Below are 144,179 nucleotides of genomic sequence, written 5' to 3'. Positions count from 1 at the left end.
GAGATTGAGATTGTGATTGATAAATTTTAAAAGGTTTTAAATAAACTCAGATTCTGCATAATAATTTTTAAAAGTACTCAATTCACCCTCCTCTTGAGATTATACTATTACTTTCATCTATCTCTTCAAAAAATATTTGCCGATTCAAGAGCTTGAAGAGTGTGTTCTTGGATGAAATGTTAATAGATTTTCCATATAACAAATTTGACAATTTGTAAAGATGAATTTGCATTCGATCTTTGTAAGCACAAGTTTGATCACAAAAGACAAATATTTGAACAAAAAGCATACCGTGAAAGAAAGATTAGAGACTTATTGCGATTGATCTTCCTAGAGTGTAGGTAACCCTGCTTTTGAGAGAGTGACCAAAGAATTTTGACTAGGTTTTCCCCATAGGTTGAATATGTTCCTTCCCTTTGGAAACCTTAGGCCCTTTTGAGAGGTTATGAAATCTTTTATAAAGATGCAAAAACCTATGACTTATGCTCATGTGTTGGCTAATCATATTTTATTAGTTAGACCCAGATTTTTTTGCTACTCCAAAGCCCATTAAAAACATACATAATTTATCTATTAAACTAATTAGTTGATTACATTAAAATAATTGGTCAATTACATATATTTTTATTTTGATTAATTAAATTATTATTTAGGCATAAATAAATTTTTAACACTTACACAATGTTCTTGAAAATCCTAATTATAAATAATTCCAAAAAAAAACCTGTATTTCAACTATTAGTTTACAAATTTAAAGCATGACTCAATTCTTCATTCATATTGTTCAAAATAAATGTTGATATTTTATATGGCCTTAATTGGAGCATGCACTAAGTTGACGTTGCAGTCAGATTTCTATAAATTTAAGAAAGAGTTAGGAGCATCGGGGGTTCAATTTTAGGTACATACACTCATGGAGCCAGCGGTAACTATAGATGGTGAGAATTTACTCTATGAGTCAGTAGGGACCGTGGATGGTGAGAATTCGCTTTGTGAGCCAGTGGGAACCGTGAATGGTGAGAGTTTTCTGTGAGCTAGCGGAGATTGTGGATGGTAATAGAGATGTGTCCCGGTGGTTAGGTTGGCTAAACGTCCAACTGATGCACGGAAGTCGTGTCCGCATTCCGGACTTAAACTGATCAGTGAGACCTAGGGGAATGACGCTGATCCGTAAGTTTAGTGCCGCACCAGGGGATCTGAAAGGCTTGTTGGTGGCTGAAACTCTTACGTAATAAAAAAATAAAAGAGAAAGAGCTAGGAGTAAACCCAAAGCCACTATCATTTTGTTTATTCTCAAAAAAGCATAATTGTTTCCTCTCCTTATAATCTCTACTCTCTACAGTTTTTGTATGTATTAGATGGTTTTCTGAATTCATTGGATTAAGAATTGAAAGCAAAGTTCATAGCAGGACAATTACTTACAAAAGTAGTTAAAATTCTTTTTATTCCTTTAACTTCTTCATCTAACTAGTTATCACTTTCAACTTCATTATGATTCTCATCCTCTCATTATTGTTGGGGGATAAAATTGGAGCAATAACCACACACGAAGAAAAATAAACAAGCACATCCACACTGGAACACCGGATTTACGTGGTTCGGTCCAAACTGACCTACGTCCACGTAAGCACACACCACTGCACTATAAACTGGGAGAAATATACAGAAGAGCCTCACTGCTCTACTCAACTCTCTCTCTCTCTCTCTCTCTCTCTCTCTCTCTCTCTCATCATCTCAGTCCTCTCTCCTCTCTTCTCTTCTCTCTCTCACACCTCAACTCTCACAGGCACCTCAACTCTCTGCACTGCACAACACTCTCACAGCATACAAAGCTCTCCACACACACTCACAACTTCACAGCACAATGCATCACAGCTCTCTCATATATATATATATATACACAAGAGGGAGCGGAGAGTTCAAAGAGGGTGGCTGCAGATTTCAACAAAATCTACAGCGTAGGTGGCCGTCGATCTTCAGTGTCAAAGGTGGTGGCTGGGTTGGTGCGGCTGTCGGCGGCTGGGCTGGTGTGGCTGCCGACAGCTCCACACCAACAATCCTAACAATCTCCCACTTGGAGATGGAGGCAGCATCTCAACCAGTGTATATGCAAATGTTGTGCTCATGTCTGTCTTTAATCATGAAGACCAACTAAAGTTAAGCATAACTTCAGTTTCTCTCTAGTCGCCACCTTCCTGTCTGCTAGATTTCTATGGACTAATCTGATGGCTGTCATCTTCACAAGTGGTATAAAAATGTCGGTGTAGTCAATCCCTTTTTTCTGCTCAAAGCCTTTGACTACCAACTGAGGCTTGTACCTTCTAGAGCCGTCATGCTCCTCTTCAATTCTGTACACCCACTTGTTGTGAAGGCCTTTGGGTAACTTCCACGTTCTGTTGGAGGTGAGGGACTTCATCTCGTCCTTCATTGCAAGCTCCCACTTGCTCACATCTCTTGCTTGACATGCTTCATCACAGCATTCAGGCTCTCCTCCATCTGTAGGAAGTAAGCAATCTATATACCTAGTATATGAGGCCGAGTAGATCTCCTAAGCTCTGGTGCTAGAGTAGGAGATGGTGGTGCGACGATCTACTCCACTGATTCCTCCGCCTGAGGATTCTCGGCATTCTGCTGTTGTGTCCCGACACACTTCTTTATCTGGAAACTGACCCTCTTCTGTTTCCTGACTATGCAATCCTCACACATGTCAATCTGCACTGACTGTAGACCACTCAATTTTTCCTTTGAGTGCATCACCTTGAGTTCCTTCTCGCTCATGTGACCAAGTCATTGGTGCCAAATGCTGCTGTTGTCATTTCCTGCAGCAACTGAAATAGACATAGAGGCATTGGAGGTTAGAAAAAGTGTTCTGCTTTTCTTACCTCGTGCAATCGAAAGTACACCCTTTGAAACTTTCCATTCATCACCAACGAATTTCGTTGTTTATCCCTCATCTGCCAACTGACCAACTGAGATCAAATTCTTTCTCAGGTCTGGAATATATCTGACATCCTTCAGCTTCCATATTAACCTGTTCATTTTGATCTTCACAACTCCCTTGCCGATTACGTCGCAAGGTTGATCGTTGCCAAGGTACACCTTACCGAAATCACCTGGTGTGTACTCCTCTAGGCAATCTTTGCAGCATGTGGCATGATATAAGGCTCCGGCGTCTAAGACCCAAGACTCTTGCTTGCTCTCCAAAGAGCAGATCAACATCTCATCATTCTCGGAAGCAATATTTGCTTCTATCTTTGCCTCAGATTCCTTTCTCGAACCTTTACATTGGTTTCTGAAATGTATGGTCTTATCACAGTTCTAGCACTCAACATTCTTTGTGCCCTGGGAACCTCTGGGATCTCTGGATTTGGACCTCTTGGTCCTGGATCTGCCATGATTGTTAAATCGTCCATGTCCGCTTCCCTTTCTTCGGCTTTCCACATTCAAAGCTGAACTTGAAGTGGAGTCATTGTTCGACTACATTCTGATCTCCTCTGTCAAAATCATGTTGATAACCTCGTCATATTTCAGCTTCGGTTTTCCTGTAGAGCTATTGATCACAGTGACAATATCTTTCCAACTCTCAGGAAGCTGATTGAGAATTAATAGGGCACGGATCTCACTGTCAAAGGTAATCCCAACCGAGACGAGTTGATCCGACAGCTCGTTGAAATTATTCAAATGTCTGCTGAAACTCTCACCTGCAGACATGCTTATTGTACACAGTCTTTTCATGAGATGTACCTTGTTCGCGGCTGATGGCTGCTCATACATGTTAGATAGCGCATCCATAAGGGACTTGGTGGTTGTCAAGTGCTTAATGTTAAAGGTAACAGACTTTGCCAACGTCATCCTTACGGCTTTTAGGGCTTTTCGGTCAAGCAACTCCCACTTGCTCTCCTTCATGGATTCTGACTTCTCCATCAGTGGTAAGTGCAACTCCTTACCAAACAAGAAGTCCTCAATCTGCATTTTCCAGAAACCAAAGTTCGTGCCGTCAAATATCTCGATATGAGAGCTTTTTTCATTTGATATCTCGATTCGCTAATCTAGAGATGGAATTGGCTCAATCAAACAGCACCGTTGGATCTGGAACGGCTAAAAACCCTAGAAATGGCTTAAGTCGCTTGAAAAACGGACTCGAAATGGCTTCAAAAAGCGCGGTCAAACTTTTGGTCAAATCTGGTCAACTTGGTCAACCCTACTGACGTGGCACGTGGGGCCCACACACTGGAAAGTGACTGTGGGGCCCACTGATGACATGGCGCTGACTTGGCGTGGGACCCGGCTGATGTGGCGGTGACGCGGCAGCTTGCTGGCCGCTTACTTGGCGCCACGTGGTGCTGACGTGGACTGGTGACGTGGCGTTGACGCAGCAGCGCTGATGTGGCTCCGGGTCTGGAACGGTTCGAGTTGATCCGGACTGAGAGCTTCTCCGGGTCGGGTCGAGTAGAGTTCAGGTCCGGTTGCGTTTACTCGGGCGAGGAAGACGCGTGGGCGCGTGTGTGGTGCGTGACGGACAGGTACTCGCGCATGATCGGCGCATGTAGAGACGTCTTTCTCCAACTCGGCGCGTGGTGGCATGTGCGTGGTCTTCCGAGCTCTGTTTGAGCTCCGGTTACCTTCGTTGGTTTCGTCTCGGCGAGAGGAGTTTGATGGTAGCCTCAAAATCAATTTTCGAGCTCCTGGACAGAGGGTCAAAATCCGAAATTTTTCTCAATCTGGCGATTTTACTCCAACCAAGGCTCTGATACCAATTGATGGGGGGATAAACCTGGAGCAATAATCACACACGAAGAAAAATAAACAAGCACATCCACACTGAAACACCAGATTTACGTGGTTCGGTCCAAACTGACCTATGTCCATGGGAGCATACACCACTGCACTATAAACTAGGAGAATATACAGAGGAGCCTCACTACTCTACTCAACTCTCTCTCTCTCTCTCTCTCTCTCTCTCTCTCACCTCAACTCTCTGCATTGTACAACACTCTCACAGCATACAAAGCTCTCCACACACACTCACAACTTCACAACACAATGCATCACAGCTCTCTCATATATATATACACAAGAGGGAGCGGAGAGTTCAAAAAGGGTGGCTGCAGATTTCAACAAAATCTGCAGCGTAGGTGGCCGTCGATCTTCAGTGTCAAAGGTGGTGGCTGGGTTGGTGCGGCTATCGGCGGCTAGGCTGGTGCGGCTGCCGACGGCTCCGCACCAACAATCCTAACAATTATGAGCATCTTGTTCTATAGTGTTATCTTGCGCTTTTTTTTTTTTTTTTTAAACAACTCACTCTACTAAGGCCATGATTTTCATATTCTCCACATTTATTAAATATATTTGTTGATATATTTATTCCTTAATTGAAACACTCTTTTTTTTTAAAAAATTATTTCTACATCATCACCACCATGTTTGTTATCAATTATTGTTTGCAAGACTTTGAGGCCTCATTTGAGGCTCAAATATATATATATATATATATATATATATATATATATATATATATATATATATATTAAATAATTCATAAATTAATGTTTGGTTATCAAAGAAAAATGAGAAAAAAAAAATGTACCACATTCATAAACAAAATTTTGATTTTACATATAATTAATATTTGATTTTAAAATTTTTAAATCATATTAAAAATAATTTTAACTTTAAAAATAGAAAAAAAAATACAAAAAATAAATAAATAAATTTCCTCATTTCTTTTACTTTCCTTTCCGCCAACAAAATTGTTAATCCAAATGGTTCCTAAAGGAGTATTTATTGTAATTGTGTTATTTTGTTGCTATTCTAGTTGTAGCAGTGAAACTGTGAAACCATCTTATTAACAGCAACTAGCAAATCAATATTATAATTCTATTCATCCTTCAAAACTCATAACTTAGGTAATATTAACACATTGTACAGTCAAAATAGTCACATCAATGTTTTCATAAATTTTTTTCCAAAAAAAATTGACGTTATACCTAGCCACAAAATAATACCAAATCTATTCTTACTAATTCTAACATTCGTTTTTCTTTTCTTTTCCCTAAAAAATGTTTGATAAAAATATGACGGTGGTGGAGCTAGCGTGTGGGCGGCTAACAGTTGAGTCTAATATTTTATGGCCTGTCCATCTGAGAGAAGGGGAGAAGTCAGGTATAAGTCAAAGCAATAATGGGGGTTGTTGACATGATTTCCCTACCAAATCATCCAAAGTCTTTTTAATTAACCATAGAAAAGTAGGTCTTGGATTCACATTCCGGTGATTCGACAGGTTACACCTCTCATCACTACTGGCTCTGCTTTGCATGAATTATCAGAGCTAGCTCGTTGGGGCTTTTCATCAAACACATGCCGTGCATTAATCTGTAGTCCGCACATCTCTGCTGCCGTCACTGAAATGGACCAGGTTAGGTTGAGACTTGAGAGCCTTACTTACCAGCTAAGATGAAAGACGCATCCATCCACACCGAACTGCTTAGCATAAATTTTAAATTTTAGATTTAAATTTACATGAAATTAAACAAATTTAATATAAATTTATATTAAATTTGGAGTGACTATGAACTTGTTCCTGTTGAAGCCTCATGCAAGCGTGTCCAGAGGGGCTTCAAAAAGGAGAAATAAGAAAGGCTCAATGGGAGAGTGAGCTGGAGTTTCAACGAGAAAGTCAGGATACCCGAACGTTACCAAAGGAAAAAAGAAAGGCTCACCTGTGACCTATATATCTAGGTGTTTGAATTGACGAAACAGGATGCCCTACTCACTACGGAATACAAATCAACGACATGATGATGATGATGATGATGATGAGATAAAAATATTTTGTAAAATTCCTTAACTCACTGTCAAAGGATTTTTCAAAATTGGTAAATATAGTTGTTAAACGATATCTTTGATTATTTTTCAGTTTTTCTACAAAAAAAAAAAATTAAAAAATTAAAAATAAAAGAAATATTTTATATTTCTTTAAAAATTAACAAGCACTTACTACTACAATGAAAAAGGCGCTCTCGAGTCATCAACTTTCAATGATAGGATTAGAAATTACATAACACAACCCGCACACCCCACAAAAAAGGGCAAAAAAATCCGCAACCCCACCCCATCCATCTTACTCGACGCCCATGCAAAAACTAGGAATCAACAAAATTTGAAATCAACAATCAAGGAAAATAATTCATGAACCGTTTAGGAATTAAAAATAAAATTAAAAAAATTTATTTTTTCTTGTTTAGTGATAAAAAATAAACGTAAAAACATATCAAATAAATAAACTAAAAAAACAATTTTACACATAATTAATATTAGAATTTTTTTCAAATAAAATTTTGTTTTAGTAATATTTAATATAAAAATATAATTTCATATTCTATTCATCTTCCTTCTTTCTTTCTTTTTTAATTTATTTTCTTCATACAAAATCGTTGATCCAATGAAGGGTAAATTAGTTTTTATACGAACAAGTTGACATGTAAAAATTCTTCCAAACTTACTTCATCTAAAGACACCAAACAAATACTTGCAATACATACACATACATGGGAAAAATGTCCCCTCTTTGGTGCCTATTTTTTATAACGCAAAGTAGCCCTACACAAGGATTAGTTAAATACTAGAAATATCAAAGAGTATAATATAAAAATACTGGTTCATCCATAACTGAATAGAACTAACTGATAAATATGGTAATGAAATTGATCCATAGCTACAACTATTTTTTATTTTCAAAATTCTAAAATATTCTAACAAATTTTCGATCAAGAAATTTATAAACTACAAGCAATAATTCGCAATGAGATGGCTATAGTCAATGTTAGAAAAGAATAATAAAATATATACATATATATATATATATATATACACCAAAATTAACAAAAATTGAGATACAAAATTAATTTAAATAAAGAAAACATTACACACGAATCACATGTATCCAATTGCTAATACCAAGAAAAACAATGATTTTGGTCAGGAATTTTCACTATACCATTTTCAACAATACGCCTCTTGTCTTCTTTTTTTTATTTTTTTTCCTGGCAAACACTGTTACAACATTACATATATTCATTCATATGCTGAAACCAAAAACGTATCACTGCAATATACGTTCCTAGTTCTCCAAAAATACTAAAGAAAAGGCTTATTGCATTGTTGAAGAGAATGAAGCTGGGGCAAAGTAGTCAAAAGGGTAAAGCAAGAATCATCCCAGCATCATTTGGTCCACACTAACCCTGCTTTTTACCAGTCATCCCAGCAACCACCTGTACAGATGCACAACAAAGGGTTGAATTTAACCGTATGGACTAGAGCAATCATCATCAATGTGCATGCAAGGAAGTTTTATGGAATTTTCACGAAATATAGAAAGAAATTTAAGAATCTAGTTTAAAAATGGTAAAAAAAATAAAATAAAATAATAATAATAATAACAATTTAGGGCTCATCTCAAATTAGGGCTTGCAAATAAAAAAATAAATAATAAATAATAAATAAGAAACTGAAGCAGCTAAAAAATCTTGTTTGTTTGGATTTAGACCCATTTTGAGTAGGTTTTTCTCAAAAAAAAAACTTGCTGTTCATATGCATATTATATGGCGTCCTGGTAAACTAATTGGGGCAACAGCCCATGCTCAATTGAATGCGGTTCAAAAGGGTCCTAGTATTTCTAGTTGGTTGCTGACCTGAACAGTTAAGCAAGAATCTAAAATTAGTATATACCAAAAATACTAAAAAGAGCCGAGTCTGAGATAAAATGGTGAGACGCATGGATCTGCTGTAAGGGGCCACTGACAGAGTGACATCCCCTAAGCACTCTGTTCAACTACAGGGGAAAAAGGTGTTGCACTATACATGAAGTAACACCTTCCCAAATCTTAAGGTTTAGCCGTTAAGGAAAGGTCTCCCGTGGCAGCCTTGGATGTTCTGCAACAACTTGGGCTGGATACCAACAAATTGCAGAAATTTAATGGAGATTACTGAACAGTTATGCGTCCAAAATTACCCATTATTTCTGAGGCAAGGGATTTAAACTTCTCAACAGAAACATTTAAATGATAGTATGAGGCAAACGCCAAGAAAGGGAATTCAGATATCTAGGTGAAAAAAATAAACCTTTTGGGAAGAAAAAGCAATTGAGGAAAAGAAACACATGAAAAGAAATTTAATACTCACCTCACTTAATGCAGGCTGTGGAACTTGTTTGGATGTTTCCAATGAGTCCAGTATAGGCCTCACCACAGCTGGAAGGAAAAGGCCTGAAATTTTCAGAATAACCAGGATGAATAAAAAAAATACTTGGCCCATGAAATGATCAAGAATCCTACACTATTCAGAAGCACCGGAAAAGCAAAAATAAAACTCCATTACATCTTACATCAACAATACAAGGTTTAACATCTGAATACTTATTTTAAAAGTCAGTAATTGCACATATGAATACTCATTTTAAGTATACTGAAAGTAATGAGCCTCTCGCCAGGTTCCTAATGATGATCTAAAGCATACTTCAAGGAAAAAACCATCAGCAGTGCTGCTCCAGGACAGATGTCTAAGCTATGAAAGCAAACAAAGCTTACCTTCTGCAAACTTCTGATTCTCTCAGAACTCAGGTTTTCAAGAGTAATTGCTTTCCTCTTTGTGCTGCCCAATACTTCCTCACCCAGCAAAGAAGACTATTCTATTATTAGAATCTTGTGGGAAGTGAAAATTAACATTTGGGAAGATTCAAGACTTTCTATTCTCCCATTGCAGTATTCCCTGACTGCTCTTAGACTAACACATTTCCAAAAATCCGAACATTGTCCAAGTATATCATGATATCCAATTTCTATACACCAATGCAATAAAACTGTTCCCAGAAGGAAGTGATGTATTCTCATGGTGATGACTGCGCATCTGATCCATTCTAATTTGAGGACTAAAAATTAAATTGAGAAATAATGGAAACCTATAGTAGTAGGTTGCGAGGGCAGAGCTGTCACGGTAAAAAAACTACACACAAAACATGAGAGAAGACCAACCCAATCGAATTAATGCAAGGTCTGTTTTAACCATATTTTCGAGTTGCATCATGTTGCAAGGAAACTGAGCAGTTGTATTTCTAAGCTACGAGACTAAGGTTAAATTGGCTCACATAAATTGTATTCCTAAGAATAGTTGAATTATAATAGATTAGTTCAAATTAGTTATATATAAAAAAGTGTTATTACCATGAAGTAAATAACAATATGGAACTTTTTATGGATCCATAACAATGAATAAACAAGAAATAACTATTCCCAAATTTCACATTAGTAATATTTATTCCTCTCTTATTACATGTTGAATGAAATAGTAAGGAACATATAAGGAATAGTTACTACCTTTATTTCCAAAAATTTTTACAATATTTCATCTAACTCTAAGGAATAATTATTCCGCAAACCAAATGTAACCTAACAATTGTATTGTACTTTCTTCTTCATAGTGAAAATTTGATCTCACTCTCCTCCAAGCACATAGCATCTTGCTGAACTACATAAATCTTTCTGTTCTTGCATGTGCACATTTTAATCTGTGCACAACTTTGGTAGTAGAACCCTAGGTTAGGGCTAGGGTTAGGGTTAGGATTTCGCATAGTTTCAGTGAATGGCAAGTGCAGAGTGCGAGATGAGAAGTCTAACAGAAAAACTTCTACCTCTCTTGCAGAGACGTGTGAATGATATTCTCATTCAACAAATGATTCATGAAGTGTAGGATATAGTATGAAGAAAACCCAGAAGAAAACCAAGACAAAGGAGAAGGTTCAGATACTATGCTGCCATTGCAATCTAAACCTCTCTCATGATATCATGAACAGCATGTTCAATGAGGATACTGCTGTATATGGGCAGAACATGAGTGTCTATAATCTGATGAAGAAGCAGCCTGCGAAGGAATTGTATTGCTTGGTGACGGCAGAGAATACATACTCTCTGGATCTTCTGAACAAGTATAACAATCTGGTGACATGGTGCAATCCAAGTACAGATTGCGGATGAAGATACGCTACTTCTGTTGAACTCACTCCCTAAATCCTATGACTGGTTACCACACTGCTGTACAGCAGGGAAGAAGTTACAGGACTTATACAGTCCCAATGAAACTGGTGGTGAAAGACTTTGGCCAAGTCCAAGAAGTCTGAGGAAAGGTGTGGTCAAAGGAAGTCATGGGGCATGGAATATTTAGAGAGTATAATCAAAGTCTACAACAAGAAAAGATGTCAAATGCGATTATTAAAAGGCCTATTAGGAAGGACTACACATAATCAAACAGCGCCTAGAGGGTGAAAAAAATCAGAAGCAGCAGTCAGAAACCATGAGTATAGCATAGACAAAGCAACTTACAATGAAAATGACCAGTGCAGATATTTGGTTAGCGACTACAGGTATCTCCTAACAGCTGTTGGATTTGGATTCTAGTAGTTCTTACCATATGTGCCTAAAAAAAGGACTTGTTTGATAACTACAAGCCCTGCAATGCTGGAAGTATCCTAATGGGAAATCATGCTACTTGTAAGACCATGGGGTTAGGTATATAGTTAAAAAAAAAAAAAAGTCTAATGGCACTATCAGAACCCTTTGTGATGCCAATCAGATATCTCGCAGGCAGTAAGCATGGTTAGCAAGTTCATGAGTGATCCAGGAAAGGAGCCATGAAATATGAGCAGTAGATTTTCAGATATCTTGCTGTGACCCAAGATTATTCTACTATGCTGACAGAAACAGTGCCTCTGATAGTGTTATAGCATCATTGATGCTAACCGTGCTAGCGACCTTGAACCTTGATAGCAGGAGGTTGATGACAGGTTTTGTATTTCAGTCATAAGAGGGCCTCTGTTGAAAGGAGTGTTTTCAAAACCAGACCAGACTGGCAGGTCAGTCCAGTTGAACCATGAAAGGGACCACTTCCTAGTCCGGTTTGAACAACTATATTGGCCATCCTCTAACCCAGATAAAACCAGTTAAAAAACTGGTGAACTGGAAGGCACAAAAAAACCAAAATAAACTGGGTTTGAGTTTTTGTAGACCAAAATCTCAATCTCTGGTGCTTGACAACCACCCGCCCGCAGCCGTGAGGCTTGCAATAGCCATGGATGCGGCACATAGAGCAAGAGGGATAGAGAATGGAGATTAAATGGTACCAGATTCCATGGTAAAATTTCCTCTCAGAAGGAATTTCTCCAACACTTTCAGTTTCATACTTTTATTCAGAAAATTCTGGAAAGCTCATATAAAGAAGTGGAAGACAAAAAAAATTTCTTGTTTGCAGAAAAAATTCTAGCGTTCTTGTTTGCAGAAGAAAGAATGAAGAAGCAGTGGCGCGTACAGGAGATCAGGACGATGAGGAAGGTACTGGAAGTCTGGAACTATTAACGAATCAGAAAAGTCAAAAGTAACCAAAATGCCCTCCAAAAAAGGGCACAAAAAAAGGCAACAAAAAGAATTGGGAAGGAGGGGAAGGTGCTTGAACCATGCTTCACAAGGAGAGATGGGCGAGAATCTACCACTGAGCTACAGCTTCTATCTTGTAATTGGTCTTATCTTAACAAATATTATATAACTAACACATCAAATATATTTTATAAAATAAAATATAACCTGTCTGACTGGCAGTCAAACTGGTCCAACCAGAAGAACCGCAAATCGGAGAGCCCCACGGTCCGATCCGTTTTAAAAACATTGGTTGAAAGTCAGTGTTACATGATATTGCTCCTCCATGTAGGACAGGAGTACATCAGAGTGACAGAAGCTAAAGGGTCATTTGGTATCACTATCAAAAATTATGAAAACAAAAAACAGATATGAAAACTGAAAACCAGACATAAAAACTAAAAACTAAAAGCAAGAAACATAATCATTATAAACTATTACAAATTAAAAACTTGATTGACTAAATGCTCATTTTTGTATTAAAATATTATTTAAATAATAAAAATACAAAAAAAATACAAATTACAAATATTATAATAAAAATAGAAATTATTATAATTATTCCACCTAATTATTATTTCTTAAAACCCATTTTTTAGCGCTAGAACAACAATATAAATGTGGAAATTGAAAAATATTTTTTTTTTTAAATTAAATGACTTATTTTCTCTACCAAATTTTTAGAAATTTTATGGATATTTTTATTTTAATTATATTTTTTAAATTCAGAGCCATTTTATTTTCATTTTAATTGAAATTATGTATAAAATGAACGATTTAATCCATAAAAGTTAATTCTGCATATTAAAGCATTCTAAATAATTGCGAAAACAACTAAAAACCATTAAAATCTTGTTTTCTCTTTTTTTAAAATGTAAACAAACATGTTGCCAGTAAGAAACAAAAATAGAGACTCAGAAACAGAAATGATAACAGACGACCCTAAGGAAGCAATTTGGTAGGAGTGATTTGTCATTTCAGTTCCAGGCATGGCAATGTATCACTTCATCGTGGTGGTCAGGGTACAGTTTCAAAGAGTAAGGTGCTTCTCCGAAGGACAAAACATATCCGTGTTCAGTATGACAAGGTCAGAGAATAGGTAGTGCTGGAGTACTGCCAATGGATAATTCTAGGCAGCAGACACTCATATTCTTCTCAAAGATTTACAAATTAAGGATTTAATATTAGTTTGGCAATATTTGTTTATTTCAGTCACTCTTAATTATTTTGCAGTTATTTTATGATTTTTTATTGTTTTTTTTAGGGTTATTTTGTAATTGTCAAAAGTTTTATGTTTAGGGTTTCTCAGTTACCTACAAATATAGGTTTACGATATAAGAATAAGAAACTATGGAATTATTGATTCAATCTACATTGCTTTCTCTCACAGCAGTCACTTTCTCTCTCTCCCTCACGTCTTCCTTCTCCTTTTTCTTTCCTTCTTCTTTCTCTTCTTCTTTCCTTCTCCCCTTTCTGTTTCTCCTTCTGTTCTTTTTCTATTCTGTAACTTTTGTCTCTGATCTTCTGTTCTGTCCCGCTGTTTCCCCTTCTTTTTCTCCTCCCCCTCTTTTCTTTGTTTCTCCCCCTCAATTCCCTCTCCCTGTTTCCGTCTGTTGCTGTAATACATCAATTTGTATCAGAGCCTAACTTCAATCCACCAACCATCCACCACAGGCTTCACTCTCGCCCTTGCCTCTCTGCAAAGCACTGCTGACACTCATGAAATTTAGAGAAGATTCCAGAAAAGGGAAAAAGAAAGAAAGAAAGGACTTCTTCTTCGAATTAGCATGACAAGAAGTTTCACATCACTAGTTTCTTCATCAACGCCCTTCACCTCACCTGAAATCCTCTCTGCAGTTCCAGAACCCTCCTCATTGCACCCATTCATCACTGCACAAAACTCCTTTGCCCATCGCAGCCCCTCCCGTCATGACAGTCCCACGTGTGTTGTAGGTTCCATTAGCCCAACAAAGTTATTGTGACCAGAGCGAAGATATATTGATTCCTGCCTAAAGAGAATTTGGGATACAACGATAAATACTGAATATAAACTGATTTTGATTGCGAGAAACAGAGGCTTTCTTGTCAGAATTTTAAGAAACTGAACAGAAACTGCATTTGTACTTGCGAGAAACTGGTTTTTGCTGCCAAATTTTGATTGTTAGTGCAAGATTTTGAAGAAACTGAAGTGTAACCGCATAAGTACTGCAAGCAAGTTACTGTTTACTTAGACTACTAGCGAGAGATTTTGAAAGAAAAATTGAAGTAGAAGTGCCTCTGCTCAGTGGTAATTTTGGTGTTTGCTGTGATACTTTTCAGAACTCAGAAGAAAAAACTAGTCCTACCAGCATCACTTCAGGTTTCTGCTGTGATATTTTGGAGTAATCTGCGACAAATTGACTGTTTTCTGCATGAAATTGGGTAAATTTCTGAGGGATTACACACACACAAAAAAAACCATGACCAAGAGTTCAAAGCATGTTTGTAGGCAGTTGACAAGGCCACATGGACATCATATGTGCTTGTCCTCCCTGGAAATTTAATTTTAATGTTTCTTATCCAATTCGTAAGCTTGTGAATTTGCACCAGATCCAATGTGTTCTTCATCCTTGCTCTCCTATACATACACTATATATATATATAATCATTGCCTTTTTTATTTGCATTAAATCATTATTTTATTTTATTTTCTCCTCTTTATCATTGCATATCCATCCATGCCAGGGTGAGGGAGGAAAAAATGGGCAACTTTTGACACATTTGGTTATCAAGTAGCTGACAATTCTCAACAAGTGACTGAACCTAAGCGTCCCTTTGAGTTTGATGGCAGTTCATACCCTTATGAACTTAGATTGGTTAGTTAACATAGAAAAGGGTATTTTGATTGGTATGGATTTTCTGACTACCAGTGCATCCACTTACCACTTGGATTGGGAAAAAATACTAGTGAGATGAGCGAAAATACCCTATACTCCACATGGCTCACTCATAGTCTCGATTGAGGGAGAACATTGGTTTTCCTTACATTAAAGAGGAAAACTAAAAAGCGAAACTTATGTACCACCATAATAACATATAACCCTTATTGATGGAGCATATAACCTAGATGGGGCATTTAACCCTTTCAGGCTTGGGGGAGCTTATAAAAAGGCACACACCAGGAAAAGGTAGAGAACACACTTAAGATTCTATAGAAAAATTATAATTATACTGCCTGCACTCCCAATACTGATTTGAGCGTCAGAGAAGGCTACCAGAGGCCACCGGAGATCTCCAAAGTTTTTTTTCCCTTCTGACTGCAGATGATCATCATGAACTATGAGCCCAACAATCAACAACCAGCAAAATATTGAAAGGTACATTGGGTATTTCACAAAACCTACCACTTGGTCTAAAATGAAATACCTTTTAAAAGATAAATATGTCCCAAGTTCTCATTAGAGACAATTAGTAGACCAATTGTATAACCTTGAACGACTGTCTTCTAATGCCTCTGACTATTTCGTCAGATTTAATAATCTTATACTTAGACGTGATATAGATAGAAGCACAGAGATTGTCAAAGGGAAATTAAAAGTCAAATTCCTTGTAAAACCCAAAAAAAGACTCTTATCACTTTGTTTTAAGGTTTATCACATGGCTTTGGAAGTTGAGAGATTTGTCCAGCTTTCCAATCGCAAGAACATCAACTTTGAACAACAACCTAGAGCGAGCTCTAAGTGGTCAAAAGGTAGCCATAAACTTGTCCATAATGATCTGTGGGCAACCCTACTTGTTGAACATAATTACCCTAGTATTTTAAGTCCTTATATGAATTATTGCCTAGTTGAATGACAAGATTACAAACAGCAAACAAACAACAACAAGCCTTAGCTCTCACTATGGGGTCGGCTATATGAAGCCTTTTCCACAAATTCACACGATCAAGGGAGTTTTCCTCAACTAAGTTACGAGCTGATAAATCCTTCCTCACCACCTCATTCCAAATTAATTTAAGTCTACCCCTACCTCTTCTAATATCATTATCAATAACTAGCTGGCTCCTCCTCACTAGCGCCCTACTTGGCCTGTGTTTCGAATGTCCAAACCATCTAAAATCACCCCTTCCTTATCTTCTATCAGTGTTATATATAATTTATTGTGAATATGTTGATTCTTTAATTTATTCTTTAATGTTATACCAATCATCTACCTTAGCATCTGCATTTCAGCAATTCAGCAACTTTTAACTTTTAGAATATGTTGTTCTTAGTTGCCTGGCATACTAGTCCATATAGCATGGCTAGTCTTATAGTCGTCCTATTGAACTTTCCTTTTAATTTTAATGGTATTCTACGATCACATAGCCCACACAAAGCACTCCTCCATTTTACCCAACCTGCTTTAACTCTATTGCTGTCCTCTTCAATTTCTCCTTACGCTTGCATAATAGACCCAAGATATCAAAATCTACTAGTGCTATTGATTTCTTGATTATCAAGTTTAATCTTATCATCAATATTCCTCCTTGGAAGGCTCCCAACGTTGCTCTACTCAGTTCCAAATTAGATTCTAAGCCACTTCTACTTTAATCAATCACAACAATATCATCTACAAACAGGACACACCAAGGGATCTCATCTTGGATATTTCTTAGTGAATTCATCAATCACTAAAGCAAACAAATTGGGGCCCAAAGTTGAACCTTGATGCACACCTAGTACATTTGGGAGTTCTATAGACTCTCTTGCTACAGTCTTGTTGTTAGTAATTAATCTATCATACATATCCTTAATGGCATTAATATATCTACTACATTCTCTTTTCTTTTCTACAACCCACCATAGAACTTCCATAGATACTCTATCATATGCTTTTCTAAGTCAATAAAAACCATGTGCAAGTCTCTCTTCTTTTTCCTAAACTTTTCCATAAATCTTCTTAGAAGATAAATAGCTTCTATTTTCGATCTCCCCAGTATAAAACCAAATTGATTCTTTAAAAACCTCATTTCTCTTCTTATTCTTTGTTCAATTACTCTTTCCCACAATTTCATTATATGACTCATAAGTGTTGACACCCTATTTTGTTCAGGTTCAATTTGGCCAAAAATTGCAAATCTCCTTTAATAATTGAGTATAAGGGGTGAGTTTGAGTCAAAAGCATTTAAATAGAGCCCTTCTCCCCTTTCCAGTGTTTCAGTATGCAAATTGTTGGTCCAAAGCACTTTGAAACTTCAATTTTATGTTTAAGGACCTTTACCTACATTATTAGTTAGAATTGGGTGCTATCCTTATTTTATTGGAGTTTTTAATCGAAGATATGGGTTGGAAGTTGCCCAAATACCCTTGTTGGGATAAGGAGAGAAATCTTTTTGTTCTAAGGGGTATTTTGGTAATAGGCGAGTTATGGCAACACCTTATCTCCCCCTTGCTTTATAAGAAAAAGGCAAGGATCAAGGAAAAAACACATTAACCAAGAGAAAACACCTCCAAGAGAGAGAGAGAGAGGGTCACGTTCAAGCTTCGGGTTTCCTCCATTCCTTGATCTTTCTTGGGGAATACTTCATTGAAGATCCAAGCTTGAAGGTTTAAGTTGTTGATTGCTTGCTTGGTCTTCTTCATTCATTGGGAAGTTCTCAATCTTTGAAGAAGACAAGGTATGTCTCCTACCCCTACATGGCCTCCATGACTGTATTTTTTAACTTTCTGGCAGGTAAGTTACGGATTACTTTGAAGCATCTTGTATTCCACGCAAAAAAGAAAATGGTGATTTTTGCTCTGAGTATGTTTAAAGTTTCTATTTTTATTGCATGCTCAAGATCAAACCCTAAGCTGTATTCTAGAATTCCAAAAAAGTAATGATTTGCATATTAGGTTTGTATCGAAGGTTTCATTTTATTTGTGTTTGGGATCATGTTTGTAAGTCTGATTTGTTCATGTGTTTGAATCTGAGGTTGTAGACTAGGTTAAGACATAGTGGTAGGGTTCAAAATACCAAGAAATACAAAGAAAAAGGAAGAAAGAGGAAGTAAAAAATAAAGGGGGTTGAATCGAAGACGGGGGTTGCTTTAGGTGGTTTCCATGTGCATGGGTGACTCTACAGGTTCTAGGAAGTGAGAGAGGGTACTAGGGGCAGTAAAGAAGGCTAAAAGGGGTCATGATACCCTTTAGACAGTGGAGAAACCAGAACTGCCGCCATTATCCCTGGTGGTGGCCAACCAGGTAAGGGAACTAGTTTGCACCATGGCTTCCACGGTGATCAGAAACTTCCAAGCAATTGAACGGCAGTTACAGCGAGCATTTTCCAGTATCAAAGAGGTGATTGTGGTGGCCCCAAGGGGTCTGCACCCGCTATGGTTTTGGCGAATCCTAATGACACTGGAGAAGATGACCAAATAGGAGGAACTAATGCATGACTCGTGCCCTCACATGTGTGTCACATGGGTTACTCAAGTACGTGGACTGGTCAACCAGTCCACTTAAACCGGTCAACCGGTTTCCCTTTTTTAATTTTCTTATCTTTTATTTAAAATTTAAAAATTCATTACAAATTGTTTTCTTTTGCAATAAACTCCCATAAATATGAAAAAAAAAAAAAAAGGAAAAATTTCCTTTGTATTTTAGAATAATTTTTATAGGTTTTTATTTTTATTTTCCACTTTTATTTATTTCATTATTCATTTGATGCTTTTAATAAGAGTACATTTTTTCTTGAATAAAAAAATTGTTTTCTTTTAAATAAAAAGGGAGGTTTGTGTTTTTTTTCAAAGTTTAAGTCTCAATATAATTTTCAAGTTTTTTATTTAATTTGATTTATTTATAGAATTGTGAGTTACTTTTATTTGTTATTAATTAATGAAAAAAACCAAAAAAATTGTAAAAAGGGCAAATAAAATCCTAAAAATTTCTTTGTTTGAATTTTACGAATGTTTCACCTTAGATTTGACTTTTCAAGATGTTCAAAAAACCAAAAAAAAAAAAAGGTCAAAAATCAAATAGAGGTTTCTCCTTTTGTACATAAAGTTTTGTTCGGTTCCTTTAAATGCTTGAATGCATTACGGTACCTCATTAGTGTCATTTGGCTCCTATTGAATGACGTTTGATGCATGACTTGGTTTGTATGTGTATGTGTACCTTATTTCGCTCATTTCATGTTCATTCGATCCTTTATTTCATGTGCCATATAAGATGCTTAAACTTTGATATGTTTTGATGAAGAGCATGCTTGCTTGATTCTTTGATATGACTTTGAGGTTCTTTTGGAGAATCGAGAATGAATTGATTTGAATGAAAGATAAGAACACCCTAATTAATTAACCTGACGATGGAATCCAAAGGTAGTGTGATAGCGTTCTTCTTGGGATTCTCGAGGTATTCCGAAGCCTTATGATTCTGATAGGATGCCCAGTGGTCAAAGGGTGGAACAATATTTAAAAGAAGGTAACCTAATTAAAAAATGAAGAGTCAAAATCTTTACTTGATTAATGTTTGAACACCCCAAATTAATCAAAATACAGTTCAGAAGTACAGGTGTGTAAGGAGTGTTAGTACCTTACCCTTGCACAACCGGACTCCTAAACTTGACTCTGCTATGTACACTATGGGCTATTGGTTCCTTTGACCCTAGGATTAACTAGAGACCAATTAATTGATAGTAATTAGGTGAACTTAACCTCACCTCAGTAAAAAAAGGTTAGTGGCAACTCCTTATAACCATAAAAATGCAAGATAAAGGTCAATAATCACATTTTGAAAAGCCATCCCTGTCAAGGTATTGGATCTCGTTTTGCATGTTAATTCAGCAATAGTTATTACAATTTTGAAAATCACCTTTATTTTTGTATAAAAGTATCAGTGTGCTCTTCCTCCATTCAGCTGACATTGTCTTGGTTTTTATAATAATGTTGAATAGATTAGTCAACCATATACTTCCTTTATCTACTAGACATTTCCAGCCTTCAATTGAGATGTTATCTAGTCCTATAGATTTCTCACTTTTCATCTCTTTTAAAGTTATCTTAACTTCAAACGCTCTAATTTTGCAAATAAATCTCACATTTTTAGCCTTTTCCTCATTTTTCAGTTCTAAGTTTAAGCTTTCAATTTGGTTTGCATTAAGCAACTAATTAAAGTATCGTCGCCACCTCTCTTATATGTCTTCTTCTTTTACCAAGACATTTTCATTTTCATCTACCTAAATATTTGCACTTTCTTTCCCTAGCTCTATCCAATTTATATATATATATATATATATATATATATATATATATATATCTTTCCCCAACTTTTGCATCTAGTCTAGCTTATAAATTATTATGAGCTCTATGTTTAGTATCACTAATGGCCTTTTTGCCTCTTTTCTTGCCTCTTTATATTTTCAAAGTTTAATACATTTCTAATTTTTTCCATGTCTTATACCATTTTTGTTTTTCTTTATGGTTTTTTGGGCATCTTGATCCCACCACCATCTTTCTTTGGATTCACCAAAAACCTCTTTTGCTAGCTTTTAATAGAGCTAGCAATTCTATTCCACAAAATGTTCGCATCTACTTTATATTGTCCAATCAGCCTCTTTGAGCATTGTATCTTCAAATTTTACTATATTTCCTCCCTTCATACTCCACCACCTAATCATCTTACATTGATTTGTATCGCTCTTTCTCAAAACTCAAGATCAAGTTTTCTTTGACCAGGGGAGTTTGATGGAGTTCCGCCTACAAATAATCCTATGCATTCATATTCTTCTCAAAGATGTAAAATGTTGTGATTTCATATTAGTTTAGGGATATCCTTTTTGTTTCAAAAACTCTTGATTGCTCGTTAATATTTTATGATTGTTTGTGGGATTATTTTGTAAACGTTAATAGTTTTTATCTTTAAGATTTATTAGTTGTCTATAAATATAGTCTTATGATGTAAGAAATAGAAACTTTGGAACGATTAATCGAATCTCACATTGTTTTCTCTCTCACAGCAGTCGCTCTCTTCTATCCCGCACTTCTATTCACTCACACCCTTCTCACATCTTCTTCTTCCTGCTCTTTTATTTTTCCTTCTCCTTTACTATTCTTCCTTCTCCTCTTCCTATTTCTCATTTTGTTCTGTTTCTATTCTGCAACTTCTGTCTCTGATCTTCCATATCTCCTGGCTGCTTCTCCCTTCTTTCTACTTATTCTCTTTTTCTATTTTCTTCTCCAACTCAATTCTCTCTCAATCTGTTTCTATCTTTTTCTGTCATGCATCAAGTAGCATTAGGAGAGAGATGTTTTTGCAAGGTTGAACACCAAGGAGAATGCAGCTGGCATGCTTACAAATCTGTATCCTAGTAAGAAAGTTCAGGAATTGTCTGACATCTTCTCCCATGCTTACAATGTGAGAGGTAGCAAGGGTGTGCAAGGTGGTCCATTGCCGGTGCAAGTAACATAAACTTGGAGGCATAGTTGTCAAATTGAGATTCGAATGTGAATCAAAATTCCAATTTTGGGAATTGAGAATCGAGAATCGAATTGAATCATAAGATTCGGTACAAATTTCCAAAATCAATTCTAAATGATATGCATATATTGATATATGAAGAACAAGTAAAATAGTACAATACATTTAAATTTTGCCAACATAAAAAGCATATTTCATGTGTATGCTTTTCCTAAGAAAATGAAAATGGACTGACTCAAAAATTATTAATCAGAAAATGAACTTGTGCTGTTTAAGAAAAAGATATCAAGAAAAAAAAAAAACTGAACTTTGGGTGTTTATCAACAATTTTAAAAAATATTTCATGCATATTGTTTCTCAAATTATAAATAAAAAAATAATTAACTTAAAAATGATAATAATTGAACAGATTAAATAAAAAAAAAAACCAACTTTTGTATTTTAACAACACAAGTTACACAACAAAACATAAGTACTACCTTAGCAGAGTGTTTTGCCCCGTCTTCTCAATGGCAGAAAACTATACTCCTCCAAAAGTGAAGAATGATTTTGTGAAGAAAATATAAGACCTAAAGTTCTATTTTCTCCTCTTTTTTAGCACAAAAAAAAAAAGACATGGATATGGAATGGAAGGTAATCGTTTAAAAATAAAATCAATATGAGAAAGAAATGGGGTTTTGAACCAGTCGTATCTATTAGGATATAATAAGCCTAGAATTGTGCGAATTGATAGATTTAGATCAATTCATTAGATTTGCAAGGTGAATCGAAAAATTCAGCAATGATTCAGTTGTTTTTAGATTCTCTAGTAAGATTCGAATCAATTTAGTCTGGAAATGATATGAATCGTATGAATCGAATCGTGATTCTAACAACTATGCTTGGAGGTGTACTACTCTTGTTTATGAGAATACAAGACAAGGTGGAAATTGTAGTAGTGGAGTCACTTATTCTCATAATTATGATGACAAATTTGATTAAACTCCATGATCTAACTTGATTTTAGGCCAAAGAAATTTTCAATGGAGAAAAATGAAAGTTTCTAAGATTCAGGGTTAAAGCCCACCATGAGACAAACCCAACCCCAAACTTGAGAGTGCGTCGAATCAATTGGTGTGGTTTTGTTTTACCTTTATTTTTTAGTTGTATCATGTTGAGAGAAATTGAGTACTCATCATTCTAAGTTACTTTCTTCTTCATAGTGGAAGTTTGATTTATGTCTCCGTCTCCTTTGTGGACGTAGGCATCATGGTTTTAAATCGCGATAGCGGGATGTTACATAATGGGAAGCGGGCATAACGGCCGTGAATTTTTTGAAGCATGCACAACCTTGTGCATATTAGTGTACTTGCATGTTTTAAGCTTTTAGTCCTTCTTTTATTTTATTTTATTTAATTTTAATTTTTTTTATAACGTAAGGACTCTAGCCACCAACGAGCCCTTCGAACCCCCCGATGCGGCACCAACCCCCCGGAGTGACACCCACTCCCAAGAGTGCGCCACCCGTCATTAAGCCGGATGCGGTTTACAGCTTCTTCACATTTAGGCCGGACATTCGGGATGTGGATTCTCCTCCCTGGACCCCCCTTGACGTCGTGCGGTCGAGACCCCCGAAGGGACAAACAAAGTGCACCAAGACTTTGCCTCCGCAGGATTCGAACCCCCGATACTCCATATGAACCCGTCCGTGCTTACCACTACTCCATGCCCGTGGGGGCACCTTTTAGCCCCTCTTAGAAAGAGTTTTAGTGTATTTTGGATCCTTTAGTTCGAGTAACTAAGTTATTTGGTAAGGGCAACAAGTTTACATTTGTTTTAAACCACCATTTATAGAAAAATTACGTTTGTATGCGTATTTATACTTCTCATTGTTCTTATCTATGATAAATTCTTATGTGTGCTAAATTAATTAATAAAATAAAATACATTATTAACTCCATTAACCTATTAGACACATAAGACATACGAATAATAAAAAGATGAAGTTGAAAAATATAAAAGATAAATATTGCATTACAAAAATTATCAAAATAAAATATTTTCCTAACAAGTTAGTATTTTCAAATTGTTAATTAACGCATCTCTTGCGAGTATTTAAAGAAATAGTAAATTTTGTATCATTGTCATCCTCATTATAATCTTTTCCCCCTCTCGCCACATGGAATATTGAAAATTATTTATGAAAGAGGGGAAAAGTGAGAAGAAAAAGTAAAAAATGAAATAATTTTTTTGGTGTAACAGTCCTATAGCGCTTATGTAACAGCCATAGCAGCCTTTACGTAACGATCGTGGTCCGTAACGGCCGCTACAGCCGTGATTTTTCTTCCCACCGTTTTCGCAGTGTGTAACCGTATTGGTAACCCAAAAAACCTTTACATAACACACGATCGCGGCCGTCATTTAAAATCATTGTAGGCATCTTTCCATACCATGAAAATCATTGTCCTCCTAGGCATGCCTGGTCTTTTTTATAACTCTTTATTGATTGCGTAAGCAGCACTGACTCAATAAAAAAAAATGTAGAGGGCAATTCCATAATGCTGAATTGTAAATTTATAGAAATAATCAGTCCAACTTTGGATTTAATAATAACTCGGAGCAATTGGGACTAAGGCTAAGCAAATGTGATTTTATAATCCAGTATCACAGCAGATTAGACAATACAACACTTTCTGAACAACAGCCAATGTCCAACGATATGTAGGTCAGTCCAATATCACCCTAAATTAGACCAATGATAGCATCAGCATCCATTAAAAAACCTTACCAAAATTGCCACCCTAATCTCACCAGGTATGATAATCATCAATCCAAATGAGCTGTTGCCACAAAAATTCAACACGTGAATTAGGTACATTCACAACCCTTCAACAGTTGAGCTTCACTCAAGCACCTAAAGACGCTAACCTAGCACATAAATCCATATCAAAAGACCAGTTCATTCTAATTCCTAATTGCACCTTTACATTAACGGATCCTAGGGTTTCTGATTCGGACATAAGCACACAACGATCAACCAATCCATAGAAAAAAATAGAAATTAATTCGGCAAAAGCATCTAAGACTAGAGAAAGAAAGGGAAAAAAAAAAACACCTCAAATCAACACAACGATGGCTCATTTCCAAACACAGAAAAAAACATACCGAAACCAGCGATAAGGCAGGAAGCCGCAACGACGGGCTCCTGCGCCACGAACATCCTCAGCTTCTCCATCACCGGCATTCTCTCCGTCCCTCTCTCTCTCTCTCGCTCTCTCTCTCTGTGGCTACTGTTCTGAATGTTTTGTGACTCCTGTGTCCTGGGATGGAACTAGATTGAACTAATTGTCTGTTCTGCACATGAATAGGTTTATGTCGGGTCAGCTCGGGTTCGGGTCAGGGTCAGGGTCGGGTCGAGTCGAGATCCCAACGATTTTGCGAGTAGAAATTTCAAATAAAAAAATTACAGCCATAGCGGGGCTGGAGCATGAGAATTCGGTTAATTGGAGACCCGGCTTGTCAATTGGATTCTTGTGGTTCCCGTGAGGAGTTTTGATTTTTATAATTTGTACATTCCTCATATACTTTTTGTTTATTTTAATGTATTTAGAGCATAATTGTACGTCTGATCTTGTTTTTCAAAATTTTTATTTTTTTGCCATGGTAAAGAAATAGGCCAACAAAATATATTTATTTATATTATCAATATTCTATTTTTATTGTTGATAACTATTTGTGAAAAAACTGAAAATTAAATTTTATTATTTTTAGTTGTTTTGACAACTTATTATTAGAATAATTTAGTATCTAGAAGTAATTTTTTTAAATCATATAAAACATTTTATATGTACTTTTCTATTAGAATAAAATAAAAATATTATATCAGTTTAAAATATAATTAAAATAAAAGTGTCCATAAAATTACAAGAAAATTTTTAAACAAATAATAAAAATCACTTACAAAATATTTTTACTATTTTTCAAGTATCATCGACAATAATATTATTCTCAAGTCATTACATTAATTTTAATTTTTACTATACTATTTTTTAAATCTATATTATTTTGTACTTTTATTATTTTAATCATATTTCTTAAATTGTATTTGATTCAAGGAAATTTTTATTATAGTATTTTTAAATATATATATATATATAATTTTGTATTCCAATTATTATAATCATATTTCTTACATTGTTCTTTGATTCAAGGAAAAAAGAATTTGTTTAATTTTTTACTTTATTTAAATTTTATAAATATTAATCAAATAAGGCTAATTTTTTATTTTTTATTTTTGTTTCTAGTTTTTAATTTTTGTTTCGTAAATTTTGAAAGTGATACTAAATAGCCTCCTTAGATATTTGAATTTGAATTTGTGTCAATTTAGAAAAAAAAATTAATATAATTTTCTGCTATATATTATCCAAATTCAAATTCAAAAAAATGAAATTCGTTCTCTCAAATGCAAGATTAATACATTGCATTTCAAAATATTGAATACTAAGGTTGTTTTATCTCAATAATCTCTACTTAAGATCTGTCTGAAGTAGTTCCCTAAATAAATAAACCATGATATATCAATGGGTTAAGTACGAGCTGTTAATTGAACTATTCATTATTCTTAAAATTGATATAATGAAATGTAATCAGATATAATTTCATGATTAATTTAATAATTAGAAAAACTTAGAGTTAAAAACACATAATACCATAATAAAATAAATATTCACAAGTTAAAATTGAGAAATAATACATATTTAGATCTTGGATGATCAAAATAATTCAATATTCGTATTCAATGATCGATTCAAGCTAAAATTCAAAATTATTTTCAAAATTATATTTGAATTTAGTTTTAAACACTTAGAAATTAATTTTACCAAACTTCTCATCATTCTTTCTTCTTAAATTTAATTATTTCTTAATCTTTGCAACCAACGAAATATAAGAATATTATTGTAAAAGCAATTTATTTTTCAAAAATTTCTTATTAACCATCCATTGCCAACATTTTTTGCCCACATGCCACAAAGCTTATATTTTTTTGTAAGTGAGAGATCAATTCTATGTCTCATCAAAATTTTATTTTGTAAAAAGAAAAAATAGCGTGAGTGCAAAATCAATTTATTTTTCTTTCAAAAACAAGATAAATAGTTTTTGGCAACCAAATGATGCCAAATTGTAAGAGGTTAAATTGAGATGTTGGTTGCATTTCCATGCAAGCATGCCAATGAGTACGATAATCAAATGAAGCTTTTTTTTTTTTTTTTTTTTGTAAAAGAGGGCTGCACCTCCATTTATTTATTAATAAACACTCACTTTTGGCGGAAGAATACCGTAATTACAAGTTAACACCAACCAACCAAACTAAGACAAACAAAATTAAACATAACTAACAAAGGAGAAAAAAACATAAAAACAACCAAAAACAAAACGAAATACACCAAACGAAACTCTAAAGATGAACTAATGACGAACAGAAACAAGACCCCACCTATCCATCTGAAGGATACCTTTTAGATAACATGGTAAAAGGTGTTGTTCTTCGTAGATTACATTGTTTCTCATTTCTCCTTCGTTAGCAAGAAAATGAGCAGCACTATTGTCTTCCCTATATCAATGCATCACCATGGCATTCACTCCTTCTAATTCTGCCACGAGCTTCTCCCAAAATTCTCAAAAATACCACAAAGTACATCTACCTTTCCAAAGCTAATCAACTACAATTCGCGAGTCACTTTCAATAATCACATTAACATAATGCAAACATTTACACAAACGAATTTCTTCCCTGATTGATTTTAATTCTGCACTATTATTCGTACCATTGCCAAAATAACTTGAAAAAACCGCTTTTACCGTGTCATGGCAATCCCGAATAATTCCTCCACCTCCTAAAGTACCCGGATTACCCCTACAACTCTCATCACAATTAAGTTTTATCCACCCTACTGGAGGTTTAACCCATGAAATAATTTTTCTAGGCCTATCGCAAACTCTCTGATGCTTAATTTGAAACTCATTCAAAATCTTAATGTTCGACTTCTTCAATTTTTGAAAAGAAATGGTGCTCTCAGTAATAAAACTAACCCAGAATCGAACACTCTTTCACATCTAATCTGCACTTTGATAAACTCCTTCCATTCTCACTTTACATCTTCGATTCCAGAGGCACCACGTAATCAAACATGGAATCAGCCCGATTAAAATACCTTTAATAGTCGATTTTTTTGCATAGTGGAACCAATTTGCCATTTTATTTTTCTAAGGAAGAGATCATTGGAAAGGAATCCCCAAAGCCACACTAACCCGATGCCAAACCTCTGAAGTCACCTCTCCTAAAGAAAAAATATGATCAATGTTTTCCTGACTTCTCTGAACGCAGCAATCACAAGTCGAAACCATCGATATTCCTTTGGTATAAATTCTATCATCTACAGCCAATCATCTAAACCAGGCTCTCAATAAACACATTGAGATTCTTCTGGGCAATAAAGAATGCCAAAACCAATCATTCCACAAAAAATTATCACTTCTGCTCCTTACTGCTTCTCAAGCCGTTTTTGTAGAAAAATTACCATCCGGGGCAAGCTTCCAGATAAAAATATCCTACCCACTTTTACTTGCGGCACCCGTTGCAAAATTTCCCTTATTTTATCAGCACCAACCAATTCCCGTACTAAATCAGAATTCCAATTATTATTTAGTCAGCAATCCTTAATACATAGTTTCTTGTTCAAAATATTCTCAGTGCTCACAGATAACAGGCTGATGATAGCCACCTGTCAAACCATAATCAAATTAAGCTTAATCGAGCTCTTTAATCTAAAAACTCATTTGAATGTGCATGAGCCTAAACCACTAACCGACATTAAGATTGTTAATTTTTTAACATTACTGGGAGAATAAACATAATAGGTGGTGATTAATCAACATGACTTAATTAATACATAGTAAATGTTGATTGGAGTTATTTGCACCACATTTTTACTCGCTCAAAAGCTTTCGAAAAGAAATAAGAGTTTGACTAATAAAAAAACCACTTATAGATGTTTCTATTGTGAACTATGTATCATCAAATATGTCTTTTCGTATATTCTCTATGCAAGATTTCATCTTATCTTTAAAATCATTACCGGTTATCTCCATCGTGTCATTACCTCTATTAGTCGATCACATGTAAAAGAACAAAAAGCCACCATTGAAGAAAATTATGAGGACCTTCTAGTGGCTAACTGCACTGAGGAGAGGAAGGATTCCAACCTCAAGCATGAAGAAATTGAGAACTATTTATCAACTTAGGAAGTAAGGCCCACTGATGATGAATGTTCTAGTGATCTTGATAAGGAAAAATATTTCAAATATCACAAGAGTCCTAAACAAGTTAATTGTATAGGCTTAAATCTTTATGTTGAGGTTTTGATGATTAGGGGAAAAAAACTAACTTGAATGTGGCTAAATTTCATCGATAAAAAATTAGAGTCAGGTGAGAATCACTCCTTGGCTAGGCCTAAGTTGGGTATAGGATGATTAGACTATTTCCTTAGTTCATGATTGGTCAAACGTGCTTTAAGGAATTTAGTCGATCAAAATGTCATTCATCTTGAAAAAAATAAAAAGATTTATTTGCATACAACTTGAATGGCTAAAAGCCTATCCATGAACCAAGCAAGTTAGTATAGTATCAGCACGATTAATCGTCAACCATATACATATGCACATTATACTCCAATATATATATATTGGACATTCATCTTATGCCTAAAGTAAAGTAAAGTGTTTGAGGTCAGACAATGGAATAGAGTACATAGATGGAGGGTTCAGAAAGTATTGTATTGCACATAGAATCAGAATGGAAAAGACCATTCCTGGGAGTGGCTGAGCACATGAACAGAACTCGCAATAAGCGTGCTTAGAGTATGAGGTTGCATGCTGGACTACCAAAAATTTTCTGGGCTGATGCTGTTAGTACTGCAGCTTACTTGATAAATTGAGGACCTTAAGTTTCCATGGAGTTTAGACTTCCTAAAGAGGTTTGGCGCGATAAAGAGGTGAAGTTTTCTCACTTAAAAGTTGTTGGTTGTGTTTCTTATGTTCATATTGATTTTGATGCTCATAATAAAGTTGATGCAAAGTCTAAAATATGTTATTTCATTGGCTATGGTGATGAGAAATTTGGCTATCGGTTTTGGGATGAACAAAACAGAAAAATTATCAGAAGTAGAAATGTCACATTTAATGAACGGGCTATGTACAAGGATAGGTCAAATGTGGTGTCAGATGTCACAAAGATAGATCAGAAGAAATCTGAGTTTGTTAACTTAGATGAGTTGACTGAAAGTACTATCCAGGAAAGGGGTGAAGAGGAAAAGGAGAATGTAGAATCACAGGTAAATCAAAGTACACCTGTAGCTACGGTCCGTAGATCTTCTAGGACCATTAGACTTCCAGAGCGTTATTCACCTGCTCTAACTTATCTCTTGTTAACTGATGGTGGCGAGCCAGAGTGTTATGATGAAGCCTTATAGGATGAAAGTTCAAGCAAGTGGGAGTTAGCCATGAAGGATGAGATGGATTCCTTGTTGGGGAATCAGACATGGGAACTAACTGAATTGCCAGTAGGGAAGAAGGCTTTGCACAACAAGTGGGTATACTAAATAAAGAACAAACATGATGGAAGCAAGCACTACAAAGCCATATTAGTTGTCAAAGGGTTCCAGCAGAAAGAGGGCATTGACTTCACAGAAATATTTTCTCTAGTTGTGAAGATGTCGACTATTTGACTGGTATTGGGAATGGTGGCTGCAGAAAATATACATCTTGAGCAGTTAGATGTGAAAACGACATTCATTCATGGTGACTTGGAGCAAGACATCTACATGATTCATCCAGAAGGGTTCATTGTCCAGGGACAAAAGAATTTAGTCTGCAAACTAAGAAAGAACTTGTATGGTCTAAAACAAGCTCCAAGAGAGTGGTATAAGAAATTTGATAGTTTTATGCATAAAATTGGGTTCAAGAGATGTGAAACTGATCGCTGTTGTTAGGTTAAGTTCTTTGACAATTCTTACATCATTTTACTATTATATGTAGATGATATGCTCATTGCATGTTCTAGCATTGCGGAGATTAATAATTTGAAGAAGCAATTGTCAAAACAATTTGCAATGAAGGATTTGGGAGCTACAAAGCTAATTCTTGCAATGAGAATCATTAGAGACAGGGCTAATGGTATATTAAAGCTTTCATAATCAGAGTATGTGAAGAAAATTTTCAGCAGGTTCAACATAAATGAAGCTAAACCAGTGAGCACACCCTTGGGTAGTCATTTCAAACTAAGCAAGGAACAGTCACCGAAGACAAAAGAAGAAAGGGACTATATGAGCAAGGTGCCCTATGCCTCAGCTATTGGCAGCTTGATGTATGCTATGGTGTGTACAAGGCCAGAAATTGCACATGCAGTGGGAGTTGTGAACAGATTCATGAGTAGGCCAAGAAAGCAGCATTGGGAGGCAGTCAAGTGGATTCTAAAATATCTGAGGGGTTCATCAGATACATGTCTTTGCTTCACATGTGCAAGTTTGAAACTGTAGGGTTATGTAGATGCCGATTTTGCTGGTGATAATGATAGTAGAAAGAGTACTACTAGGTTTGTATTTACTCTGGGTGATACAACTATATCTTGGGTTTCAAATCTGCAAAAGATTGTTACTTTGTCTACTATAGAAGCTAAGTATGTTGTAGCAACTGAAGCTGGAAAGGAGATGATTTGGCTACATGGTTTCTTAGACAAATTGGGTAAGAAGCAGAAGATGGGCATTCTATACAGTGATAGTCAGAGTGCAATTTTTCTTGCTAAAAATTCAGTTTTTCATTCAAAGTCGAAGCAGATACAGACAAATTACCACTTTGTCTGTTACCTTGTTGAAGATAAGTTGGTAATACTTGAGAAGATCTTTGGATCTAAGAACCTGACAGACATGTTGACTAAGGGTGTCACTATTGAGAAGCTGAAGTTGTGTGCAACTTCAGTTGGTCTTCTAGCTTGAAGATAGGAGGATGAGTTGCAGGGATGAGGGGTTGTTCATTTGGAGGATTGCGATTGATATTGGTGATTGAACTAGTCTCCAAGTGGGATATTTGTTGGGCTTTTGTGGAGCCTAGTTGCATTCGATCTAGATGATGACCCGACTTTTCTTTAATAAGAGATTTCTATCTTAAGGCTTAGCCCATGAAGCGAAGGATTGGGCCTGTTTTATAATTCATTCGGAACCCTGTACGCAACATATAAAATGATTATTTTTGGGTGATTAGGTCAAGCGATCACACTTTGCGAAAGAGCGAGAGAGAGAGAGAGAGAGAGAGAGAATTGTACCGCTGCACTCTCTATATTTTTCTTCCTGATAATAGTGAAATCCCTGCAACTCCATGGACGTAGGCAAAATTGCCGAATCACGTAAATACTATCTTGTGCGTGTGATTTTTTTTTTGGCATGTATTCTTTCTCTATTTTGTTTCTCATAGTTTTCAGGAATTTTTTGTTAATTCCCAACATAGAATGGGTGGTCTGTGGGAGCACACATGGAAAAGCATGGGCGGACCAATTATCAACACAAAGAAATGATTTAGATTGCTCACATTGTGTTGGACCTTGGATAGTTGGATGAAACTCTTTTTTCTCTCTGTTTGTTTCCTTTTTTCTTCTATTTCTTTTTGTTGATTGCGTAAACCATTTTTTTGTTATTTTTATTTTATTTAAAGCCCCATCAATTCGAGATGAGCCCATGTATGCTGCATCCAAAAGATAAAACTCTCTTAAAACTATCCTAAACTTTTCAATTCAAAAATAAATCATTGGGTTAAAGTCACGATTTAATCATCCTTAATAACAAATATAAGATTAAAATAATCTATAAGCATTAGGGTAACCTAAGATGTCCTCAAAGAGACTCTAACTCCTCACTTCCTTCATGAGAAACAAGAAAACACATAAGACAAAGAAAAAAAAGGCTTAGATTTGATGCAATCCTTTTACCACTTTGTAGCGATTTGTATTTGCTCGCAAAAGATGTTCAAAGGAGAAAAATACTGACATTATGTGTTTTATTTTTTCAATATAAACTGATAAGGTCTCTATTCTTCTCTTGATTTTTAGTGATAATGTTAAAATATAATTATTAAATGTGCTATTGGATCAATAGTGGCAAAACTACAATACTAGCACAAATGTCACTTTGATCTAAAGATTTTTTATGATATTAAATATTTAAAAATATTTGTATGATGCACTTTTCTAAAATTTTTCTATAGCATAAACATTTTAGTATTCAAAGGAGAAAATAAATTTTGACATAAACTTTGGAGCATTTATGGCAAAAATAAATTAAACTACTTATAAAAGTATAAAGGTAAAATTTTAATAATACTCTGTGATAATATCATAATGTCTGTTTTGCCACTTGAGTGCAATTCAAAATTCACTATAATACCCAAAGTATCCCTCTATTGCATTCAACACCAAACTATCTTCGACCAGTTCAACAATCCCTCTACAATGATCAAAATGCCAGTTTTTTTATTTTTTATTTTTTTCAATAGAAACTAGCAGCAAATTAAACAAAAGTAATTATTTGAGAGATGGTTTAAATTTCATATTTTAGGTTTTTTGGTTTCTGAATAAGTGCATTCCTATTTGATAGTAATTATTTTGTTGACTTACTTTTTTCAATTGAATATATACATATATCTATGTTTGATAGATTTTAATTCAATCTTTCATGTTGTTTGGTCTCTCCTTTTGTTGTTATAATCTTAACAGACGTTATTTATGGTTCTAGAATTGGACCAGCTGGCTATTAATGCATTGCTAACCAACCATAAAAAAGTCATGATAATTGTGTATTAATACACAATCTTAATAGTTTATTCGTAGTGGGTTCTTTCTTATTGTTAATGTATATAACACTTGTCCCACATCGAGTTGATAAACAAACCCTTTCCCTTAGATTAGACTATAAATAGGATAACCCTCTTGTATACAAATTATACCATTCAATACAAATCTCTTCTCTTATATTCTCTCTTTCTCTCTCTCTCTCTCTCAATATGGTATCAGAGCCGCTATTTCCTTTTAGTGGTCCTTGGTTCATCTTGGTTCTTTGACTCTGCATGTTGTAATCACATGACACCTGATTCCACCCTCTTTTACACCAAACGTCTTGCTAACCATACTATGGCCATTCAAACTGCTGATGGTTCTCCCATGAACGTGAGCCATGTCGGAAAAATTTCAACATTAAACACTTCTCTTCCTGATACTTATTGTATTCCTCAACTCACTCTCAATCTTATATCTGTTGGTCAATTATGTGATTTCGGTCTAACTGTTACTTTTTCCGCTTCTGGTTATTGCGTGCAGGATCCACAGACACGACAAACTCTTGGGTTAGGTCGTAAGGTTGGACGACTCTTTAAGCTAATTAATCTTCACATTCCATCTCGTTTCTCCTCATCAGTTCAGACGACAACTCCTGAATCATCCACACCATCCATCAGGCTTTGGCGTTCTTGTCTTGGTCATGCTTCTGTTAGTCGCCTCCAAACCTTAGTGTTTAGTGGAAATTTGGGAACTATTAATAAAGAACAATTTGATTGTCTTCCTTGTCAACTTGCAAAGCAATCGGCATTGCCAGTTCACAAAAGTGAGTCTTTTTATTCTGCACCATTTAACTTAATTCACTCTGATGTTTGGGGTCCATCTCCCACTGCTACTATAGGAGGCTCTTGATATTTTGTCATTTTTATTGATGATTACTCCCGTTACACTTGGATATTTCTTATGCGTAACCGATCTGAATTACCCCAGTTGTACTTTGATTTTGCTACCATGGTCAAAAAACAATTTTCTTGCAATATCAAAGTATTTCGTGCAGACAATGCGGCTAAATACACAGACTCTCGAGTCCTTAACTTTCTTCACCAACATGGCTTTCATTCTCATCGTTTATGTCCTGGCACCTCACAACAAAATGGGCGTGCTGAGCGTAAACACCGATACATTCTCAATATCGTTCATGCTCTTCTCATATCTGGTTTGTGTCCTAAATGTTTTTGGGGTGAAGTTGCTCTTATAGTTGTTTACACCAAGAACCGTGTGCTTTCTACCATCATTGGAAATCAAACACCCTTTGATCATCTCTATGGTCATCCTCCCAACTATAACACTCTTAAGGTATTTGGTTGTGCATGTTTTATTCTCCTTCAACATCATGATCAAACTAAATTGGAACCTAGATCCCATTTATATTGTTTCTTGGGATATGGTGTTGAACACAAAGGCTACAAATATTGGGATCCTCACTCCAAGCGTCTCAGAGTGTCACATCATTTTTTTTTTCTAAGAACACAAGATGTGTGCCTCCATATCCAAGTTTCAACTATCACACGATAACACCTCTCAACTCTTCACTGATCTCTCAGTAAATCTTTTTCCCGATACTCCTGGGACAAGCTCTTCTTCTGGGTCAACTTCCTTAGAAACACACCCTATCTCTCTATCATATGAGTCATTACCACCTAACATGTCTCCAAATACTCCACCTGAGTCATCCACCCTGCCCACTTCTGAGCAACTTGTTTCTTCTAATGGATCTGCTCCAATAGCTCCTGATCTCCCTCCTTGATGAAGTAACCAGGTAAAAACTCCTTCCATTCATCTTCGTGACTTTGTTTTGTTCACTAATTTTACTCAACATGAACCTCAGTCTTATCGTGAAGCTAGTTATAACCCTCTTTGGCAAAAAGCAATGGATGAGGAATTACAAGCACTTGAAAACATTCACACTTGGGATCTTGTGGACTTGCCAATTGGCAAACGTGCTCTGGGATGCAAGTGGGTTTACAAAATCAAAACTCACTCTGATGGGTCCATTGAGCAGTACAAAGCTTGCTTGGTAGCAAAAGGACTTAGGAGTATGGGATCAACTATGAGGAGACCTTTGCCCCAGTTACCTATCTCACTTCAGTCCATAGCTTAATTACCATTGTCGCCATTCGTCATTGGGGTCTATTTCAGATGGATGTAAAGAATGCTTTTCTTCATGGTGAACTCACTGAAGAAGTTTATATATGTCCTCCTCCTAGTTATCATCATCTTCCGCATCAAGTCTGCAAACTTCGTTGGGCTCTGTATGGTCTCAAGCAAGCTCCTCGGGCTTGGTTTTCCAAGTTTAGTACCATTGTTGGAGATTTTGGATTCACTCCTAGGTCGCATGATTCCACCCTTGTCATCCACAAATTAGACTAGGGGACTAAACTTCTTCTCCTCTATGTTGATGATATAATCATCATCGGCGATGACACATTTGGAATTTCGTCTCTCAAGACCCATCTCAGCCAACATGTCGAGATGAAAGATCTTGGGATGCTCAGTTACTCTTGGGACTTGAGATCACTTCTAACTCCGAAGGATATTATCTTTCTCAAGCCAAGTATGCTTTAGATCTTCTTACTCGAGTAGGACTCACAAATAGTAAGATGCACCACTCCTCTTGAGCTCAACTCAAAACTCACTCCTATGGATGGTACACCTTTAGATGACCCCACCCTATTTTTCCAATTGGTTGGGAGTCTTGTTTATCTTATAGTTACTCACCCAGACATCTCTTATGCCATCCATATTGTCAGTCAATTTCTCTCTAATCCTCGCACACCCCATTATGCCACATTGCTTCACATTCTCAAGTACATCAAGGGGACCCTATTTTATGGTCTCCATTTCTATGCCCACTCTTCACTTGCCGGGTTCGGGGCTTGACAGCTTGGTATCATAGCTAACAGGTTGCTAGGTCTTGTAGACTTGGTTAGGTGTAGCTATGTGTAAATACTAGAGTATAGGATATAGGAAATGGGTAGAGTAGGTCGAAGGTTGTTTTGTTGCTAGATAGGGACTCGTTGGCGGTGTTCTGTATTTTTCTTGGAATGACGATTTTAGTAAAATTATGGCAAACCATTAATGATTTCATGTTGGTTTGATAGGACAGACCTAAACCCGTGAGATTGGTGGTTAACATGGTTAGATGTCAATGATTGTGTAAACTGTATATGACATAGGAATTCTAACCGATTCCTATTCTATTTTCAAAATGGAGCCCAAGGATAACAACTTGGATAGTGGCTTCGAGGAGACTACGAGCTATGAGTCTCCTTCTGTGCCTCAAGGGTTGATGAGGCAGCTTATGCAGGAGATCAGGTGGAGTGTTAGGAGACGTGAACATTCTCTTACTGCAGCGAGATGTACCATCGAGAGGTTCACACGTATACACCCTCCGACGTTTTCAGGAGGACCCGATCCGATGATAGCGAAGGACTGGGTTGAGAAGACCAAAAGGCTTCTGGAGGTCCTACACTGCACAGATAAGCAGAGAGTCCTTTACGCTACCTTCCAACTATCTGGGGAGGCTGGGCGATGGTGGACTGCGGTGAGTCTGCTGGAGAAGTAGAGAGCTGGTCCTATAGAGATGACATAGAGCCACTTCAAGGAAGTGTTCTTTGAGAGATACTTCCTGGCCACCACACGTGATGTTAAGGCAAATGAGTTCTCCGTTTTGACCCAAGGAGATATGACGGTGCAGGGGTATGCTGCTCGGTATATAAAGCTATCCCTTTTCGCACCGTGCTTGATCTCAAATGAGTACGAGAAGACTCGAAGGTTTGATAAGGGCCTAAGGAAAGACATCCACAAATTAGTGGGTATGCTGCAGATTCGTGAGTTTTCGGTTTTGGTGGATAAGACCACTGTGATCGAGACCGACATCCGGTAGGATGAGGTGGATCAAGAATCGAAGAAGAGGCTAGTGCCATTAGGTTCTAGTCAAGGATCATGGAAGAAGAAGAACAAGGGCTCGGGTTACCGGCAGAATACTGAGCGTCAAGGTGCCATAGATGGCATGAAGGTGAGTTCCAGTCATTTGGGGGTAACTGTTATAATTATGGCAAACCACGCCACATGACTTGTGGCTACTGCGCACTAAAGAGAGGCGCCTGCATCTAATATGAACCGGGGTAGCAATCAGATACCTCGGGGAACCAGCCAGGCGAACACAGCTCTGGTGAGGGTATATTCTCTTACTCCAGTGGATGCTGATCTTATGGGGAATGTAGTGACAGGTACCTCGTTATTGCTTTTAAATAGAGCTGTTGTTTTATTTGATTCAGGTGCAACCCATTCTTTTGTATATGTGAACTTCATAAAGCTGTGTGGGGTTGAGACCCAAGTTATGAATACGGATTTATCTGTAGCTACACCATCTGGGAGTGTGACGTCCCGTAGAAGGATGTTGGGAGGCTGCCCAATGGAAATTTAGGGAAGGCTGCTACCGGCGAATCATGTGGTGTATGATATGACTATTTTTGACGTCATACTGGGGATGGATTGGTTATCCTCCAGTTATGTTGTGATTGACTATTGTGGAAAGGTGGTAATGTTCAGACCTCTTGGTGAGCAGGAGTATGAGTTTGCAGGATCGTGTGTACGTTCGACGCCATAGATTTTATCAGAATTATAGGCGAGGAGGCTACTTTTAGACAGATCTCAGGGGTACCTAGCTTGCGAGAAGGAAACACCGTGGGATGAGTTGAAGCTTGAGGATATTTGAGTGGTTAAAGAGTTTCTGGATGTGTTTCCAAAAGACTTACCCAGTTTACCTTCAAATCGTGAGGTGGAGTTTGTGATCAAGTTGGTGTCTGGAAAGGCACTGATTGCTAAAGCTCTGTACCGGATGGCTCCAACAGAACTTTAGGAGTTGAAGGAGTAGTTGCAGGCTGGACAAGGGCTTTATCCAACCTAGTGTTTCACCCTAGGGAGCTCCAGTTTTGTTCGTGAAGAAGAAGGATGGGTCGATGCGCATGTGCATTGATTACCGTGAGATCAACAACGTGACTGTGAAGAATTATTATCCATTGCCTCATATTGATAATCTCTTTGACCAACTACAGGGGACACAAATCTTTTCGAAGATCGACCTTGAGGGTATCATCAGGTGAGGGTTATATCTGAGGATGTTACGCAAACTGCTTTATGAACTAGATATGGCCACCACAAGTTTTTAGTCATGCCTTTTGGGTTGACGAATGCTTTGGCAGTGTTTATGGATTTTATGAACAGGGTTTTCCATGAGTACAGGGACCAGTTTATAGTGGTGTTTATCGATGACATTCTGATATACTCGAGGAGTCCAGAAGAGCATGAAAATCATCTAACGTTGGTGCTATAGATTCTGCGGGAGAGGAAGTTGTATGCCAAGCTGAAGAAATGTGGGGTTTGGTTGAAAAAAGTTGCATTTTTAGGCCATGTGGTGTTTAAGGGTGGTATCTCAGTTGATCCTAGCAAGATTGAAGTTGTGGTGGACTAGGAGAGACCGAAGAGTGTGCAGGAGGTTTAGAGTTTCCTATGACTGGTGGGTTATTATCATCGATTTCTGGAGGGATTCTATAAGTTGTCTAGGCCTCTGACACAATTAACCAGGAAGGGGGTGAAGTTTGATTGGACCGAGGATTGCGAGTAGTGTTTCTAGGAGTTGAAACAACGATTGGTTACTACTCCGGTTTTGACCATTCCTTCTGGGGAAGATGGTTATGTGATCTATAGTGACACAAATCTGAAGGGTTTGGGATGAGTTCTTATGTAATAGGGTAAGGTAATAGCTTATGCTTCTCAACAACTCAAGGAATACAAGAAGAATTACCTTACGCATGATCTGGAATTGGCCACTATAGTTTATGCATAGAAGATCTAGCGACACTACCTGTATGGTGTTCAGTGTGAGATTTTCATTGATCACAAAAGCTTCAGGTACTTTTTCACGTAGAAGGAGTTGAACATGAGGCAGAGACGGTGGCTTGAGCTAATCAAAGACTACAATTGCACCATCAGTTATCACCCGGGGAAAGCTAACGTGGTAGCTGATACGTTAAGTCGGAAGTCAGAGCCTGTGACAGTATCTGTAGTTGTGGCTTAGCATCATATCAGACAAGATCTAGAAAGTCTTGGTATATAGTTGGTGACCGGTGATCATCAAGCTTACATTGCTAGTTTGGTGATCCAGCCGACTTTATTTAAGCGTATTAAACCTACGCAGGCTAGTGATGCAGAGTTAGTTGAAACTATGGAGAAAGTGCAGCAGGGATTGGCTACAGAGTTTAACATCTCTGAAGGAGGTGTGTTAAGGTTTGGAACTAGGCTGTATGTTCCAAACAACGACAAGATTAGAAGGACGATTCTGGAGGAAGCGCATCGTTCTTTATATACGATACATCCTGGTATCACGAAGATGTATCGGGATTTGTGCTAGACCTTATGGTGGAGTGGTATGAAAAAGGAGATTACTCGGTTCGTGGAGCAGTGTCAGACGTGTCAGTAGGTGAAAGCTGAACATAAAAAGCCGGCAGGGCCGTTACAGCCCTTAGCTATTCCGGAGTGGAAATGGGAGCACATTTCCTTGGACTTCATTTCTGGATTGCCGCCAGTGTTTCACAGGCAGAATGTCATTTGGGTAATCATGGACAAGTTGATGAAATTTGCTCACTTTTTATCGATGAAGGTTAGCTACCCTTTGAGTAGGCTAGCAGATTTGTATGTGCATGAGATAGTCAGAATGCATGGGGTACCAATGTCCATAGTGTCAAATTGAGACCCAAGGTTTACCTCTCATTTCTAGGAGAGCTTGTAGGAAGCACTAGGGACGAAGCTTACTTTCAATACAAAGTTCCACCCCCAGACTGATGGATAGTCGGAGAGAATAATACAGATCTTGGAGGATATGTTACAGGCTTGCATGTTAGACTTCGGTGGTGGTTGGATGCAGTTTCTACCACTAGTAAAGTTTGCATATAACAATAGCTTCCAGGCTAGTATTGGGATGGCACCGTTCAAGGCCCTGTATTGTCAGAGGTGTCGGTCTCCTCTGCATTGGGATGAGAATGGTGAACGTAAGGTTTTAGGACCTAAACTCGTGTAGCAGGTGTCTGAGAAGGTGGGTTTGATCCAGGATAGGATTAGATTAGCTCAGAGTCAGCAGAAGAGTTACGCGGATGTTCACCATCGTGAGTTGGGATTTGAGGTGGGGGGTAAGATATTTCTGAGAGTCGCTCCGATGAAAAGGGTGATGAGATTCAGGAAAAAGGGCAAGCTGAGCCCGAGGTGAACCATTCTAGGTTCTTGAGCGAGTGGGTTTGGTAGCCTATAGGATTGCACTACCCCCAGCACTCTTGAGGATCCATGACGTGTTCCACGTATCCATGTTGAGGAGGTATGTGTCAGATCCATCGCACGTTATTAGTTACGAGAACTTGGAAATTAAGGATGCTTTAGCTTATGAGGAGGTACCTATTCAGGTTCTGGACCATAAAGTTCAAAAGTTACGTACCAAGGACATACCGCTAGTGAAGGTATTGTGGCGAAATCACGAGGTGGAGGAAGCTTCTTGGGAATTGGAAGCGGAGATACGCCGGAAGCATCCACAATTGTTCTGAGAGCTAGTTTGGTTGAGTAAGTGTGAATGATGCTATTATTGTATTGTGATAGGTGGTTAGTCTTTGGGAGTGTGTGTTATTGTGAGCTCCCAAGATGGTATATGTATGTAACCAAGGTATTCCTTCTCCATAAGCGAAGATATGTATGTATTGTGACGGGACTGCGTTGAAAGTAGCCACTGACTCTTCCTAGAGTCTGGTATGTGTATTTGGTTATGTGGATGAGTTTATAAATGAGAGATTACAAATTTTGAGGATGAATTTTTTTGTAAGGAGGGGAGGTTGTAAGAACCCGACCCTTGAGATGTGGATTAATGAATAAGAAAAGGGTAAAACAGTAAATTGAGTAGGCTTCGTCGACAAAGCCAGATTTTCATTGATGAAGGCACTTCTATTGTTCAGCAACGAAATTCAGAGGTTCGTTGACAAGGAGAATCCAAGAGGTTTTGGGAAATCTGAAAATCTCAAGCTCGTTGACGAGACCACCACTATGTCAACAAACTTCCTTCGCTAGCTCGTCGACGAAGACGCCGCCTCGTTAATGAAGTTGGTCGAGTCAAAGGTGCTATAAATATCATTTTGGGTTGCTTAGAGACTAAGATATTAAAATTCTCTCTCTCTCTCTCTCTCTCTCTCTCTCTCTAGAATTTGGAGCATCTCTTGTTCTCTCTAGATTTCTTCGCCGTTCATAGTCAAAATCGACGAACTGACGTTACTGCGAGAATCAGAAAAGGAATCTCTATGTGTTATGTGGAATGGAACTTCGTTTTGAGGTCTGCAGATTTTGACCCAAAAATCAAGGTAAGACTCAATTTTTATTTTCGTTTCGGTAGATTTGTAGAGCGTAAGATTGTAAGTAATTATTGTACTGTGATTTTTAGGTTTTGGAAACTCGGTTCATGGTTTAGGAGTCGTAGAGTTCGTCTTGGGATTTTCGGGGAAAGGTAAGGGGATTCTATTTATATTGGTTATTTTTTAAATCGGATTTGATAGAACTATGGTTCACTATCCTGTGTATGTTTTGGCTACTTATTTGGGGAAATCCAACGGGTAAAATTATAGGGTTTTCACATTGCAATTTTGGGAAAAAGGGGGTATCGGGGTGCATCTCTGGTTTCATTAGAAAATCGTAGATACATTGTGTTATAGAGATGGTCGTTCCTTCACTTGTTTTTAAACTGTATTTTGAAAATCATGATTTTGTGATTACCAAATAAGTGTAGAATGAATTGTTATATGAACATGCATTGAGTTATGATTTGCTGAAATGAGATATAGGAACGTGAGTTCCGAATTGTTCTAGGTTGTGAAAGAGTGTCCGGCTCTATATCCGAGGGTGTGAAATACCACCTGTCAGTGGCAAGAGTGTCTGGCTCTATATCCGAGGGCGTGAAATATCGCCTTTTATCGGCTAATTACTGAAGGGTGTGGATCCACCAGTTGTACTGGTGCGATGCCATGGGAGCTTAGGGCTACACCATGTGCAGGGGACACCATGTAATGCGGGCCGACTTCGTGCTGAAGGGTGTGACGACACCAGGTTACTTGATCATGTGTGTGTGTATATTGAGAACTATACTGGAACTGTTTTGTGAAAATACTGGAACTATATTGAATTGTATATGTTTATGTCATGATAACACTCATATGTCACACACCGATATAACCTGATTCTTCCTTACTAAGATATGTTCCACTGCTATCGTACGTACATGTTTTCAGGTCCTTTGAGTAACCGAAACTAGCGTCCTTGTGTTGGGAGCGTAATGGTCGGTATATTGTGTGAAGTGCTTGTGTAAGTACTAGGACTGTAACGAGGGTTGTCGTTTTGGGTATTTGCTGGTACCCTGGGTTATGTTTTGTAATATGGAGTTTAGACTCTATCAGTATAGACTCTAGTATGGTACAATATATGTATGGAATGAACTTTTCCGCTATGTATATGTCGTGAATGTGAATGTATATGGGGTGTACGGGAACCCCACGGGGTCAGACCCTCATTGATTATAGTATCATTTGTGTTTTGTATGATATAGGGACAGACTAAGTTACTACATCACACCTTGGGTCCCATTGCCGGGTTCGAGGAGTGACAGGGTCCGCCATGGCTAAAACCACTGCTTCGCCCCTTGTGAAATGCAAAGATTCCAACAAAAGTGGATGCTACTTTTTTTGTTTATACAATAATGGAAATGATCTTTGTGTTAGGTGGTCCAAGGCCTTCTCAACCCCAAAAGTTAGCTCATGGGGTGAGGCTTTCCCTCACACTTAATAACTTACCACTATCCCCTTTCACAATTGATGTGGGATAATTCCAACAATCTCCCCCTTACACATCGTGCTCCAAATTGGTGGCACCACATACCCGGCATCCTGGGGATAATGTTGTACCATGGCTCTGATACTAGTGTTAGAACTGGAAGAGCCCATGGGTGGGCTTGATACACATGGGTGAACACCAAATTGACCCAAAAGTCTAAGCATATTGGGTCTTGGGTCCAACCATGTATATAAGCATCCATCATCCACTCAAATTTTCAATGTGTGACAAACTCACAATTCTCAACAACCATGAGCTAGATTTTGTGGTTGAGAAGGCCTTGGACCGCCCAACACCGGTATCAGAGCTGACGATTCGTAACTCTAGGTGAGTGACATCGTAAAAGTTGAGATATAAAGCTAACTCTTCTGATGTGCTAATAGTCGAAAGACCAAGAGTGTGACCGAGGCCAATAAGGATCATTTAGGGCCTGGGATGGATCCGAATAGGGTCAAGATGTGGGAGATAGGATTGGTTCGGAGGCACGTGGAATGCAATCTGAGACACATAAGGTGCTAGTGGTAAGACCCACTTGAGCAACTGTTGGGAAATTGAGCTTACTCCCATAAGGGAGACAATTTCCGTTCAAGGGGAAGCAATTGGAACTCATAAGTGAGGGGGAGATTGTTGAGAATTTTATTTGTGAGTTTGTCCCACATTAGAAAATTTGAGTAGATGATGAATGTTTATATACATGGTTGGACCCAAAACCCAATAGGCTTAAGCTTTTGGGTCAAGTTGGTGTCCACTTATATGTATCAAGCCCACCCATGGATTCCTCTAGTACTAACACTTTGTTATTATTATTCGTTTCATTACCTTACCGTGACAATCACATTATTGTGGTCATCTATTTATGTAATTCCCGCTCATTTTTGGTTTCAAACAAGGAGAAATTCATTACTTTTCAAATGTCATTAAGATTTATAATCGTTGTTGGTGAAATTTTTTTATTAGGAATTAAGATACACTGATCTTCAAACCACGTATTATTTTGGTCATCTTAATCTCTGCTAATTTTTTTTTTTTTAAATAAAGCAGAGAAATCCATTATTATTCAAATGTCATTAAATATTTATAATGGTTGGTGAATTTTTTTATTAGTAATTGGCTAAAGCAATCTTCATACCTTGACGTGGTGAAGGAAAATGAGATTCAAACTGTATTGACAACTTCAATGTCCAAATCTACATTGTGAACAGTGTGAAGATTGTGTTTGTAAACAAGTGGTCGCAAACTAGGTAAACATGGAAGCTGCTAGGCCCTTTGAAATTTGTTGTTAGAGCCTCTTGAATTATTTCTTCCTATGTTCTCTGCGAGGTTAGTTTCAATTTCTTCTTCCACTGCTTTTGGTTTGGGATTTCTTTATTTTCTTTTTCCCTGCATTCTATCCATTTATGTTTTATTATAACTATGATACGTGTTATCTTATTAGCATTCGCTTGGGATTGTGTTGTTTTGCCGTTGAAGCGAACTTAAAATCCTCTATTTTAAAAGAAAAAACCCAAAAAATTATTGCATAATCATTTTTTGCTTCCATTTTTTTTAAAAAAAATATTAAACCTTTTTAATTTTTTGAAAATATGAAAAAAATTTCAAAGTATGCAGAAAATCCCCTTTGACTTGGTTTCTTTGACTTCAAGCTTTATTTACTGTCCACCTTCCTTGACCATGCAATAATAGGGAGCCTTGTGTAATTGGAGATACTCTCCATTAGAAGTTGAGCTAACAAAACCATAACAAAAGAATGGTAAGTGCCATTACAAATAATAAAATCAAATTTGAAACAAGAACAAAATTGAATAAAACTATCATCCATTACAATTAAACCAAATAATATCATATCATATTCACATCACCAACATCCTAGCTTACTACCTTATTTATCATCATCAAAATCAATAACTTACAATAATAAAAGTAGTACTATGCATTAGCATTATAGAGAGAAATGTCTGGTTTGTTCTACAATTTATGTTATGGTCTATTTTGTTACAATTTAGATACCAAACCAAACGGCACTTTTTAGATATATATATATATATATATATATATATATATATATATATATATATATATATATGATGAGCTTTGAGGTCATTATTGAACTGACTAATTTTTTTTAACCATTCTCTCATGAAACCAAACAGAAAAAGAAGATAGTCGGATGAAGAGAAATGAAATAGATAATATTAGGTCATTATGACAATATATATGATCACTTATATTTAATTAAATTAAATTAAAATTTGAAATATATCTCAAAAAGGCCTACCTAAATATCTATTCTAAATCAAAGATCAATTATGCACATTTTTGACAATTTACATGACTCAATCTTAAACTACATGATTTGTTTTCATCCTCTAGGCAAAGTTTGGAAATTTCAAAAAGTCTAAATTTGGTTTATATTCATCTATGACATGCATTGATTTTGCTATTGGTTAATGTACTACTTTTTCTTTTAGTATATAAGTAATTTGGAAATTTTTATTGTAATAATTGCATGTTTATTCTACATAAAACAGAAGGTCATTTTAAAATGATTTTTTGGATGAAGTGCAATGCATGTTCTTGTAGGGTAGATTCAAAAAAAAATTTGAATATGTGGTTATTTTACCATGGAAGTGGACTTATTTAATTTCAACGTGTGAAAATTCACACCCTCCAAATGCAACTAAATGTTTTGGGGTTTTGGGGTTAAAGTTTGTGAGATAATAATAGGAAGAGTTAAAAGGTTTGGGAGTTCTATTTTTCAATAATTTTTTGGGTTTGGTGGAAGGGTATGTTTATGGTTTAAGGACTGAATTTAGATGATTTTATTTGCTAAGCACGTGATATTTATTTTGTGTTTGTAGTTCATTGATATGGAACTATGGTATAACTTGTTGAGAATTTTACTTGTGAGTTTTGTCCCACATTAAAAAATTTGAGTGGTTGATGGGTGTTTATATACATGGTTGGACCCAAGACCCAATATGCTTAAACTTTTGAGTCAAGTTGGTATTCATCCATATGTATCAAGTCCACCCATGGGCTCCTCCGGTACTAACAAGTGGTATCAGAGCCGACGGTTCGGTTCGTAACTCTGGGTGAGCGACATCGAAAAAAGTTGAGACGTGAAGATAATTCTCCTGACCTGCTAATAGTTAGAGGAGCAAGTGTGTGACTGAGGCCAATAATCATCTAGGTTGGAGATGGATCTGAATAGGGTCAAGATGTGGAAGGTATGATTGGTTCAGAGGCACGTGGAATGCAATCCGAGGCATGTAAGGCACCAGTGGTAAGACCCACTTGAACAACTGTTGGAGAATTGTGCTTACTCCCATAAGGGATATGGTTTCCATTTAAGGGGGAGCAGTTGGAACTTATAAGTGAGGGGAAGATTGTTAAGAATTTTACTTGTGAGTTTTGTCCCACATTGGAAAATTTGAGTGGATGATAGGTGCTTATATACATGATTGGAACCAAAATCCAATAGGCTTAAACTTTTGGGTCAAATTGGTGTTCACCCATGTGTATCAAGCCCACCCATGAACTCCTCTGATGCTAACATAGCCAGCCGTGTATGCTTGGCACTCTTTTCTATTTAAATGAGTGGCATGGTATAAGAAGCTTTTTGAAGGTCGTGCAATCCTAGTCAAAAATGTATATGTGCATCTATTTTCTTCCATTTCCTTTTTTAAGTTTCCTACGCTTCCACCTTGTCATCAATCCATTATGAGCTTTTGTTAAACTAGAGTATTCTATAAAATTTATTTTACTTTGTTCCTTTTAATATAAGTTTTGCTTTTCAAGTTTAGCAGTAGCTAGCATAGGAAATGTAATATTTATAGATGAAGGTGTAATTTAGCATATGTTTATTATTTGGCTAGCTATTATATTTTAGTTTCTCAAGCTTTTTCCATGAGTTTTGCTTTTTACGTTTTGTTGTATCGTTTCAATGTGCTAAGGATACATATGTATCCATAATTGAAAATTCATTGATAGTACAGTTGATAGTACATTTTTCCTGTATATCCTTACTATATCTGGTTTAATAAAAAGGTAAACAGGTACACGCACGTGTTGTCTTACATCCCATTCTTCTACAACATTTGATTTCATGGGAATATTATTCTTCTTGTTCTTCTTCTTAGTTGAGGTCATGAAAATTGTGATATATTGTTGTAGCTGGAGACAAAAGATACAACTAGAGCCAGGTGTGAAGAGTTGGCGTTGCAAGCTGGACATTTATCCATCATTTATGCATTGCAAGCTGGACATTTATCCACCATTTATCTCTATGATTATAACCTCCCAAATTTATAATTTATTGTATTAAATTGTGATTAAATATCAGCCCTATAAATAAAGAGCTGAGGAAGTTGTAATATGTACAAGAGAGTACAAAAGAAGCTCAGAGAGCAGAGAGAAGAAAGAGAGGAGGAAGAGAGTGAGAGGAAGAGAGAGTTGTAATTTTCCAGCGAATAGTGAATTTGTGGTGTACTTTGTGGACGTAGGTCAATCTTGACTTAACCACATTAAATTTATGATGTCATATCTTTTTGGTTGCTCACAGGGTCCTAACAAGTGGTATTAGAGACCGGTTGGAGCAAGAAAATCCAGATCAGAGTCGTACACCAAAAACAGAGCTCTGTCCAGTGGCTCGAAACTGAGTTTTGAGGCCACCATCACCTTTAGCTCGTCGATACGAAGAGAACCATGCAAATCAGAGCTTGAAAGGAGCCCAGAAGAAGCCTCACGCGCCACCACGCGCCTCATCGGAGAAGGACGCTTCGCCACGCGTAGGTCACACATTAGTCACCTGCTGCTCACACGCCCTATGCATTGCCACGCGTCTTCTTCGCCCAGACCGCCTAAACTCGACCCGGTATACACCCGACTCGACCTGGAGATTCACTCAGACCGGATTAACCCAAGACCTGGTCTGCGGATCTGTATTCGACCCGAATCAATCCAGACCCGGGGTGCCACGTCAGCATAGTTGACTAGGTTTGACCTAAACTTTGACTGAGCTTTTTGGAGTCGTTTTGGGTCCGTTTTTCGAGCGACTTGAACCATTGCTAAGGTTTTCGACTGTTCTAGATCCAATCGTGCTATCCATTAGAGCTAATTCTATCTCTAGATAAGTGAATCGAGATGTCGAATAAAAAGAGCTAAAAAATAGAAATGATCAATGCCAACAAATTCGGTTTATGGAAGATACAAATAGAAGATTATTTTTTTAGGAAGGAATTGCACTTACGATTGAAGGGTAAGCCAGCATCTATGAACGAGGATGAGTAGGAGTTGCTTGATCGAAAAGCCCTCGGAGCCATCAGAATGACGTTGTCAAAGTCTGTGGCGTGCAATATTAAACAGATATCATCCACCAAGTCTCTAATGGATGCGCTCTCTAATATGTACGAGCAGCCTTCAGCCGCAAACAAGGTACATCTCATGAAAAGACTATTTACTATAAGCATGTATGCAGGTGAAAGTTTTAGCAGACATTTGAATAATTTCAATGAGTTGTCGGATCAACTCGCCTCAGTCGGGATAACATTTGATAATGAGATTCGGGCCCTACTGATTCTCAGTCAGTTGCCCGAAAGTTGGAATGGTGTTGTTATTGCCATTAGTAGCTCCGCATGAAAATCAAAGCTTGTATACTATGAGGTCGTCAGCATGATTTTGACAGAGGAAATCAAAATGCAGTCAAACCATGGCTCCACTTCTAGTTCAGCCTTGAATATGGAAAGTCGAGGCAGAGGAAACAGGCATGGACGATCAAACAATCGCAGCAGATCTAGGCCCAGGCAATCTAAATCCAAAAATCTCAGAGGTTCTCAAGACACAGGTTCCTAGAGCACAAAAGTTATTAAGTGCTGGAACTATTGAGAAACTAGTCATTACAAAAACCAGTGCAGAAGTCAAAAGAAAGAATATGAGACGAGGGCAAAGACAGAAATCAATGTTGCAGACCTAAAAATGGGTCAATATGGAAACTGAGAGATGTCAGGTATATTCCAGACCTAAAGAAGAATTTGATCTCAGTCGGTCAATTGGCAGATGAAGGATATAACGCATCTTTCATTGGTGATGAATGGAAGATTTCGAAGGGTGTATTGAAAATTGCTCGAGGTAAGAAAAGTGGTACTATTTATGTAACTCCTTATACATGTATATCTATTACAATTGCTATAGGAAATGATGATATGGCATCAACGAATCGGGCACCTGAGTGAGAAGGGACTCAGGGTAATGCACTCAAAGGGTAAGTTGAGTGATTTACAGTCGGTGAAGATTGATACATGTGAGGATTACATATTTGGGAAACATAAGAGAGTCAGTTTCCAGACAAACATCAGTACCCTGAAGAAGGAGAGACTTGAGCTAGTCCATTCAAATGTATGGGGACCAACAACCTTTTCGTCCACAAGTGGAAAGCATTACTTCATCACGTTTATCGATGATCATTCACGGAAGGTATGGGTTTACTTCCTGAAGTATAAATTTGATGTTTTTTATGCTTTTAGAATTTGGAAAGCGATGGTAGAAAACAAAACTGGTTTTAAAATCAAAAAGCTAAGAACAGATAACGGTGGTGAATATGTTGACACCGAGTTCAAGAAATTCTTCTATAAGCATGGTATCAGAATGGAAAGAACTGTGCCAGGTACACCTCAACACAACGGCGTAGCCAAGCGAATGAACAGAACGTTAACAGAAAAAGCCAGAAGCATGCGTATGCAGTCAGGCTTACCAAATATGTTTTGGGCAGAAACAGTCAACACATCAGCTTATTTGATTAATAGAAGTCCTTCAGTACCATTGGACTATAGTCTATTAGAAGAAGTTTGGAGTAACAAAGAGGTAATACTTTCACAGTGGAAAGTTTTTGGTTGTGTTGTATATGTACATATCAATGATCATGTCAAGAATAAGTTAGATCTGAAATCCCAGAAATGCACTTTCATCGGTTATGGTGGAGATGAATATGGATACCGCATTTGGGATGATGAAAACAAAAAGGTGATTAGAAGTAGAGATGTGATTTTTGATGAAAAGGTGATGTACAAAGATAGACACAACAAAAGCTACAGAGCCTGAAACGACGTTTGTAGATGTGGATGATGTTTTATAAGGTGTAAGGACACGTCAGCAAAACATCGAGAATCCTCAACTGAATACCAAGGATCCTTAGGCAGAGGAACATGTGGAGCAGATTGTTGCACCACCACCTCCTACTCCAGCTCCAGAGCTTAGGAGATCTACTCGGTCTCACGTACCAAACAGAAGGTATATTGATTACTTACTTCCTACAAATGGAGGAGAGCCCGAATGCTATGATAAAGCATGTCAGGTGGCAGATATGAGCAAGTGGGAGCTTGTAATGAAGGACGAGACGAAGTCTCTCACCTCCAACAGAACGTGGAAACTAGATAAGTTGCCCAATGGTAAGAAGGCTCTTCACAAAAAATGGGTGTAAAAAATCAAAGAGGAGCATGACGACTCCAGAAGGTACAAGCCTCAGTTGGTAGTCAAAGGCTTCGAACAGAAGGAAGGGATTGACTACACCGGCATCTTTGCACCAATTGTGAAGCTGACAGCCATCAGATTAATCCGTAGGAATCGAACAGACAGGAAGGTGGTGACTACAGAGAAGTTGAAGTTGTGTTCAACTTCAGTTGGTCTTTATACTTGAAGACATATTTTTTTAGCACATCATTTATTCATGAGGAGGCATCTCCGTCTCTAAGTGGGAGATTGTTGTAGCTGGGGATAGAAGATACAGCTGGAGCCATGTGTGAAGAGTTGGCATTGCAAGCTGGACATTTATCCATAATTTATGCGTTGCAAGTGGGACATTTATCCACCATTATCTCCATGATTATAACCTACCACATTTATAATTTATTGTATTAAATTGTGATTAAATATCAGCCCTATAAATAGAGAGCTGAGGAAGTTGTAATATGTACAAGAGAGTACAAGAGAAGCTCAGAGAGCAGAGAGAAGAAAGAGAGGAGGAAGAGAATGAGAGGAAGAGAGAGTTGTAATTTTCCGGCGAATAGTGAATTTGTGGTGTGCTCCGTGGACGTTGGTCGATCTTGACCAAACCACGTTAAATTTCTGGTGTCATATCTTTCTGGTTACTCACAGGGTCCTAACATATTCTCCTTTTTCATTTCCAACTTTAAAGAATATATATTATGGTTGAACACATCCTACAATGACAATCATAGCTTTGTAAATTTTTTAGAAGAATATAATGTACGGTTTTCTTAAATGCTTACACACAACTCTTCAAGAAATTTTGTCAAGGTTCCCTTTTCTATCCTTTTGTTTTTGTTTTTTTTCCTTGAAAACCATCAATGCACAGAAAACTAATCTTAAAATATGCCCAAGTTCATTAAATTACTGTTGGTATATTCTCATGTCTTTGTTCTATTTTTTATGCATCCCTTTTCGAGGTTTATTCTTATTATTATTTTTTCATAATTAATATATAAAATCAAATATATATTTTTCTTTGATAATCAAATGTAAAAATATAAGGGTCAAATTGAATTTAATTTATTTCTTTATTTTTTTAAGGATGAATTTGTTAAAAAGGACAAACGAACATTTGAATGCTTTGCGCCTTTACCCTTTATTTATAGCAAATTGGTTAAACTAGAAAAAAAAAAAAAAAAAAAAAGAGAGAGATATTGCAATATACTTTTATTACTTAATTTTGACACGCGTAAACCTCTCCCTTGATTAGCATTGTTTAGATCCCAAATTTGGAGGAAAAACAAAAGAAATTTTGAAAAATACACTTATAAAAAAAATTCTTCCACTAGTTTTGACATAAAATTATTGCCACTACAATAACTTCAAAATTTATAGATAAGTATTAAATGTTTTCATTACAAAAATTTTAATACAACTTGTTGCTTGAAGATACGTTAAATTTTAACATAATTGTATGATCAACTCATTTTCAATACTTGAAAAGAAAAATAAGTCTCTTTACCAATTTATCACCACATAAAGTGTTTCAATGGCCCCATCTTTTTATTTCTAACTTAAAATATAAATTAAAAAATTGAAAGTTATATTAATTGAAAAGTAAGGTGTAGTCCCAAGAGGGTGAGGGGGGAATTGGATTTTAAAACTTTCTTTTAATTCCTTTTGAGAAAACTTAAACTTCTTTTATTTCTTTTAAACAATTCTTGACTTGTTTGTTTAACTCTTTAATCACAAAAGAACTTAGATTCTTTTATCCAATCAACAATATTATTGCTTAGCCAAACAAGTAATCAATCATTCAACCAAACCAATCAAGCACAATGTTTAAACCAAACAACCAAATGATTTGTCAAGTATAAGTTAACTGCAGCACTGTTTGACTAATGGAAGATTCAGCCCTCTTTAAAATATAAACACAAACCACTCAATATCAAACTTTAAACCATTCAATCACAATATAGCTTATGTTGTCAGCCCTAGATATAAAATTGAATTAAGCCTTGTATGAATGGATTTGTCTCTTTAACATGATGTGTAATATAAAATCCAATCAACACAATATCCACACTCTGCCCAATACTCAAAACTCAACTAAACTCTCAGTTAATTTATCTTTGGGATGTTAACCAAATAACGTACTCCCGTATGGTTTCCGCAAGATATGGTATAACCAACGTACTCCCTTTCGATTTCCGCAACCCAAATCAAATTTAAACTTTAAGTTTACTTGATTTCTATATTTCATAGTATATATGATTATCAATTAAACCATCCACGCAATTTAAATATGCTGAAAATAAAGAGTAAGGGAAAGAGAGAGTAAGACGGGGATTTTTACGAGGTTCGAGTTATACCCAGCTTACGTCCTCGCTTTTGGCAAACCACCAAAGGATTCACTAAACATGTTCCTTTAACGGGCGGAACAATACCTTTACAACACTCCTTGGTTAAGGCTAGAGCCCGCCTTCTCCAAACGATATCCCCTTGTCCGGTCACTCCTTAATTAAGCTAGAGCTCGCCTCTCTAAGCATTATCCCCTTACTTAGCCAACGATCCAAATAACCTTTGAAATCGTCAATCTACAAGATACAAATCAAATATTTGTGTACAAAGAATTTGCTCCTATAAGAGCTGATTAGTACAAAAATTCAAAACTATAATATACTTCAAAGTAAATAACAATATGGAAATTAACTTGAAGCTCAATGAAGTATATCACCGATTAATTATTTCAATGATTGAAAGATTTAGAATTTGTAGCACAAGATTGGTGATTGAATCAGCAAGACCTTAGCAAATTTCGTAGACAAGATGAGAATGAAAGAGCCTTTGAGTGTTGAGAGCAATTGAGAGAATTTGATAGCTGAATTTGATTCTTGGCGCTTTGATTCAATGATCTTGAGGCTTATTTATAGACTTTAAAAGGTATGTAAGTTGGTCCCCAAGTGACTTGGAGTATTCCCCAAGTTTTCACAAAGTTTGAGCCCCAAGCAAACCATTTAAAAAATGTTTTTGTTCAGGTTTTTTTTTTTTAAATTTTGTTCATGGCAGTCGCCTACCATGTTATTTTTAAAGGGGTAGTAGGGTGGCAGTCGCCTATCAGGACACAGCCAATCGCCTGGCTTGACCACTAGGCGCTTGTCATGGTTTAGGCAGTCTTCTGGTGCAACACAATGTTGCTATCAACTTTGAGCACCCTTCAGTCTTTTGGTCATAACTTTTTTTGTGTAACTTTAAATTTAATGATCTTGGTGTCAAATGAAAATTAAGAGAAAATCCTACAACTTTTTTGTTGAATATGTTTTAAAATAAAGTGTTTTTGATTGATAAAAGTTCACCTCAATGCGGATAGAGAAAAATTTATAGCATTTGGAAAATCCTCTTTTTGGTGCTTTTCATTCCAAAAATGATTTTAACCTTTTTGAAATAATTTTTGACCTTATAAAAATATTTTACAAGTATGTTAAAAGGTGTCTAGGTCCAATAAATTAATCTAAGAGTTTCATGTATCCATATTGATATTATTTTGAAGTACTTACATGAAATTTCCTATAAACTCTTTTAAATTTTCAATTCTTGAATTCCTTGAGGTCTTTATGCTTGCTTCATCTTTCTTTGAGCTTTCATTAAGTTCTTTTTAATCTGCATGCTCTCATGATCTTCAAACTTTATCATTAAATCCATTTTTGAATCCATGCTTTAAGCTTCATATTGATCATCCTTCATTGAAATATAAGCTTTCATGAATTCATTAACCTTACATTTATCATTGAGTCCTGAAAATACATCACTTAAATAAAGCATGTTAAGTTCTAATTGTTTGTTAGCATTAAAACAAGATGTTAAGCCTTGTTGAGTCAACAATCTCCCCATTTTTTATGATGACAAACAAGAAGTAAAAATTGGAGTGAGCCTTAAAAAGACTCCTCCTTTCAATAAGCATCATCTTAACAATATTTGCAAGATCAATATCAATTTCAAAACCTCTTTTACAATCATGCTCATCACTATCAAATACTCCTCCTTTTGATATATACTATGTTCATGCTCAGTTTTTGCAATTTGCAAACTATGCTTAATTTTTGTTTTAAAACTTCTCCACCTTTTAACATCCATCAAAAAGGAAAAAAAAAAATGATTAAAAATCACATGTTGAGGATATCATCAAACATGCATATCAAACATATGAACACACTCAATTTATTATTTTTCAATATAGCATGTGTAGTGTGTTATAACATTCAAGTATATGAGTTGTAACTTCATTACTAACAGTTTTTTCCTTTAGACAATATTCAAGATTTCAATTGTTGATTTTATGATACCGATTTAAAATTAAATTCATGATATCTATTTAAAATTCATGATACCAATTGAAAATTCTCTAAATTGATTAATAGGGAAACAATCATAATATAAGCAATATGACATAACACTCCCCTTGAATTCAATTCATTCAGTTTTGTTATCAATTTTGCTTTCATCATCCTATATTTCAAAACATTGATTCACATTATATATCAAATATCAATATTATGCTCATATCATCAATGGCATACCATGCTCATAGATATAATTATTCTTGTCATGCTTAAAAAACCAATTGATCTTTTAGATTATGATACCAAATGAGCTTTTCTTTTTTTAAAAAAAAAAAAATTATGATACCAATTAAAATTTTTAAAATATGATACCAAAAATATTCATGGATACCAAAGTTATTATCACATTATACACGGCTCATGGATACCAATATAACCATTATATCTCTTATTGCTCATGGATATCAATATAAAAAGCAGTAAGTCTATCCATGTAATTCATCAATAGCATGCATAATCAAGAATTAATCTCATATCAAAATTCATGCTTATACTCAATAATCTCATGCTCAAATTTTCAACATAGTGAGTCATAAATTTTCAATATAAGTCAAGCATATCATGTAACATATCATATAGGCATGTAAGTGTATAGCATCTCATATAGTCATTCATTCTCAAACTTTTCTTAAACTCTTCATTAAGTTTTTCTATTTTAAATAGTTTGTTTGTTGATCGTAAATTAAGTTACTTTCTTTTAAAGGAAATGACTTAATCCATGGAGTTTTTCATTTATGAACTAGTCTATCATCTCGGTACTCATACTTTCTTGGGTCCGGTTGGTATCATAAAGGATGTTTCTTTAACTCTCCATATTTGTTTAGTTTTCACACTTTTTCTCTTAAATGAACATTCAAACTTTATATGCCCATTTTTCTTACATTGATAGCATATGGTGTTAGTGTAAGCATTAAGGGATGTGCTTGCATTATCTTTGGAGGCTTTTGAGAAATGACCCATGTAAAGATTCCTTTTCTATTTATTTTCAATTCCATTAAATCCAATGTCTTCTTTGCTTAAAGACATTGGGAGCCTACCATTTTTTCAAATTTTGTTTTTCATTTTGTAAAATTATAAATGATCTTTTCTTTATCTTTAATCTAATTTTTGAGATAATTTAACTCTATCTCTTTCTTGTTGTCAACCTTCTTTAGTGATTTTTTTAAAATCTAGAGATAGTTTTCTTATCTTATCCTCTAATTCAAAAATATACATATATATCTTTTTTATATTATATAGAGGATGGGGATCGAAGGTCTTCTATCATCTTTTCATTCTTACTTTCTAATTCTTTAATTTTTAAATCTTTTTCATTTTTAGCAAGATTTTTAGCTTCTAACTCCTTTGTCATAACTTCATTCTTATTTTCTATTTTCTTGACTCTAGAATTCTTTTCTATTTCTGCAGCGTTAAAGAATTCTAACTCTTTCATTATTCCTTCATTCATATTTTTCAATGAAGTATTTTGTTTAGTTACTTTAATTAGCATCTTATGAACTTTGAATAAATCATTTTGAAGTTCTTCATAAGATGATGGCATGCTCTCATCATCGGATTCATCACTACAAGAATTATTTAAAGATTTAGATGAAGAGCTTTCCTTATTGTCCCAAGCCATAAAGCACGTATAAGTAACCTCTTGGTCACTTGATTCATTCTTTGAACTACTTGTACTCTTCATGTCCCAAGTAGTGGCTTTCATGACCTTTTTCTTTTTCTTCTTAGATTCTTTCTTTAGTAGTGGACATTCTGGTTTAATATGTCCAACTTTGTTGCAATTGTAACACGTAGGAGTTTTATTCTTTGATTTCTTGCTAACTTCTTCTTCTTCTTCTTCTTCTTCTTCTTCATCTGATTAAGATTTGGATTTTCCTTTGAATTTATTTTTCCTTCTTAGAATTTTTGCTAGCTTTTAAGATATAAAGGCTACTTTATCTTCATCCATTTCTTCTTCACTACTTGAGTTCTCTTTTGAGGCTTTGAAGACTATTGTGGCTTGGGCTTTGGTTTTACCACTCTTTTCATTCATTGTCATTTCATATGTGAGTAAAGAACCTATAAGCTCATCTAATGAAGTGGTTTTCAGATTTCTTCATTCTGTTACGGCAGTGGCTTTTGGTCCCCATTTAGGTGGCAGCCCTCTAAGAATTTTCCTTATCATCTCATAAGTAGTGTAGGTTTTTCCTAGTGCATTTAGGGAATTGATTATGTGAGTGAACCTAATATACATATTAGTTATGGATTCATCTAGGTTAATTTTAAACGCTTCATATTCACTTGTAAGCATATCGATCCTATTATCCCTAACATCTATAGTGCCTTCATATGTTACTTTTAATTTGTCCCATATCTCCTTAGCTGATTTTCAAGCCATTATTCTTTTAAATTCATTTGCATTTAAAGTACAATATAAAACATTCATGGCACTAGAATTTACTTGCACCATCTTATAGTCTAAGTCTGTCATGTCAATTTTCTCCTGAGGGACTTGTTTTCCATCAACTATGTTAGTGGGAATTTGGTCATCTTCCATGACAACCTCCCATGCTTTCCAATTCATAGTTTGAAGATATATTTGCATTCTCTTTTTTCAAAAGGTATAATTCAAACCACAAAAGATTGGTGGCCTAGTTGAAGATTGTCCCTCTCCAAAGGGAGCTACACCTAATTGAGCCATTTAGATCTTTTTATAGCTACTAATTAAGATTTGCTATAACCCCACTCTTATACCAATTGAAAAGCAAGGTGTAGTCCCAAGAGGGGGAGGGGGGAATTGGATTTTAAAACTTTCTTTATTCCTTTTGAGAATTCTTAAACTTCTTTTATTTCTTTTAAACAATTCTTGACTTGTTTGTTTAACTCTTTAATCACAAAAGAACTTAGATTCTTTTATCCAATCAACAATACTATTGTTTAACCAAACAAGAAATCAATCATTCAACTAAACCAATCAAGCACAATGTTTAAACCAAACAACCAAATGATTTGTCAAGTATAAGTTAACTGCAGCACTGTTTGATTAATGGAAGATTCAGCACTCTTTAAAATATAAACACAAACCACTCAATAACGAACTTTAAACCATTCAATCACAATATAGCTTATGTTGTCAGTCCTAGATATAAAATTGAATTAAGCCTTGTATGAATCGATTTGTCTCTTTAACATGATGTGTAATATAAAATCCAATCAACACAATATCCACACTCTGCCCAATACTCAAAACTCAACTAAACTCTCAGTTAATTTATCTTTGGGATGTTAACCAAATAACGTACTCCCGTATGGTTTCTGCAAGATATGGTATAACCAACGTACTCCCTTTCGGTTTCCGCAACCCAAATCAAATTTAAACTTTAAGTTTACTTGATTTCTATATTTCGTAGTATATATGATTATCAATTAAACCATCCACGCAATTTAAATATGCTGAAAATAAAGAGTAAGGGAAAGAGAGAGTGAGACGGGGATTTTTACGAGGTTCGAGTTATACCCAGCTTACGTCCTCGCTTTTGGCAAACCACCAAAGGATTCACTAAACATGTTCCTTTAACGGGCGGAACAATACCTTTACAACACTCCTTGGTTAAGGCTAGAGCCCGCCTTCTCCAAACGATATCCCCTTGTCCGGTCACTCCTTAATTAAGCTAAAGCTCGCCTCTCTAAGCAATATCCCCTTCCTTAGCCAACGATCCAAATAACCTTTGAAATCGTCAATCTACAAGATACAAATCAAATATTTGTGTACAAAGAATTTGCTCCTATAAGAGCTGATTAGTACAAAAATTCAAAACTATAATATACTTCAAAGTAAATAACAATATGGAAATTAACTTGAAGCTCAATGAAGTATATCACCGATTAATTATTTCAATGATTGAAAGATTTAGAATTTGTAGCACAAGATTGGTGATTGAATCAGCAAGACCTTAGCAAATTTCGTAGATAAGATGAGAATAAAAGAGCCTTTGAGTGTTGAGAGCAATTGAGAGAATTTGATAGCTGAATTTGATTCTTGGCGCTTTGATTCAATGATCTTGAGGCTTATTTATAGACTTTAAAAGGTATGTAAGTTGGTCCCCAAGTGACTTGGAGTATTCCCTAAGTTTTGACAAAGTTTGAGCCCCAAGCAAACCATTTAAAAAATATTTCCGTTCAGGTTTTTTTTTTTTAAATTTTGTTTGTGGCAATCGCCTGCCATAATCTGGCAGTCACCTGCCATGTTATTTTTAAAGGGGTAGTAGGGGCAATAGGATGACAGTTGCCTAGCTTGACCACCTAGGCGCTTGTCATGGTTCAGGCAGTCTACTGGTGCAACACAATGCTGCTGTCAGTTTCGAGCACGATTCAGTCTTTCAGTTATAACCTTTTATGTGTAACTCCAAATTTGATGATCTTGGTGTCAAATGAAAGCTAAGAGAAAACCTTACAACTTTCATGTTGAACACTTTTTAAAATAAAGAGTTTTTGATTGATAAAAATGCACCTCAATGCAGATGTAAAAAAATTAACAGCATTTGGAAAATCCTTTTTTTGGTGCTTTTCATTCCAAAAATGATTTTAACCTTTTTGAAATAATTTTTGACCTTATAAAAATATTTTCTAAGTATGTTAAAAGGTATTTAGGTCCAATAATTTAACTTAAGAGTTTCATGTATCCATATTGAAATTATTTTGAAGTACTTACATGAAATTTCCTATAAACTCTTTCAAATTTTCAAATCTTAAATTTCTTGAGGTCTTTATGCTTGTTTCATCTTTCTTTGAGCTTTCATTAAGTTTTCTTTAATCTTCATGCTCTCATGATCTTCAAACTTTATCATTAAATCCATTTTTGAATCCATGCTTTAAGCTTCATATTGATCATATTTCTTTGAAATATAAGTTTTCATGAATTCTTTAACCTTAAATTCATCATTGAGTCTTGAAAATACATCACTTAAACAAAATATGTTAAGTTCTATTTGTTTGTTAACATTAAAATAAGATGTTAAGTCTTGTAAGGTCAACATTAATAATGAACAAACATTGTGTGAACGAATATCACCTCAATCTAAAATCTATTAAGACCTAAATCACCCATCTAATCCATATTTGCAAAATAAATAATATAAAAATAAAATAAAATAAAGTATCAAATGAAAAAAAAAAATTGATAAAATCAAATGATAAATCCGATTCCATATTGTTTCTATCCTCTATCCACCCTTGCAATAAGAAGGATACAACAAAGATGCCTTTTACACGTGCTTGCCAAATGACTCTTGACGTTAAATTTACCTACAAGCATAGTTTTAAAAATTGGACCACAATTCGCCAAGTTACCCATCATCATATTCGATCCAATTCGGGAAGATTCGACAAGTCAATTCAATTTGACCAAATTTTCACTAAAAAGGGAAATTGTATTGTTACACTTTTGTAGTCTCTTGATTTGAACTCAAGCTATGTGAACTAATTTATTTTACTTATTAAATGGCTATAGTAAATTTATATACAAATAATATACGCATCTAAAATATTATATTCATCAAAATTTAAAATCTTATACCTTTAAGTTATTATTTGAAACTTTAAAATAATTAAGAAAAGTAAAATTGAATATAAAGAAATTTCAAATTTTAATTCTTGGTTAAGATAAAATATATACCAAATTAATTAACAAATTTTTAATCTTGTAAATTATTGAATATTGCCATTTATTTTTTAAGATTTGGGTAATACTAGAATAAATTTTCACTTTTAAGATAAAAATATAACAAAAGACGAAATTTCTACTTTTTTTTTTCTCTTCAAAATAAATTCTTGATCCAAAGGTATGCTATAATAAATTTAAAGTAAAACTCTATATTACATTTAATATTTTATTAAACAACAAAAAAAATTTACTCTTGAATAAATTTGAAATACCAATGCCCTCTTGTTATTTAATATTTATTTATTTAACTATTAATTATGAAAATAATTATCAATAGAAGCATTCTTATTATACACAAACATCCATATATATAGGGGATGAAACAAGAATTTCAAAAAATAAAAAATAAAAACTAAAATATAGAGGCAAAATAAGATTTATTCACATTAAAATCTTTCTGCAATATGAAGAAGATACAAATAGTATAATTATACACATTAATTCTATTATTTTCTTTGGAACATTGAATCCGCCCTAACTCCTTTGCTATGCAATGGAGCAATACTTTGCATATTTAATATTTTAATACAAATAAATTAAAAAACTCACTTAAAATGACAATATTATTTAATTCATACAAATGCTAAGTATTACATTTCAAAATACAGCATATGCTACGCAGTAGTAATCCAGACCTGCCTCCATCCGCTTTTGATCAGTCAAATGTTTGGGATACCCAACAAGAATGTGCTCCTTTAGTTAATAAAGAAATCTGCATTTCATTATTCCAAGCCCTGCAGACGCTAAATACATCGAAGTTTCAACGGCTACATTTAATAGAAAAAGAAAAGGAATAAAAGAAATACACTAATTGCAAAAGAACTTCGATGTATAACAGAAAGGGGGCCACAAGGTTAAATGGTTATATATACAGTGTGACCTAATGTATGCTACAATTTACATCAAATAAGAATTTGAGACTTCATAAGACACTGGGATTTCGTAAGGCAAAGAACATGACGAGTCAAAAACCATATAATCTTTTCTTTTGGATTGGATCTAATAAGTTATATGATATGCGAGAATGGAATTGGTCTTTATAATTTTACATTTTCGTCATATAATTTCTCATTTTCTTCCGTTCTCAATCTATTCCATTCTTGTATACTGAACATTGGGTAACATCACTTCCAATTGAATATACCGAGCTCACTGCAGCATAGAGGAAGAAATGTGCAGCTAGGCCAACCAACTTGGCTTCTCATTGCCGGCCCTGACCAATGGCTGGGATATGTAACATGGTTCAATTCAAGACCATGAAGGGAGTTATTTTCTGCCTCCGGATTACGCTAGCAAATGCTGCAGGTTTTAAAGAATCAAAATATGAGTTCCATGGAATGAATTTTAGGGTAACTAGAACATGTTTGCTGCAGACCAGGTATATTGAAAAAAATAAGAATAAACAGAACGATTTAAAAAAATAAATAAATAAATAATTTTGAGCTATTGACCTCTTTCTCAAAATTTAAAGTTTCTGCATTTCAGGCTCCGCTAGAAAAGTTCCAAGGTAGCTCAGGTGCATATGGATCTGAATTCATTCATGTTCCCTGCAGATAATCCTTGAGCTGAACCAGCTTTACAGAGCCATCCCCACCACATGTAAGAAAACCATGAGAAACAACTTGTATATCGGTAACAGCAGCCTATTACACAATGAAATGAGAAATTGCTTTAGGTAAGAGCGCACAGTTAAAATGTAAAATCTTCTTCCTTCATAACCATATTTTCAAAGTAAAAAATGAACAGGCAAAAGCTAGAATTTTCAATTTGAAATAATAATAATAATACTCACGCGAACAACTCCACCGAAACCCCGAGAGCTTGGTTGCAAAAACGTGTGCCTTTCATGCAATTTTGACCAATGAAATACCAACTTTGCACTTTTGGCATCCCAAAGTTTAACGTCTCCATCCTTACTTCCTGTTAAGAATAAGCTGGTATTTGGTATGGTAGATATTTTGGTGACACTCCCTTCACACATATCAATCGAAAAGAAAGATTAGAAAATGAAAAAGAAGAGAGGAAAATAAAGAACAGAAAAAAAATGAATTTTAGTCTTCAGTTATTATTAGAGAAAAAAGTAACTCATCTGTACCTAAGTGTGCCTTTGGTATGTACCAAAGCATCCCTTGTGCATTCTGATAACCAGATTTGCTAAGCATTCCAGTTGGCATGTCAGCCGTTGTTGCAGATGCATTGACATTTAGTTCACCATTATTCAGGCGCCTGTGCCTTTTGGTCCTTCCAGTTGCTATGTACCGGAAGTCATGAAGTCCAATATCACCACCTTTTCCACCAGTCACAATGAGGGGAGAAATAGAACCACTTCCAATGTCATTATCAAACACGGCAAGGGAGCGAGCACCACCTTCATAAGAAAGGTGATATGGGTTGGCATCATAACAGACAGGAAAAAAAAAAAAAAAAAGCTAAATTAATGAGCAAGTTACTCTGAACTTATCACAGCAGAAAGGACACTGAAAGGGAATGTATAAATACTAAGCACCCCCTTTTATGATGCAATAGTATAAAAATCTCAATCCTAGTCTATTTATGAATCAATTAACTTAAATTATACCTTAATTTCATTGATTTTGACAAAATTACTAACAATAGTTGAACTGCCTAACCATGAGGCAGTCCACTTCTTCTCACAATTTTCTTTACTATGCCTTCATCGAAAATATCAAATCATCAGTTTGTCTTGAAGTGCACAGAAGTGCACCTCTTGCCTTGTGCAATTACAACTATAAGTAAACAGCATTAGTCACTTCCAATTTCAAGTATCCTAACCCATTTCATAAAAGCCATAAACTCATAAGGAATCTGAAAATAAATGCACCTAATTTCACTCATGCATTTCAATATTATCAAGAGAATAAAACCTTCATGACAAACAATTGAGGCTCGAGAGGTAGCATGTGGAGCCAGTGTATCCCATATAACCACATTTACACCAGTGGAGCTACATCCAGCCACAGCAATAATAGATCCACTTGAAGTAACGTAAGTGATGTCCCTGCAACCGAGGTTATAGTTGGATTACATTTTTAATAGCACAAAGAAATACAAGTTTAACATGCAAAAATAGGGGGCATTCATCTAAATCCTTTTTAATTTTCATTTCTATTTCACAGAGAGAAATGTCAGCAAAAACTATAAAAGAAAAAAGGCCCATATGGACAAGCCATTTACCTCAACAGCATACTGGATGATACAACCCCTAAACTAACATAAAAGTTCATCAAACAGCAGATAACAACTAAACTACAACATAACTAGGAATGGTGATTGTAACAGGAATCAACCCAGAGCAAAAGCAAAATTTAATGAGGAGTTGGACAAGTGAGACTCCAGATCTATGGTCTCCATACTCCATCAGCTGTCATGTTTTTCATGACTAGCATGGAATAAATAAATTCAATAATCATATGTATAGTGTACAGGACTCGGGGCAAATAACCAGCCAATAGGATGTGATTTCTTGCTAAAACTAGAGGAAGACACTTTTCATTTTTATAAAGAAACAATAATGATAATATAAAAGAAGCATCAAGTTTTTCTTTGGTTTGAAGCACGAGTGCTAGGAGAATTCAGGAACCAGTTACTGTATCTGTGTTTTGGTTACAATCCAGCTTAGATAAAATAATAATACTATAAGTTGAACTGCCTACAACATCTAATTAAACAGAATACATACGATGCATGGCTGTTAAAACAAAGAGATGATTCTGTTGGGCGGATGTTGCTCCTTCCCCCCACCTCAAGCTGCCACGTGCATACAGTTCCATCTGATGCAGCGGTAGCAAATCTGTGTCCAAAGTGGTCAAACTGCAAAGCTGCTATTGATGCCAGTGCATATGGTGGAGGAACATTTGCAGCAGGCAGCACTCCATAAGTTGCAGTAGCTTTGTCTTTACCAAACTGCAGTTATTTCGTTTCACATTAGCTATGTGTCAGTTTGCCCTGTACATTCTCAATTACAATTCATAAACTGCCATTCTAGAGTACAGTTTCATACTACAGATTCTTAGCACAATTGCATGTCTTTTAAAAACCATAAAGAATGAAAGGATAGAACAGGACTGTTATAAACAGTGAAAATATTTTGTAAGGCTCCATTATGTGAAGTTTATATTATCCATCTACATAGAGATGAATCAGAAATATGAGAAGTTCAACAATTAGATAAGCATGTTAGTCTGTTCAATGTATAGCTGATGTCTCCAATCTTATTTTTAAGCACACTACACATAAGCTAGGACCAATCCTCAAGACATGACATCATGATTCATGAGCACCATGAAACCAAGTCACATGCTTAGCCAGTAGAAATGTACCAACGAAACTTCATCATTGCAAGAAGAATATATATATATAAAGGCATCCAGGGCTACAAGCTTTCATGCTTTGCGAGGGTAGGAGGAGAGTCATCAGAGTGTATGCAACCTTATCCCTGATTTTATGCAGAGAGATTGTTCCCTTGGACTCAAACACATGACCAACCAGTCACAAAGGAGTAACCTTACCATTGATCCAAGGCCCACACTCCATTGCTAGAAGAAATACAAAAGAAATTTTATCTGCTTCATGGAGGTCTTCAATAGCTTAACCCAATGGAACGATTTCTTAAGATTAGAGTAGCATGATGGAATGAGCCACATGTTATGCATATGATAAAAATAGATATAAGTTCCATACCTCCCACAAGTAAATGTGTGTATTACTAGAACCAACCAAGAAGAAAGGCCTAGATGGGTGACTGGAGAAAGCCCTCGTATTTATATTTTCCACTGTAGCTGGTGGATCAATGAACTCCTCAAATTCCTCCTGAATCTCCCAACCCAAACCAGAAGCACCGATACCAGCATAACCTGGAATTCCAAATGCTCCACCACCTGTTAAGTCTTTCACAGGTCTTGCAAAAGAACCCATGCCAATTGTTGCTCCACCCAACCCAAGGTGCGCCCCCTTTTTGCTTCCAAGACCAATCCCTGGAGAAACACATGTAGGAACAGGGGTAGATTCAGACCCAGCCCACCCATTTTTTGGCCAATCTGCTTCTGACCAGATATAGTCAGGGAGATCTCTGAAAGGTAGTGCATCTTCCCAATTGAAGAAAATTATCCCCTGTATAAGATAGAATTACGTGAGTTTACCAGACTTGGTATAAATGAGTATGAGTGCATGTGTGCACATGCACACACGGTCAAATGATTGAAATAGAAACATGGCATATTTAAGAAAGATTATGAAATTCCATTCTGATAAAGGACCACCATTGCATTGATGTAGTTGGTTCTTAACCCTTATCGCAACACAAAGCACCCTCAAGAAATGTAAAATGTTTCCCAAATGCGAAAAACCATTGGTTTCATGCTGGAAGCCTGCTTTAATTCTTTATCTAGGCTATTGTTGTTATATTGACATTCAACTCAAGAATCAAAATCTTAATTTTGTGAGCCAAGATTCGAGAATCAAATGTAATTGTAAGTTTCAACATGAATTCCATAAATCAGTTGTTGTTAGTTATATGTATATATGAAATAAACATTGAATATCATGATCAGCATTGAATGATCATGTCCATATGTATATATCTATGTATAAATGGAAAATATCTATGTATAAAGTGCAAATAGCAAGCCGCCTTTGAAATAAATAAAAAAAATCCCTCATATCCAAACATGTTTAGCTTCCAAATAAACTATTCTTGAGAAGAATTTAATAAAAGAAGACCTTTTGTGACTTTCAAATTCTTTAATAGAAACTAGGAACCCAGAAATTTTTAAACAATTCAAAAGAGGGATAAAAATTAGTGGATTTTGTAATTGCAGATACCATTGGAAAAAGGATTTAAGGTCTTTTGCATTGAAAATGGCGTTTGATTTTTTCAAAAATCCAATTTTACTAGGAACCAATTGGATCTGGGTCTAATCTGAATGGTTATTAAATCATGAATCCTAAGAATAGAACAGAATAGTGAACTGTATGAAGAATCGTAAGATTCCTGCTCAATTCCGGCTTACTTGGATTTGCCTACTAGATTCAAACTCGTAGGGTAGTGAATCAAATTGAATGGTACAATTTGAAACAAGAATCATATGATTTTGAAAATCATAATTGAGACAGAAAGATTGAATATCTCGAGAAATTTAAAGCCATTTTCTATGCCATGAAAGCAAGAAAAATGTGCATCCTCAGGAGAGGTTTTCAGAATTTAATTTATTTTTACAGTCAAATCATGTAATCATATTTCATATACACATTAAAACATGTGAATTACTTGTGTCAAGCACATGATGCAAGCATGTGTATGGGACACGTGTCCATTACACATTTTGCCACCCACTTACTAGCTACACGAATCCAATGAGAAAAGGTACTTTGGATGAATGAAGGAGGTGAATTTTAAAGTCCATATTCTTTGTACATTATACATAAAACCCAAATTAAGCATAGTATTGCAACCTTATTTCTCATATAATGAATGGACAGTAGCCAGACAGTCTATGGGAAAAAAAAAATTGAAGCTTTTATCACACACCCACTACATAGAACGTACCTTCTTGTTGCCAGCAAGTGCAGCTTGATGTTTATCAATGGAATTGATGCATAATGCCTGCTCCAGTTAATTTAATAAAGTGGAAAAAGAAATTAGTGGCAAAAGATATGATAAGGAAGCTCTGAAGGTTTTAGTTGCCAGAACTTCAAAGTCATCTAAAAAGCTGATGCACCAGAGCTTTGAATAATGGTTATTATTCGACAGTATATAAAATAACAGATAAAGAAGGAAAAAGAAGGGAGTAAGGGGAAGATGAGAAGCAGTAGGGTGAGGCAGCGGAGGAGAACGAAGAAGAAGTAGAAGGATTACCTCCAAGAGTTCTCCATTTCTCTTATAAATATCTTTAGGATTTTGAAAAGACTGAATATACTGTTTGGAGGTTGAATCTTTCAGCCCAGAACTTAGTAAAGTATGGCCATTCCCCAAAAGACCCCTAACAGTGGATCCTGCTCCACTACTGGCATAATTACCCCTAAGCCTGCCATCTTGATTATAAACTTCTTCAGTTTCAAACTCCCCGTTCATGCCTTCATAAAAGTTGCTCCATTTTTTAAAGGGCTTCTGTTTGATATATTGTGACCAACTTATTTTTTCTTGAGCAAAACAATCAGATATTATTTTTGGATCAGCACAAATATCCCATAATATTTCAGCGTATGGCAAATTAATGTTTTCATTTGTCATGCCCAAATCAACACTAACGTGTTTCAGATGCTTATGTAGACTTCTTGGTTGAGACTGGGGGGATTGCTGTAACCAGGCAAGAGTTGCTACATGCAATCCATCCTCCACTTTCTGCCACAGGTACAATGCAAACTGTTTAGTCCAATGAGAAGATACATGCGCTAGTGTGGTCTCTAGTATTTTAACCAAGATCACTGAGACTAGCTTGATCTGATTATTTATGCTGTTGCCATCAGGTTCAGAGCTTCCAAAACTCAACACCCATGGAGAAACAATGTCCCAAGAAATTCCAGAATAATATCCTTCTCCAAGTTTATCGAACACTACATATGACTGATGTTTCATGAAACCAAACATATATCGCCATAAAAAAGTCCCTATTATTTTCCATCTTTCATCTTCTGGTAATGAAGACATTATATCTCCACACTGTTCATGTTGCATCAATCTAGAAACTTGAATTCCATCGCCTACATTGTCAGTCAACAAATTGTTAGCAAGCAACTCTGCAGCCTGATGAAGCAATCTTTTCAGATTTGCCACATCAATTTCATAAGGAGTAAGCCCATCAGTACATGTGATCAAAAGGGGTTGCACCATCAAAATGAGACCTTTTGAAGTTCTTTGGAACCAAGAAAATGCAAAATCTACAAAATATTCAAATAAATCGAGAGCAGTAAAGGGCTTTATCATTATATCTTCAGTACAGGAGCCAGAAAATATCTCTAGGCTGCTTCTTAATCTCTTCAGTAACAAGATAAGACCCCGTATGTAATAATGCCAAGCCTCTGACGAATCTTGCTTGATTCCACCAGATAAATTGTTATCAATGGAACTTGACTCTGGTTGAGAGCAAGAGATGCTACATACAACAATAAATCGAGCTAATAAACAGGAGATTTCCTCAGCAGACTTCAAAAGTATCTTGGGCAAAATAGGACATGAATGGGAACTGTTAATAGTATGGCTTTTATCTTGTGACTGATCTTGAGAAGTATATCGGTGTAACATATCATACCCAATGAACAATAACCCACTATTACTTGATGAGACTAAAATCTGTAGAATGGGAGAAGACACATACAAATCAATCCCTCCTGGAGGAACAAAAATGGAACGCAAGTATCAGATGAATTAATATTAAATATGCATATTGCAGCCACCAAATTACATACCAAGTTCATTAAAGAGGCAGGAATCAAAGAAAACTTCTGCTCAAAAGTTGCAACCTGTGTGTGTAACTTATATTGAAAATTCTCAAGTGCCACCCTGTACTGATCAATCTTTTGCTCCTTCAAGCATGTCATTGCCCCAAAAGATTCCATATTGGTGGCCAGCCAGCTTGGATGCTCCTTAATCAATTTAGACAAGTATTTCATTGCTAAATCTAATTTAACATGGGACTCCAAAGTCAATGCCACATCACCAAAGAGCCAGTTAGAGGAAAGATTAGGCATCGGCTTCAGTATGGTGCTCAGAATTTCAGAGTTTCCAATGTATGATGTGCTTCCTTTATCTGTTATATCTGTAATCCCAACAATGCTAGGAGAAGATGAAAGGCACTCCAAGGCTTCAAGCTTAAAATGAGAATCAGATAAAATATTAATGATGAACCAAAGAAATTCCATCCAAAAATCTAAGCCTACAACCTATGTTTTTCAATCATTTAGACTATGAATTAACCTTTAAAAATTTTAAAATTAAATAAATTCCTATTCCCAAAAAAAAATGTTCTTCAAGGCAATGACCTATTTTGAGCTTAAATGAATGACAAAACCCAGCTTGACACCTGTCTGAGGGCTGCACCTAGGCTTGCTTGTATGCAGTTGGAGCAAATAAGCCATAACAAACATATTTTGAACCGAAAAAAGAAAAAATAATTTTGAACCCAGATCCTTGGACAACTTCCACGGGCTCAAAAAGAGGCCATATTACACCCAGATTTCATGGCATTAAAACAATTACTAGTAGTGTAATTGTTAGGCTACCAATTATACTGAAAGCTTTAGCTGTTAGGACTTGAGCAAATGCATATCAAGCCATCCAACACCATTCCTCACATGCAATCCCATCTCAAATGTAAAAATATGAACAAATTAAACATGGACAGATGCACAACTACAAAGAACAAAGTGTAATATAGCAAACATTAAGGAGGAACAAAACAAATCACAAGACTCAGATCCAAATCAGAGTGTTTGTACCATCTTAGATCACGAAGGAGAGTTAGTATTCAACAAGAAGCATGAAACCAAGTTAGATCATCCGATCATCCATTTGACCTTTTTTTATTTTTTATTAATATTATTATAATTATAATTATTATTATTATTATTATTAATATCACAAGACTCAGAACCAAATCAGAGTGTTTGTACCATCTTAGATCACCAAGGAGAGTTAGTATTCAACAAGAAGCATGAAACCAAGTTAGATTTTTTTTTTTTTTTTTGTCAGTGTTGACAATTACAAAGCCCCTTTCTACTAAACACACACATGCACATGTAGATCTCATCATTTAATCAGTAAATTCATGTAAAAACTAAATATGGTGACCAAATCAGTAAGGTTGCTCCACTGCAATCAAGAAATCACAGGTTTGAGTTGTGGAAACATCCTTTTTCAATAGGGGTTAGGCTCTGGAGATTTGACGCTCCTAAATCTCATCAGGACACTCATACACAAGCTGCCCTTTTTGTTCAGGTAAACATTAATGCATGTCCCCAAAGAAAATAAAACCCTCACACACAGGCTGCCCTTTTTGTTCAAGTAAGTATTAATGTATGTGGCCCAAAGAAAATAAAGACCCAAGCTCTGGACAAGAACAAACTTTTGATAATGAGACATGACAATATTTCCTGGAAAAATTAAGATATTTATAAGATAGATTCAGCTACAACATTAGATTCTCATCTGCAACAGTAATTCCGCATAAAAGAGTTATAATTATAAAATAAACTTACTGGAAGGCCACATCTGTTTAATGCAGTAGCCGTCATCAAATTTGCCCAACTACTCAAAATTGCAGCATTTTGCTCCCCTACAGCATTCCTCATGCTAGTTTTGGATGTCAGCGTCAAGCAATACTGACCAATACTCGGGTCTAAAAAAGCAGCATGATTGGACATCAAGGCTGACTTATTGAAAACAGAGTCTGTTTGGAAAGCAAGCATGCTCAGAAATGATTGAGAGTAATTCCCCAACAACCACTGCAAATAAAGGAGAGTCACTACAAGTTATCAAAAGAAAACAGAAATATTTCATTAGTGTAGCTATATCCATGAATATCTTTTTCATAAAAAAATAATAATTGCAAGTGTGCAAGTTTCAAACTTCAGGCACCTCCATAAGGCTTGCAAGCCAGCTGTCGCCTCTCTTCATTGCAGATGGCAGTATAAACTTTGATATCAGATGATGCTCTAAAGGTCCACCATGCCCCTCAACAAGACGACAAATTACAAGAGCAAGTTGCTCATCCCCAAGGTTTCTTGCACAAACATTAACTGCAGAAGAAGTATCACCTCCAAGCAGAAAAAAAGCAATAGCCAGCTCCAGCTGATGTCTCCCCATCAAAACATAAGCATTCTTCAAAGCAGCAGCTTTATTTTTCTCTTCCTGTAACAGTAATCAATCCTAATAATCAATCCTAATACACATAAATACAACAAAATAAAATAATTGACCAATCTTTGATAAGCTTGGGATGTCAACAGCATCATGTTCACAAAAAGATGACTGTATCAAGGGGAAGGAATTTGGAACAATAGGCAGAAAAATTACAGTTTATTGGCCAAAGATTCAAATTATGGCACCAATAAGAGATGAAATTTCAAGTCCAAGACCATGAAAGTGAAATTTCTTCCAAGAAAATGTTTACAATAATTTATTCCTACCTAATCAACAAATCAAACAATAACTTGACAACCTACCATTCACGTTATACCTGAAAATTTCGTGAAAGAAATGCCACCAAGGGCTTGTCCTTTTCATCCTTGCTGATTTTAAAAAGGCCAGCCAAAACTTGAATCCTATTTAATGCTACATATAGAAGTGCACAAGATTTAGGATCCTTGTTCTTCAAATATTGCGATCTTGCCAGTTTCTCCATCTACAACAAAATAACTGTATCAAAATTATTTACCATATGCCATAGAACTCAGCCCACTATACTGCATCTCAGACACTGTAGTGTATTCATACAAGGGGCTACAGACTAAACAAGAAAAGTAAATCATCAAATAATCATATATAAAGTGATATGTAGGATCATGTGCACACCCAAAGTGGGGTGAAAAACAGAAATTTTCCTTCCATAAACATGCTAGATCAAATCTGAGACAAGCTCTCTGTTTTTGTGAAATTATTTTTTTGGAACCGTACCATTGTCTGCTCAAAGCTCAGAAGCATATCCACATGCTTAGATGCTATGAGTAAAACGATTGATGATTCAAGTCACTGAGAAGAAAGACAGATATGGCACTTGGGGTAGCAAAGGAGCCAACCCCATCTAAGGATGACAGGTAATTTAAGAATTCAAGTTTGCAGCCGAATCCCTTGCAACCATGTTAGATTTTCTCATACCAAATTATTCATGAAGTTAACAACGCGAATTGAGTTACAATAGAAAATGCAACTGCTCTCTTCCGTCAAAAAAAAAAAAGCTAACAAACAAATAAATATAACAAGGCAGCTGTTCACTATGGACATCAGATGGCCCACTAGCAAAGGCTCATTTCACCCTGCATTTGAGCAGGGCTCCAACTTCATTATCCCCTTCCCCAGTTACCTATCAAAAAGTTGTGTGTATGTGTGTGTGTAAAGCAGTTTTTCACAAAAAGCTATGGACAATCACTCCTTCAATAGAAATTATTGTCAGTTGATGCCCATTGCCAGATGCATCACCCATCTTGATAACACAGTGAATTGCCTTATGCCTGGGAAAGTGAAACCAGTACACAAAATAAACAACAAAGAGCCTCACCTTTCTCGACACATTTCCACCTGGTGATAGACCAGGCAAAACAGATAAAAACCTGCTTATCCAAACAGAATCTGATCTGCCAAAAGACCCTAAACCAACTCATATCCAATCCGCATGTTAAACAAGGCAGATATGGATTGTAATATGCTCATCCGATTGTCCACCCAACCTGCCACAGATTATTCTATCCAAATCTGTGGTGGATGCTATGCAATGATATGATGAATCAAAGCACTAGAATTGATTAGAGAGACTTTTCACACACTATTTAAAAATATTGAGGAAGATTCATTAGTCATTTTCTTTAAGAATGACCTTTTAGAATAATTATTCTATTTATATTTAAATTTCTAAGGATAATTACACTTCTAATTGTGATTTTTTCAATTTTTGATAACTATGTTTTACCAAAAATTGAATAGTTACGTTTTCTATTTAGATTCGGATTTTTTTTTCCTTTATGCTCTCATGCCTATAGTTTTGCTTGCATAAATGCACAATTAAGAAATTATTAGATTATAAGAAATGTTCTTAATTTTGTGATTAGTTATTGAATGTTTTACAATTTTTCAAATTATAAATTCAAAAAAAAATTAATAATTATGTCGTGAATTAAATTACCAATCAAAAAGGGTAAAAAATTATTAGGTGTGACAAATTATCTGCTATTTGGCATGGATTATCATATCCAAACCACCACTTTATTGAGTTGGATATGGATTGTAATTTTCTCATCCAATTATCCACCTAATCCATCACAAATTATCCAATCCCATCCACTTAGCCAGGCCTATTTGGTGACAATTCTCAATCTAATGATATATGAGTTCAAGTGTAATATCTACTTTGCAAGGAACAATTTTTGTTATTTTTAAACAAATAAGTTTCTAAATATTTTCCCGACAATTAACTTCTGATGTGGTGTTTGGGGAGCTCCATAGATGCATTCTTGCACCGAATACATTTTTTTTTTTTTTTTAAAAAGGGCTGCTTTTAAAGCTACATGTTCATGTATTATTTTTCCATTAAAAATCAAGGGCAATTTAACCAGTACAAACACATTGTCCTACTGCAATGCATCTCATACATTGACTTTTCATTTAAAAAAAAACCTTTCATTATAACTGTTTGAATATAATAACAGAAATATTGCCACGCCAATAAGAAGTAAAGGAAAAACAAATATGTCAAGCATAGATTTTACCCTTGTGCGCAATTGAGCTGCATTAGTAAACCAAAATCCAACACCCAATGTCCGCATTTCTTGCCAAGAAGGTTCATTAGGCAAGAAAGAACCAAATAAAATTTCTTGGTAATCAGAGTGAAAGACCCATCCAATCAGTTCTGAGTCAACAATCAATTCCTCCATTGATGCCAGTCTACCAAATTTTCTATGAAAATATAGTTGCTGAAACCTAATGGCAACCCAAAACCTAGAATGAAACAGAAGGAAAAAGAAGAATCAACAAGTATATCCCAATTGAACACAATGCTTCCATTGGTACAGGAACAATAGAAAAAAGAAAGAGAAAAGAAAAAATACTGGGGTGGGAGAGGGGGGTAAACTCTGCACTGAAAAATTCTAAGGCAAACATATATTAGCAAATAATGCTCAAGGTTACTAACTTACTATTGGTTCTCAACACAAGAGGGGTGACATAACCCAAAACAATGCAGTCAAAGTTTCATAATCAAAACCAAATCAAATGGAATATTGGATCTATTATTTCTTTTTCTACTTCTTTCAAGTGCAAGATAACCTCAAGGGGTTGTCGATAGAGTTGAAGTTACCAAATTCTGAAGGGTCAATATCAATTTATGCCCAATTGCTCCACATATAGTCCCTCAAACCATATTTTCTAAATAAACCAAGTTCAATCTGAGATGATCTTGTGAGACTTGCTATAGAATGAATACATTTATTTTTCAAATGATTCCTATCTTCAGGTATACCCATTCCAATGTAAAAAAAAAAAGGGGAGCCCAGTGCACAAAGCTATGCGGGGTCCGGGGAAGAAATATAAGAAATATAAATGGTGATTAGTTACATAAGTCTATCACAACTTGTATGTAATAAGATGGCATGTGAGATACAACTAGGCAAGAGACGTCAATATATGATTACTGTAAAAACAAAACAACAAAACTCTCTGCTTTAAAATTTTCTATTATAAAAATGCTTGTTTGAGTGGAAAACAATTAGCATTCAACAACTTTAACTAAATGGTATCTAAAGTCATAAATTTTGATTTCGTTTAAAATTTTGAAGCTTCAAAAGTACGGAGATTTTGAGGGGAAGATTGATATCAATTTCAATTTTGATTTTGATTATAAAAAATGATGGAAATTAGGAGTAAAGCATGGAAATATTTTATGAATTTTAGAAATGGTTAATAGATATAATAATGGAAGTTTTAGAACAAATATATTATAAATTAAATACAAGAACATGAATGATAGGTATGTTGTGCCTGAGGTGCAGTAGTTTTAATATAATATTCATATTAAACATATTAAGTTAACATTAATGAAATTCATAAATCAATTAAAAGTTATTTACTATACAAATGAACATAATTTAGACGAAGGTGGTTAAATAAAATGATGGTTCTAATATCTAAGTTTAATTTTTCACATAATTTCAAAAGCCCTTATAACTGTCTTTGGTTTCAACCGGGAATAAATTAATTAATTAAGAGAGAAATTTCACACCACATTTAAGTCTCACATTTGGATCCCAAGGCAATTTCATCCCAATTAAAATTTTGACAAATTCCGCTAAAATTTCAAGATCTCGATAAATTACAAGTACGTTGAAATTTCGCCAGAAATTTTGCAAGATGGACATCAACTACCATTTCAATTTCGAGGGTGGTTGGAAGCAGAAATTTTGATATAAATTTTGAAAGTTCGTGGAAATTTAAGACCATGATTGTATCTATTAATTCTATTCCAATTGAAGAACATAACATGTTCATGCTCCGCATTCCAACATCATCAACATTCTACTAAATGAAGGCCTTAGATATTTTGGGGAGAGGTTCCCCCCCCCCCCCCCCCGCGGGGGGCCCATTCTCTTTTTTGTATGAACTTTTAAAATTAGAAGTTGGGTATAACATGTTTAGTAAACAGAAATGTCAGATTTTAAAAGACCATCTTTTATCTTTTTTGGGGAACTTTGAGAAGCGGCAGAGTTTTTTTTAAAGAAATATATATTGACAGAGAAAAGAAAAAAGTACAACGGGAAGGGAGTAAGAGTCCACCAAAAGAACAGCAAAAACAATTTTTTGTACATTGTTGAATAGAAATAAGAATGCCAATCTATGATAATTTCGTCATCATTGCATTGCTCTCGAATGCATTCATTTTGGTGTAAAATATCACAATGTGATAAAAGAATCAATTAAAAAGGGTTTCCTAATTGAAATTAGGAATTCTTTGGGCCCCTTAGGGATAGACCTTCAAATTGCAAATTTTTATTCATTTTACCATTTAAAAACTTACAATCAAATGAACAAGCCCAAAGATAGCCAAAAACACTACTCTATGCCACAACAAATGAGGAGAGGCTCTACAAGCCATAAAATTTCTTGTATTCCTCTCAATCCAAAGGGTCCACAGAATAGCAAAGACCGCACTTATCCATAAAAACCTTCTTTTTTCTACTCTTTCTAAAGCCCCGAAATTTCATTGGCAAGAAATTGCTCAAAGCCAGAGGTGCCACCACACTACACCAAAAACAAGAAAAAAGAGCATTCTATAGATTATTCGCCACCCAACAATGAAGAAAAAAGTGTGCTCAGATCCTAGTAGGGCTTATAATCTGTAACAAATGATGTTGAGAACCACAATCCATATGAAAGTCTAAATCTTAAAGGGAACCTTTGCCTTACAAATAGTATGGCTCAATGGAACTTGGGAGCTTTAAAAGTTAAAGATTTGGAGCTTTTAAAAGCTAAAAGGTAGCTTTTTTCTAACAAATTATTCTGTTACATGATTATACTTATTTCTTCACAAATAATACAAAATTATCTAGTATTTGTGTTTCTTAAAATGACATCCACATTGGTCATTTTAAACATTTCAGACACTTGGCTGAAACACTTTACGGCCCTTTCACCAAATATTCAGGATTCACTTTTTGTTTCTAATAGCTCCTTTTTCAGAGGGCGTTCAACAATTTATATAGCCACTTAATCAACTCGTTTTCATCGGGGCTCCTTTTTAGAAGTTACTTTGCATTAGCCTCAGGGGGCCAAACTAAGTCTTGGAATAGAACTCATACATCATAATCAAAACCAATAATTATATCGGCACACCCTCAATAAACTTCATCAAAGATTGGCTGGTTGGCAAAACCTTTTTTCTCTCCAAGATGGAATGTGTTACCCATCATTTCTATTATGCAATTTTTTCCTCAATATACAATGCAAACAGTAGATATTTCTTTGCCTTTGTAATAATATTCACCAAATCATGAAATTCTTCCTCATGGGAGACACAGATGCAAAAGCACCTCCATGCAGTTAATTAGTCAATAGTTACAAGACCCAACGCTCATGAAGGCTTAGGAATCTGATCTTATTGTTTAGACAAAAAAAAAGTTTCATCAAGACAAGATGAAAGTCCACTCACAATTTTCTGGTGTGTTTGGAAAGAGAGAAACAGTAATGTTTGGTAATTCAACCTCAGCATTTCTGACAAGCAAAGAGCAAGGCCGTTAATAGCTGGCATAGTGGAAATGTTGTACATGATTTTAATGTAATCTTTGATCTTTGTGACATCCTTCAGGATGGTTGATTTTTTGTAAGTTGGGCTAGCCTCCCCTTGGTGCCTTTTCAATAATTCCCTTTATTGATATAAAAAAAAGAGTACAGATTTTGGAGGACAATGAATCTCCTTCAAAATATGATACAAAAAAGGAAGAAACACCAAAAAACCAGAAATTAAACAAAGCCATCTAATCCCTTTGCACATCGACCAGCCTCACCCTCCCAAATACACCACGCTACAGAAAAAGTAGCACATTTCCAAATAATCTTCCCCTCCTAACCACTTAAAATTTTGAAAGCAAAAAATTTTCCAGGGAAAAGCAACGCACTCCCCAAAGACCCAAACATAACCCAGGAAAAAGAAGCACACAAAAACATGAGAGCATTCGACTCATCAATTTCAAGGAGTGCAAAGAGAACCGTACACCCATTAAAAACTAAAAATCTTCAAAGAAAGAATTTAGAAAAATTCCCTCAACACATCCAAAGTCCAAACCCTACGACAGAAGGACAAAAAAGAATCAAGCACCCAAACAGCAAACAGGATGAAATGTTTCTTTCATTCATATTTCTTCTAAAATAAGGTTCCAAGAAGCAAGCACTCCCTCGAAAAGAAAGAAACTAGGAATGGGAGCATTAAGACGATTCAAAAGAGAATAGAGATGAGGAGAAGCAATACAAAAAGAAGCATCCTCAATCCAATCTCCCTCCGAAAACAAAGTACAAAGTCTCTCCCCATTATGAATGTGAAGCCTCACCTAAGGAATAAATTGATGGAAAACCTGAGAAATAAATTTCCAAGGGCTCACATAAGTCGCATTAGCACTGGCCACAACATCTGGTTCCCATCCATCCTGTTGGATCACATGTTTACAAAGAATTAAAAGATGGAAAAAAAAAAAAAAATTAAAAGGGCAGTCTGGTGCAAAAATCGCCCGCGTAAGCGACGTCCGGGAAAGGGGTGGACCACAATGGTCTATAGTACACTGCCTTACCTTGCATTTTTGCAAGAGGCTGTTTCCACAGGATTACATCAGTCGCATTTACACCAGCTATATCAACCTGCCCACCCTATTGGATCCTATATTTACTATGGATTACCTTGTGTCATAGGGGCTGAAGCTCTAAAAGAAAGTGACATGACCATTTACTCACTAAGACAATGTTCTTGGGCACTAAGTTTCCCATACCCAACCCACAGCCATCAAACATTTTCCCAACAAATCAAATGATCCCTCTTACTCTCATCCACCCCTAACCAACCCCAAAAAATAAAAAATCTCCTGGTAATTTGTCCAACCTATAAGCAACTTGCATGAGGATTCCAAAAAGAGAGAGCAAAATTTTATCAGCAAAATGGAAATTCATTAAAAGGCATCAAGGGGATGCCACCCATTTACAGAGCTGCAAACTCTTGCCTGCTCTGCAGGGTGTCAAAAATCAAGGATTACAAGTGAGTCAACTAAGGACAAACCACTATGCCATGTAGTAACACTGTAACAGTAGTAACTAGTTGTTCTTTACAACATTTAAGGGATGTTGGCATTCCTTCAAAAGCTCTGTTATTCCGTTCCATAACAACAAAAAGATGGCAAGGGGAATCAGGGACAAAGCTATCCTCCTCTCCTTGCTAGCATGGATTCCATTCCAAGCCCATAGCTCACCTTCCACCGTTCGAGCAATATCTTACTGAAGTCTGCTGAGAACATGACCAAATCCCAAAGGGCTCTGGCCCAGGACCAGTGCAAGAGGATGTGATCAATAGATTCCGCACATCAAAAACACAAGAAGCACCTACTCACAAGGGTCCCATGCAAAGAAAGCAACTTGTCCTTTTTGAAGGTTGTCAAATGTAAGAATTTTTCTAAGAGTAGCCTCCCATGCAAAGAAAGCAACTTTAGAAGGGGCTGCTGTTTAAAGGGGGGTTGATGATAAGAAGCATAAATTAAAGTATTATGCCCCCCATGGATGAAAAAGCAACACCTAACCAACCCCCTCCTCCCCCCCCCCTCTTTCCCTGGGATGCCAGGAAAAACAGCCACCTTCCTACAGCCAGATTGCAAAAAGAGAAGGCTCTAGTATCTACGATTACCTCCTAGCAGCACACATAATTACATACATAAGAAACAGGCAAGTTATGGTTAACATAACCCCCATCTCTTTTAACTAAGTTACACCTGCCTCTTCTGAATTAAAACCAACCAGCCCACTAATCTTTAACCTAAACACTCTCTAAAACACTTGCAAAAAAGTAAGCACATTCACAAAGCACTTCTTCTCCTTGGACAAAAAGGGAATAGCATTAGCAAACTGTAAATGAGATATGACTGTATCCTCTGGCCCCACCCTAGGATAATCCACTGCACCTCTCTCCACACTGCAAGGTTAACAACTAGTCCTCTTACTCAGAAGTCAACAACATCCGCCAATATAGAGAAAAGAAAAGAAGACAAAGGATCACCTTGATGAACACATTTGGATGCACAAAAACAAAGCCCACCATTAACTGCAAATGCAAATACAATGGAGGGAAGATAGACCCTAATCCACTTCCTCCACCTACAAGGCTACAGCCAAACCCTTCTCATTTCTAAAACCCAATCAAGACACCCCATCTTCACTTTTGGCTGAACAAGCATATTCATATTTAACTATAATCATGTGGAAACTATGAAAAACCCTGCTTCACTTAGGGGTTCTGTTCTCAAAAGGAAATATTACCCCACATCATCCTTTCTATCATTCGTTGCCACCCCCTGTACCTCTGTTTAAGAGTGATCAAGTGCAGATTGGTGATAGAACTCCAACTGCTTTTATAGCACCACAATTGATTACCAGTTCGGCCTTTCCACAAGCCCACTGCAGAATCTCTTTACCTCATTAGGTAAGGCTACAGTCTCAACCTAACACAAGAGAATGGGACCTCTAGTCACTATCAGTACAAGAACCAAATTCCATTCAATCACATTGCTTCCAACCTATCTTGTCCTTCTCTGTAGGTCAACTGCCACAAACGTCCTGTTGGCCTAACTAAGTTTTTCAATCTTGTTTTGATGATAACAAAATGAAGATATTTTAACATGTGTTGTTGAGAAACTTTATTTCAAGATTACATAACCCTACACTCATGATTGTCATGGAAGCAAGCTGGAAATCAAAGCCAAATCAAGTGAAAGCTTCTCCGAGTATTTAAGCATTAAAAGACAAATGAAAAAGCTTGAAGACCTAAAGGGACTCGAAGTCAAGATGAACAATCAAGAGACTTGAAGATTTAGTACTTAAATGTCATATTCAGTAAAGTTGTTTGTAAGTACTCCAAATCAAATATAATTTAGAAATATGAAGCTCTTTAGGGGAAATACATGGACTTAGAGACCTATTTTAAAACCCCAGAAAATGTTTTATGAAAGATCAAAGCAAAAGAGCAAAACTAAATTTGAAACCCAAAAATGAAAAACCAGAAAGAGGACTGGTCAGCCGACTGACCAGAAATGCACTGGGCTTACTCAACCAACTAACAGAAAATCAACAGCTAAGTTAACCGCCCAGCCGACTAATACAATGAACTGAAATCACTCAGCCAACTGACAGTGCCCAGCCGACAGACCCATTTTGAACTATGTCGAGCCAGCCGACTAACAATTTCCTGAATTTAATTTCTGGCAGACAGAAGGGTGTCAGCCGCCTATCCAGCCGACTGACCCTGTGGAAATATACTACTCAGTCACTTGTCCAGCCGATGACTCCATGGGATTTGATTTTTTAAACTCCAACGGGAAAATTTCAAAAATTAGTTTTTCAATTATGAACGTTATAAAAACTTGGTAGACACTCCAAGTTACTTGGGGAACAAGGAAACTAATCCTAAAATTCCTATAAATACTCCTTTTATCCCAAGAATTTAATCACCAAGTAATCACACAGCACTCTTGTATTCAAGCTTACAATCTCTCTCTAAGTTCTCTATTGCTCACACTCCATCTGGAAGATAACTTTTGAAATCGTTGCTGAATCATCAAACTACGGTTCTTACACTGAGTTTTCTCAATCACTTAACGAACCTTTGGTGATCTCTATACTTGAACTTCATACTTTCTTTATTATTATTTGATTGAAGTATATTTTGTGCTCTAACTTGTACAACTCTACTATGTTTTGAGAGTTTCTATGTACTCAAATTCTAGTAGCCTTCTCATTGTATTATTGACGGTTCAAAGCTGATTTGGATCGTTGTACCAAGCGGGGGTTGATCGCTTGGAGAGGTTTCTCTTCCTAAAAAAGAGGGAATATTGTAAGAGGCTTGCTCAGCTTGGAAAGGGGCATACTTAGTGGAATCCTTTGGTGAAATTGACCAATGGCGAGGACGTACGCTAGGGATAAGCCGAACCTCGTAAATCTCGGCGTTCTTCTCATCCCTACTCTTTTTTTTTCTACAACATATATTCTTGTGTATGCTAAATGCAGGTTGCAGGGCTTAAAATCAAAATTCAAAGAAGACTCTTGATTTTAGAAAGTACATTTCAATTAACCGTTTGCGGAAACCCACAAGGGAGTATATTTGTTAATTTTCAGAAATCTTGATTAAGAGAAACGCAATAAAATTCCATCCAAAGAAGGGTATGCAAATAACTACAGAATTGCTACCAAAAAACATAAAATTCTTGAATGATTGAAATTGATTTTCATATTTTGGTTTGGATTGTGTTTTTAATTTTTTAGTACTTTGTGGTGTGATTTGGTTGTGATCATAAGTTGATTGATTTACTTTCTTATTGTTGCATTAAAAAAAAGTAAGAAGTTGAAAAGAAATTAAATTTTTAATTAATCCAATTCACCCCCCTCTTGGGAACGCTATTCTAATTTCAATTGGTATCAAAGCCTAGTTATAGTAAATCTTAACAAGAAGCTATAAAAAGATCGAATGGCACACATAGGAGTAGCTCCCTTCGAAGAGGGCCAATCCTCAACCCGACCACCAATCTTTTGTGGACATAACTATACTTTTTGGAAAAAACGAATGCAAATCTATCTTCAACATATGGATTGGAAAGCTTGAGAAGTTGTCATAGATGGAGATCTAATTCCTACCAAAATAGTGAATGGAAAACAAATTCCTAAAGAAAAAAAGGATTTGACCGATATAGACTACAAAATGGTTCAAATAAATTCAAGTGCCATAAATGCCTTGTATTGTATTATAGACGCTAATGAATTCAATAGAGTCATGGCCTATAAAATGGCCAAAGAAATTTGGAACCATTTAGAAGTAACGTATGAAGGAACGGTAGATGTTAGAGACAATAGGATTGACATGCTAACCAGTGAGTATGAAGCTTTCAGAATGAATTCAGATGAAACAATCACTAGTATGTATACTAGATTTACTCACATAATAAATTCTCTAAGTGCCTTAGGAAAGATCTACACCACCTATGAAATGATTCGGAAAATACTAAGAGGTCTTCCCTCCATATGGGGGAACCAAAGGCCACTACAATAACAGAAGGAAGGAACCTTAAGACCACCTCACTAGATGAACTTATAGGTTCACTACTCACTTATGAAATGGCATTAAAAGAAAGAAACCCTGAACCTAAGCATAAGAAGTCCATTGCCTTAAAAGCAGCTAGTAAAAGCTAAAGTGAAGATGAAAGAAAGTCAAGTGACCTAGACCAAGATGAATTAGTATTCATCACTAAAAGACTTGGCAAGTTCTATAGAAGAAATAAAAGGTTCCCTAGAAAATTTAGTAAAAAGAAAACAGAAAAAAGGGAACAAGTAGGAAAGAAAACAAAAGTAAAAATGACCCTCCTACATATTATCATTGCAAGAAACCAGGACATATCAAGCCAGAATGCCCTTTACTCAAGAAGGATAAAAAGAAGAAGAAGGAGGCAATGAAAGCTACATAGGATGATTCAAGCACAAGCAAAACGGAGAACGAGTCAAACGGACAAGAGATAGCAAATATGTGCTTCATGGCAAATGATGAAGAGGTAAATTCTTACTACTCATCATCAACAGAATCTAATAACGAATCTTGTGATACCATGCCCTCCTATAAAGAACTACAAACTGAGTTGTTTGCCTTACATAAAAGGTTTCTCAAAGTCTCCAAAAGAAACATAACTTTGAAAGAACAAAATGAAAAACTAATGAAACAACTTGAATTTTCTAAATCCATTGAAAAGGAGAAAGAATCTCATATTGAAAAGTTAGAAGCGAAAATAAAAGATATGACTCAAGAAATAGTCAAAATACAAGCAGATGATCAAAATAAGAAGAATTTAGAAATAATTGAACTTAAGAAGTCAATAGAGGAGAAAGAGAAAATCATTTATAACTTTACCAAACGTAAAGAAAATTTTGAAAAGATGATTGGACAACAAAGATTACATGAAAATAGAGAAGGAATCGGATATAATGGAAAAGCAAATAAAAGAAGTAAGAAGTTATTCATGGGATATTTTGTTAAAGAAGCAAAGTACTATGCTAGTACTTCCTCAACCAATATACATGAACATACTACTTGCTACATGTGCAAGAATAAAGGACATGTGACGTTTAATTGCCCGCTCAAAAGGAAATATGTTAAAGTTCAAGGTGAATGGAAAGTAAACAATGGAACTAGAAATAATTCAAAGAAAGTTCAGAAAATTTGGGTTCCAAAAAACTAACACCATTCATCCTTCATTGTAGGTGTGCTTTAGGACAACACCATCAAGGGAAAAGTGGTACTTGGACAGCGGGTGTTCAAGACACATGACCGGAGATAGGACCAAGTTCACCACCAAAACAAAAAGATGGGGGATACGTGACCTTCGGTGACAATGTCAAAGGTAAAATTGTTGGCATTGGTAAAATACGTAAAGAACCCTCTCTTACAATTGATGATGTGTTGTTGGTAGATGGTTTAAAACATAATCTTTTGAGTATTAGTCAATTAAGTGACAAAGGTTTTGAAATAATTTTTAAGAAAGACAAATGCATTATTCAAAATCCTAAGAATGATGAAACCTTATTCACAGCTCATAGGGTAAATAATGTATATTGTATAAATCTTGATAACCTAGTTAATCAAAATGTGACTTGTTTGGCTGCCATGAATGAAACTAGTTGGCTTTGGCATAGGAAACTAGGACATGCAAGCATAGACCTATTCTCTAAACTATCCAAGAAAAGTTTAGTAAAAGGATTACCAAATACAAAATTTATAAAAGATAAGATTTGTGATGCATGCCAAAAAGGAAAACAAGTCAAGACAAGTTTCAAAAAGAAGAAGTACATATCAACTGGTAGACCCTTAGAACTCTTGCACCTAGACTTATTTGGTCCTACTAGAACACAAAGCTTAGGAGGCAAATAATATGCCTTTGTGATTGTGGATGATTATTCAAGATATACTTGGGTATTGTTCTAAGCAAATATAGATGAAGCTTATAACATGTTAATCACTCTATGCAAGAAACTACAAAATGAAAAAGGCTATAACATAACTAACTTTAGGAGTGATCAAGGTAGAGTGTTCAAAAACAAAGATGTTGATAAATTTTGTGATGATCATGGTATAAACCATAACTTTTCAGCACCTAGGACTCCACAACAAAATGAAGTTGTTGAAAGAAAAAATAGAACACTTCAAGAAATGGCAAGAACCATGTTAAATGAAAATAATTTACCTAAGTACTTTTGGGCTGAAGTCGAAAATACAGCTTGTTATGTTATAAATAGGGTATCTATTAGATCAAGTCTAGATAAAACACCTTATGAACTATGGAAAGGTAGAAGACCCAACATAGCTTACTTCCATGTATTTGGATGTAAATGCTTTGTTCTCAATAATAAAGATGATTTAGGTAAATTTGATGCAAAATCAGATGAAGTCTTATAAGGTTTATAATAAAAAAACACTTACTATCGTTGAATCTATGCATGTAACTTTTGATGAATCAAATAAAGAAATTAAGAATGATGAAAGAGAAGATATCTCACAAAAAGAAGAAAATCTTGAAATAAAAGAGGAAAACAATGATGAAACTTCAAATGAAAACCCCACAGAAAACCAAGAACTACCAAAAGAGTGGAAATATGTTAAAAGTCATCCAAAAGATCAAATTCTTGGAGAACCATCAAAAGGAGTAACCACTAGAGCATCATTGAAAAATATATGCAACCAATGCATTTTTATCTCAAGATGAACCCAAGAATATTGAAGAAGCCTTAAATGACAATTCTTGGATTATGGTCATGCAAGAAGAACTAAATCAGTTTGAAAGAAGTCAAGTATGGCAACTAGTACCTAAACCCAACGAACATTCAATCATAGGAACTAAATGGGTCTTTAGAAATAAGAAGGATGAAAATGGGGTAGTTGTTAGAAATAAAGCTAGGCTAGTAGCACAAGGTTATAATCAAGAAAAAGGTATTGACTACGATGAAACATTTGCCCCCGAGCAAGAATGGAAGCAATTAGAATGCTCCTAGCCTATGCTATATCAAATGGATGTAAAAAGTACGTTCTTAAATGGGTATATAAATGAAGAAGTTTATGTCAAACAACCACCAGGTTTTGAAGACCTAAAACATCCCGATCACGTATTTAGATTAACCAAAGCCTTATATGGATTAAAACAAGCTCCTAGAGCTTGGTATGAGAGACTAAGTAAATTCGTACTCAAAAATGACTTTTCAAGAGTAATGGTAAACAACACTCTATTCATTAAGACTAAAAACGAAGAAATGCTAATTGTTCAAATATATGTGGATGATATCATATTCGGTGCTACAAATGAAGAACTATGTAAAGATTTTGCCACATGTATGCAAAAAGAGTTGGAAATGAGTATGATGGGGGAGTTAAATTATTTCCTAAGGTTACAAATCAAACAAGCCAAAAATGGAACATTCATAAATTAAACTAAATATATTAAAGATATGCTCAAAAAGTTTGATATGGAACAAAGTAAACCCATAGGAACCCCTATAAGTACCTCAACAAGCCTTAATAGAGATGAAAAGGGAAAACAAGCAGACACAAAATATTATTGAGGAATGATAGGTAGTTTACTATATTTAACTGCTAGTAGACCCGATATCATGTTTAGTATATGCATGTGCGCTAGATTTCAATCAGCACCTAAGGAATCTCATCAAGTTGCAGTCAAAAGAATTCTAAGATACTTGATAGGAACCCTTGATCTAGGCTTGTGGTATCCAAAGGACACTGATTTTGAAATGATAAGCTATTCAGATGATAATTATGCCGGATGTAAAAATGATAGAAAGAGTACAAGTGGCACATGTCACTTCTTAGGGCGATCCTTAGTATCTTGGTTCTCAAAGAAACAAAACTCCGTGGCCTTATCAACCGCTGAGGCTGAATATATAGCGGCCGGGAGTTGTCGTGCGCAAATACTATACATAAAACAACAATTAAAAGACCTCAATCTAGATTATCGAACAATACCAATTAAGTGTGACAACACAAGTGCGATAAACATATCTAAAAATCCCATCTCACACTCAAGAACCAAGCATATTGACATAAGACATCATTTTCTAAGAGATCATGTTCAAAAAGAAGACATAACTCTCGAATTTATTAATACAAATGATCAATGGTCCGATATCTTCACTAACCTCTCTCAGAAGATAGATTTATAAACATTAGAAGAGAGCTTGGCCTATTGCACAACAGAGAAATTGAGTAAAAATCCAAAATTAAGAAAGATTGTACAGTCAGCCGACTAACTACAGGTCCAGCTGACTAACTGAACAAATAAATAAAAAGAAGCATTGTAGTCAGCCGCCTGACCCAAGACCCAACCGACTGACTGAGCTGAGGTCTCTGAAACAGAGAGCAGTCAGCCAACTGACCTTGTAGTCAGCTGACTGACTGACGTAAAAACCCTAACTTCGAGTTGTCAGCCAACTAACCTAGGGTTTCTACTCTTCCTTGCTTTCGTCCTCTTCCATTTCTCAGTTCCTTCTCCTCCAAAAATCACCAAACTCTATCTTTCATTTCCAAAATACATCACTACCACCTTCATTTTTCCATTAAAAAAAAAAAAAAACTTCACAATGTCAAGGATCAAATCTGTTGGAAGTAAGAAACCTTCCACCTCTTCTCAACCCATTGAAGATCTGTCCATTGAGCAATGGCTTGTAGCCCCACCCGCCAAAAGTTTCTATCGCAATCATCTAAGTATGACAGAACCAATCCTAGGTAAAGTCCTTGATACTTCCTTTTTCACATCTGATTTCCCGCATATTATTTCTTTATTCGAAGCCCTAGGATGGAAAAATTTTGTTCTCTATCAAGCTAAGAGACACTTCTCGAACCTTGTCAAAATTTTCTACGCCAATCTTGTTAGAGAAGAACACGGGCTTTCGACCAAAATGATGGGAAAATCTATCTCTCTCACTCCCGAATCCCTTGCCAAATTTTTAAAATTAACAATGGAGATTTTGAATATCCTACTTTTGGTACGTCTTGGATTCTCGAACAAGACTTCACTCTGAAAGAATTTCTTCCTTTGATATTAGACCACGAGCCCGTTTCTTTTGATAATCCTCCACTATATAAACATTTGAATCTTCAAGCTCAAATTTTGCGAAAAATGATTACATATAATATACTCCCTCAAGCTGGATCCCATGAACCTATGCCGATTGCTTCGTCCTCTGGTGCTTGCTCAAGGGCAAGAAACTAGACCTACCAAGCCTTATGCTTAAATGGATGCTATCACGTGTAGAGGCACGGCGAGTTACCCTTCCTTATGGAGGCATCCTAAATATGCTTTTTGCAAAACTTCAAATATCCTCCTCCTCCGATTTCTTTGTGAAACGCACCCATTATGACATTTTCAATTCTACAACTCTTAAATTAATGGAATATGAAAAGTATGATGATGGATGGATTCTTAAGGGAAGCGGAGGACAAGTACACCCACCTCTTGTTACCGGTCCTCCTACATGGTCTAATCCATTCTACCAGCAATTCACTAACTTCAATCAAAACATGCAAACAGGGCTCCAATCCCTTCAAACCAACTTCTCATCTCTTCAAGCTAATTATTCCTCCCTTGATGACCGCTTGAGCCGCATCGAGAGACACTTAGCCAGTTCCTCTCGTCCCACTGATCCTATGGATATTAGTTCTGCTCTTGCTAGTGATAATGGAAGTGATGAAGAGGACTCCAAAAATGGCGATGATGATGATGAGGAAGACACAGAAGAGGAGCATGGTTCTAAAGAAAGCGAAGATGATGAATCAAGAGGAGAAGAAGGGAATGCAGCTGAAGAAGAACATCATTCTAATGATGAAAACGGATATGTTTTTTAAAAAATTCAGACATTTGTAACTTTTTGATTGTATTTTGGCACGTTGTATGATAAAACACTTAGCTTGGTAGCTTTGCTTGTTTCTTTCCCCTTGTTTTTGATTGATGTCCAAAGGGGGAGAGGTTGAAAAGCAAAGATGGAAGTGTTACACTATGTGGAATATTTATGATGATGTGATGATGTGTATGCTGTGTGGAATATTTATGATGATGTGATGATGTGTATGTGTATGAAATGAAATATTTATGATAGTGTATGGAATATGGAATATTTATGACTTTGAGCATATTGATATCTTTGACTTGGAGCATATTGAACATTTCCACATGCTATACATATTTGATGTCACATGTTAAAGAATGCTTATAGTAAGGGCGAGTTTTTTTTATCCTCATCTTTGCTTCTCGTTTGCCATTATCAAAAAGGGGGAGATTGCTGGCCTAACTAGGCTTTTCAATCTTGTTTTGATGATAACAAATGAAGATGTTTTAACATGTGCTGTTGAGTGACTTTATTTCAGGATTACATAACTCTACACTCATGATTGTCATGACAGCAAGCTGGAAATTAAAGCCAAATCAAGTGAAAGCTTCTCCGAGTATTTAAGCATTAAAATACAAATGAAAAAACTTAAAGACTTAGAGGGACTCGAAGTCAAGATGAACAATCAAGAGACTTGAAGATTTAGTACTTATACGTCATATTCAGTAAAGTTGTTTGTAAGTACTCCAAATCAAATATAATATAGAAATATGAAGCTCTTTAGGGGAAATACATGGACTTAGACCTATTTTAAAACCCCGGAAAATGTTTTATGAAAGATCAAAGCAAGAGAGCAAAACTAAATTTGAAAACCAAAAATGAAAAATCAAAAAAATGACTAGTCAGCCAACTGACCAAAAATCCACTAGGTTTACTCAGCTGACTGACAGAAAATGAACAACTAAGTTAACTGTCCAGCCGACTGACACAATGAACTGAAATCACTTAACCGACTGACAGTGCCCAGCCGACAGACCCATTTTGAACTGTGTCAAGCAAGCCGACTGACAATTTCCTGAATTTAATTTTTGGCAAACAGAAGGGTGTCAGCCGCCTGTCCAGCCGACCAACCCTGTGGAAATATACTACTCAGTCATCTGTCAAGCCGACTAACTCCACGGGATTTGATTTTTTAAACTCCAACGGGAAAATTTCAAAAATTGGTTTTTCAATTATGAACGTTATAAAAACTTGATGGACACTCCAAGTTACTTGGGAAACAAGGAAACTAATCCTAAAATGCCTATAAATATTCCTTTTATCCCAAGAATTTAATCACCAAGTAATCACACAACACTCTTGCATTCAAGCTTACAATCTCTCTCAAAGTTCTTCATTGCTCCCACTCCATCTGAGAGATAACTTATGAAATCGTTGTTGAATCATCAAATTACGGTTCTTACACTGAGTTTTCTCAATCACTTAACGAACCTTTGGTGATCTCTATACTTGAGCTTTATACTTTATTATTATTTGATTGAAGTATATTTTGTACTCTAACTTGTACAACTCTACTCTGTTTTGAGAGTTTCTTTGTACTCAGATTCTAGTAGCCTTCTCGTCATATTATTGACGGTTCAAAGTTGATTTGGATCGTTGTACCAAGCGGGGGTTGATCACTTGGAGAGGTTTCTCTTCTTGAAAAAGAGGGAATATTGTAAAAGGCTTGCTCCGCCCGGAAAGGAGCATACTTAGTGGAATCCTTTGGTGGAATTGACCAAAGGCGAGGACGTACCCTGGGGATAAGCCGAACCTCTTAAATCTCAGTGTTCTTCTCATCCCTACTCTTTTTTTTTTTCTGCATCATATATTCTTGTGTATGCTAAGTGCAGGTTGCAGGGCTTAAAATCAAAATTCAAAGAAGACTTTTGATTTTAGAAAGTACGTTTCAATTAACCATTTGCGGAAACCTACAAGGGAGTACGTTGGTTAATTTGCGGAAATCTTGATTAAGAGAAATGCAATAAAATTCCATCCAAAGCAGGGTATGCAAATAACTACAGAGCTGCTACCAAAAAGCATAAAATTCTTGAATGATTGAAATTGATTTTCATATTTTGGTTGATTGGATTGTGTTTTCAATATTTCATTACTTTGTCGTGTGATTTGGTTGTGATCATAAGTTGATTGATTTACTTTCTTGTTGTTGCATTAAAAACAAGTAAGAAGTTGAAAAGAAATTAAATTTTTAATTAATCCAATTCACCCCCCCCTCTTGGGAACGCTATTCTAATTTCACATCCTTCGCTGGAGCCATCCGATGGAGATCAAACTGCTCAAGCTGCTTGTCACTGGCATCAAACTTCAGCCTCTCAACTAAGCTAGACTTTCAAAGGAGCTCATTATCGGCTACTAGGCTCACAAGCTCTAGTAGCCCATCTAGTTGTCCTTGTTTCCTTGAGGAGAATGAAACACACATTTGTACAATAAGATTGTGAGTGGGTATGCTCTACTTGCACCAACTTCTTCCTTCACCCATACCCCCTGAACTTTACACCCCTTGAACCAATGGTGTTAAATATCGCATTCTGAGACTTGGCACAACATGTAAACACCCCTTACCATGGCCTGCCTTTGTGTTCATACACAGATGCTTGCATGTATTGCTCAATTATAGTAGAATCATATTTGCTGATCATCATTTATCCCAAGAGGCTACACACCATAACAGCCCATTCAAGCTCTCAAATTCTTAACATTTGGCCACTGACATCCACCCAAAAAACCAAGCCCCTAAACATTCCCACTTCTCCAAAGCCTCCTTCCTCTAAATGGATCAAAATACACTGATTGCAACTCAGATGGCAATTTTATGAAAGGTGAAGCTGGTACGTCTATCCTAATTCCTGGGCCATTGGGTGCTAGTTTTACAAGAAATACAAGCCCCACCTCCACCCGATCCATTTAACTTTGAGCTATTCGTGAAGGCTGACCACAAGGCCTGGCTAGCTGGTTAGAGTCATGTTCAACAGGAACTTCATGCTAAAACTGTCATTGACAATGTCACTTCTTTTACATCCCCTTCTCCTGGCTGCAAACATTGGTCTCTGGTTATGGGTCTCAGTTGGCCCATGTCTGGCAGGCTTTGATGTAGCACATCTACACAAGAAGCCAATCCATGGATGGACATTGTGGACTATACAGCAGGCACCCAGGACAGTAAGTTATTATACATGCTCCACCTCTTTATTTTTTTTTTATGACAAATGAAGACATTTCATTGATAATAGAAGAATTTACATAAACAAGAAAAAACTTCTCCCACCAAAATTCTGGAATAATCCAGAAAAAATAAATTAATAAAACAAAAAACTGGAAAAATCCAAAATCAGAGCAAAAGATTCCTCCACTCCCACTGAACATCCAAAAAAATAACTCTCTTAAAGCAACCGAAGCCAACACACCATAAAGAGGCCAGGTAATGAAACTTCTCCCAAACCAGCTGCCAATTCATTTTCTCCCTAAAAACATCCGTGCATTACGCTCCAACTATAATCCCCACAACACTACAAAAATGCCACATTTTAAAAGTGCAGCCCTTCCTTCTTCCAAACCCCTCAAAAAGAAATACAAAACAACTCCACCGATGCCGCACAAACCCAAGATTCTCCCATCACACCAAATAATTTATTCCAGATTCTCCGAGCGTAATCACAGTGTAAGAACAGATGAGGTGCAGTTTCAGAATTCAAATAACAGAACATGCAAACATCTGGTGATAAGGCCTTCAAAGTTCTCCTGATCTTCAACAAGTTATTAGTATTGATTTTATTAAGCACAATCAACCAAATGAAAGCTTTAATTTTGGGGGTGGAGGTGCATTGGCTTTGGCCTTCCAAATAAATGAATATAGGGGAAAAAAAAGAATTGAATTGGGTCAAAAACTCAAAAAATGATTTACAAGAATACAACCCTGATGATCCAAGGCTCAATACCAAGTACCCCTAGCTGAAGAACATGACAATTGTTCAATAACGGCAACAAGGAGGGCAGTTCCAACAGCTCTCTATCATTAAGAGATCTTCTAAAGTGAAAGTTTCAAGAAACTAGAGGGCTTCCCGAGTCAACCACAAAGAAGGAAATCATATTTTGCCCTGAGTTCAAACGAAAGAGAGGAGGAAATAATGTAGCTAAAATATCATTCCTCAACCACGGATCTTTCCAAAAGCAAATCTAAGAACCCATTCTCATTACATATTCAATATGAGGATAAAATAAGGGATAAATCTTATACATAGATCCCCATGGACTCTCCGATGAACTTCGCAAACTAACATTGATATCCCAACAATTCTCACCCAACCCACACTTACTTCTAATCACTCTATGCCAAAGGGACTGATCCTCTAGGGAAAACATCATAACCATTTAGCTAATAGGGTGATGCTTTTAGACAACAATTTTTCAAGACCCAAACCTCCCTCCGACTTAGACCTGCAAGCTTCTTCCCACCTTACTAAATGATCCATAAAACCCCCGACTAGAGACCACAAAAAATTTCTCATAATTTTCTCAATCTTATTAGCAATCCTCACTGGAATCCTAAAAACAGACAAAAAGTATAACAAGCTACTCGATAGATAAGCTTGGATAAGAGTGATTCTAACCCCACAAAGGAAAAAAATGGCCCTTTCCAACCATCAAGCCCAAAGGTTTTGAAAAGTCGAGCACTAAAGCAAAGCTAAAAAGATGACACTACTTAGTCCCTATTTGGAACATCTTAAAATATAAGTTCATTTTCAAAAATGTACTTTTTGTAAGTACTTATGTCAATGAGTACTATTTGGTTTACACGTAAAATAGTACTTATTTTAAAAGGGACTTTTCCTAACTACTATATTAAGGAAAAATGGAAAATATGTATTTTATGAAAAAGTGTTTTTTTTTTTTTGAAAAAAAATACTTATTTGAAGAAGTATTTATAATAGATAATCTTAGACTACTTTTAGATAAGTACTTTTCAAATTAGTACTTTTTCTAGAAAAGTACTTTTCTGTACGTGATTCCAAACGATCCACAGTTATCTTCCCTAAGGCTCCTCTGTTCTCACTTCTTCCTCATACATTCAGTTGTGTGTTCTTTGTCCATCAGTTAAGTCCAAGAACAGATAAGTTGGATCTTTGTGCTATCAAGTGTCTTTGTGGGCTATTCCTATAATTTCCTATAATCGAAAGGAATATCGATGGTAAACCCCTACTTTACATTGATTCTATGTCTTTGCTGATGTCACCTTTTTTGAGTCCAAGCTGAACTACTTTCATTCCTTGAACTCTATTGACCTTGATGAGTCCCTTTCTCTGCCTATCTTCCAAATCCTAACCTTTTATCACCACCCAATCCCCAGCATCTTTGATGCAAACCTCAATCGACACACGTTGAGACCCAGCAAACAATGTTGGAATACTTGCCCAAGAAAGCTAAAATTCAAATTTTGATAGGAAACTCCGACCCAACGTTTATAAATGAAACATTAACCGAAAGTATAAAATAACAAACCCTGACCCAATGATTATAATTTAATCATGAACCAAAGGTATAAAGTAACAAACCTTGACCCAATGATTATAATTGCATCACAAACCGAAAGTATAAAACCTCGACCCAATGATTATAATTAAATCACGAACCAAAGGTATAAAATTTGAACGCCACAAGGAAGGATTCCTTGATAAGTTCACAAGTTCTCAAAAGAACCAAGAAGAAACAAAGCCTCACATTTTTATTCCATTATGTTGTCCTCTTACAATGGTGAGATATATATAGCTAGTATGGGAGACAAGGACATTAAACACTTAGCAATTCCCACACAAGTATAGAGGACAAGGACATTAAATACTAAGCAATTCCCACACAAGCATGGGAGACACACATAATAAATACACCAACTTACTAGACACATTAATGACTCTCACAACTTACTAAAAACCCATGCAAGCTAAGTTGTCTTGCAATATTACACCATTAAGTCAAATCCCATATTTGAATTAACACACAATTAATAAGAAGATTACAGTCATTAAGCAAGATTAGCTCCATCAAAAACTTGAATTAAGTTTATTATGCCTTCATCTTTCTCTGGGCCAAGCTAGGAGTGCCCCGTTTTTTAATAAGCCCAAATATCTTGAATCAGCCCATGAAGTACTTCTTTGATCTTCTTGCATCTTGCTTTGGTGATAGGCCTAACTGAAACATGCAATGGATCCTTCAATGGTGCTTATTGATTCTCATCAATCTTCATCCAGTTTGAGCCCTTCTCATTGCTTGGATTGTCCCAAGTTGCAAGTGTACACATGGAAACTCAAGCGAGGAGAGCCTCCACCACCTTCCACTTCTACGCCTTTAGTTCTCTTGTCAAAAAGATCCTATTTTCCAAGATTTTGAACCTCCTACTACCGCTCAAAAAGGTAAACACACTTGTACCCAATATCCAATCTCTAATTTTGTTTGTTATGATTTCTTGTCACCCTCACATTACTATTTTTTTAATACTCTATTTCCCATTGCTCTTCCAAAATCAATTTCTAAAGCCCTATCCCATTCTAAGTGAAGGATTGCACTGATTGAAGAGATGCATGTAGTACAGGATAATGATAATTGGAAGCTAGTGCCTCTTCCTCCTGATAAGTCAATGGTTGGTTGTCACTAGGTGCATACCATGAAAGTCAATCTAGATGGTTCCTTGGCTTAATTGAAGGCCGCCTTCTTGCTAAAGGACTTATTGTTGACCTTATAGGTCATACCCACTTTTGATTATGACAAATACTCTGGTATTTAATGTCTGTCAAGTTTGTGTGCAAGTTCATATTAGCAAGATCACTTGATGGCATATGAAGACTTAAAGACTAAAGACTCAGAAGATCCATTTTTGTTGTAATTTATATTATGCTTTTTTCGGGTCTGTAATAGTAATATAGGAAAAAGGTCTGTAATAATTGATGTGCATCATGCATGTAGGAACTACAAGCTCAAAGGCCTCCCTACACATCACTTGGAAATCGAGAGAGTCGACCAACGTCAGGTTTTTTAGGCTAAATTAAAATGCCTAAAACCTTAGAAAGACCTTAGTTCCTTGCACTTACACATAAGATTGTCTCCAATATCACATATATTATCAAGGGAATTAATTGAAGTAAAATAGGACTTAGAGGGATAAATCAGTGAGACTTCGAGTGACCGAAGTGCCATGTTCAAAACACTTCAGGCGACGGAACAATTGACCAGTCAAAATGTTGACTTGGTTTCGGGCGACCGAACCAAAAGGAACATACCGTCCTCGATCAATCAAACCATGATTCTAACTTTTCCCACCAACTTAGCAGCCCGAAATTGACGTTCAAAAATGCCTCAAGCTACCGAACTCAGGACCAGGCGACCGAACCTCGGACAGAATGAAAATCACCTTGGTTTAGCAAACCGACCCTGTTCTCAGGCACCCGAATGTTTAAAAAGCACTTTCTTCATATGTCTGTTCGGGCGACCAAACCAAGGGTCAGGCGCCCAAATCTCTCGGGTTGCTTTATTTTTACTACAGTAATTAAGGTTAATTGGGGTTAAAATTCAAATTAAACATTTCTAATATTTCCCATTGTGTCCCAACGATTACTTTTTGAGTCCCACCTATATATATCATTTCATTTGACTCAATTATAGTGAGATTAAGAAAAAGTGTTTAGGGAATTTCCTCTCAAAATTTTATACCCTTTTTGACATACACTTTGCATTCCAAGCACACATTTTCAAATACTCTCTTTCATATTTACTAGCAAACATCATTTTTGAAATAGAGTGTGTTTTATTTGTTTCCCTCTCTTGCAAATTAATTGCAAGATTGAAGGGAGTTGTTTGTGGTCATAACATACAACTTTACACATCATTCTCTTGGCAAATACTCTCTCATACTCAAACGTTTTTGAAAATCCTTTTTTGAGAGTTCTTGCTTGTTTGATGATTCCCATAGTATTTAATATATAAATATTTGATTGGGAAGATCTTGATTTTAGCTTGCTAGTCTTGGCATTTATATTGCAAGACTTGAAAGCTTGCATACTCTATTTGATAAATCTTTGGCAAGCATAAACCCTAAGTGTTTGCTGTGATTTATTTGATAAAATATTTGCTTGATACTTGACTAGGGTTTTTGAGGTATCTATTCCCTTGTTGAATACTTTATCTTGAATTAAATTTTCAAGATCTCACTTGAGCTCATATTCATATCATATTTGAGTGTTATTACACACATATTTGCACTGAGCTTATAGTTCTTAGCATCTTGGTGTGCATTGATTATCCTGTGCTGAATTGTGGTACATATCTGCTTAGGGTAAGAAGCATATTTGTTTGTACACAAAGTTCATTATTTGTTGTATTCCAAACGTGGGCCTGAAGAGGGAGACTAGCCCTGTTGAATAGTCTCAGATTGGCTTAAACCCGGTTAGGAAAGCTAAGTGCACCATCCTGGTAAGGTGTGGTTATAAGTTAAGGTCAGCCCCGTTAATTGACCTGGTTGTAACCAGTGCCGCTCCACCCATTAAGTGACATTAGTGGAATCCTCAGGCTTGCAAGCTACAGGCAGGGACATAGGCAGTATTAGCCGAACCACGATAACATACCATGTGTGCACTTTACATTTACGCAATTTATTTACTGCACGTGTATGTTACATTATGAATGTTGCGCATGATTTAATTTCCGCATCTTACATTTATCTGCGCATTTGGGTTTATGAGTATATAGATAGGCCCTAGGTTGAGTATTACTGCGGCTGATTCTGACATACCTAAGAATAAATTTTAAATACCCAATTCACCCCCCTCTTGGGAATACACCAAAGTCAACACTTACTCAAGTGTATAGATTGGACTATTCAAACACATTCCCTTTTCTCGCCAACCTTGCCTTTGTATGTTTGTTCATCTCCTTAGCCATCTTTGTCACTGGCTTGTACATCAATTAGACATAAAGAATGCTTTCTTACATGGTGATCTTTAGGGAGGAGGTCAACATGCAGCAACCACCTGGCTTTGTTGCTCAAGGGGACTCGAACTCAATTTTTGGATCAAGAAATCATTCTATGGTTTTAAACAGTCTCCTAGAGCATGGTTTGATCAATTTAGTGTTGTAATACTTGATTTTGACCTCTGACAATATGCAATAGATCACTCTGTGTTTTATTATAATACTCCATCCAACAGCATTCTGTTTATTGAGTATATGGACGATATTGTGATTACTGGAAATGATGATCAAGGTATCGAGGGCCTAAAGTATTTCCTACAGACTAAGTTTCAAACCAAGGATTTGCCACCATTGAAGTACTTCATGGGTATAGAAGTATCAAGATTTGGTATAGGAACTATCTTGTCGCAAATATAGGTGATTTCTTGCCTAATCTAGGATGATATTGAACAGTTGTCGGAAAGTTGAATTATCTTATAGTCACCCGACCGAATATATCGTTTGCAACAAGTATTGTCATTCAACTTCTTGATTATTCAAGAAAAGTCATCGAGATGCAATAATTTGCATCTTGAGATATCTCAAAGGTGCATCAAAGAGAGGTATCTTAAATAAAGATTGGGTTCACACTCATATTCAAGGATATATAGATGCAAATTGGGTTGGGTCACACTACATGAATCCTAAATCATGAGTATAGGGTTCACACTACATGTGAACTTGTTTGGTTGAAGAACATGTTAGAAGAACTAGGTTTTCCACATTCTCAATCTATGGAGTTGATGTGCAATAGTCAAGTTGCTATCCATATTGCCCCCAACCTAATCTTCCATGAGCAGATAAAACACATTGAAGTTGATTGCCACTTTGTTCGAAAGAAACATGTGCATAGGGGGCTAAGCACTATTTGTTTAAAACCAAATTAGCTTACCAAAATAACCAAATTCAATTAAATTGGCTTTGGTTAATTTTCTCAATTCAGTCTGTTTGGTATAATTTTGAGGATTTTCAGTTATTTGGTTTTTGATTCAGTATAGGCCTTAGTGTACTCAGTTAACCAAATTAACCAAATTAATATACGTATGTACAACTTTCAAAGGGGGGCATAGAACTGCTCATCTTTGAATCCTTGGGTAGTTTCAGCATGCACAAAGAACAGATTTTCCAATTTCAAGAATTTGATCCTACTTGCAAATTCCTTGAATATCATCAATCAGGCATCCAAGAAGTGATTGATTTCCATGGGGAGTTTTACTTTCCCACCTTGCCAGAGTTGTTTTGACAAACTGCCACCAATAGACTCACCTTATCCTAACTGCTATCAGCAGGAATACCATCCCCAGAGGGCCCTCGCTGGCAGCCCATGCACCCAACTTGCCAGCCATGTGCGTGTGAAGAACGTCCAGAATCTCCTGCACCTTCCAGGTGCTTGGTTAAAAAAAATGTAATCTGGCCTAAATGCTTAAAATGATCAAAATAGATAAGTCATTTTAGGAGTCATAAATAGGCCATGGGTAAATTTAATTTTTCATTATATAGAGTAAGAATGTACAATGAGGAGTAGAGACATCTCCTTAAAAAATTCGGGGAAACCCCAAAGAAAATAAAAGAAAAAAAACCAAAAAGAGTAAAGAACAACACAAGAAAATCAGCCATGCACTAAGAAGTCAACCAAGACTTCCAATCACACTGAATATCTGAAAACCACATCCCCTTGAAGTTTCCATTACTGACGCACCATAGAGAAGCCAGAAAATGAATCTTCTCCCACACTAACAAAAATGATTACTTCATCCCTGAAAATATACATGAGTTACGTTACTTCCACAAACCCCAAAGAACTACAAATAAAGCACAACTCCATAGTGCTTTTCCTTCCTTCTTCCTACCAAACCCAACAAAAGATATTGCTAAAACCTCATCCACTGTCCTTGGACAAACCCAACTTTCTCCAAAATAATTGAGTAGCTTGTTCAAAACCTTCCATGTGAAATCACAATGCAAGAAAAAATGAGGAGCAGATTCTGAGCAATTAAAACAAAGTGTGCATAAATTTGGAGAGAGAGAGTTCAAAGGCCTCCTAATCTGTAGCAAGTTATTAGTATTGATCCTATTAAGCACAACCAACCATAGAAAAGATTTGATATTAACGGGGATTTGGCCTTCCAAATAGTTTTGTAGAGTGGAAAGGAAAAATCAGTGCTAACCAAGATTTCACAAAAAGATTTGCAAGAATAAACCCCCAAGGAATCCAACAAACTATCGACCTCCGAGGGTACCCAACAATTATTCAACAGGGCAAACAATGAAGATAACTCATTCGTTTCGCTATCGTTCAAAAATCTCTGAAAATGAAAATCCCAAGAAGGTAAAGGACCACCAGGATCTACACTAAAAGAAGAAATGTGATCATTTTGTCCTGAGCTCAAACGAAATAGGTGAGGAAAAGTGGTGGACAAAATAACATTCCCCAACCAAAAGTCTTTCCAAAAGACTGATATAACACCCCTTACCCAACACAATTTAGTATGAGGAATAAAGGGAGAGTAAATCTGGGAAATAGATTTCCATAAGTCCAAACTTGCTTTTAGTAACTTTATGCCACAAGTAAGAATCCTCTAAAAGGCACAATTAGAGCCAATTGTCCAAGAGATCTGTTTTCTTAGACACCAAATTTCCAAGACTCAAACCGCTCTCCCATTCAGACCTACAAACCACCTCCCACATCACCAAACCATCCCTAAAACCCCCTACCCCTAACCATAGAAAATCTCTCATAATTCACTCAATCTTACAAGGAGCACCTGCTAGAATTTTGAAAATAGAAAGAAAATACAACGGGATACTAGAAAGACAAGCCTAAATTAGGGTAATCCTGCCTCTCAAAGAAAAAAGAGCTCCCCTCCAGCCACCTAAACGCTTGGACACTCTCTTGACTAATGGATCTTAAAAGCTAAATAATCTAGGATTATGCCCCAAAGGAAACCCTAGATAGGACAGCCACCACTCTAACTCAGCACTCTACCTCCAAAGATAACTCCCTAACATGCTCTGCAAGCACGTTAATTTCCGTCATACCACTCTTCCTTGTGTTAATATTAAGCCCGCAAACCCTTTCAAAAATATGGATAAGCCCCAATATTTTCAAAAAAGAAGGCCTGTGATCCTCCAAGAAAAAGATATCATCAGCATACAAAAGGTATGAAACTGTAACCTCCTCCCTCCCCAATCCCAAACCTTTCACTGAACCTCTATTCTCTACTGTATCAACCATACTACCCAAGACATCAGCCACTAAAACGAACAAAAAACAGGGTAAGAGAATCCCCTTGCCTAATCCCCCCTCATCGCCCTAAACCAAGATTTAGGTTAACCATCACCAAATAATTCACGTTAGACATACAGCCTTTCATCCATCTTCACCATCTCTCTCTAAACCCTTACTCATAAAAATCTTATCCAAAAAGTTCCAACTCACTCTATCGTAAGGCTTTTCAAATCCAACTTAAAAATGAGCCCGTTCTTCTTCCTCCTCCTAATGTCTCAACGGCTTCATTCATAATCAAAACGGAATCCACCCTGCCCTCCCAAAAAAGGCACTTTGAGCCTTAGAAATAGTCTTACCAAGCACCACACTCAGCCTACCAGCTAGTACTTTGGTGATTATTTTATAAGCACTGGATACTACACTAATAGGTCTATAATCAGAAATCTTAGTAATCTACTTTTCTTCGGCACCAAAGTAATAAAGGTAGAATTAATACTCTTACTTAAAGTCCCATCCAATAAAATTCATTGAAAACCTTCATCAAGTCATCCTTCACTACCACCTAACAATCTTGATAGAAAAATAAATTAAAACCATCTGGCCCAAGAGCTTTATCCCTCTTCATCCCAAATACTATACACCTAACTTCCTCTTACTCAAAAGATCTCTCTAACCAATCAATCTTTTCAACAAATAAAGGATCCCACTCCAAGTCTTCCACTATCAGTCTGCTCTCATCATCCTCAGAAAACAAGTTATGATCAAAATCAGTGATCACAGAGGCAATCCTGCTAGTATCTGAGATAATAGCCCCCCCACCCTATCCACCTCCATCTCCCTAATCAAATTCTTTCTCATTTTCCCACTAGCTATCCTATGGAAAATCTAGAATTATAATCACCATCTCTTACCCATTTAAACTTTGTCTTCTGCCTCCAACTTCTTAGTTCCTTAAATGTCCATGGGTAATTTTATAATATGTGAAAAAATGAAAGACACCCATGGAATACAAAATCTACTTGAAAAAAGAAAATTTTTTTATCTTTTAAAATCTCCGCAAAAAATCCAAACATTACTTTTTTTAAAGCTTAAATGTCGTTTACAAGAAATTTTGCATCCAATTTTTTTTATTAGTAAAAATTCATTCATTAGAAAAGCAACAAGATAAAAGCTTTGGAGGATAGAATCCACCATGAAACAGATAAAACAGAACTACAAAATTGCAGCTCTCTAGTCCCTTTGGAGGGTAGCCAATGAAATTTCCCCCAAAAAATCCCAAATAGTGCTCAAAAAAGGAGAATCAGACTGACACTAGATACTGGAGATGTGGAAACAGCCATATTCAAACCTGCTAGGTCGAGAGAAAGAAAGCATAGAAACCTAGGTAATATTAAATGTACAAAAAAATGAAGATTATAGTGCTTCTGTGACAAAAGAAAAAATAAAAGAAAGATGAAGAACTTATTTTAATAGGCTATTTAATGAATACCAAGGAGAACAATTAAATTTAGAATTGTGAAAGGAAATCTATTATAGAAAAAAAAAAATGTAGGACCAATGACGTCCCAATTGAAGTTTGGTAATACTTTGGAGATAATGGAGTACTATGGTCAACTAGTTTATTTTAACGAAAATAAAAGGACTACGAAAATGCGAGAAGAATGGAAGCAAAGAACTTTAATACCTACATACCAGAATGACATAAACATTAAAAATTGTAATAACTATCATGAATTAAGCTTATGGGTAAAGGTAATTAACTAAAAACTAAGTTAAAAATGAGAGTTTAAAAAAAAAATCAATTTGGTTTATGCCAAAGAGATCAACCACAAGAGCTAGATTACTTTTTACACAAGGTTTTTATCGACCTAGGGAAGTCCTATAATAGGTTCAAGAAAAAAACAAAGTATAGGTAGTTGACATATAGATATCATAAGGATATACAAAATGAGGTGATGACTACTGATCATAATGGCACTGAAAAACAATTAAAAAGGAGAAAGAGAATAATCAAAAAAGAAATTCTTGAAGTCAAATCTAGAACCCCTTAAGCATCACATCTAAATTTAGAGTTGCATCAATTCGACCCAGAAATTCTCTAAACTAATATCTATCGAGCTGAAATGTACACAAGCATATATAGGTAACTAGAAGACTCCTAAATCTTAAAAAACTAGGACTCCAAGATGCAAAACTTCTTAAAGTAGACAGTAATAGTTATCACATAACTGAAAACTATTAGCTACCAGAAGCATGGGGGCTTTTCAAAATTTATCCAAAAAGTGCATCAAATTTTACAATATGCGATAGGATGAAACAGTGTAGCACTTCTATATTTCTTTTGGTCTCGTCATAGCTACTCTAACCACAGAAAACTTCTCCTAAGAAAAAAAAAATTCCCTTCCACTGTTGCTTATCAAGAAAAAAAAGGATTATTCCCTTCCATGTTTAATGGGTTGTTCATCAATTCTATATTGGTCTCATACTTGAAATTTTAACAAAATGGACAAGTTATAGTGCAATTTTGACTCTAGTAAAATCATGAGATCGCAGTGTAAGGAAGAGTTTTGCCCAAGCACTCCATGACTTCAAATAAACATCAAGAAACTTACATAATCAACCAAATTCAGAAGTACCTTCGCCCGGGTTCATCAAGACTTCCATAAGCCGAATTTGAGTGTGGATTGCTTATTTCTTTGAGAAGATCTACAATTGCAATAATTTCCATCTTCTCCATGTTGGTTATAGCCGCTATGTCATACAACTTCTCAAGTGTTTCAACAAAAGAACTAAGTTCAGATTTTGCCAAAGAAGAAGTCAAAATATGATTGGAAGCATCAGATTCCGAATTGTATCCAAATTGGGTTGAACCTCTCTGAAACTGTGGAGACATGAGCAAACTAGGGGATTCGCTCAATTGAAATTCACCTTCAACTGAATTTTTTGAGACAGGACCATCTAAATAATTCGACAAGTGAATCTGTGGAATATAGCTAAATTTTCCAGTGCTATCTCTTATCCCGGAAGCATAATTAGAAGTAAGGTATTCAACAAGATGCCGAACAGCTATATAAGCGCGTTTCCAATTGCCTAAACAAGTTAGAAATTGTATAAGTAACAGGATAACATACTAAGTGAAGCATCTGATAACAGCTTAGTTAGAAAAAACTTCCAGAGAAAAGTGATGCAATTAACAAAAGAAACAAATTAAGAAGAAAAAAATAACACATACACATACAAATTCTCAACTACTGACACTGATTTGGTGACATCACATGATGGAGTTTTGACTTGGGAAATGAATTTAATTTTGGGCCAATGCACTGTTCACAGTGCCGCACTGTTCACAGGACCATAGCAGAACACAATGGCACCAACTATTTTACAATAGCGGTACCATTTGCAGTGTTAGGGTTACTTTCACTTGTTGAAGACTCTATTCTTTGGACTCTTTAGGATATTTATCTATAGTTATTTTGAGCCTTTCTTTTGTTTTTTTGCACGTTGTCTAGAATAAAGACTAGCTTATTTTAGATGGTCTAATTAATTGTTATTAGTCTTAATCTAGTAAGAGAACCATAGAAGCATTGTAATGCTTCTCTTCAAATGCAAATCAGAACTTCCACTTTTGGAGTATAAATACTAGAATGTGTGATGCTTCACATCTCTTAGATGTGAATCCTAAAAACCAATCAGCATAAGGCAGGTTATTTTATCTTTCTATTTACTTTTCATGACTATATTTTTTCTGCATTTTGAAGGGATTAGTAGTTCAGATCAGGTTTGATTTATTTTCAGCACTAATTTCACTATCTACAACCCTAAACCCATACTCACTGATACAGATTGGGGAAAGATCTGCGTACAGGATTGGAACTTGGGAGTACGAGGGTTAGGGAAGTTGAGGAATTTAGGTATGTGAATAAGGTAGAAAGCAGGAAAAAAATTTAGCAGTCAACTAGAGATAGATTTAATTGGTGTTTTGTCAACAGGGTTGGAAAAGTTGAAACAGGCAGCTGGAACATATGTGCAGCAAAAATGAATAGGATGTTAGGTAGATATTGTTAGGGATTTTAAGGTGGTAAAAGCCAAAAAGAAAAACATCTCCTAGGGTTTTAGGCTTTTTAATGGCATAAAAAATGCAACAGGGGTTATGGTTGCAAGGCGGAGAAGTTAAAGGCCTGTTTACTTGTGGAAAACAATTTTATTTTCCATTTCCAGTTTTCCAAATAATTACAAAAATACCACCTTATTTTCTAGTTTCCCAACTTTGTATAGAAAAATTTGGAAAAGATTTTTCATTGTCTTCTAGATTTCCTGTAGAAATCTTGGAGAACTGGAAAACAAGGTGGCATTTTCATATAATTATTTGGAAATTTGAAAATGGAACATGGAAACTGGATACTGTTTCCAGAATTAAACAGACCATAAGATGCTTTGTACAGTCAGCATAAACAGTACCCAAGAGAAGAATATGAAGGAGTAGGAGGATCACCTAAGAAATCCAAATAGGATATGTGACAAAACAACTTACAACCACCAAAAAATCCCAATAGTGATCAGGATTATAAGGAGAAGGAGCAGTTTTTGTAATGAATCCACTAACAATTGTAATAAATCCAACAAGAATGGAAATAAACCCAATAGGAATACGATGGGTACTTAGATGAATTACTTGCAGAAGAACTGAATTACAGGGATGAATAGAGTTCAGTGGTTGCAATGCATACAAAGAAAAAGAAAGAGAAATTCAGGTTGGCTGGTTTGAGAGAACCACTCTCCAAAGCAACAAACAGATTCCCAATTGTCTAACTGACCCCCCCCATTCCAGCTGGTCCTACTCTTATACAAACAACTTGTAACTACCCACAGGGGCTCTCCTTCACTTGGGCCTCCCGTTGGCCCGACAACACAAAACAACAGTAAAGAATTAAATGACTAATAAGGAATTCAAGTGGACTTCGGCCACAGCGCCCTGCCCAACCCCCACCTGCTAAAGAGCTCGACCCACAGTGATTCGGACCAGCTGCTTGCGATAGCGAGCCACAGCCCATGGAACACCAGCCCAGCCGGTCAGCTGCAAAGGGCTGTTCTTCCGTGTCAGAGCTCCTTGGATGCGACGAGCTGTCCGTCAGAGCTCCTCTTTGAAGCCCCCAACCATCCGAGCCCTTCCGTCCGAGCACCTCAAGCTGCTCGGCATCTTCTATCCAAGTCCCCTTGCGAGTAGCCGTCCTGTCCGAACCCTTCAAACTGCTCGGCATCTTTTGTCCGACAATCAGCTCAGGACTTTCTGTTCGAGCTCCCCTGCGACAAGCCATCCCGCCAAGCTCCCCAGTCTTCTCCGCCTTATTCGGTTTCATCCGAGCCCCTCAGTCTGCTCGGGCTCCCCTCTGGTTGTCATCTCCAACCTTATTCATGGCAGAAGGAGAAGGAGCAGTTTTTTTTTTTTATTTTAAAGACGCTTTGAACAGTGTTCTAGGAAATCCACATAGAATTTGTGGCAAATGCACTCACAACCATAAAATCCCCATGGCCAAGCGAAAACATTGTAAAATTCCCCTTCATCCATCTTTGAAAAATTTTAAGTGTGCATTAAAGGTTAAGTATACATTAAAGAAGATGAATGACAATTTGTAAGATCCGATGACACCCAAATTGAAGTTTTAAAATTCTTGAGAGAACAGAACAATTTTTCATTTTTTCTTCTTTTTTTTCTTTTTTTTTAATAAACAAAGACTTAACTTTAAGAAAGAAGAAATACAATCAAGAAAACAGAAAAGGAAAAAAGAAAATAGAAGGAGGGCAAAATATTCTCACCTTACGATGAGAAAGCAACTAAGCAATAAGTATATACAGAAGGTGTTTCACACAGTGATTCACGACAATAAAGCCAGCCAATCCTGCCACATGTCCAAAGAAACACGCTGAAAGAATCCATCAGCCGAACACATATGAGACGCCAAGAAAAACACTCTGCTCCAAAGCATCTTACTGGAGGTAACAACCCCTTCAAAAAATTCTAGCATTTCTTTCCATCCAAATGCACCAATCATAGCCAAAACACTAAACCTCCATAGAACTTTGCTCTCCTTTCTCCGACCAAAACCTCCAAACATAGTAATACAAAAACAATCCAAAGAAACCAGGCAAACCCAACTTTCTCCAGATATCCCAAATAAATTATTCCGACGTCCTCAGGCGAAGGGACAACATAGAAACAATGGAGAGCAGGTTTCCGCATGCCTGTAGCGAATAATACAAATATCAGGCCTTGTTGGGCCGTCACTTCTATAGTATATCATTATATTGATTCTCTCAAGAAGGGGAATCCAGGAAAAGGCCTTGATCTCTGAAGGAATTTCAGTTTTCCAGACTAGAGAAATTGAAGCCAAAAGATCTGACATTAGGGCCATGGATTAAATGAGAGAACAAAAAAAAATTGCATGAGAAATCCCCAGAGGTTTCAAGATTCCTACCACGTTTATCACACCCCACCCAGACACAAAAGTAGTCCAAAATAATAGTCAAAGAAGCAAGCTAGTTAGTTTCTCTCTCATTGACATTCTATCTAGAGTCAAAATCCCGTGAAAGGCCCCTCACTTTAAAAATGAAAACGGCCGCAATAGGAGACACGAAGATTAGAAAGACGAAACAAATAATGGAAACCAATAGCCAAGGGCACATTCACAATCCAATTGTCCTCCTAGAAACGGATTCTCTCCCCATTTCCCACAATACAATGGATGCTAGGACAGAAAGATTTGAGACACAAATTTCCAAGGACTAGAATAAATGACATTATTCTTGCAAAAGCATCCCACGATTCCCACCCTTTTCATGAAAGACTAAATTTAATACAAAAAAACCTTGCACCAAAGAGAGTTAAGCCCTAAGGAAAACACCATACCCATTTACCCACCAAGGAGATGTTTTTAGACACCAAATTACCTAGACACAGGCCTCCATCCCTTTTATACCTACTTACTATGTTCCAACCTATTAAATGGTCTCTCTTCTGCTCACCATCGCCTGACCACAAGAAATCCCTCGTCAACTTCTCTAATATACAGCAACTCACACCAGAATTATAAAAATTGATGGATAATACAAGGGAATAGAAGAGACAAGCATCGATGAGAGTAATGCCATTCCCTAAAGTCAATAATTCTCTTTTCCACCCATCCAACCTCCCAGCAATTCTCTCAAAAACTGGATCCCAAAATAGATTGCCCCTAAAGGAACCCCTAAACAGGTAATAGACCAGCACAAAACACCACAACCAGTTAATTTAGCAAAAGGACTCAGATCCAAGCCAAACCTGACCAAGCCACTCTCAAAGAAATTAATTTGTAACCCTGAGCACCACCTCAAAAACCTAAAGAACAATGAGCACATTAGAGAAGTTGGTCCTATCCTCTGAAATAAATAACATCTGCAAACTGGAGGTGGGAAACAGGCAAGTCCTCATTGCTCACCTTAATCACTTCCACCAAACCTCCATCAGCCCCTCTATCAAACAATCTACTTAAAGCATCTGCCACAATAGTGAAAAGGAAAGGAGATAGGGGATCTCTCTACCTCAGACCCCCAGAAGCTCGAAACCAAGACTTAACTCCCTGTTAACTAAAGATAGAAAAGACCACAAAGGACAGACACCCATGAATCGACTTCCTCCATCTTCTTCCATAGCCATCTCTATCTTCCAGAGCCTTCTCTATCCATCACTCTATCCACAAAACTCCAACTTATCCGATCATAAGCTTTCTCAAAGTCCAGTTCCAGAACCAAACCCCTCTTTTTTCCACACCGACCTCACTAGCCACCAACACAACAAAAAGGATTTGTCTTTTTTACCTATAACAGTATTCTGATTATCAGAGATAGTATCCACAAAGACTGTTGCTAATCTCTTAGAGAAGATTTTAGTTAAAATCTCATAAACACTAGTAACCAAGCTAACAGGTCTAAAGTCATTAATTCTAATAGCACCATCTTTTGTAGGGAAGGGTACTACATGTGGAGCAAGGACTTCTACCAACCACCCCATTGTCAATAACACATGAAGACTCTAGAAGGGTCACCCTTCAACCAAAAACCTCAAGTCTCTTCCTCCTCAAAAAGGCCTCTCAAGCCAGTCCAATATGTCCCTCGAGATAGGGCATCAGTCTAACCCCTCTAAATACTCCTCATAAAACAAGTTCCTTTGGAAGCCTATAATCAGCCCCACAATATGATCCAGATCGCTAGTTACAGAACCCCTATCATTCTCCAATTCTTTAATAAAATTCCTTCTTCTCCTGCCACTTGTTATCCTATAAAATAGTCCTGCATTACAATCCCCATCCTTAACGCACTTCATCCTAGATTTCTGCCTCCAAATCATATCTTCCCTCCAATGAAGTTGCTCGAACTCATTAATCAACTGAATTGTTCTACTAACATCTACTTCTGAGAGGTGCCCTCTTCCATAAGACCATCCAACATAACTGTCTCCTAAAGAACGTCTTTTTCCCAGACTGTATATCCCCAAAAATTTCCAGATTCCAAGTTTTAAGTTCATCTTTCAAGAATTTCAGTCTCCTAGTAAAATGAAAGCCCTCCTAACCTTCCACATTGCACTCCACTTACCACTCCCTAACCAGTCACCGAAAATCTGGGTGAATAAACCACAAATTCTCAAATTTAAAAAGATTTTAGAGGATTAGACTCAAGAACTAAAGGCCAATTATCAAAGACCACTCTAGGGCGCACCTCTTGAGTCAAATGAGGAAAAGCATCCTCCCACCCTGAATTGAAAAGAAATTTGTCAATTCTAGAAGCAACAGGCCTAGCACTGCAAACCAGGTAAAGTTCCATTAGAAAGAAGAAGATTCCATAAATCACATACCTTGATAAAGTTAGCAAATCTCTCAGATTAGAAGTAGTTCTAGACCCTCCCACCTTCTCATTAGTGGATACAATTACATAAAAATCGCCATCTAAGCACAAGTTGGGAGAGCACAAACCATAGACTGCAGTTAGCTCATCCCAAAACACCCCCTCATGCATGGACGATTCAGGCCATAAACAAGAGTGGTCCACCATTGCCCCTTATGCTCGATATCTAAAAAACAGCAACGGAGAAGAAACCCAACAATATATTGACTTTGCAAGCAACTCTAGTATCCCAAACAACCACTATACCGCACACCAACAACCCCCCCACCCCTCTGGCGCAAAGAGCCAGTAGAAGCTATGGACACTGACTTTAATTCTGGAATCCCAAATACTCCTAATAAGAAGGCTATCCAAAACTTCTAAATTTGTTTCTTGCAACAAAACAATATCATAGAAAATCCTACCTCATACCTCTCTAATCTTGCAACACTTAGCCACATCACCTAATCCACTATTGTTCCAACTTAAATCCTTCATCCTCATCTTAAACACCCCCATCTCCCCACCCCCCCCCCCCCCCCAAAAAACCCAAATAGTCAATAGAAGTCGCCAAGTTTTGCAACTCCTTTTCAACTTTCTTTATTTTTCACTAATAAGTTCTAGGGGGTAAGCCAACCTTCATATTTGCCATAGAGGATTAACTAAATCACACCCAGTTTATCTACCAACTCCTACAGCTATCGATTGTCTCTCTCATCCCCCAGTGATTCTAAAGTGAAGGACTTAGCTTCAAAACCTAAAACTCTTTGGCAAAATTCATTCTCTTCAAAGGGACTTTCACAGGCAAGGACAAAATATCTTTTCAATAAAAAAACTCATTACAAGTACCTAAAAATTTATGCTTGATAGGAGAAGCATAAAGAGGAGATACAAAATTACCCAAAATTATGAGTAGCCCGGTATCCACCATAGCACGGGTACTTTTCCCATTGATCCTCAAGTCCACAAACATCAATCCTTTTGCTTGTGTAACTTTTGGAGCTTTCGCCTGCTTTTCCAATGCGCTCACCAGCCACATTGAACCCATCCTCGAGGTATCTTCTACTTCCCCATCGCTTTCCACCACTTATCCCGAAGTGGAAGTTTGTAAGGCATTGAGTAATCCCTTGTGTGGTCACTCGATGACTCTATGAGGGCCTCCATACAAGTAGCATGAAATTTTACCCTTTCCATTGAGTGTGTTGAACCCTCGAGAGGATGAAGCTTCTTTCAAAATTGAGGCCTAATAGTCGGCTCCCCCACTTTCCAATTTGCGCTTCTTGAAAGACTTTCCATTGTTTCCCCCTCCGCCAAACTCTTTGGACAAAGCGGTATTATCACCAACATAGTCAGTCAAGCGTTCCGCAACAGCTTGTGTGGTGGACAAGTCTTGAACTCTTTGCCTATGAAGTTCTGTTCTTGCCCACGGTTTCAACCCCTCAAGAAAATAGAACAGCTTACCCTTTTCCGACATGTCCCTGATATCCAACATCAAAGCAGAAAATTGTTTCAAGTATTCCCTGATTGACCTAGTATGCTTGAGGTCTCTCAGCTTTTTCTTAGCATTATACTCAACATTCTCAAGAAAGAATTGGGCCTTGAGCTCTCTCTTTAAGTCTACCCAACTATCCATTACAAAGCGTTCATTTTCAATTTCATTGTACTTCGTACGCCACCACAGTTTGGCATCACCAATCAAGTACATGGTCGCAGTATCCACTTTCACCTATTCTGAGGCTGTCCACATAGTCAAAAGTACTGCTCCATATCAAACAAGAAGTTCTCCAACTCCTTGGCATCACAGGCACCCCCATACATCCTGGGTTTTGGTAACTTGGTCTTGCTAAACCCCGAAGTGTTAGCTTTTCCCATAGCATGAACCATCAGATTCATCTTTGCATCCATGAGATTGCAAAGTTTCCACAATATGGTGAAAGTTCTCTGACATTTCACCTATCAAACTTGCTTGATGCTTTTGTGATTCCACTTCATTAACAAGTCCCCTCAGTTGAGCCGTCTCTGTGGCCACATTGTTGGATGTCGTCTCAGCCTGTGCTTCTAGCACGCTGATTCTCTCAGCATTGGTTGGTGCCATGGTCATTTACCAAAGCTTTTCCAATCCCATAACGAAGGCAACTAAATTCACGTAGCAATTAATCAAGCTCTAATACCAAGTGTCACAGGCCGACTATTTCACACCTTTGTGAAAGGACCATGCGGCGCTAGCTAAAGCACTCTTGCTTAACTAGCCAACCTATCTTTTACCACAATTCATCCACGAAACAGTTTCATTATCATTCAATCAAATATCAGTGGAAGCAATAAGCAATTATGAAAGCAGTGGTAAGCAAGCAGTAAACATTGAAGCAACGTAATTCATTAACAACACCTCCGTTAACATTGTGTGTTTAGTGAATGAGGTAAGTAGGCTAAACACATTGACAATAGCTAGTGTGTTTTACAAGACTGATGAACACTCACCCTACCTTAAAGAGCTTTATATGCAATTCTCACCCTGTCACTAGGGAACATCAAAGTGACCGAGGAGCCATACTGCCTTATTTGGCATAGGGAGAAACTACAACCAGAAAATAAACCTACACTAGTATTTACATGATAGAAACTCATCCCAAACGCACGTGACAAGCGGTCACAGGCAAGCATAATGCCCTGAACAAGCTCGGCTCATGACAAAGGGATGTAAGATTACTGCCAGGTCAAATTCCAAACCCCAAAACAAACATAAGAATGAGATGCCATCGATATCACATTCCAAGAATATAGAAAGATGTTGCAAACCAGAGTAACGCCAACTAAACTCACAACCTCCGTCAAACCTCTCTCCCAACCTTTTGCCTCATTCGATGGACATCTCTAACTTGCTCAACAAGAACAAACAAGAATGCTACTTCAACACCATCGTCTCTCTCCAACAGACTAGTCTCGTCTGTCGTCTCTCATCTCCTTCGGCAATGCAGCCTCTCTTGTCTCTCCTCTCAATATTCTATCTCCATCTCTTGTTTCAAGTCTCTCAACAGTGATGCTCTCTTTAACCCTAAACCTTTTATCTCCTCCTTTTGCTCAACTTGTCCACCTAAATTCTTTCTCTCCTCTTTCTTTAATCCTTTGTATCCCTTCCCTCTTGCCTTCACCCATGGCAGATGCGAAGTGCTCAATATGGATGGAGAGAAAATCGTTTGACTTGGTTTATCAAGTGGAGCCACTCCCTCAAACTCTTAATGTTTTCACAGAATGAGTAACATGGATAAAGCATGTCGTTAATCCCGAAATTCAACAAACATGGCACGTTCCTCACTCTTTTAGAGACCAACAATGGTGGTTGGAGACCTGGTCTTCCAATAGGGGTTTGATTCAAAGGGTTGGAAAGAAATATTCGATGCGGTTGTTGACCTGAACCAACGCCTGCTCCCACCCTCTTTTTGGAAGCCCAAAGCCAGATTGCATTTTAAACCTTCATCTCTCAGCTCAATTGGAGGTAAAGATGACTTCAGCCCCACCTGAACCTCCTTTGACTTTCATGAAGTCTGCCGCATCTCGTTCTTGCCCTCACTGTGTTTGCCCTCACTGTGGTGAACCCATACAACTTATCCCAAGAGCTGACCAACCGCAAAAGCCACATAAGGTGGGGAAGAAGACTGGAGGCTTGCAATATTTTGAAACTGTTGTTGAGAAGAGTAGGAGCTTCTCTAGTTTTGGTTTCTCTGAACCAAAGTCTGCTAGGCCCAAACATTTCTCCTCTTTTGTTGAATATGGGAAAGACTCAGAGGTGGGCATCAGCAATTTGCTTGAGGGTGCTGTTCCCTTTGGCCTCCCAGCCATTAAACCTTCTTCTTCATCCCAACCCAATGCTTTCAAGTCCTTCAACTTCCACGAAGGTCCAACCAAGGCAGTAGGGAAGGTGGCTAATCTCTAGAACACCCCTTCACAAGACCCCCTACCCCTAAGGTGGTGGCATCTTAAGAAGCTAAGGAGGTGTCGAAATCAGGGCCCCCTTACACACAAGCTGCAGCCACTGATTTAACCCTAATTCCAGCCCCCACAACCCTCTTTGAGGTTTATAAATCAGCCCTAGTCATGCAAAAGTGCAGGACAGCCCCAACTTCGAATCGCTGATTGGTTCGGATATGATAGCACACAATTCAAGGAGGTTTCTGCTTGGCTGTTACAGAAGGTAAAAATGGTTACCAAAACCATTGGTGTTTCTTTCGATGGCTTTGAAGACGAGGCTTTGAGACTGTTTTAAGGAGATTGGGAAAAAAAAACAAAGAGAAAGAAAGAAAGAAAGAAAGAGGAGGCACAACTTAATTCTACAAAAACCCATGGGCAGCAACAAGAAACCAGGTACAAACCTAGGGAGCTAAAACGCCTGGAATGTCCAGTAAATTATGATAAATTGGGAGGATGTACAAATTTGGTGGATGCAAGTAGTAGCTGGGGTTGCATTGTTAAATGTTTAAGGAAAAACATCTCCTACAATATGAAGGTGTTAAATGATAAATCCAAAAGAAGTCTTATCAGGTCCTATCTTAAGGAATGGAGAGGCGACATTGTCTGCTTCTAGAAAACCAAAGCAAAAAAATATGAATCAACTTTTAGTCAGAGATCTATGGGGACGGGAGACTTGTGGTTGGGTTTCCCTTAGTGTTGCGGGTAATGCAAAAGGCATTCTTGTTTTGAGGAATCTCAATGTTGTGGAGATGTTGGATCATTCAATCAACTCTTACTTTGTCTCATGTTTGTTCAAAAACCTAAAGGACAATTTTCTATGGGCTCTCAATGAGGGTCTATGGCCAAAGTGAATGACCTTGTACACACCTTTTTTGGGCCCAGCTCTTGGAGATAAAAAGCCCATGGGACCCATCTTGGGTTAATCAGAGGAGATTTCAATATGGTGCTGTATCCCCATGAAAGAAGTGGAGGCAGAGCAGAGAACAGTTTCATGAGAGAGTTCTTGGACTTCAATCAATGTGAATGCCCTCATTGATTTTCCACTCATGGGGGGAACTTTCACTTCTTCCAACACTAGAGAGCCACCTTCTTTCTCAAGGATTTATTGATTCCTTATTTCAACGGGTTGGGATATACATTTCCCCAAACCACTCGAGGACTCCATCCTAGGCCCACTTCAGACCACTTCCTTATTCTCATTAACACAGGAGGAGTCAAATGGGGCGGCCAACCCCATTCCGCTTTGAGAACATGTGGTTAAAGCATGGTTAAAGCACAATGGTTTCAAAGATCTCATTAAGCACTACTGGTCCACACTTCACCTTCAAAAATATTCATGCAAAAAGGACCAATATTCTTCATGACATTAAGGATCTTGATGAGTAGGAGCTTGGAACGAGCCTCACTAGCAATGGAAGGGCAGAAAAGGTATTGTTGAAGAAGGAATTAACTAAGATTATCAAACTTGAAGAAATTTCCTAGAGGCAGAAATCTAGAGCCTTATAGCTAAAAGAGGGAGATTGGAACACTATATTTTTCCACCATACTGCGAATGTTCACCGCAGACTGAACACCATTTCCAACATTGAAATTGAAGGGAACACCTTGGTAGAGGAAAGGGAAATCAAAAGGGGCATCTGTGCGTTCTACAATGTCCTCTACTCTAAAACAGAAAATAAAGACCTATAGTAGATGGTATCAATTTTAAATCTCCCACCCCCTCTACCGCAAAGTGGCTAGAGAGACCTTTTGAAGAAGCTGAAACCCTCCAAGCTATTAGAGATTGCAATGGAGACAAATCAATTGGCCTAGATGGTTTCTCCTTATCTTATTTTCCAATCTAATTGGGGCGCTCTCAAGCAGGACTTTATCAACACCATTGAGGATTTCTTTAGATCAGGTAGATTTTTGTGCAGCATCAATGCCACCTTTCATAATTTGATTCCGATGAAATCATGGGCCATTAATGTTAAGGACTTTCGTCCAATTAGTGTAGTGGAAAGTATTTATAAGATCCTTGCTAAAGTCAACTAAGAAGATCAAAAGAGACACACCTAAAGTTAACAGCCAACATCAACATGCCCTTGTGGCAAGGAGATAGATCATGGATGCAACCCTCATTACTAATGAAGTGGTGGATACTTATCAGATGGAAAGGAAAAGTTGTTGCGGTGTGCAAGCTCGATAGGGAGAAAACCTTTGATCACGTCAATTGGAACATTCTTCTCTATCTTCTTAGAAAGATGGATTTTGGGGAGCAATAGTGCAGATGGATCACCCATTGCATCAATACACCAAACTTCTAAGTCCTCATCAACGGGTGCCCTACTGATCTCCTTCGCTCCTCCAAAGGACTAAGACAAGGGGACCCTTTGTCCCCTTTCTTGTCCATTATAGTGATGGAGGAGGTGTTGAGCCTCATGTTGAAAAAAATACCGAAAGAGAGCTCCTTAAAGAGCTTGGAGTTGGCAGAAATGGAAGATCTATGGAGGTTTTACATCTCTTGTTTGCAGATGACACCATCATTTTTTGTAAGGATGAACCCCTCCACATTATGAATAAGAGATGTATTTTGGCCACGTTGAGGTTGTCTCGAGTTTGAAATTAAATCTTGGAAAAGCGAAATTATTCCGATTGGTGACAATTCCATTTTCTTGTGGGACTTTTGTGCCGCAAAATGGGGATCTTTGCCTATCAAGTATCTTGGGCTACCTCTTGGAGCAAAATTCAAAGATAAAGGAGTGTGGGACTCATTGAGAAGTTTGGAAAAAGGCTAGCAAGATGGAAAAGGAATTTTTTGTCAAACGGTGGCAGACTCACTCTTTTTAAAAGCACCTTGACAAATCTTCCCATTTATTTCAGGTCCCCTCCTCCCACTCCTAGCTTTTGTAGCCAACAGGCTAGAAGGAATCCAAACAAGGTTCCTAGAAAAGAGCTTGGGGGCAAATATCAAGTTCCACCTGGTCAAATGGGGCAAGGTGAAACAACCTATTTGTTCAAAAGCCTTGGGTTTAAAGTCCCTCAACATTTTCAATAAATCCATTCTTGAGTAATGATTGTAGAGATTCATGATAGAGAAAGATCACTTTTGATGGGGAATCATTGCCATGAAATATGGGCTTAAGCATAATGAGTGGATCTCCCGGGTTGGCAGAGAAGCATGTGGTGTGGGGTGTGGAAATACATCAAGAAAGGCTGGAATAACTTCTATTTTTGTATTAGATTTCAAGTGGGGAATGGTGACAACATTTATCTTTGGCATGATGTGTGGAGTGATCAGGAGGCTCTTATTGTCTTATTTCCAACCATTTACAACTTGGCCTCAACAAAGATACCGACATAAGTCAGCACCTTCAAACATCAAATTAGGGGTTTTTCTAAAACATCCCCTTCTATAGAAATGTGGAAGACTAGGAACTCCAACTCACCAACTTCTGCAAAAATCTTTACAAGTTCTAACACCAAAACACTCCAAATCTTCCTGTTTGGACCTTAGACAAGAAGGGGGCCTTCACTATTATATCCTTCTATAGGAGACTTTTCCCTTCGGAGTCAAAAGCACTTACCCTCCTTGGTCCCAGATCTGGAAGACAGCTGGCCCCTACAAAACTTGCATTTTTTACCTAGGAAGCAACTCATGGTAAGATCTTGACCCAGGACAACTCGCAGAGAAGGAGGTTCTTTGTCGCCAACAGATGCCCCTTTGCTTGGCTGCTGCAGAATCAGTTGCACATCCTTCTTCATTGCCCCTGGACCAGAAATCTTTGGAATTTGGCTCTCATTCTGATCAAACAACAACGGATTACCACTAGCTCCGCAGGAGGGAAGCTCTAGGCTTGGAGAGGGATTCGAGCAACAAAGGAAAAGAGGAAAGCTTTGTCTCTCATTCCTCACTCAATTTTCTGGTGTGTTGGAAAGAGAGGAACAGGAGAGTGTTAAAAAGTCAATAATCTCAATCTCATCACTTCAGATCAGCAAAGAGCAGTGATTTACTGTGATTCCTAGTGGCATAGTGGACATTTCAGTGTAAGTTTTATTTTTTGTGACACCCTTTAGGGTGGTTGATTTCCTATACCTCGGGCAGGCATCCCCTTGATGCCCTTTCAATATACTATCCTTTACTGATCAAAAAAGAAAGAAGGAAAGTTGCCACAAACCAAATGCCTCATAAATAAAAAGCACAGCCTTTAAACTTTCTTTCCTTTGACCCTCCTTTGTTGGCATCATTCTCTCTCCATTAGAACAAACGCACCCTTGAGTCATAAGTTGTTAGTGAAAGAGAAAAGAGAAGTGCAGGACAGCATTATTGGTGACAGCTAAGAGGGAGTTTGGAGAGAGGTGAGGAATGGAGAAGAGGGAAGGAGATACAATGTGGGGAAATCACACTTCACGTTCAATTCAAATTCATCAAAAACGATTCTCTTTCACACCTTATTTATAAGAAAGCATAAATTACAACAATTACAGATAAACCCCTAAAAGTACATGAAATTACAGACAAACTCCCATATACACATAATCCTACTACTGACTAAATTTACACATTATAAACTAATCAACTAAACGTAATAATTCCTTGATCGTATTCCTTCTTCTTCCCCTCTCCTATCCTGTCTCTCCCCCACAAATTCTATCTTGGCTGTAATTCCATGATGCTATCCTGCAGTCTGCATCAAGAAGGAAAGAATGTTTCTTGTATTTGAGAACTTATGATTAGGTCTCCCACTCTATTTACAGTAGATCTCACATACATAAATAATACCAATAAAACCTTAATAACATGGTAACCCCATACTCCCCCTCAAGCTGTAGCATATATATCAAATACCCCTAGCTTGTTATGATATGAGACGAACTTAAAATGAGCAACCCCCCCCCCCCCCTAAAAAAAAAAGAAGCCTTTTGAAAACCAATCGGCCAGCTATACGAGCCTGAGCGACTTTTGTAAGCTTTTGCAAAGGCTTTTTCCTGAATAATAAAATCAACTGCAATATGTTTAGTCCTCTTATGAAAAGGTGGATTTGAAGTGATTTGGATAGAAGCTTGATTATCACATATTAAATCCATAGGAAGCAAAAGCAGAAACCCAAGCTCTCCTGACCTACTCTTCAACCATATCAATTCACAAGTAGTATGAGCGACTGCTCTATATTCACATTCTGCACTAGACTACGCAGCTGAAGACACCAAGTTGCCACAAACAACCATGGAGTATCTAGTTGTGGATCGACTATCAAGGTGATCCGGCCTTATCAACATCTGTATATACTTGAACAAAATTATGACCCTGATCCTTAAAAAAAGAGACGCATCTAGGTCTAGTTACATATTCAAGATATCACAAAATTCAAATAACAAAAATCCCAATGAATGTTTTGAGGAGCATCAAGGAACTAACTCAAAACACTAGTCGCAAAAAAAGATACTTGACCTAGCAACTCTAAGATAATCCAAATTCTGAAGTTCATAAAAAGTGTGGGGTAAATTAGGGAAATTGACAAAGGATTAGGGATCCAGAATAGTGAACCCATAGATGTCAACTTGAGATTCAAATTGTGAATCGAAATACCAATTTCATGAATCAAGAGTTGAGAATTGAATCAAATTGTAAGATTCAATAGGAAAATTTGAAAACATCAATTCCAAATGGCTTGCATATACGTACAAGAAGTAAAATAGGGAAAATACATTGAAATTTCATCAAATATGGATCAACCATGTTTATAATTGGAACGTTGCTTACTTTCAAAGCAAGTTTTGTAGGCCTAAACCTACCATGATCTATTTAACTCATATAAATAAGATAAGGACCTGTGAAAAATTTTTTAAAATGAAACCTTATGTTTATGCCGTAAGTTTACATGTTTAACGATGAAATTCATGTGTATGCTTTATTTAAATAATAATAATAATAATGAGCAGAGGAATCAAGATAAACTTAATGAAAATTTGAACCGTATGGTTTTTAAGGGAATGAATCAATAGAAAACAACAGAACTTTCAACTTTATGGTGTTTAATTAAAAAATAAGTCATTTTTAATGCATGGGCTTGCTCTAACAATCAAAACAAGAAGAAAAAGTAAATCCAAAAGGTAAAAAATTATTAAAATATAAAAACTGGAAAAAAGAAAAATCAGACCTTTAAATCTAGAAAGTGGAGAAGGTAACATGCCAACTAAATGCTCACCCACCTACTCAACTTTGTTTTTCTTCCCAAGACTGGTTTCCTTCTCTAACTCTGATTTTCTTCTAATCTTATCTAATGGCAGAAAAGAAAGGTGCAGAATGAGATGGCCAATAGAAGGCCATCATGAAAAAAAGAAAAAAGTTTAAAAATTTTTAAGTTGGGTCTTAGAGGAGTTGGATCCAAATCTTATGATTCATATGATTTGATTTGATTCACCAATTCATTAGGTGAATCATACGCTCAATTCACAGCCTTCTGCAATTCTCCCATGTGATTCAAACCGATTTATGCCTTTCTCGATATGAATCACACGATTACAATCGAGAATCATACGATTCTAACAACTATGAGTGAATCAATTAGAATAGTAAAGATAATGAAACATAAATAGGTTCTAGGAATCACTCCTAGAGAGAAGGAAGTTTCACACTTCATGGGTTTTAAAGCAAGCATTAGCAGCAATGTTAATGATATAAGTTTCATTCATATCTACAGAGAAAATCTCATACAAACATATATAGGACTCCTGCTAACTTAACCCTAACAATAAGTAATCTCAACCATCAAAATAAACTAATCTTGACCATACAAAAATAACAGAACTGATAAGAAAAAGACACAAAATACTCCTACACAGGACCCACAACAAAATTTAAATAACCTAAAAATAGTCTCATGAACAGTACAGCTAGTGCCACAAAAAAGTGCTTGCACTACATTAATGTGAAACATGTCATTACAGCGCTGTGAACAACATTCTTAACTCAAAATTCAAATCAACTCCTAGGACAAACCTCCACCACCATCATCCCACCAATGCCAAATCAATGTTCACAGTTAATAATTTCGCCTTCTTTTTTCTTATATAAACTCTTAAAGGCTGATTCAATCACCATTGCAATTAAAAGTCAAACAAATTATATATAGTGTGCTCCTTTTCACTTGAACAACTGATGTGAAAGTTCCTAAACAGAACTACAGTTCAGTATGGCCTATGAAGCAAGATGTGGCAAAAGATTTATAAGAATAAACGGATTACTAATTCATCATACCTGAATATATATTCATCAGGAGAACTGTGGGGTGATATACAGGCAGAGATCCACACAACTTCTCTTCTATTTCTAGCATGCTACAGAATCCAGGCTTGGTACCTGAATCAAATTTCATAGGAGAACTTGCTGCAAAGTTAGTGCAGGATTGATCATTTGTTATTTTAACCTTAGCATCAAGCCCAGACTTGCACTCTCTGCCGTTGTCTACCATGGATAATTTTTCAAATTTATGAATGTCACCATCAGAGAAAATTGCAGAGACACGGTCTCTGTCTGTTCCATCCTTGGGATCATGAGGAGTATTTTTTATGCATGCAGGATGGCACTTCACCTGATCTTTCCTATCCATAAAGAACAACAACTGACCAAATAGAGAAAAATAATTATTGTGAATGATGACAGCAGTGGCCCTTGGGCCCCAAAGGAAGCCACGCATAGGAGTGGAAGTATGATGAGTAACTGCAATGCAAGACCAAACATGCATTTCCCAAGACGGTCCATATTTTCGTAAAGTTTGACTGCCACAACGCCTCTGAGCATATATCCGCAACTCATTTTGCATGCAAACTCCAAGTAGTAATTGACCATTTCCTAAAGCTAACCAATTTAAGGAAACAACATTTCCATCTAGGGAAAATGAATCTTCTAATATAAAACTCCCAGAACCTGCAAGGTGTACGGAGCCCCATAAATGAAGAGTGCTTACAGCATTTGAATGGGCTGCTGGGCAGACAGTTGCAATCTTCCTGCCACAGCTTGTCAAAGAAACAGCACTAATGGGGCCTTGATGCCTGGAAAGCGCACCAACAAGCTCCCAACACAAATTTGGGGCCATTGGCTTGTCAGGATTACTTCTCCACAATTTCAAACTACCATCAGAGCAGCCCATAGCCATGTGGTATGGCGAATAATTGCTGCATAGATCATTTGCATAGAAGCACTTCTGTTCTGCAGAAGAAATTAAATTATCAGGACAGATCACAGCAAAACTTGTAACCTGATCTCCATTGTGAGCATCTGGCAGCTGCAAGGAGCAAGGGGGATCAACAACAATGCAATATCTTTTACCATAAAAAGTACTTTCAAATCTCTGCAGCCCGCATTTGGACGTATCCATAGAATCAAAACTACATTTGGGGCAGCTCTCAGATAAATCAGAAGAATGCAAAGTGATTTTCCATGATAAGGCATGAAAGTCCTTCATCCATACCGCCAAAAGCAAAAATTGAAAAGATTTACAAGTTTTGTTACAAGAAGAAGGAAACGGAATTGAGAAGATATCCACAGGACTATCATTGCAAGGAACGTGACTTGTAAAAGTTATAGTGCACAAGTTGTGACACACTATTTCTTTTTCTTTACCTTGAGGAATTTTAACCATAACACAATCAATTCCTCCAACATGCCCCATGAGAAGAACCAGGTAATCTTCTAATACTAAAGGTGCCCACCTCAAGCTTGTATACTTGGAACATGTATCTTCAGCTAACAGTTTTCCACAAAATTTCCATGTAGGATATAATGTTGGCAGGCCAAAATTGTGAAATGAATTAGTAGAAAGTGACCAAAATAAAACCACCCCCTTAGAATCCAAAGATGCAGCAACCTCAACTTCAAAGCTACAAGGATGCACCCCAACTTGTAAAATACATCCAGCATGACCATCAACATTCAAAATCTCACTAACACAGCAAGGCAAGAAATCCTCTGTCCTGGATTTAGTTGAAGGTCCATCCACTATAATATTTGATGTTTGAGTATATAACAATGACCAATCCAATGAATTACAAGGCAATAACTGAATCAAAGAGCATAAAATAGGTGGACCAAATAATTGCTTCCTAATTATAGCAACTTTATTTAGAAGGAATCGTTCTGTAATATTTGAATTTCCAGCCCTTTGAGAACCTGCCACGTGATCTTGTAGTTTCTGTTGCTTCCAAAAAGTCACTCGTGGGAACCTCATCGGGGACATGTCATCAAGACAATGAACAGCCCAGAAACTAAGCATCATTCCAGGACCAAACCCAATTATCCACTCACATTTACCAGAGTTATCAAGCTCATGACCCTCGGTCATGAAATTTTGGTTTGCTTCCATATCAGTATTGATTATACCCTGAATTTCTGTTGCCCATGTAATGTATATGTTTGTTCCCAGAGTTCCATTCAAGGTGTGGTTGATCTCAATTACAGCAACAACGCAGAAAGATAGCCTCGCAGTCTTCTGAACATTGACATCCTTGCTCATCTTCCTGATCTTTCCATTGTCAATCTCACTCCATAGCCTTACAGCCCCATCGAAGCAGCATGTTAGCAGCATGTACCTAGCTGAATGTCTTGCTTCACTAGTTGACTGTCTTCCTGTTGATGGCCTCCACCGAATCAATGAGACTGGTTGAGGATGGCGCAGCTCAGCATTCAGATATTCAGAATTTCCATCACTGTGAGAAACAAAAACACATTTAATTGCCTTGCTAGTCTGTGGAGATAACTCTTCACAAGGCAACTTACTCGCATAAGCAGCAGTTGCCAGGGGTCCTTCGATAGACCAAGTTGCAGAAACCAGAATTTGAGGCTTCCCAGCTCTATACTTCCAAACTATTTCCCATGACCGGCTATTGTTCTTCCATAGCACCACCTCGATACCACCTGCAATTATCCCATCCCCAGAGCCCGTCCATGTTATAGCCTCAACCTTGGTAGACTGAGCAAGTGCTGTAGTCTGCCTCCAACAAAAAGAACCTGAATATGAGTGGAAGAATCTTAAATTTAACAAATCCAAACAGATAGGAAAAAGAAGAGAAGCAATCCAAAAATTCAAAGAAACAACCAATTCCCTTGACTTATGATTAAGGTTAAAGGTCGACTGATCATCCCAATACTAAAATCCCAATAAAAGAAACTTTTACGCAGCAAAGAATTTGGGCAGGCAACTTCAACAACACATTTCCAGTTTCCAAATTGAATTCATCTATTGCCAAATATAAGTAAAACGCCAAATTGAATAGACTATGCACATTGTAAAAAATGATATAATAATGTGCCTAGCAAATATTTGACTGAGATTGCTAGACTTTTGATCTTCTGAAGTGGCTGATGAGAAATTGAAGCAAAATAAAATAAAAATGACACTGAAACGTTTATCTGTTTCACTGCATCAGTCCAGAAAAACAATAGGCAAAACGCTGAGCACTTTCAAATAACTCTCATTCGTGAAAAAGCAAAAACTACGCTGGTTTTAGCTCTTAAAAACAAGAAAAGCAGTTCCAAAATGCTGATCAGTACCTAAACAGGATCTTGAAAAATTAACAAATCAAGTTAAGCTAAGTCCCTTAAGAACTAATGAGTAGTAAAAGAGAACGTAAAACTTTAAAGTTCCTCTTTTTTGCATTCTCTCAGCTATAAAATGAATCGGAGCAGCAGAAAAACACAATGGTTGCGTTTAAAGCTCTCTCCTTTCCTTTGTTTTCTCGGCAAGCAAACTGCTAAGCGCTCGAACTCTCACGTACCATGCGAATTGCTCGAGTCATTGGTAAACAGGCATATACAATTCTCTGATGCAGCAGCAAGGTCCCCGAATGAAGGCCAGACCGGGGACCAAGCCACGGCGTCGACGGCCGCAGAGAGCTCAAAAACCTGACGGGAAATTGGGCCGATGACGATTTCGTGAGAGGAGAGAGGAGAAGGGAAGTGAGAGATCACGAGACAAGAGGAGGCTCCGTAAGCGATCCATGCGTAACCGGCATAGTCTGGCAGCCAGTCCATGGCGGCGACGCCACAGTTCGGCGCCGGAGGTACAGTCTCAGATTTGATGAGGCGGAGCGGTAGATAGCTGATGAGATCGTCGACATCCCCGGTCGAGCTGAGGTGGTCCACCGGCGGGTCCGTGGCGGTCATTTTAGTTCCCTCTTGCATTGCTTTGCAGAGCAGATGATCGAGCCGGTGATCTGCAACGCTACAACCATCCTAGCAGGAAGCCCGTGCCATGCACGTGGGATCCAATTGATAACAATCCGCAGTAATAGTAGAGTCTAGAGGCAATGTATGATATCATTAATTATTTAATTCATTAAAAAACTACACAATATATAAAAATAAATTATAAACATTTATAATTTATATTTTGTTTTAAAAGATGTAGAAAATAATAGAAAAATGAGATAGGGATTTTACGTAGTTCGGATATACCTACTCCACGGGCGGATGAGATCAATATTTCACCATTTTGGCAAGAATTACAAAATAATATAAATCCGACCTTGTACAAAGTATCTCTCAAACTTTCTTTTATCTCTCTTTTGTTCTTCTTTTATCTCTCTTATATTCCTCTCCATTCTTTTCTTTCCTTTTTACTTGCTCTCCTTTCTCTTATGTAAAAACCCTCACAATCTTAACTCTTATATAGTGGAGGAGCGGGTAATTATTTTATTCTTTTCTTACATGTGGCAGCCAACATGCAACTAGCATTTTTTTTCTTCTTTTCTTACATGTGCCGCCAACATTGGCAACTAGCAGCCATCACTCATATACTACCTATAACGACCCGAATAATAATGGGATTTAAATAATAAAGAGGAAGGGAAATGGAGACAATAACAGAAGGAGGAAATCAACTTCGTCGACGAAGGTTTAAGATAATTCGTCGACGAAAAAATACCAAGAGAGGTTTGAATTGATTGAATTTCGTCGACAAAATTATTGAAAGATTCGTCAACGAATGACGTGGCTCGTCGACGAATCCAGTTCTATAAATACTAAAAATCCAAATTTTTGTTACTTCATAACTAAGCAACTCATTCTCTCTCTCCCCCCTTCAGTTCTCTCTCTCTTTTTCGTCGATTTCGGGCCAGATCTACGCCAGATCGACAATCCGAAGTCACCACGACACTCCTGGGGAAATTCTCTCCAAATCTGCCGGAGCGGATCGTTTGTGAAAGTAAGGTGGAAACCATCCTAAATCCAGGGTAAGGCTTTCTACTCAATATTTGGATTTTTGACAGTTGAGGAAAGTGTTATACACTTAAAAATACTGAATTTTAGTTCTGGAAAATATTATTTCCAGGGTGTTGAGTTGAGAACCTTGCGTGTGCGAGGCAGATTTTCTTATGGGCTTTTTAGGAATTAGTAAGGGGATAAACTAAGCTAATTCTTTTTAAGAAAATGTATGTATATATATATATAGCATTTGATTTCTAGAAAGTAAGTATGTTTATATATATGATTTATATTGCGAAAATGCTGTTGAAAGTGATGATATGTTAAATATACGAAAAACCTGTTTAGTGTGGCATGAGTAGAAATTTATATGAAATACTGTTTTTGGGAATGTGTTAATGATACGGATTTTTATAATGGAAAACCGGCGTGCGAGCCGAGATTTTATATGTTTTGCCGGTATACGGGCCGTGTTATATGTATGATTTGCTAGCGTACAGGCTGAGCTATATATGTGATTTGCCAGCGTACGGGTTATGCTATGATATGATTTGCTGGGGTATAGGCCGAGCTATGAATGTGATTTGCCAGTGTATGGGTTGTGCTATGATTTGCTGGTGTACGGGCTGAGCTATAATAAAATGTGAAATACCGGCATACGGACCGATGATTTTTATGATATATGTATATATGCAAAATGACATGATTGATTTGATAATTAATGATATGAGATATCCATGTATCACAGTTTCAGTATATGTTATATGAAATCAGAACCTGGTTGGCTTGGTCTAGGCTAGCACTTGCACTGTACTGTTGCTATGTGTCCATGGTTTTCGTGATCATGATATATGTGTTAACGCCGCTGTACGGAGTGGTGTGAGATTGGATGGTCAATGTGGTTTTTAAGAAGAGTGTGATCGCCACTGGTGTACGGACCAGGTCAGGCAGACCCATCGGACTTACAGACTGTACATTTGTCTTGGTAGTGGTCAGCCAACCATTGTCAAGTCCCGCCTTCGGGCCACACAACCTAGTCATGTGGGGGTAATACATGACAACAGTCAGTTAACCTACCAGGAATGTTTTTGTGTTATTATTATTATTATATGAGATGAAATATGTTTATGAAAATGTGGTATGTTCTACCATGATGTGATGATATATATGTTTTCCCAGATTTGACAAACAGTTACTAAATATGTTCTGTATGGTGTATGTATATCACGAAATACTCATGTTGCCACACATTGGTATTAGTTTATTTCCCTTACTGAGAGGTGTTACACCCCTAAATTTTATAAACTTTTCAGGAGCCCCAGATAGGAGAGCGGGAAAAGCCTCGCTAATCTAGTGTTGTTTATCTGCCCTTTTTGAAGGGTAAGTTTTCTTTGTAGGGACAGTTAGATTTTGTGGGAAATATCCCTAGGTCTTATTTTTGGGATGTATATACTCGATTACAGTGGATATAGTGACTTTGGTATTTGTGTAATGAGATGGATGTTTTGTGTTTATAATACTGTGATTATATGTTTCCTGCTGCTTAGGCTTCCGTTTTGTGTTCTGATGTCTCCCTAGTACCCACGGGTCCAGGTAGACTATGATCTGCTGAGCTGGAATATGTGATATTAATTTTGTTATTATTATGGAAAAAAAATGTGGAAATTAAGCAGGTCATCACACTGCCAAGTTGCCATCATTCATAATACTTCCCTTTGGCTTTCACTCATATATTAACTCATTTTGTTAAGATCTTTAAGATGTCTCATTCTGATAAGATGAATTGATTTCTTGAATATTGTAGTTGGAAAAGGTTTGGTGAGCAAATCGGATAGATAATCACTTGATTGAATCTATTGAACATCTATATCACCATTCTTCTGAAGTTCATATGTATAGAAGAATGTTGGAGATATATATTTCATTTTGTCACCCTTTATGTATCTTCCTCTCAGTTGAGCTATACATGCAGTGTTGTCTTCATATAAAACTGTTGGACTATCATTGATTAATTGAATACCACAATTTTCTTAGATATGAGAAATCATTGATCTGAACCACGTGCATTCTCTACTAGCTTCATGGATAACTAGTATTTCAGAATGATTGGAGGACGTCGTTGTAATCATCCGTTTTATTGATTTCCAAGATATGACAATTTTTCCATATAAAAAAAATACATACACAGTTTGAGCTTTAGCATTGTGAGGATCAAATAGATATCCAGCATCTGCATATCCTACTAGTTGAGATTTGGAATCAAACGAGTAAAATTAACCCAAATCAGATGCACCTCTCAAATAGCATAGAATGTGTTTAACTCCATTCCATTGTTGTCGAGTAGGAGTAAAGCTATATCTTGCTAGTAGATTTACAGCATATGCAATGTCGGGTCTTGTACAATTAATCAGATGCATCAAAGAGCTGATAGCACTTAAATATGACACTTCAGGACCAAGTAATTCCTCCCTCTCATCATGAGGTCAAAATGGATATTTCTTAACATCAAGTGATCACACCATCATTGGAGATCCCAAAGTATGAACTTTATCCATATAAAATTGTCTCTTAATATTTTTTCGATATATTTAGATTGATGAACAAGAATTCCGTCATTTACATATTCAATCTGTAGGTCAAGACAATATTTTGCCTTTCCTGAATCTTTCATCTCAAATTCTGCTATTAAATAATTCAGAGTTTTAGTGAGCTCTTTAGGAGTCCCAACTAAATTCAAATCATCAACATAAGAAGCAATTATAGCAAATCTGGATTCTGGTCTTTTAATAAAAATGCATGGACAAATTGGATCATTTATGAATTTTTATTTCACAAGGTACTCGCTTAATCGATTGTATTATATGCATCTAAATTGTTTTAACCCATATAAAGAACGTTGGAGTTTAACTGAATATAATTTTCTGGGTTTTGCTTCAGGAAATTCAAATCTTTTAGGGATTTTCATATAAATTTCACTATTCAACGATCCATATAAGTATGATGTTACTACATCCATAAGACGAATGCTCAATCGTCCAACGATTGTTAGCCCAATTAGGAATCTAAAAGTGATTCTATCCATTACGGGAGAATATGTCTCCTCATAATCAATTATGGGTTTCTGCAAGAAACCTTGTGTCACACGTCTTGCTTTATATCGAATAATTTCATTATTTTCATTTCACTTGCGCACAAATACCCCTTTGTATCCAAAGGGTTGAACATCTTCTGGTGTCTAGACTACAAGTCCAAAAACTTCTCTTTTTAATAGAGAGTTTATTTTTGTTGTGATATACTTTTTTCCATTTTGTCCAATCACTTTTACTTCATTAAAAGATTTAGGTTCATGATCCTTATTACTTCTAGTAATGTCAGTAGTTACTGCATATGCAAATGTGTTGTTGACAACAACTTTAATTCTAACCCACATTTCTCATGTGTAATGAATTGAGATCTTATTATTATTTCTAGATACTTGTACCTTTTCAAGGGATGTCTTTTCAGGAGATCCATCTTTAGGAGGTTTCATAATAAGGATTTCATTTTCCGGAGAATCGGGTTTGTGAATGTCGAATGGATTATCTACCTTTGTAACCTCTTTAGGAGTGTTTACAGATTTCAGTTTTCTCCTTCTAGGAGTTTTATCTTTTGCACCAATAGGCCTCCCGCGCTTAACTTGCGATTTAGGTTCATTTGCCGGTTGTTGTCCTTCAGGGATATCAATACGTACTGGAATATTTGCAGCAGGTATATAAGATTTTAATATGGCCTTGGTATCTGTAAAAGAATCTGGTAATTGATTTGCAACCCATTGCAAATGTATAATCTTCTAAACTTCAAGTCACTTTGATTTGTGCGAAAATCTAAATGAGATAAGCTCATGACATTCCATGTGATTTCATGTTATGCTTCAGGTACTGATTTTGCTCCCCCTAATGTAGGGAATATTGTTTCATCAAAATAACAATCTTGAAACCGTGCTTTAAACAAATCACCTATTAAAGGTTCAAGATATCTAATAATAGAAGAGGAATCAAAACCAATATAGATACCAAGTTTACGTTGAGGACCCTTTTTAGTTCTTTGAGGAGGAGCAAAAGAAACATATACTGCACAACCAAAAGTTATTAAATAAGGAATATCAGGTTGTTGCCCAAAAACTAATTGCATGGGTAAAAGACTATTGTAAGCAGTTGGCCTTATACATACTAAACATGCAGCATGAAAAATAGCATGTCCCCAGACAGACAAAGGCAATTGGGTTCTCATAATCATAGGTCTAGTAATAAATTGAAATCTCTTGATAAAAGATTCAGTTAAACCATTTTTTGTATAGGTATGAGCAATAGGATATTCAACATTTATTTCAAGTGACATGCAATAGTTATCAAATGTTTGGGATGTAAATTCACTAGCTTTATCCAAACAAATTGATTTAATTGGATAATAGGGAAAATGAGCTCGTAATCTAATCAGTTGAGAAAGAAGTCTAACAAATGCAATATTACGAGTAGAAAGTAGAGAAACATGTAACCATCTAGTAAAAGCATCAATTAAAACCATGAAGTATTTAAATGGTCCAGATGGTAGATGTATTGGTCTGCATATATCAAAATGAATTCTTTGTAAGAAACTAGGAGATTCGATACTTACCTTTGAAATGGATGGTTTGACAATTAATTTTCCTTGAGAGCAAGCAGTACACGTGAAATTACTTGATAAAATAATTTTTTGGTTCTTTAGCGGATGACCATGTGAATTCTTAATGATTCTTCGCATCGTTATATCTCTAGGATGTCCAAGACGATCATGCCAAATGTGTAAATAACTTTGGGTCATTGCACTTCTAGTGCAAGACATTATATGATTCTACTGCTTTAATCTTTATATAATATGATCTAAAAGATAAAGTTGATAGTTTTTATAAAATTTGTTTCTTCCCATAAACAATGGAAGCAATATAAAGAAAATTTTTATTGCCTTCATTTGTAATTTCAATGTGATATCCATTGAATCTTAAATCTTTTAAGTTTAACATATTTTTTCTAGATCTGCTGGAATATAAAACTTCATCATTTGTAATAAAGTACCATTAGGTAACTTTATATTAACTCTTCTAGAGCCTTCAATCAAATTTGTAGAACCATATATTGTATTAACATTTGTTGAGGGTATATTCATATAATGAAAATATTTCCTATCTCGAAGAATTGTGTGTGTTGTAGCACTGTCAGCTAAACAAACTTCTTCCATAGACATCTTAGAATCAATCAAAGCTTTAAGATAATCCATACTACATTACATATTTTAAAAATATATTATTATAATTGATCATATGATAATAAATCCAAATATAATATTTCTTACTTTATATCTTAAACTATTACATCATTATTTTCATCTTGATTTGTAAGAAAGTCAACAACATCAAGATATACAGAGTTGGATGGTCCATCATTAAGGTCTATTGGAACAATATTATCGGCAAAATTTGTTTCTATTTCTCTACTATTTTCCTTTTCTTTTATTGCGGCTTGGTATAGATCTATCAGGTGTCTAGGCGTACGACAAGTACGTGACCAATAACCTTTTCCTTCGCATCTGTAGCATTCATTTTCATAATGTTTGGGTCACTGATTTTGATCATTATCCCTCTTCTGGGGACCATCCCTCTTCTGGGGGTTATTCATCTTCTGAAGGTCATCCCTCTTCTAGAGGATATTAACCTCACGTCGATGCCAGTGATTTAATCGACCATGGCCATGACCATACCCATGACCATACCTGCGGCCTCGTCCTCAACCACGAGATGTATTCATATTCACTTTAAGGAATGGGATCAAATCAGTTGAACAAGTTTGGTAATTTCTCATCAAAAGCTCGTTATTTTGTTGAGCAACAAGAAGACATGATATAAGTTCAGAAAATTTAGTAAATTTCATTTCCATATATTGCTGCTGCAAGAGCATTTTAGTGGGATGAAAAGTAGTACAAGTTTTTTCTAGCATATCTTTGTCAGTAATGTTTTCACTGCATAATTTTAGCTTCGAACTAATGTTATGTAGAGCTAAATTATATTCGCTGACCATTTAAAATCTTGCAACCTTAAGTGCAACCATTCATATCAATCTTTTAGTAAAATCACTGTTTTTTGGTGGTCGAATCTATCCTTAAAATTTCTTCATATGATAAGTGGGTCTTTAACAGTGAGGTATTCAGTTTTTAATTCTCCCTCTAAATGATGATGGATAAAGATCATGACTTTTACACGATCCTATAGAGATGCAGTATTTTTATCTAAGATAGTATTCCCCAAGTTCATTATATTTAGATGAATTTTGACATCAAGAATCCATGATAGATAATTGTTGCATTTGATGTTAAGGGGAACAAACTCAACTTTGTATAGGTTCGACATCTGAATAAATTAACAATAATAAAGCAATTTAGAAAAGAGAAATGTAAAAATTGAAATAAAACTGAGATAATAATATAATATTTTCACCCTTACGGGGTTACTTAAATATGTTTCTTCAAGAACATTATTTTATTTTTCTCAATTTGTACTTCTTCAAGAGTATGATTCCAATTTACAATATTAAATTTGGTAATAAACTACCACATCTTTTGGAGGTTAAATAAAACGTTTTTTCGGGGAGGTTGAAAATATACCCTCTTCAGGAGGTAAATATTTACTATCTCTTATGGAGATTAAATTATATAGTCTCTTTAGGAGGTTTATCTTTTCAAGAGATTAAATATATATATATATATATATATATATATATATATATATATATATATATAGCCTCTTTTGGAGGGCTATTTTACCATCTCTTTTGGAGTTTTATAATATATATATATATATATAAAGTATTGAAGTAATGCTTACAAGAAATAAAACCTGTCATTAAGGTGGTATTAATATATAGAAATAAAACCGGCCATCAAGGCGACATTAATATACAGAAATATGTCAGTTGGTTAGAGTCTCGTGCTGATAACTTGTTATAAAAGACGCAAAAAAAAAACAAGAAAAACGAGACAGAGATTTTACGTGGTTCGAATATACCTACTCCATGGGCGGATGAGATCAAAGTTTCACTATTTTGGGAGGAATTACAAAATAATATAGATTTGACATTGTACAAAATATCCCTCAAACTTTCTTTTATCCCTCTTCTGTTCTTCTTTTATCTCTCTTCTATTCCTCTCCGTTCTTTTCTTTCCTGTTTAATTGCTCTCCTTTCTCTTTTGTTAAAACCTTCACAATCTAAGCTCTTTTATAGTGGAGAAGCAGATAATTATTTTATTTTTTTTCTTACATAAGGTAGCCAAAATGCGCAGCTGGCATTTTCTTTCTTCTTTTCTTACATGCGACAGCCAACAATGGTAGTTTGGCAGCATAAAATTGGCAGCTGGCAACCATCACTCATATGCTACATATCTGCCATCATTCATAATATATTTTTATTATTTCTTACTTGGTTTATTCAATTTGATTAATTAAAATCTAAATAAATGGCCAAAAGTGGTAGGGAATATTTTTTATTTTTTATTCTAAATTTTAAATAATCATAAAAAAGACAATTTATTTTCTACTTCTCCAAAATTTAATATAAGGTAATATTTAAAATTGTGGATTCTAGTGTTTGAATTTAGATACATATACATATAGATTTAGAAGAAATTGTATACATAACTCACACAAATTAAAGTTCAAAATCCAAATTTCATATTATCAAATGTAAAGTAAGAGTTAGAAATTTATAAAAATAAAGAAATGATGTTTTTTTAATTTTTTATATAAATTTAAAAAATTAATAAATAATATGGTATTTTCACAATAATTTGAAAAATTATAAATGAATAATAAAATTATTTTCACAGAAAAAATTTAATTGTAAGTGTTCATAATTTGTTTTATTATTTCTTATTTAAGTTGTAGACACCCCATTTTGTTTGGGGCTTATATAACACAAATGGACAGAATTTATTAATGCAATAAAGTGGAAAAATACAAGAAAAAAAAACTGAATACATGAAAAAAAAATTAAAAATTGAATACATTATAAAAACAAAAAATAAAATAAAGTGGGCCAACATCTTCATCTTTAAGTTTGGAAGCACAAAAGGGAAAAATAAATTAGACATGTGGGAATTAACATAAGAAACATGTGGTGAAATTATGGTTTAATGCAAGCACAAATTAACTAATTCAATTCAATTTTGATTGATCAAATTTTATGCTAATTGATCAAAATATAATTGATTGAATTGATCCCCTAAACCAATAAATAGGGGACTTTTGAGGATGAAAGACAAACGAACATAAAGAAGAATTGCTAAGAGTTTGAATGCTTAAAGTTGAAATGGTGAAGGAAGATAGAAGATCAATGAGCTTGAATTGCAAAAACAGTGGGAAAACTGATAGTGGAGATACAAAACATTAGACTTAAAGATTGGAGGAGTTATAAGACAAGTGTCGCCTCCTTTAATTTTATTTAGTTATGTTTCATTTCTTATATAATTAAAATTGCAAAATTTTAAATTTTAAATTTTGTTATTTTAATGCAAGTAGGAATTTTAATCAGGATTGATTACCTACATCCGGATTCAGTAATCCAAATCCAAATAGTCATACTTGATTATTTGAGATCTGACCCAAATCTGAGTTAACTTGACCAGGTCTTAATCAGTTGATCTGAAGACCCAATTGACCATTAACTTTAACCTAATCCCAAACCCAACTGAAATAAAACCAATAAGCTTGTTTCCTAGCTTGAGCCTATTGGAATCAACCTAATTTGTTGTGAAGAGACCTGAAAAAATAAAATAATAAAAGAAATGAGAAAAAAAAGTTTTTTGGGCCGGTTAAGGAGAAAATCGGCGATAGTTTTCTGGAGGAAACAAAAAATCGGTGACGGTTTTGGATTTACCGCGGAACGGTAACAGGTAAATAGTGAAAAGTGGGCCGGTTAAATAGAAAATCAGCGACGATTTTTTGAGAGATAGCGACGGTTTTATTTTTATTTTTGGATTACGCACCGAGTATCCGCGTGTCTATTTTACGGTCCACGTGACTAATCTTGCGCCCCTTGAAGTTGACCCCACAACTCCAAAGGGAGGGTAAATTCAGGAGTTCAGGGGCGGAAATGAGCTCAGGAGGGTTTGAACACCTGACCTCATGAGAAGCACTCCCGCAACCTACACTACCACCTGAACGACGGTTTTCTTGGCAGTACTGAAAGTTATAAAGGAAACCGAGAGTTCAATTGTAAATATGAAAAAAAATAAACACTCTCTCTCACACACTAAAAACCCTATGGCCCTTCCTCCATTTTTCTTCGATTTTCACTCCGATTAAGCTCGGATTGACAATCAGGAACCACCACGGGGCTCCTGGGAAAACTCTCTACAACCTAAGCGGAGCAGATTTTTAGTTTAAGGTTCCGGGGTACCATCTCAAAATCAGGATAAGTAGGGTATTTTTAAGTTTTATTATTAATATAGAGTATATATGGCCTAGGGAATGATAAAATAGCGTTTTATTGAGATTTGAGTTGATAAACTCGAGTTTTTGAATTAAGGTTCAGGTGAGTGCCGCAAACATCGTTTGGGGTCTTTGCGGATGTAATCTAGGAAACTAGGTAAGGGGAATTAATTATTGTAGGTTTGTATTAATTATAAACTGGTTAATTTGAGTATATAACTATAACTATATATATATATATATATATATATATGGGATAAAATTGTGTGGCAAAAGTACAACTTTCATAATTTAATTGACTGTTGTGAGTACTGAATGATGAAAATATACTGTTGGATTGTGAACATTAGCTAGCTGTGAGTATAGTTTACTTGTGAATAAAGATTGGTTGTGAATACTAGTTGCTTGTGATTACTGTGTGATAAACAATGTGATGTGTGTGTATGGGTCATTTTGTGTGGTTATTCGTGTGTATCACAATATAACATTGGCAGGTCTGAGGAGTTCGTTATATTACCTAGATGTAATCACAATATACGTTGGCAGGCCTAAGGAGTTCGTATATTGTCATTATATATTGGGGTAGAGCATTGGCAAACCTAAGGAGGTTGTTCTACTGATATATGACATGGATTGGCTGGCAACTAACTTTGCCAATATAGATTGTCAGTTGAAAGAAGTGATTTTTAGACCTTCAGGAAGATCAGAATTCAGGTTCATAGGGTCGCGAGTGTAATCCCCGCCTCAGTTAGTATCAACCATCCAGGCGAGGAGACTGCTTTTGAGCAGTTGTCAGGGATTCGTGGCCTTTATTAAGGAAGTGTCAGGAAATGAATTGAAACTTGCTAATACGCTAGTGGTGAAGGAGTTTTTATATGTCTTTCCAGACGAGTTACCCAGTTTACCTCCTGATCGCGAGGTGGATTTCTTTATCGATCTGCTTCCAGGGACAGCGCCAATCTCTAAAGTTCCTTACAGAATGGCGCCAACAGAATTGGGAGAGCTTAAAGGTCAGTTGCAAGATTTGTTGGATAAAAGATTTATACGACCTAGTGTATCTCGGCGGGGAACTCCAATATTATTTGTAAAGAAAAAAAACGAGACCACGAGAATGTGTATAAATTACAAGGAAATTAATAAGGTAACAATCAAGAATAAGTATCCTCTACCTCATATAGATGATTTATTTGATCAACTCCAAGGTACACGGGTTTACTCTAAGATTGATCTCAGATCAGGTTATCATCAAGTAAAGGTAAGGGTAGAAGATGTATCGAAGACGACCTTTCGAACTAGTTATGGGCATTATAAGTTTTTTGTTATGCCTTTTGGTCTGACGAATGCTCCTACAATATTTATGGATTTGACGAATAGAATCTTCCACCAATATTTAGACAAGTTTGTCATGTTTTTCATTGATGATATACTGATCTATTCGAGGAGTTATGAGGCGCATGAGGCACATTTGAGACAAGGTCTTCAGACGCTCAGAGAGAAGAAGTTATACGCCAAGTTTAGCAAGTGTGAATTTTGACTTAAGAAGGTTGCATTTCTGACGCACGTTATCTCAGAGGATGGAATTTATGTGGATTCTAGCAAGATTGATGCAGTAGTGATGTAGTGATCCAAAAATAAATAAATAAATAAATAAAATAAAAATTTTAAAAATAAATTAAATTAAATAATTAACTAAATTGAATATTTAATTAAATAATAATAATCATTAATTAAAAATATAATATATGTTAATATAATATAATATATTATTATAATATATATATATATATGTAAAGGATCCTGAAGCTTCAATTTAGTTTTTGATTTCAAAAGAGAGAGGAGGTCGCCCCCCCTGCTGCAACTCCGTTCGTCTCTGTCTCTCTCTCTCTCTCTCTCAATTTCTCAACGGATTTGCGGCGGATCAGGAAATGGTAGGTGTCGTTGGATTCTTGATTTCGCTACCGACATTTCTGCTGGAGCGAATTTGTTGTGGAAGCGGCTTAGGCACTATTCCTAGGGTAAGGCAATTTTTCCTTAATTTCTCAATTTCTCTTTAAATCTACCATTAAATTGACGATTGAGCACCACAAAGTGGTCCTAGTCATGATTGTCGTCATTTTGACGTGGGTAAATTTTTAATTGAAATTTTCTAGGCCCCATTCTAAAGGGAGAGTGAGATTTGAGAAATTTGGCAAATTGGTTATATTTGCCGGGTATAACTATTTATTTAGAAATTATGGCCCTCGGAAATATTTAAATAGTATTATATTTAGGATTGATTTAATGGAATTAGGATTTTTTATTCAGTGTCCGGGTGAGCGCCGCAGGTATTTTTCAGGGTCCCTGTTGGCGTAGTGCAAGAAATCAAGTAAGAGGAAATTGTATATTAAAGCAAATTTTATGAAATTAAAGGTAATAAATAATGTTATAATATATGTATGTTTTGGTGTGAATTATTAAAATGCCAACCATATAAAATTATGTTTTTGAGCTTAGGACCATTTATTTAGCTATGTATAAATGGAAATGAAATGATGAAAGTGAAAAGTAATTTCTGAGAAATTCTGTAAGAAATGAAATGTATTTTCAGCTTATAAATGTTAAATGTGGATTGACTTATTTTATAGGAAATATATGCATGAATTTTACTGCTAAATTGTGTGGCTTGAGTAAAATAGAATTTTGTGTGGAATTATGTTATATATATGAGATGCAAGATATATAGAAAATGAACTGAGTATGAAAATGATATATGAAATATGCTACATGTGAGTGTTAATTTAACCATGGAAACAACAACGGCTGAAAAGATGCTGACCATGGCTGAAAAATGTCGAATGACCACGGCTAAAAGATGCTGACCGCAGCCGAAAGAATGCCGAAGCTAACCAACCACGGCTGAAAGAATGCCGAAGCTAAAAAACCACGGCTGAAATGATGCCAAAGTTAACAAACCACGATTGAAAAGATGCTGAGATTAATTAACAATGGCTGAAAAGATACTGGTTATGAAATAAAAAGAAATGAAAAATGAGTATGAAATGAAAATGAATGAAATGGAAATGAAATGTGAAATGTGAACAATGAAATGCAGAGTAATGGCAAACAAAATAATGTATTATGGTATTATCAGTATTTATGCTAGTAGAACATGTTACGTTTGGGCGAGGCAAACTCTTCGCTGGAGAGCTTGTTGAGAAAGACGAGTGCCTTGGTTGTATCAGGTGTAGCAGTAGGCTGCATAACGTGTTAGGGCAAGGGGAAACCATTTGTATGGGTGGGTAGGTTTCCCTATTCTTGGGAGCCTTCATCGGTAAACTTTTGGTATGAATTGTGTGAGTACAAGATTAATTTATCACTTGAGGGCTTACTGAGTAAGGTGAGTGCCCTGATATGCTTTAAGTATGACCTTTGGGGTGCCTATTGTATCATAGCAGAGGGGTGCTACTTGTATGGGCAGGTAATCGCCCCTATCCTTAGGCAATCTCATGGGTAAAATACCTTACATGTGTTTGAATAGGATCAAAAAATGATTTCAAAAATTATGTTAATGATTTGCAAATGATAAATAATATACTGTTTATAAACCTCATGTTGGCCACACGCTGTTTTAATATGTATACTTTTTCCCTTATTGAGATGTGTCTCACCTGAATATGACCTAATCTTTTTTAGAACCTCCACGAGATCGAGCTTAGAGGGCTTGAGTTGTTATAACATTTTTTGAGAAAAAAGGTATAATTTTGATTATATTTTGTGATGTAATATTTTATGTTTTAAGTCTTCTGATAAATGGATGGTTGTGAACATACTGAAATGTTTTGGAGATTTGTGTATGTATGGAAATGCAGGTGATTAATGGATAAAATGGATTATAGATAGGAAATAGTGAACTTTAGTATTATAGTAATATGTTTATTTGGAGATTATGTTTATATTTTTCGCTGCATATATTATGAATTATCAGGATTATATCAGGCATAACGCACCAGACCCAAGTTTAAGGGTTCGGGACGTTACAGGTGAATTGGGCTAGACCGAGGAATGTCCAAGAAATCCAGAGTTTCTTGGGGCTAGCTGGTTATTACCGTCATTTTGATGAGGGATTCTCAGCGTTATCAGGGCCTCTGACACAGGTGACTAGGAAGAATGTCGGGTTTGAATGGGATGACAACTGTGAGTAAAGCTTCCAAGAATTGAAACAAAGGCTTGTCATGGCACCGGTGTTGATTATCCCATCAAGGGATGAGGGTTATGTTATCTATAGCGATGCATCCTTGAAAGGACTCAGCTGTGTATCGATGCAGCATGGTAGGGTTGTAGCTTATGCTTCTAGACATTTTAAAGAATATGAAAAAAAACTACCCTACCCACGATCTGGAATTGGCTATAGGAGTACACGCGTTAAAGATTTGGAGACGTTACCTATTTGGTGAGCGATGCGAGATATTCTCCGACCACAAAAGTTTAAAGTACTTTTTTACTCAAAAGGAACTGAATATAAGACAGAGAAGGTGGTTGGAACTCATTAAGAATTTTGATTGTACTATTAGTTGCCATCCAAGGAAAGCAAACGTGGTAGCTGATGTGCTGAGCAGGAAATCTGTGGGATCAGCATTGGCAATTATGGAGGTTCAGCACCCAATTCTGATGGATCTGGAGAGACTTGGTATCGAATTGATAATGAGTGATCCCCAAACATTTATTGCCAATCTAGTGGTGTAATCTACATTACAAGAAAGGATAAAAGGTGCTCAAGAGGAGGACCTAGAATTAGTAAAAGTAAAAGTCAGAATACGGGATGGTCAAGGAGAGGAATTTAGTATTTCAGATGACGGAGCATTGTGGTTTCGTTCTAGATTATGTGTTCTTGCTGATGCGGATATTAGGAGGACCATCCTAGAGGAGGCTCACAGATCTTTATACATAGTTCATCATGGTAGCACGAAAATGTACAGAGATCTGCAAGAGTCTTATTGGTGGAGTGGCATGAAGAAGGAGATTGTCAAATATGTAGCTCAGTGTTTGACGTGCCAGTAGATTAAGGCTGAGTACCAGAGGCTGGCGGGGCCGTTGCAGCCACTTTTTATCCTAGAGTGGAAGTGAGATCACGTATCTATGGATTTTGTTTCGGGTTTACCGTTCAGAATGCAATCTGGGTGATCGTGGATTGTTTGACGAAGACTGCCCATTTCCTTCCCATTAAGATCAACTACTCCATGGATAGACTGGCGAAGATTTATATTCAGGAGATAGTCCGTTCTCACGTATGCCAGTGTCTATAGTATCAGATCAAGACCCACGTTTTACGTCACAATTTTGGAGGAGCTTATAGGAAGCTTTAGGGTCTCAACTATCTTTCAGCACGATGTTCCATCCTCAGATGGATGGATAGATTGAGAGGACGATCTAGATATTAGAAGATATGCTTCGAGCATACGTGCTAGATTTTGGGCGTAGTTGGACTCAATTTATGCCATTGGTGGAATTTACATATAACAATAGCTATCAGGCCAATATTGGCATGACACCATTTGAGGCGCTCTATGGAAGGAGATGTCGTTCTCCTTTATACTGGGATGAGACAGGTGAGCGGCGAGTTGTGGGGCCAGAGTTGGTGCAATAGGCGTATGATAAGGTTCGACTTATCAGAGATAGGATTAGTGCAGCTCAAAGTTGGCAGAAGAGTTACGTTGACACTCGCCGCAGGAAACTGGAGTTTGATATTTGAGACCATGTGTTTTTAAAGATAGTTCCGTTAAAGGGAGTTATGAGATTTGGAAGGAAGGGTAAACTTAGCCCTAGGTTTATTGGTCTGTTTGAGATTTTTGAGAAGATAGGGTCAGTTGCCTACAGGCTAACTTTACCACCTATTTTGTCTAGGATACATGACGTATTCCATGTCTCCATGTTGAGAAAATACGTCTCAGACCCCTCCCATGTAATCAGTCATGGTGAATTAAAGCTTGATGATTCACTAGCTTATGAGGAGGTACCAGTTTAGATTCTGGATAGGAAAGAACAAGAATTGCGCAATAAGAAGATTTCTTTAGTAAAAGTTCAGTGGAGAAATCATGCAGAAGAAGAAGCTTCTTGGGAGTTCAAGGAATGAATAAGGCAGAAATATCCGTACTTGTTCAGTGGGGTTCATTTATAATCAAGAAAGTGTGAGTGGTTATGTAATGTTTCTTTTGCAAGTTAGTCAGTACATGTAGTAGTTTTATTAGTAGGTAATGTTTTGATTGTGGGAGAATTTTATTTTATGTGTATATGTAATCTCCCATAATCTTAAATGTAACCACGGTATTCCTCCGCCACAAGTGAGGGTACGTAATAAAATAAGTAGACCACTTTTCTTTAAGGGATGGTGAATTGTATAGGTAGTAAATTTTGGGGACGAAATTTTTATAAGGAGGGGAGAATGTAGAGACCTGATGAATTATATTAATTAAATAATAGGAGGAGGAGAAGAAAAGAAATTGAAATTGGAAATTCAATAGGGTTGCTGCGTTCGTTGACAAACAGGCTTCTTGGGCTCATCGACGAGGACACGTATCTCGTTGACGAGAAGATACCGAGAAGGATGTTTTCGGACCTGAAATTTGTCGATGAAGGGTAAGTGTTTGTCGACGAAATTCCTACATGGCCTCGTCGATGAAGTAACATGTCTTGTCCATGAAGACACGTGGCTAAGCATTCTATATAAGGCCAAGATGACCATTTCTGCGAAAGAAATCCTCTTCTCTCAGCTCTCTCTCTTTATCATGTACGATTTTCTTCCCTTCTTTCTAAAAATCCGAGCCGATTTTTCGTGGGTTCGACGATCCGAAGCCACCACGCTACTCCTGGGAAGTTTCTCTTCATTTCTGCTGGAGTAGATCGTTGGTAGGGCTAACTTAGACACCATCCCAGATTCGAGGTAAGTTGGTTTTCTTAAACTTTTTAACGAATATTTGGTATTTCGAGAAATACTGAAGTTTTGTTTGGAAAAATGTTATTTTTAGGGTGTTGAGCTGAGAACCCAACAAGTGCAGGGCTAGTTATTTTTGGGGCTTTCTAGTGGTCAGGTAAGGGAGTAAACTAAAATAGTAATTTTTCATGAAAATTATTATTATTTAATAGCATATTAATTTTCAGATGACATGCATTATGTATGGGTATATTTGGGAAAATATATTTGGGAAAATACTGCTGTTACACAGGAATATGTTTTTAGTGTAAAATGTCAGAAAATGTAATTTTGGAACAAATTTCATGTTTTATTCAGTTTGTGTGGCCTGAATATTATTTCACGTATATTGTATTATGTGAAGTTAGATTTACAGAAAAGGCATGTTTATAGTTATTTTCAGGAAAAACATGGATAATACAAGAAATTATGGTTTCAGCACTTATGATAAACTGTACATATATTCAGTTCAGTATGTATGTAATGCTCAGTGCAAAGCCGTGATTGATAGCTGGCGCAAGGCCATAATTATGCACTTTATCCGATGCAAGGCCGTGTTTACTATGATATGTCAGAATTTAGAGAAATGCTATCAATCTAGTTTTCATGTTAAACCAGTATAGATGTATATGTATTATTTGTTATCAGAACCCAGAGGGTAGTTTAGATAAGTATTTAGGGCACGGTACAATTGCTATTCAGTTCAGTTCAAACTTGTGCTACTATCCCTGCCAGTAGAGGGGATGGGAGATGGGTAGTCGATATGGCTTCAATGTAGTAT

General features: G+C 36.4%; 3 protein-coding genes across 4 annotated transcripts; 1 reads left to right on the top strand and 2 right to left on the bottom strand.

The window, feature by feature from the left end:
* Window positions 1–7,887: 7,887 nt before the first annotated feature.
* Window positions 7,888–25,264, bottom strand: LOC131165239 (uncharacterized). Its single transcript, XM_058122843.1, has 3 exons — window positions 25,019–25,264; window positions 9,181–9,263; window positions 7,888–8,270 (listed from the first exon to the last, which is right to left on the bottom strand). The coding sequence occupies exons 1-3, from the start codon at window positions 25,095–25,097 to the stop codon at window positions 8,235–8,237; spliced, it is 198 nt and encodes a 65-aa protein (XP_057978826.1). The 5' UTR covers window positions 25,098–25,264; the 3' UTR covers window positions 7,888–8,234.
* An 11,813-nt stretch (window positions 25,265–37,077) lies between these two features.
* Window positions 37,078–37,674, top strand: LOC131166694 (uncharacterized). Its single transcript, XM_058125271.1, has 2 exons — window positions 37,078–37,332; window positions 37,441–37,674. The coding sequence occupies exons 1-2, from the start codon at window positions 37,078–37,080 to the stop codon at window positions 37,672–37,674; spliced, it is 489 nt and encodes a 162-aa protein (XP_057981254.1).
* Window positions 37,675–62,094: 24,420 nt separating this feature from the next.
* On the bottom strand, window positions 62,095–126,019 carry LOC131166445 (uncharacterized). 2 transcript variants are annotated; one of them, XM_058125022.1, is made up of 17 exons: window positions 125,534–126,019; window positions 122,019–124,766; window positions 104,530–104,983; window positions 74,718–74,946; window positions 72,476–72,640; window positions 71,875–72,147; window positions 71,496–71,741; window positions 69,708–70,109; window positions 68,158–69,591; window positions 67,849–67,905; window positions 65,985–66,413; window positions 64,984–65,207; window positions 64,169–64,302; window positions 63,379–63,651; window positions 63,076–63,254; window positions 62,735–62,926; window positions 62,095–62,582 (listed from the first exon to the last, which is right to left on the bottom strand). In XM_058125022.1, the coding sequence occupies exons 1-16, from the start codon at window positions 125,937–125,939 to the stop codon at window positions 62,822–62,824; spliced, it is 7,758 nt and encodes a 2,585-aa protein (XP_057981005.1). In that variant the 5' UTR covers window positions 125,940–126,019; the 3' UTR covers window positions 62,095–62,582; window positions 62,735–62,821. The 2 variants fall into 2 exon arrangements, with proteins under 2 accessions (XP_057981005.1, XP_057981006.1); XM_058125023.1 differs by having other exon boundaries at window positions 122,019–124,746.
* Window positions 126,020–144,179: the final 18,160 nt, after the last annotated feature.

Source organism: Malania oleifera, chromosome 10 (genome assembly GCF_029873635.1).
Source record: "Malania oleifera isolate guangnan ecotype guangnan chromosome 10, ASM2987363v1, whole genome shotgun sequence".
NCBI lineage: Eukaryota > Viridiplantae > Streptophyta > Magnoliopsida > Santalales > Ximeniaceae > Malania > Malania oleifera.
Note: the sequence above shows the minus strand (reverse complement) of the source record. Positions and strands in the feature narration are given on the sequence as shown.

Excerpts from the sequence above, each read along its gene's own strand:
- LOC131165239 (XM_058122843.1), bottom strand. The coding sequence starts at position 25,097 with ATGCCGGTGATGGAGAAGCTGAGGATGTTCGTGGCGCAGGAGCCCGTC. Across the intron at positions 9,264-25,018 it reads CTGCCTTATCGCTGGTTTCG|GCCTTTTCCTTCCAGCTGTG; the intron begins GTATGTTTTTTT and ends TGAAAATTTCAG. Across the intron at positions 8,271-9,180 it reads CACAGCCTGCATTAAGTGAG|GTGGTTGCTGGGATGACTGG; the intron begins GTGAGTATTAAA and ends GCATCTGTACAG.
- LOC131166694 (XM_058125271.1), top strand. The coding sequence starts at position 37,078 with ATGAGGCAGCTTATGCAGGAGATCAGGTGGAGTGTTAGGAGACGTGAA. Across the intron at positions 37,333-37,440 it reads CTGGGCGATGGTGGACTGCG|GCAAATGAGTTCTCCGTTTT; the intron begins GTGAGTCTGCTG and ends CGTGATGTTAAG.
- LOC131166445 (XM_058125022.1), bottom strand. The coding sequence starts at position 125,939 with ATGCAAGAGGGAACTAAAATGACCGCCACGGACCCGCCGGTGGACCAC. Across the intron at positions 72,641-74,717 it reads CAGCTCAATTGCGCACAAGG|ATGGAGAAACTGGCAAGATC; the intron begins GTAAAATCTATG and ends ATTTTGTTGTAG. Across the intron at positions 63,652-64,168 it reads CTCAATTGTTTGTCATGAAG|GTGGTGCTCGCTCCCTTGCC; the intron begins GTTTTATTCTCT and ends TTTCTTATGAAG.